This window comes from Anomaloglossus baeobatrachus, chromosome 3 (assembly GCF_048569485.1).
Source record: "Anomaloglossus baeobatrachus isolate aAnoBae1 chromosome 3, aAnoBae1.hap1, whole genome shotgun sequence".
Lineage (NCBI taxonomy): Eukaryota > Metazoa > Chordata > Amphibia > Anura > Aromobatidae > Anomaloglossus > Anomaloglossus baeobatrachus.
In genome coordinates this window covers 283,129,990-283,274,168 of record NC_134355.1, presented here as the reverse complement: position 1 = coordinate 283,274,168, position 144,179 = coordinate 283,129,990, and the positions used below count along the sequence as shown (strand labels likewise).

Genomic DNA, 144,179 nt, shown 5'->3' with positions numbered 1-144,179 from the left:
CCGGTACCAACACGGGGAACCGACCCGGAAACCGTAGCACAAAGGGGGGTACTTGGACCCTGAAGCCAGGAACCAGAACCTACTGGAACTGGTTAATTAACTGATTGAAGCCAGGACTAGAGGTCATGTCCCACCCAAAGTCCCTCATATAAGACAACAGCCCACCGATTAGGGATAAAAGGTCACCGCCAAGGCCCATGAATCCCATGGGCCAGCGTCTGCGGGCACGGCTCCTTAGGCCACATCCAGCCGAGAGTGGACTCCTACGTTTCATACAAGGAAGTCCTTTCTACTAAAAAGGTGCAGGTCAAGGATAGAGACCACCAGCTGGGTGGGGGATCCCGAACGCAACCGGCTGTGGCACCGGCCACCACCACCTTGGTTTACCAGAGACTTGTGTGTTTTCCTAACTGTGAGTACACCAGCACCCTCTGTAGTCGTCATTCCCCCTGCACCAGAGCCATCGGGTCCCGGGCCACCATCCCTGCCCACGGACGGGTTAACATCTTGCTGCACAACATCTCCCCTGGGTGCCCCATAACAGCAGCGGTGGTATCCCACCTCACCACACACCGTGGGTGGCGTCAGGAACCTATTATGGCCTAGCCCGTACATCTACGTCCCCTATTTTATTTGGCGTGTCTGCGAGACCCCCGGGTCTGGAGACCCTCGAGCCACCACCCCTGAAGGTCCGGATCCAAGCAGTGGCGGCTGCTGGCACGGGGGCGGCACATTCTCATTCAAAGAGTTTTCTTTATTTTCATGACTCTGAATATTGTAGATTCACTTGAAGGAATCAAAACTATGAATTAACACATGTGGAGTGAAATACTTAACAAAAAAGTGTGAAACAACTGAAAATATGTCATATTCTAGGTTCTTCAAAGTAGCCACCTTTTGCTTTGATTACTGCTTTGCACACTCTTGGCATTCTCTTGATGAGCTTCAAGAGGTAGTCAACGGAAATGGTTCTCACTTCACAGGTGTGCCCTGTCAGGTTTAATAAGTGGGATTTCTTGCCTTATAAATGGGGTTGGGACCATCAGTTGTGTTGTGCAGAAGTCTGGTGGATACACAGCTGATAGTCCTACTGAATAGACCGTTAGAATTTGTATTATGGCAACAAAAAAGCAGCTAAGTAAAGAAAAACGAGTGGTCATCATTATTTTAAGAAATGAAGGTCAGTCAGTCCGAAAAATTGGGAAAACTTTGAAAGTGTCCCCAAGTGCAGTGGCAAAAACCATCAAATGCTACAAAGAAACTGGCTCACATGAGGACCGCACCAGGATAGGAAGACCAAGAGTCACCTCTGCTGCGGAGGATAAGTTTATCCAAGTCACCAGCCTCAGAAATCACAGGTTAACTGCAGCTCAGATTAGACACCAGGTCAATGCCACACAGAGTTCTAGCAGCAGACACATCTCTAGAACAACTGATAAAAGGAGACTTTGTGCAGCAGGCCTTCATGGTAAAATAGCTGTTAGGAAACCACTGCTAAGGACAGGCAACAAGCAGAAGAGACTTGTTTGGGCTAAAGAACACAACGAATGGGCATTAGACCAGTGGAAATCTGTGCTTTGGTCTGATGAGTCCAAATTTGCGATCTTTGGATCCAACCACCGTGTCTTTGTGTGAAGCAGAAAAGGTGAACGGATGGACTCTACATGGCTGGTTCCCACCGTGAAGCATTGAGGAGGAGGTGTGATGGTGTGGGGGTGCTTTGCTGGTGACACTGTTGGGGATTTATTCAAAATTGAAGGCATACTGAACCAGCATGCCTACCACAGCATCTTGCAGCGGCATGCTATTCTATCCGGTTTGCATTTAGTTGGCCATCATTTATTTTTCAACAGCACAATGACCCCAAACACACCTCCAGGCTGTGTAAGGGCTATTTGACTAAGAAGGAGAGTAATGGGGTGCTATGCCAGATGACCTGGCCTCCACAGTCACCAGACCTGAACCCAATCGAGATGGTTTGGGGGTGAGCTGGACCGCAGAGTGAAGGCAAAAGGGCCAACAAGTGCTAAGCATCTCTGGGAACTCCTTCAAGACTGTTGGAAGACCATTTCCAGTGATTACCTCTTGAAGCTCATCAAGAGAATGCCAAGAGTGTGCAAAGCAGTAATCAAAGCAAAAGGTGGCTACTTTAAAGAACCTAGAATATAAGACATATTTTCAGTTATTTCACACTTTTTTGTTAAGTATTTCATTCCACATGTGTTAATTCATAGTTTTGATGCCTTCAATGTGAATCTACAATTTTCAGAGTCATGAAAATAAAGAAAACTCTTTGAATGAGAAGGTGTGTCCAAACTTTTGGTCTGTACTGTATGTGCATCACATCTGAATGTGGCTTTACACTGCCAGAGTGTAAACTCTCCAGGGCTAGAATAAAAAAAAATTCCCAGAGTGGTACTTTTAAGATTTTGGCGCACGTAATTATAGTGGGCTTTTCATACATCGGCCCAAAATTTTAAATGCTTTGATAAGCGTGGATATTTATCTTTTTTCTATTTTCATCATGTAAGAGGGTAAGATAACATAATGTAGTAGAAATATTGTAACCCACAGTTACTGTGCCTGAAAGCTAAAAATTGTGACTCCTAACAGAAAAATACAAGATAACAAGAAGAGCAACTAACATAAATATCACATGAATAATATAGTTAGCTCATGAAATAAGGAAGTGTATGGTAGCTATATGATTGTTACTGATTAGCAGTATTACAGTATATGCACACAGGTCTGCCAACACATCACTTTTTTTTTGTTTTTTAAATCAGATTCATTTTTATTTATAAACAAAATTGCAAAACACAAATAACAATTTGTTTGCCCACAAAAACATTACAGAGAAATGGAAAAGACCATATTCAGCCACAAAAACAACACACACGTTACATAGTAAACAGTGCACCTGCAGTCCATGCCCGACATCAGTCTGGGTCACAAAGTACATATTGTTTTCCAATATGCTAACCATAATATAAATAACCCAACATTTTTAGCAACCATATGTGTCCAAGCAATTCACCCCATTCTAGTAAATTATCAATCGGTTACTAGAAGATGGACCTGGTTTCCCACACTGTCTTGCAGAAGTGCCGAGGAGGGAAGGCTCAGAGTATCCAACCACGCCCCCCAGATCTTATAGAACATCTTCAGTGCATTTCTTTTAAGGTATACCCCCCTCTCCAGCCAAAGTATAGCATTAAAACTTTCCCTAAGATCCCGATGGCTAGAGGAGCCGGATCCAGCCACTGGTAGGCCAATAGTTTCCTGGCCTGATATAAGATGCGCATAATATCGACTATCACCGGTGAACTCAAGTCCACCCCCCCTCCAGGAGACCCAGAATATATGTAACCAGTCATGGCTATAGACGTATATTAAAAACTTGTCCGATCAGCCCTAATACTGCCCTCCACTAGTCTTCAATAATCCAACAGGACCGTATCATGTGCATCAGATTAGCATTCTCTCGCCCACACCTAGGACAAAGATCATCCATCCGCATCCCCATCTTATGGAATATACTAGGTGTCCTGTACACTCTATGCAACAAGAATAGCTGCGACAGTTGTTGGCCTTCAGTTAAAGCAAGGCTTGCAGTCTGAGACAGGACCTCATCGCATTGGTCATCCGTCATGGGGCCTAAGTCCCTCTCCCACTTTTCTCTAGCTTGCAAAGGAAATTTGTCGAGGTACCTGTAGAACATCACTGTATGTAACCTAGAAATAATACGGTAGGAGCGATCAGATGTCAGCAAGTCAGGAAGAGTGTGATTCTGCTCTATACCAATGCCCATATGGCGCGTCTGTGTCTCGTAGACGTGCCGGAGTTACAAATATTAGTAAAAGGAACTATACGGTATCCCAAACTCAGCTTGGAGCTGGTCAAAACTTTTAAGTGTGGTATTTTGAAGAATCATCAGATGCACACCCCTACTCACCCACATTCTCCAGCCTAGGAGTTTTTGCAGCTCCACCAGTCCATGGTTATGCCATAAGGATCAGTATTCTGTCACTCTTGATATTCCCAGCAACTCCTTCCCGCTATCCCACAACTTGTACAGCAATTCCAATGTTGGATGTAGTGGTCTTTCTCTGGGAGAGTATCCTGCATCCAAAATAAGCCACTGGGTGTCCCCAAGCAACACATGACTTGTAATGGTTCCCAATATGTGCCAAGAAGAAAGAGGACTAGAAATATATTTAATTCAGCATATCTCAAAGACAACTTGTTTTATTATAATTTCATTACAAAAGAAAAAGCGTAGTGCACCATGACTGTAGAAAAAAGACATCGCACATCAAAATATTATACATTATAGTATAGAAGTCATCTCATTCCTATTGTCAGAAACTGCAGCCCTCTGCTAACTTACTGATAATGTGAAGACTTTGTTAATGCTGTACTAGACTATACAGATCTCATAAACCCTTCCCCATTAATAATCTCGGGCTTGATAACAGCTCTGATTTTTTGACAAATCACAGCTGTCATTAACCACTTATATTACTGTAGCACCCAGGGGGCAAGGGGTTAACCTTACTCGTCGCCGTGCCAGTGATGATGTCGGGTCTGGTGATGTCAAGGGTGGCCCTGCCCGGCTTAGTGACCCCGAGGCATAGGGGGATTGGAATTGAATGCTGGAATGAAAGTTTGTCTCATGACGCCACCTGTGGTACGCGGCCAGGGATTAACCGACGCTGCGGGTGCTGTTGTCTGGGACTGGTGGTATCACAGCAAGGATGGTTCTGCTCCCCACAGGTGGAGCGAGCCCAAGGGAAGATGATGGGGATGATAGTCGGCTGTTGGCGCCAGAGTGTGGGGCGACAGCAACGGTAATGATAGACTGAGGCAGCAGGTGCGGGTCAAGATCTATTTACTCACAGTTCTGGTGCTGCACTCAGGGTACCGGTCTCTGCCATGATGGACCCCAACCGATCCCGGGTAAGTCCAAGGTCAACGCCGGTGTTGTGAACTGAGAGACTTTCCTGCTTGCGCTTGGTGTTGGATCCCTGTGGCATGAAGCTACTTGGAGACCCAGGTTCTTGTAACTCAGCTACCGTCCCGTATGCAGGTGACACGGGTCCGCTGTGGGACTTGACCGTAATCCCAACCCCGGGCCCTATGTGCCACTGTGCTCCAGGAATTGGTGACAGCCAGAGGGACGTACATTCCCACTGTCCTGCAGATTCTGGTAGTCCAACATGCAGTATGTCCACCCTAGGGCTGTGACCCCTGCTCTGCACTGGTTCCAAGGGAGCAATGAAAATCTCCCCTCTGCAACTGTGTTTCTCCTCTGTCTCTCCAGCTCACCCGGTCATCTACTATCTCTCAGTCGGGCCGGTCCTAGCTGAAGAAGCTCTTAAGCACTCTCTCCAGCGATTGTGTTGTTCTGTGTCCCAGACTATTCTAAAGTGATTTCCCGTGTGTTCTGTAACTTCCCCAGTGCTGCCCCACCTCCCAGGCCATTGTCCTGGTAATCGTGAATTTCCCAGGCTGGCTGATTTCCTGAGCTGTGTAACTGACTGGCTCACTAACTGAGTGTTTGTGTGAATGTTGTATAAGTGCTAAACACCATCGATTAACCTATTCTTTACCCGGGATAAGTACTGCACCTTAAGTGTTATTAACTTCCGCCCCTGCCTCCATCCCGCTGAAGAAGCGATAGCGACACGCGTCCGGGACTGGGAGCTGTATTCCTTCCCCCCACTGTTTTGTGTCCAGTGCCCCTGTTTTTGTCCACAATATGGGTAAGCTTTAAATATGTTGCTTAGACTGACTTAATGATTTCATATGACTTGGCATTTACCCTGGACAATTTGGGAGCCTTATAAATGAAAATAGTAGCAGCATATCCCTTTATTAGTTTTAACCCCTTCACGACCGCGGGCAGTAACATTACGTCCTATTTTAACGTGACTTAACGACCAGGGACGTAATTTTGCTGCCTAAACTTCATTTGATTGCCGTGGCCATAGCAACGGCTTTCAAATGATGTCCCCTGCTGTTTTTTACAGCAGGGGACCTTTGCTTGACCCCAGGGGGGGTGGCATCGCCACCCCCCATCGACGATCGTTGTGATTGGCTGTTCAAATCTGAACCGCCAACCACAACATTCGCACTGATTTCGGCAAAAATAATGCCCGAATTAGTGCGATACTATGAGATCCTGCTATGATCTATTGTAGCAGCTACAGCAGATCATAGGTGGATCTCAAACATGCCGCCCCCAGCCCCTGCAGCACTGATTGGAGCGATTGTGCTATGTCTGGGGAACCTCCCCCAACATGTCTGCAGCGTGGAGTGGCTGGTACTTGTGGTACCACGCCATCGCTGACGCCGCTAATGTCACCGTCTTCTTGCCTGCTCCACGTGAGTATTGCACTCTTCTTCCAGCCCGTGCGCGCTCCCGTTATGGCCCCTGCGCGCTCCCGTTATGGCCCCTGCGCGCTTCCGTTATGGCCCCTGCCCGTGCCCCCCCCATCTGCCCCCCCACGCCCCGATCTGCCCCCCGACATCCCGATCTGCTCCCCCTGCGATCTGCCTGCCTCCTCTGTCATCTCTATTCTGGTTCCTTCCTTCCTTCCTTCTTTCCTTGCTTCTCCGGTATCCCCCTCTGCTCTCCCGCCCCCCCTCTGCTCTCCCCCTCCCCTCTGCTCTCCCCCTCCCCTCTGCTCTCCCCCTCCCCTCTCCCCTTGACGTCCTCTTACCTGCCTTCAACGGGTCGTCCGATTTCTTCACTGGCCCGATCACATCTGCCTCCATCTCTGGGTCCTTCCTGGGTCTTCTGCTGATCTGTCCAACGTCCTGGCTGCGGCTCCTGTATAGCTGTCTCTCGCTTGCCTTCTGTACCTCCTGCTACTCCTCTGGGTACTGCGAGTATAACTTTTTTTTTTTTCTTCCCTGTATCCTGTCCATTTTTACACCTCATCTGTCCGTGCGTCCGCTGAGCGCTGATCACGGATGCAGATAACGGATCTGCATCCGTGGTCAATTTTTGGCGTGATTTTTTTTTTTTTTTACGTATCCCCAACGCGTTTTGTATCGCATCTGTCCGTGCGTCCCGCCAATTGCTGATCAGGGATGCAGATAACGTATCTGCATCCCTGCTCATTTTTTGGCGTGACTTTTTTTCGTATCCCCGACGCTTTTTGTATCACATCCGTCCGTGCGTCCCGCCAAGCGCTGATCAAGGATGCAGATAACGGATCTGCATCCCTGTTCAATTTTTGGCGTGACTTTTTTCTGTATCCGCGACACTTTTTGTATCGCATCCATCCGTGCGTCTCGCCAAGCGCTGATCAGGGATGCACATAACAAATCTGCATCCCTGCTCAATTTTTGGCGTGACTTTTTTCCGTATCCGTGACGCTTTTTGTATCGCATTTGTCCGTGCGTCCCGCCGAGCGCTGATTAGGGATGCACATAACGGATCGGCATCCCTGCTCAATTTTTGGCGTGACCTTTTTTCCGTATCCGCGACGCTTTTTGTATCGCATCCGTCCATGCGTCCCGCCGAGTGCTGATCAGGGATGCACATAACAAATCTGCATCCCTGCTCAATTTTTGGCGTGACTTTTTCTTTTTTTCCGTATCCCCAACGCTTTTTGTATCTCATCCGAATGTGTGTCCTGCAGCGGCCGATCAGTGCACCGCGTCTGTACGTTTGAAAAGTCAAATGGCGTTCCTTCTCTTCTGAGCCCCACCATACGCCCAAACAATTTATTTCCACCACATATGAGGTATCTGCGTACTCAGGAAAAATTGCACAAGACGTTTTATGGTGCAGTTTTTCCTGATACCGTTGTAAAAAAAAAAGCTACCTGGTTGATGCAAAAGTTTTGTGGTAAAAAAAAAAAAAAAATTCACGGTTCAACGTTATCAATTTCTGGGGAGCCTCTGGGGGTACAAGGGGCTCACCAAACATCTAGATAATTTCCTTGAGGGGATGGGGTCACTTGTAAGGGAGATCCACTGTTTAGGCACCATAGGGGGTCTCCAAACATGACATGGCGTCCGCTAATGATTCCAACCAATTTTGCTGTCAAATGGTACGCTTTCTCTTCTGAGTCCTGCCATGCGCCCAAACAATTACTTTCCACCACATATGAGGTATCGTCGTACTCAGGAGAAATTGCACAATACATTTTATGGTACATTTTTTCCTGATACCCTTGTGAAAAAAAAGCTACGTGGTTCAATTAACAGTTTTGTGGTGAAAAAAAAAAAAAATGTATTCATGGCTCAACATTATCAACTTGTGTGGAGCCCCTTGGGGCTCGCTAAACATCTAGATAAATTCATTGAGGGGTCTAGTTTCCAAAATGGGGTCACTTGTGGGGGAGCTCCATTGTTTAGGCACTTCAGGGGGGTCTCCAAATGCAACATTACGTCAGCTAATGATTCCAACCAATTTTGCTGTCAAATGGTGCTCTTTCTCTTCTGAGCCCCGCCATGCGCCCAAACAATTACTTTCCACCACATATGAGGTATCGTCGTACTCAGGAAAAAATGCCCTATAAATTTCTTGGTGCATTTTTTACTGATACCCTTGTGAATAAAAAGCTACCTAGTTGAAGCAAAAGTTTACTGATAACAATTTTATTTTTTTCTTTTCACGGCTCAACGTTATAAATGTCTGTGAAGCCCCCAGGTGTTCAAAGTGCACACCAAACATCTAGAAAAATTATTTGAGGGCTCTAGTTTCCAAAATGCGGTCACTTTTGGGGGAGCTCCATTGTTTAGGTACCTCAGGGGGTCTTCAAACCCGACATGGCATCCGCTAATGAGTGCAGCTTATTTTGCACTCAAAAATTCAAATAGCGCTCTTTGCCTTCCGAGCCCTGTCGTGTGCCCAAACATTTGATTTCCACTACATATGGGGTATCTGCGTACTCAGGAGAAAATGCACAATACATTTTATGGTGCATTTTTTCCTGATACCCTTGTGAAAAAAAAAGCTACCTAGTTGAAGCAACAGTTTTGTGGTAAAAAAAAATTTTTTTCTTTTCACGGCTCAACGTTATAAACCTCTGTGAAGCCCCCAGAGGTTCAAAGTGCTCACCAAACATCTAGAAAAATTATTTGAGGGCTCTAGTTTCCAAAATGGGGTCACTTGTGGGGCAGCTCCATTGTTTAGGCACCTCAGGGGGTCTTCAAACCCGACATGGCGTCTGCTAATGAGTGCAGCTAATTTTGTGTTCAAAAATTCAAATGGCGCTCCTTCCCTTCCGAACTCTGCCGTACGCCCAAACAATTGATTTTTACCACATATGGGGTATCAGCGTACTCAGGAGAAAATGCACAATAAATTGTATGGTGCACTTTCTCTTTTCTCCCTTGTGAAAATTTTAAATTTTATGGCTAAAGTAACATTTTTGTGTTAAAAAGTTACATTTTGTTTTTTTCCTTCCACATTGCTTTGGTTGCTGTGAAGCACCTAAAGGGTTAATAAACTTCTTGGATGTGGTTTTGAGCAGAGTGAAGGGTGCAGATTTTAGAATGGGGTCACTTTTGGGTATTTTCTGTCACCTCGGCCTCTCAAAGTCACCTCAAATGTGATGTGGTCCCTAAAAAAAATTCGTTTGTAAATTTTGTTGGAAAAATTAGAAATTGCTGATGAACTTTGACCCCTTCTAACTTTCTAACGGAAAAAAAAATTGTTTCGAAAATTGCGCTGATGTAAAGTAGACAAGTGGGAAATGTTATTTAGTAACTATTTTGTGTGACATATATTTCAGATTTATAGGCATAAATTTTCAAAATTTGAAAATTGCGAAATTTTCAAAATTTTTGCAAAATTTCCTAAATTTTCACAAATAAACGCAAAAAATATCGGCCTAAATTTACCACTGACATGAAGTACAATATATCACGAAAAAACAATCTCAGAATCGCCAGGATCCGTTGAAGCGTTCCAGAGTTATAACCTGTCAAAGTGACACTGGTCAGAATTGCAAAAAATGGCCCGGTCATTAGGGTGTTTTAGTGGCCGGGGGTGAAGGGGTTAATTAAGACCTTGGGATTTACTTTTTCTGTCTGCCCTTCATACTATATATTCATGATAGGTTCTACTATCCGGGGACATACAATTACGGTTGTGGGGGGATGGATTTCAGGTAGAGGTCCACCTTATACCTTTTGATATTGATGAATTATGCAATTTTATACGTATGTGTGTTTTTCTATATGTCTAATAAAAATTGAAATTTTATGGAAATTTATACTCCAATGTGTATGTGTTTTTTGGACACATATATTTTCTGGAAAAAAACCTTAAGTGAGATGCAGTAGTCTGTGGCGTTTGAAGCCTCAGGGGCACCACATTACCATGAGTGCCACTGCAATGCAATAACACCATAAAATGTACTAGATTAATAGGCACCATAGCTATTAGTGCAGGGGCCAAGGACTACAAGGGGTTAATGGGAGAAAAGTATCAATCAAATGACCTGCTACAAGGTGTGGTGTCTGTGATTGGGTCAAGTAGGTATAGGAATATGGGCACAACAATCCGTGCAACCTTGTGAGATTAGTGAGTTGACACTGCCCTCTGCTGGCTGAAGAAAGAATAGCCAGAAGGCAAGAAGTAACCTAGGAATTAAAAACTGGGAAATTGGTTCCCGAGGGAAGGTCTTGGAGAGGAGTTCTGTCACGAAGGAGAGCAAGCACAGGGACATGGATGCATCGTGTCTGATTTAGGTGTCAAATCGCAGCATGCAGTGATTTTTTTTCTCATGATGAAATGGTATGAGAAAAAAAGTTTATGAGCACTGAACCACTGAATAACATTGGATCGAGTGCTATTGAAAAAAATAGGATAGCACTCGTCCGATTTTTTTTGTTTGGGACTCTGACCTTAATGCGATCATTCTGTCCCCAAACATCATCATGTTGTCAGAAGCACATTGATCTGCATTAACCCCTTCACCCCCGGCCACTAAAACACCCTAATGACCGGGCCATTTTTTGCAATTCTGACCAGTGTCACTTTGACAGGTTATAACTCTGGAACGCTTCAACGGATCCTGGCGATTCTGAGATTGTTTTTTCGTGACATATTGTACTTCATGTCAGTGGTAAATTTAGGCCGATATTTTTTGTGTTTATTTGTGAAAATTTAGGAACTTTTGCGAAAATTTTGAAAATTTCGCAATTTTCAAACTTTGAAAATTTATGCCCATAAATCTGAGAGATATGTCACACAAAATAGTTACTAAATAACATTTCCCACTTGTCTACTTTACATCAGCGCAATTTTCGAAACAAATTTTTTTTTCGTTAGGAAGTTAGAACGGGTCAAAGGTCATCAGCAATTTCTCATTTTTCCAACAAAATTTACAAAATAATTTTTTTTAGGGACCACATCACATTTGAAGTGACTTTGAGAGGCTGAGGTGACAGAAAATACCCAAAAGTGACCCCATTCTAAAAACTGCACCCCTCACACTGCTCAAAACCACATCCAATAAGTTTATTAACCCTTTAGGTGCTTCACAGGAACCAAAGCAATGTGGAAGGAAAAAGTGAAAATTTTACTTTTTAACACAAAAATGTTACTTTAGCCATAAAATTTTCATTTTTACAAGGGAGAAAAGAGAAAGTGCACAATACAATTTATTGTGCATGTTCTCCTGAGTACGCTGATACCCCATATGTGGTAAAAATCAATTGTTTGGGCGCACGGCAGAGCTCGGAAGGGAAGGAGCGCCATTTGAATTTTTGAACGCAAAATTAGCTGCACTCATTAGTGGACGCCATGTCGGGTTTGAAGACCCCCTGAGGTGCCTAAACAATGAAGCTCCCCCACAAGTGACCCCATTTTGTAAACTAGAGCCCTCAAATAATTTTTCTAGATGTTTGGTGAGCACTTTGAACACCTGAGGGCTTCACAGAAGTTTATAGCATTGAGCCGTGAAAAGAAAAAACATTTTTTTTACCACAAAACTGTTGCTTCAACTAGGTAGCTTTTTTTTTCACAAGGGTATCAGGAAAAAATGCACCATAAAATGTATTGTGCATTTTCTCCTGAGTACGCAGATACCCCATATGTAGTGGAAATCAAATGTTTGGGCACACGACAGGGCTCGGAAGGCAAAGAGCGCTATTTGAATTTTTGAGTGCAAAATAAGCTGCACTCATTAGCGGATGCCATGTCGGGTTTGAAGACCCCCTGAGGTACCTAAACAATGGAGCTCCCCCAAAAGTGCGCAGATACCTCATATGTGGTGGAAAGTAATTGTTTGGGCGCATGGCGGGGCTCAGAAGAGAAGGCGCGCCATTTGACAGCAAAATTGGTTGGAATCATTAGCGGACGCCATGTCGCGTTTGGAGACCCCCTATGGTGCCTAAACAGTGGAGCTCCCCCACAAGTGACCCCATTTTGGAAACTAGAGCCCTCAAATAATTTTTCTAGATGTTTGGTGAGCACTTTGAACACCTGGGGGCTTCACAGAAGTTTATTACGTTGAGCTGTGAAAAGAAAAAAAATTTTTTTTACCACAAAACGGTTGCTTCAACCAGGTAGCTTTTTTTTTCACAAGGCTATCAGGAAAAAATGCACCATAAAACGTATTGTGCAATTTTTCCTGAGTACGTAGATACCTCACATGTGGTGGAAAGTAATTGTTTGGGCAAATGGCGGGGCTCAGAAGAGAAGGAACGCTATTTGACTTTTCAAACGCACAGACGCAGTGCACTGATCGGCCGCTGCAGGACGCATGGTCGGATGCGATACAAAAAGCGTCGCAGATACGGAAAAAAGTCATGCCAAAAATTGAGCATGGATGCAGATACGTTATCTGCATCCCTGATCAGCGCTTGGCGGGACGCACGGACGGATGCCATACAAAAAGCGTCGGGGATACGGAAAAAAAAAAGTCACGCCAAAAATTGAGCAGGGATGCAGATACGTTATCTGCATCCCTGATCAGCGCTCAGTGGGACGCACGGAAGGATAAGGTGTAAAAATAGACAGGGGATACAGAAAAAAAAAAAAAAAGTTATACTCACAGTACCCAGAGGATCACTGACCAGAAGAGCTGCAGAGGAACAGATGGCAGAGAGATGGACAGCTTTACAGGAGCAGCAGGCAGATCAGCAGAATGCCCAGACAGGACCCAGCGATGGAGGCAGATGTGATCGGGCCGGTGAAGACAGGTAAGAGGACGTCAGGGGAGAGCAGAGGGGGAGAGGGGGGGTGAGAGCAGAGGGGGGGGAGAGCAGAGGGGGAGACCGGAGAGGGAGCTGCAGAAGCAGAATAGAGATAGTGGGGGAGGCAGTCAGATCGCGGGGGGAGCAGATCGGGATGTCGGGGGGGAGCAGATCAGGATGTCGGGGGGGGGGGGGGATCGCAGGGGGGCACGGGCAGGGGCTAACACGGGAGCGCACAGGGGCACCACGGGAGCGTGCACGGGCTGCAAGGTTAGCACAGTACTCACGTGCAGCAGGAGCGGTGAGCTCAGCTACGGCGGCGGCAGCAGCAGCAGCGGTGGCGTGGTACAACAAGTACCAGCCACTGCACGCTGCAGACATGTTGGGGCAGGCTCGCCAGACCAGCACAGGCCTGGGGAGGGCGGCCACCGGCAGATCAGACCGCCCCACTGCACACTGATTGGAGCGATTGCGCGTCATAGCACGATCGCTCAAATCAGTGCTGCAGGGGCTGGGGGCGACATGTTTGAGGTCCACCTATGATATGCTGCAGCAGCTGCGGCATCTCATAGCTGGATCTCACAGTATCGCACTAATTCGGGCATTATTTTTGCCGAAATTAGTGTGAACGATGTGGTTGGCGGTTCAGATTTGAACAGCCAATCACATTGATCGTCGATAGGGGGTGGCGATGCCGCCCCCCTGGGGTCAAGCAAAGGTCCCCTGCTGTAAGAAACAGCAGGGGACATAATTTGAAAGCCGTTGCTATGGCCACGGCAATCAAATGAAGTTTAGGCAGTAAAATTACGTCCCTGGTCGTTAAGTCACGTTAAAATAGGACGTAATTTTACTGCCCGCGGTCGTGAAGGGCTTAATAAAGATTACTTTTATGCTGGCATAAACTATCTGATCACCCAACTGCTTTGTTTGTTTGTGTGGTGAAGGTGATCGTCAACTTGATTATATGGACCAAAAATCAGGAACAGCATTCTTACTATCACTCTTACGTAATTGGCTCATCTATTAAGACCTTATATCTTTTGTTTTCCACATTTTGTACAGTCTTTTACAGGATGACAATGTGCAAGTGCACCTTATTCCTGAATTAAAATGTGGGAGAAACCTGTGACTTGGTGTTGTTAGGGTACAATATTTTGTCTTCTTGTTAAAGTAGACACTAGAATCTGTCAAACTGTATAAATCTTGAATGTTTGTATCTCAGAACAGGTGCTGGCTCTTTTTTGTTCTTGTGGTATCACGGTATTAAAAAGATACAACTTTAGGGCACTGCTAGATCCACAAATAAGATTCCACAACTGTAGAATGAATGCGAACTTTAGTGAAGCAACAACTTAGATGAAGTATATTTTCCTTTATTTAATCCTTTTGCCCCGAAGCCTGTTTTCATGTTCCTGGCCGGGCCAATTTTTTCCATTCTGGCCATTGTCACTTTTATGAGGTCATTTCTCTGGCACGCTTCAGCAGATCTCAGTGATTCTATTTTTTCGTGACATATTGTACTTCATGTTAGTGGTAAATGTTGAGCTATATGATTTGCGTTTGCTTATGAAAATGTCAAAAATACGGCAACATTTTTTAACAATTTTCTAATTTTTATGCCCATGGGCAAGATAGTTAAATCACCAAAAACATTAATAAGTAACATTTCCCCCATGTCTATTTTACATCAGCATCATTTTTTTTAAACATTACCTTTTTTTGTTATGAAGTTATGAGGGTCAAACATTTATCAGCAATTTCACATTTTTACAACAAACTTTATAAATGCATTCTTTTAGGGACAACATCAAATTTCAAGTGACCTTGAGAGAACTAGGTGACAGAAAATACCCAAATGTTACACTATTTTAATAACTGCACCCCTCAAAGTGCTCAAAACCACAATCAAGAAGTTTATTAAACCTTTAGGTGCTCTTCAGGAATTAAAGCAACGTGAAAGGAAAGAATGAAAATTTTAATTTTTCCCATAAAAATTACTTGAGTGCCAAAATTTCCTTTTCATATATGGGTAGTAGAAGAAAATGCACAACGCAATTTGTTAGTCAAATTTTTCTGAGTACGTCGATACCCCATATGTGGTGGAAAACTACTATTTGGGCACTCAAAAGTAAAAGAGCCCCATTAGACTTTAGTAGTTTAAACACCGCACAAGTGACCCCATTTTTTGAACTACACCCCTCAAGCAATTTGTCTTCCTGTAAGGTGAGTACCTTGGAACTACATGTGCTTTTCAGAAATGTATAACGTTGAGCCAGGAAAATAAGAAATATAAGAAATTACATTTTTCCCACAAAGATGTTGCTTTACCCCAAAACTTTTCATTTTCACAACACGAGGGTAACAGGAGAAAATGCAAAATACATTTTGTTGTGCAATTTTTCCTGAGTACATCAATAACCCATATGTGGTAGAAAACTTGTCTTTGGGTGCAAGCAGGGCACAAAAGACAAGGAGCACCATTAGACATTTGAGGAAGGTAAAAAGGAAAAGTATCCAGCATCCATGTAGTGAAATCCGGGAAACAGTCCCAGTCTCCGCACGAAACACGCCCTGGCCAGGGCTGCATAGGATCAGCAGACCAAAAAATCCAGCGGAACCAGTGATTAAGGATGGATAAAAACTTCTTCCTTACTGGAACATGAGAAAAAAAAATCCATACAGGTACTGGCACCGACAGATATGAAGCAGAAGGAAGATTATATTGATTAGACTTTTGAAACGCAAAATTGCCTGGAATAAATAGGGGATGCTATGTCGTGTTTGCAGAGCCCCTGATGTGCCTTAACATTGGACACCCCCCACAAGTGACCCCATTTTGGAAGCTACACTCCTCAATGAATAATTTAGAGCTGTGGCGAGCAACTTTAACCTGCAGGTTCTTTACAAAAGTTTATAATGTTGAGTCCTTTGGCTCCAAATTTTAAATTTTCACAATGGTGACAGGAGAAAATGGACCATACAATTTGTTGTCCAATTTCTCCTGAGTGTGTCAATACCCTACAAGTAGTCAATAAGTATTATTCAGGCTCAGTACAATGCTCAGAAGGTAAGAAGTGCGCTATTATAGTGAAGATTTTGCTATTATGGTTTCTGGGTGACATGTCACATTGGCAGGGCCCCTGAGGTGCCAGAACAGCAGAACTCCCCACAAGTTATCAAATTTTACAAGGTATACCTCTCAATGAAATCATTTAGTGGTGAAGTGATAATATTGATACCACAGGTGTGTTACAGATAGAGATGAGTGAAACTGAGGTTTGAGGTTCAGGTTCGGAAACAACTTCCAAAAAAATAAGGTTTGTGTTTGAAGTTTGAGCAACTTACGAGTACAAATCACTCATGCGAGCAGTGCTGTACTTGACTATGAATGATGCACAGCCCTGTGCGAGCTATGTGCAGTGTTTGAGCACCTCATATTTGGGGAAAAATCAGCATGATCAGAAGCAGTGTGCACACAGAAAGAAACAAAAAAAATTAAAAAAAAACCCTCCCACTCTCCCCTGGTAGTGTTTTGCTTATAACTGGCAGCATGTGGGCGGAAACACAAACTGCCCAATTACTGACTTCCATTGAGCCTCGGTTCAAGTCAGAGTCACAAACCGAACCTTATCTAAGGTTTGAATGTGCCCTGTGAACTGAATCTCCAAAGGTTGACTCATCTCTAGTTACAGAACTTTAGACAGTTGGGTGGGGAAGAAAAAATAATTACATTTTTACCACAAAAATGTTGCTTTAGCTCCAGATTTTATATTTTCCTTTTGGGAAATGGGTCAAAATTACACCAAAATTTGGCACACAATTTCTGCTGAATGTGGCAATACCCCACATGTGGCTGTACCGTATTACTCAGACACAAGACAGGGCTCAGCAGAGAAGGAGCACTATTTGATTCTTGGAGTATACATTTTCTTAGAATAGTTTGTAGACTCTATATACAGAGCCCCTAAATGCCAGAACATCAGAATTCCCCTCTCAAGTGTGTTTTCATCTAAATCTCCCAATAACATGATTCAGATAAAAATCCCAAGGGATTCATTCACTGTAGTGAGGAAGCAGAGTTACTGTGGACTCTGTCTGGATTCTGTTCAGTGGTGTCCTTTTCAGAAGTGCACAAAATTGTGGTCAACTGGCCTTTAATGTACGCTTAATAATATTGACCCCATCAGATCATAGGACAGAGAAAGTCCACAGTGTCTCCGTCTTCTTCATTATAGGGAATCTTCCACTGGAGGTTTCTGTTTGAATCACATCTTTCACAGATTTACACATAAACCCAGGTGTAAGCGCTTGGTATGGAGCTCAGATAAATGTGAGCCAAGTCTTACTGCAATCTTTGGAGGGAGAAGAATGGACAAATAAACTGCAGGTCAATAATATGTTTTATCTATTTTATACGCTGCTAACCCTGCAGTATAAGGGATTAGATGGCTTTATTCTTCGGGTCAGTGTGATTACAGCAACACCAGATTTATATAGGTTTAGGCTTTGCTACTATCACAGACTGAAAGATGCCTTTTTTCAAACAAAAAATTGCGTTAAGTGTTGTAATTTTTCTACATTGCTGCCAACAGAGTCATGTGAGGGCTTGTTTTTTGTGAGATGAGTTGATGTTTATATTGGTAACATTTTTGATCACGTAACATTTTTTTTCTATTCCTATTTTTGGGAGCCAGAATAAACAAAAACAAGCAATTCAGAAATAGTTCTTATTCCATTCACAGGGTAGTAAAATTGATGAGGCAGCTTTATTCTTTGGGTCAGTATGGTTGCAGTGATACCTCATTATTGTAGTTTTTTTATTCTGAAAGCTGTAGATTTTTTATTTCTCCATTGACAGACCTGAGTGGTGCTTTTTTTTTTTACAGCACAAGATGACATTTCTAGCAAAACTATTTTTATTTATGCTTGACTTTGTTAGCTCGTTTAATTCCATTTTTTTCAGTGATCTGATGAAAAAGCATCTTTTTTGCCTTTTTTTTATAAAGGTGTTCACTGAAGGAGTTAAACTAGTGTGGAAGCTCTATAGTTAATGTCATTCCGGAAGCGGGTGATCTAAGAAAAACCTTTACAATTAATTTAATAATTTTATTCTTAAAATCCAACAAACAAATGTGCAAACTATTATACAATGAGTATCACCCAATGGGCCACCATCACCAATTCAGTACATAGTGGGATATTATGCCTACAGCTATGGACAAAGTCTCCTGAGGACCCTTGGACAGTTAATGAAGGGGGAAATGAGTTGGGACAAACACCCCCGCAATAGGAGTGGCAGCCTGCTGAATATGGTTCTAAGCTAAGTACTAATATCTGTGCATTGATTAGTGCTACATCCCCCTCCCCCCATTGTATTGTATTTATTTAGACTTTATAAGTGGCGTGATGGAGTTGAGGGAAAAGGCCCAGTCACACTAAACAACTTACCAGCGATTCCAACAACGATACAACCTGATAGGGATCGCTGGTAAGTTGCTAGGAGGTCGCTGGTGAGATATCACACTAAGCGACGCTCCAGCGATCCCACAAGCAACCTGACCTGGCAGGGATCGCTGGAGCATCGCTACACGTGAAAGCATGCTGCGCTTGGTAACTAAGGTAAATATCGGGTAACCAACCCGATATTTACCTTCTTTACCAGCGCACACTGCTTAGTGCTGGCTCCCTGCACACCTAGCCACAGTACACATCGGGTTAATTACCCGATGTGTACTCTGCTACATGTGCAGGCAGCAGGTAGCCGGCTTTTGCGGACGCTGGTAACCACGGTAAACATCGGGTAACCAAGAAGCCCTTCCCTTGGTTACCCGATATTTACCTTCGTTACCAGCGTCTGCCGCTCTCACACTGCCAGTGCCGGCTACCTGTTCCCTGCACTCCTAGCCACAGTACACATCGGGTTAATTACCCGATGTGTACTCCAGCTACGTGTGCAGAGAGCAGGGAGCCGGCACTGACAGCTGAGAGCGGCGGACGCTGGTAACAAAGGTAAATATCGGGTAACCAAGGGAAGGGCTTCTTGTTTACCCGATGTTTACCGTGGTTACCAGCGTCCGCAGAAGCCGGCTACCTGCTGCCTGCACATTTAGTTGTTGCTCTGTCGCTGTCACACACAGCGATGTGTGCTTCACAGCGGGAGAGCAACAACTAGAAAATGGTCCAGGACATTCATCAACAACCAACGACCTCACAGCAGGGGCCAGGTTGTTGCTGGATGTCACACACAGCAACATCGCTAGCAAGTTGTGCCTCAGCAGCGATGTTGCTAGCGATGTTGCTTAGTGTGACGGTACCTAAAGCCTTCGTGGAACTCTGAACCTAGGGCTTTAAAACCTCCGTTTCTAAGCAGGGATAGAGGTGAAATAGTCCTTAGTCAGGGATAGAAATATTAATATTTTTTGCTTTATCTTTTATACATAATGTCACACAAAATCCCCAAAATAGTCCAGACAAAATTGTTGGCACCCTCAACTTAGTATTAGTTGCACACCCTTTTGAATAAATGCAATCAATCCCTTTCTATAACCATTAACAAGCTTCTTACACTGTTCAGTAAGATTAGCTACAGTGTCACTTCTTGATTTTGTTGCATACTGTGGACAAAGGATCATCTAGATCTCTGGAGATGTACTTATAAGCTTGAGATTAAGCCACTCAGTGAATCAGTGAACACTGTTAAAAAAAAAAAAAAAAAAAAAAGTACAAAAAACTTAGCAAAAACTATGTATTTTTATCAGACACCTGATAAAAAAAGTGGAATAAAACACAATCAAAAAGTTATATTGAAATAAAAATAACACTAAAATGTCATCTTGTCCTGCAAAAAATAAGCCTCACTACAGCTCCATCAGCGAAAAAGATGTACGGTCGCCAGGGAGAGTACGGTGTGAGTACTCACAGGACCAAACACCGGCGGGTTGCAGAGCCCTACTTCAGGAAGATGCTGCAAGCTCACCTGATAAATCTGCTCGGTGAGGGTGAGGGTTCCTCAACAACATTAGTGTCCGAGGCACAGCAGCAAAGAGGGAACCCGGGAACTGGGACAGAGGTCCAACCCAAGAGAGGTTAAAGCTGCCTGCCATATGGGCCAGGACTGTGACAACAGGAGGGGACCCCAGAACGCTTCAGGCCACAGGGACCCACCAACTGTAGATGGGTACCTGGAAGTAAGGCTCACCAGGTCACTACACCGGCACTGGGATCAAGGGAATACCGAATCACCTGAGGCCCAGATTGGTAGACACCAGCACCAGCCGTGTTGCAGCTTCACGGAACCAGTGAGTAAAGAACAAGTTAAACCGCAACCCCTGTGTTGTCTGAATTTTTCCTGCACCTCTGCATCACCAACTTCCACCATACTAGAACCACCATCATTCTCCCCTTGCGGCTTAGCTGTACTTGCGGAGGGCCATAACATCCAAACTGCTCAATACCACCAGCCCCAGCAGTGAGAGACTTTGCAGCGGCAGCTTTCCCCACATAGCCGCATACCGCAAGTGGCATCACGAAAAAACATTTTATTTTCTATTCTATTTTTCCCCCTTTTTTAAGCGACCCCCAGGGTCACGGAACCGGGCACTGGCCACCCGTGACATGTACCTGTGATTCAAGGCCCGGGACCGAATATCCCAAGGCCCTGGGGTGCGTCATACTGTCAACAACAGTTTTGTGCACTTTTGAAAAGAAGGTGTCACACAGTGTTCAGCTCTAAACTTACTGAGTGTCATGGCAACTTCTGACCCTGTTCACATTCCAGAGTCTGACATGCCACCTGGTGCTTTTGAGTTGTACAGTTAGACTCGGGCTTCGACCAGTTGTTAACCAGTTTCTCATTTCAATTGCTACTAGGGTCACAGGTTACAGGAGAGCTATCACAGCCACCTCTGCTCTTTAATAGATGGTGGAGCCTGTTCCTCCACGCCGATTATAGCTTCATTTTGAGATAACTGTCCTTGTGCTGTGGTGATCTAGTTCTAGTGATCTCCTGTGTGTTGTTTGGTGTGTTTTGCAAATAACCTTGATGTTTGTTTATTTCCTCCCTGATTATTTATTTCCTCCTGAGCACATATTTTCTTACCTCTGTGTGTGTGCAAAGAGTTTGAGTTTTGTTTTTTCCCTGTCTGTCTATTAGTGTGGGATAGAACCACTCTTGTCCCGGCCATCGCTGGGAGTGGGGGAGAGGGGGTATAAACCAGCTCTATTCAGGAGCTAGGGTTAGGATGGTGGCCCAAATATCATCCCCATTAGATGTATCTTTGGGAACAGGGACAGCTAGGGTCACCCTAGCCCTAGGGCCAGAGTAGGTGCTCCTGTTCCAAGTTACCTCATCACTAGAGATGAGCGAACCGGTCCCGGTTCGGCTCGAGGTCAGTTTGCCGAATGGAGGTCCCGTTCGAGTTCGGTTCGTTGAACGTTCGACGAACCGAACTCGAACCGCATAGGAAACAATGGCAGGCATTCACAAACACATAAAAACACCTAGAAAACACCCTCTAAGGTGTCCAAAAGGTGACAAACAACTCACAACACAACACAAACACATGGGAAAGTGACAAGGACATATACTCATGCGAAAACAAAAGACCTGGACAAGGAAAAAGAGGAGGACACACAGATATAGGCATGGCACGCCCTTCTAAAATCATGTAAAACACCGCAAGGTGACTCCAAGCGGAGTCTCCCTTTTTTTTCCAAAAATTGGGCCCCACACACACCCACCCATTCAGTGGCAGCAGTTGTGCCCCAGTTGTACACTTCACAGCTAGATTTGCATCAAGCACATTCAAAAATACGCCATAATTAACCATCCCCAGCATGACACCGGGGTAGGTAGATAAAGTCTTTGCTGAACCATGACTTGTTCATCTTGGCTCCTTTTAAAAACAATGTAAGCAAGGGTTACTCCAAGCGGAGTCTCCCTTTTTTCAAAAAATTGGGCCACACAGACACGCCATCAGTGGCAGCACTTGTGCCCTAGTTGCAAACAGGATGTTTTGATTTGCAACAAGCACATTCCAAATCCACAAGCATTTACTCTCCCCAGGATGACACAGGGGTAGTAAATTCCTTTTGGATCCATGACTTGTTCATTTTGATGAACGTCAGTCTGTCCACATTGTCACTGGACAGACGCGTGCGCTTATCTGTCAGCACACACCCAGCAGCACTGAAGACACGTTCAGAGACAACGCTGGCAGCTGGACACGACAAAATCTCCAAGGCGTAACTGGAGAGCTCTGGCCATTTTTCAAGATTTGAAGCCCAAAATGAGCAAGGCTCCATTTGCAAAGTCATGGCATCGATGTTCATTTGGAGATACTCCTGTATCATCCTCTCCAGCCATTGACTGTGTGTCAGACTTGTTGTCTCTGGTGTCCTTGCAAAGGACGGTCTAAAAAAATTATGAAAAGATTCCATAAAATTGCTGTTACCAGCACCAGATACGGTGCTACTGGTACGGGTAGACTGTTGAAGATGACGAGACCGTCCCATGTTTGTCAAGTTACAACTGGGAGATTCACTCCCTGCACCTGCACGGTTGTTTGGTGGAAAAGCCGAGCTAAGATCGAGTAACAGCTTCTGCTGATACTCCTGCATACGTGCGTCCCTTTCTATGGCTGGAATTATGTCACAAAATTTGGACTTGTACCGGGGATCTAATAGTGTGGCAAGCCAGTAGTCATCATCACTTCTAATTTTGACAATACGAGGGTCATGTTGGAGGTAGTGCAGCAAGAAGGCGCTCATGTGTCTTGCGCGGCCATGCGGACCAAGTCCACGCTGTGTATGTGGCATAGAGGTGCTAACCGTTCTTTCTTCCTCTGACATCTCCCCCAAACCTCTTTCAACTGAAATTTGACCAAGGTCTCCCTCATCCGCTGAGTCTTCCATGTCCATGGACAGTTCGTCCTCCATTTCTTCATGTTCTCCTGCACCTTCCTCAACATCTCTCCTGCTACCATGCGCCCTTGTTGATCCCTGTCCCCCATGGTCCCATGCCTGCCGCCTTGATGATGATGAACGTCTGGACCTTGGTGATGTTGTTGTGTCTTGCGCATATGAATCCTCCTGTAGTTCATCCCCTTCCTGTTGTCCCACCCCCTGACTCCGAATAGTGTTTAGCGTGTGCTCCAGCATGTAAATGACTGGAATTGTCATGCTGATAATGGCATTGTCAGCGCTAAACATATTCGTCGCCATGTCGAAACTCTGCAGAAGGGTACATAGGTCCTTGATCTGAGACCACTCCATCAGGGTGATCTGCCCCACCTCTGCATCTCGTTGGCCCAGGCTATACGTCATGACGTATTGCACCAGGGCTCGACGGTGCTGCCACAGTCGCTGTAACATGTGGAGAGTCGAATTCCAGCGTGTCGGCACATCGCATTTCGGGCGATGAACCGGCAGGCCGAAAGACTTCTGGAGCGATGCAAGTCGCTCAGCTGCGGCGGTTGAACGGCGGAAGTGAGCAGACAGTTTTCGTGCCCTGGTCAAAAGGCCATCTAGGCCAGGATAGTGTGTTAAGAATTGCTGGACAGCAAGGTTCAACACGTGAGCCATACAAGGCACGTGTGTCACCTTGCCCAGGCGAAGGGCCGCACCCAGGTTTGCAGCATTGTCGCACACGGCCTTACCAGGCTGCAGGTTGAGTGGAGACAACCATTTATTAAACTCGGACCGCAGAGCTGACCACAACTCCTCAGCTGTGTGACTCTTATTCCCAAGACATGTCAAGCTAAAGACCGCCTGATGCCGTTGCACTCTGCTGCCAGCATAGTAATGAGGGGTGCGTGATTCCTTCTGCGCAGTGAGAACGCTGGTGGCCTGACCAGGCAGGCTTGGGGCGGAGGTGGAGGACCCAGATGAGGTGGAGGAGGCAGAAGCAGTGGCGGAACTTGGACAGACAGAGGATTGACACACAAATCGTGGGGACGGCAAGACTTGTGCAGCAGACCCTTCACCATCTATCACCATAGTTACCCAGTGCCCAGTGAGCGACATGTAACGTCCCTGTCCATGCTTACTGGTCCAAGTATCGGTGGTGAAATGCACCCGTTGACACACAGAGTTTCTCAAGGAAGCGGTGATGTTGTGTGCAACATGCTGGTGTAGCACGGGCACACCTTTCTTAGAGAAGTAGTGGCGACTGGGCATCTGGTACTGGGGCACAGCGACAGACATAAGGTCTCTAAAATCCTGTGTGTCCACCAGGCGGAAAAGCAGCATTTCGGTAGCCAAGAGCTTACAGAGGGATAAAGTCAACCTCTTAGCTTTGTCATGGGTCGCAGGAAATGGCCTTTTATTTGTCCACATCTGAGGGACAGAGATATGGCTGCTGTGTGTAGACGGTGTTGAGTAGGGTGTCCCTGGAAAAATGCAGGTTTGTGAGGAAAGTGCAGGCGTAGACATGATGTTGCCTTCATCCAACGTTGGTGCTATCGATGTCAGAGAGAGCTGTACACACGCACTTGTTTCCCCTTCCAAACCAACTGACGACCTACTAAGCAAACTGCCTGTTGCGGTTACAGTGGTGGAAGTTGTGCGTGGAAAACCAGATGTGACAGCTGTCCCCACAGCCCTAGAAGATGAAGAGCGCGCGGATGCACTGGAAGGGGCAGGCGGTGGATGGTTCGCTCCGCTAGGCCGCATTGCAGCACGGTGAGTTTCCCACCGGGACATATGATATTTATTCATGTGACGATTCATGGAAGAAGTTATCAAACTTCTGAGGTTTTGACCTCTACTAAGAGAACCATGACAAATTTTACAGATCACATAATTTGGGCGATCTTTTGCTATGTCAAAAAAGGACCAGGCTAGGCAAGGCTTAGAGGGCATGCGACCTGTTGATCCACCCCGACTAGTGCTCATAGGCAGAGTGGTGGCTGAGGATGCAGTTGTAGACGTGCTACCAGTACTCCTACTCTGTCCAGGAAGGCGCAAGGTAACTTCGTCATCAGTTGCATCCTCCTGCACCACCTCTGTTGACCTCCTCGAGTGCCTGACTGTGGGTTGACAGTAGGTGGGATCTAGAACTTCCTCATCAATTGTTGTGTTTGCACTCCCCTCACCCTCAGACCGAGCCTCTTCTTGCCCTGACCAAATATTTAAGTTGTCATCCCAATCTGGTATCTGCGTCTCATCGTCATCAGTATGTTCCTCATTGTCTATAACAACAGGTGTTACAGTTTGTGACAAAGGGTCAACATTATGCTCAGAAACTTGGTCCTCACGGCCTGAATCAGAGTCACAAAGGTTCTGGGCATCACTGCAGACTATTTCCTGTTCTGTACTCACTGTAGCTTGGGAGCAGACCTCTGATTCCCAGGCTATAGTGTGACTGAACAGCTCTGCAGACTCAGCCATCTCAGTTCCACCATACTGTGCAGGGTGGATGGAGACTTCAGAGCTGGGAGAAAGCAAGTTTGATTGGGATGACAACTCAGAGGTCTGGTGTTTTTTGGATGCGGTAGTTGAGGTGGCGGAGAGGGCACTTGTTGGACCACTTGAGATCCATTCAAGCATTTTCCTTTTTTGGCCATCATCTACCTTTGTTCCAGTTGTCCGTGTCCGTAAAAAAGGGAGCACATCGGATTGTCCACGGTAAGTGGTAGACATCTTACTTTTGCTGGTAGATGGTCTATCTTCAGCAGATGTTAATGGAGCTTTGCCACCTTCCCCACGGACAAACCCTTTTTTTTCCTTTTCCACCAGCATCTGTCATTTTGCCACTCATTTTGATTGCGACAAGATTGTGCACTTAAAATGTGGTAGTAAAAATTGAGAGGTGGTGTAGATTGCAGAGGTGGTCTATCTTTATTAACAGCAGAATAAACAACAATAATTATCACTGACAATGCAACTACGGCCCTTAAACTGGCAGCAGTGTTTGCTAGTATAATGGCTTAGTAACAATGAGTTTGAGTGTGCAATGCAGGCAGACGTGCTGCAAATATCTTTGCACTAGTGGGACTATACAAAAGTCCAATAGCCACGTTTAGGATGCCACTAGGTACACTCAGTGTTTGCTAGTATAATGGCTTAGTTATAATGAGTTGGAGTGTGCAGAGGACAGGAGGGTACAGTGCCAGGGTTCTGGGTCTCTGGGTAGAGGAATGGAAGCCTGCCTTTCTATCCCTCCTAATGGGGAAATGCAGCGAGGAAATCCCTGACCTTAGCTAAACAGACGCTGTCTCTGTTTTCAGGACCTGTCACCTATGGCTCTGACCCTGCCCGTACGAGCCCTTAAAAGGACTGATAGAAAGTGCTATCCCTAAGCTGTCCAGCGCTGTGTATTGAGCGCATACAGCAGTATCGGTGATAGGACTCAGGACGGAGCTGCGCCAGTGATGTCTGACACCAAGGACGCAGAAGAGATAATGGCGTCCGGACGGGCAGATACTCGTTTTTATAATGCAAGGACATGTGACATGGACATCCTATCACACATGCCGTTGCTTCTCTGGCTAAAAGTACACTTAGCTGTGTGTGTGTCTAGGATTGGCTGACATGCTGGCCCTCCCCACTACACGCGCGCGCTTAGGGAAGGAAGACAAGGAAAAAAAAAAAATGGCGATCGCCATTATCCATACAGCAGTGATCTGAATGCGCTGTTCCCGCACACTATACACTGAAATGTCATAATAGTGTGAGTCACAGAGTGACTTACACTATTACAGCAGAAAGCCAGCTATGAATTAGCTGTTTTTTTTGCTGCTAGAATCGTTCTCGAACGTATCTAGAACTATCGAGCTTTTGCAAAAAGCTAGAGTTCTAGTTCGATCTAGAACAGCCCCCAAAATCACTCGAGCCTAGAACTGGAGAACCTCGAACCGCGCTCAACTCTACTCATCACACCCCATGACAGAGGGACACCACTGAACAGAGGGCAAACGGAGTTCGGAGAAACTCTTCTGCCTCATTGATGAATGGATCCATCTAAGGTTTCACCTGAATCATGTAATTCAGAGATGTAGATGGAAACATTATTATGTTCTATTTTTAACGCTTTTTTATTTTACATGAAAGGGAGTGATACCAGTGTGAGTCATGCAATAAATAAAACTTGGCTTTTATAATCACACACAGTTCAGCACTGAGATCAGAGCTAACACAGTACAACAGAAGTGAACTGTCTCATTACAAACATTTGTATCTACAGTTGTCCTCTCATGGTGCTAAAAGCTCTTCTGCAGAGCTGTGCCTGATTATAACCAACACAGTACAGCAAAAGTAAACGTCTCATTACAAACATTTGCATCTACAGATGTCCCTCATAGTGCTGGGAGCTCTTATGCTATGCCACATTATAACTAACACAGTACAGTGGAGTTGAACCTTGCCTCATTGTAAACACATTTGCAGTTGTCGTCTCACAGTGCTGTCAGCTCTGCTGTCCTGCCCTTCCCCTACACTGGCTGCCTGCGAGTTGGAAGCTGAAGCACTGTGAGAGGACTTCAGCTGAAGTGCAAATGAGTTAGTACAACAGAGGTGAACTTTGTCTCGTTACAATGTTAGTTATGCTGTATTGTGTTGGCTCTGATCTCACTGTGAAGCTGTGTGTCACCATGACAGAAAAGAATCAGAGCAGGTTGTCAGTCATTACATGTCTCACACTGGTAACACCCCCCTTCATTTAAAATAAGCTCTGGGGCAGATTCTCATGCAGATCTATGTCCAGCCTATAGTTATTAACAGCTCATTAACATATTAAGAAAAAAGTGGATTTCTCTGGAATAAGACCTTGGATCATAGATATTAATGTATAATTTTATTCAGCTTCCTATGACCTGTATGCCCATATAGAGAAGCTTAAGAGGGTTGATGTAAGTCTATGAGAACCATAGACTGACATTGAGAAATGACTTTCAGTCCTCCCCAGCAAAAACTGTAATGATTTGGCCAGCCACAACTCTGGTGATGTGCAGAAGAATACCAGAACGGCAGTGGAAACAGCAGAAGACAACGGATGATAATTATTTTACTACAAACAGGGAATATACGTTACTGATATCTAGAAGTTGGTTAAAGAAAATGCAGAGTGATACTTTATAGATTTTATGGTATTTTACTGTAGTGGAATTATTTAAGAATAGAGAAGGAAATGCCAGTATTGATAACTCCGCTCATAATTTTTAAGAAGACCAATAGTTATGGAAATGTAGTTCATTTAGTTTGCTGCAGTTAACATGGAAGCTTACAAGATGCAACATAAAATAGGGGAATCCAAATATAGTTACAGTTACTGTAGCTGAAAGCTGGAAATTTTGACTTTTAAAATGAAAATACATAAAAATAGCAGGAAATATAAATATCACATGAATAATGCAATCAGTTCACTAAAATAAGGAAGTGTAGCAATATGACTGTTACTGAATATGAGTATCATATGCACAGAAGTCTGCCAATACATGACTTGTAATCTGTGATGTCTGCCTGGAAACAGTCTAAGGATGGCTGTCATGGACAGGCTAAAGGCAAGCCACTCACTAAGCAGGATCCCGAGAACCCCGAAACCCTTTAACCCCTAGGGATACAGGGATTTAGAGTTACTATGAGGCCCCAGAGATCACTACATGTGGAAGGCTGAGTCCGGAAAAGAGTAGTTGTCAAGCAGGGTCAAACCAGGAGATACAGAAAGGGACAAAATTGGAAAACAACAGCGTAGTCAGGAATCAGGCTAAGGTCAAACACCGGAGATGGCAGCGAGGTACAGAAACGGCAGGCAGGAAAGTAGTCAGAGAGCAGGCAGGGGTCAAAACATGGGAATCAATTTTCAGAACAGGACAAGAACCAGAGACAAGCAGTGAACTACAAGACTATATCTGGCAGCAACCAGCAGACAGGAGGGGGAATAAGAAGGGTGTGGTGTCTTCCCATTGGCTGTATGGTAACTTTAGCTAAAAGACACACGCCACCACCATCAGCCAGTGATAATACAGGCTCCATGGAAACCCAGCTTACTGGATGGGCGGAGCCTGCGCCTACCAGAGTCACTGGTGCTGACTCCTCCCTATCACCAGCATCACCCATGGAGAAAATATTGCGGCGCCTGGTGATCAAAGCAGAGGTCGCAAGAGCAGACTGCAGTGGGGATGTGACATAATCGGTCCCAATTAGAGGCATAGTTTGACAAAGCATCATTTTTTTTGAAACATTACATTTTTTTGTTGAGAAGTTATGAGGGTCAAATGTTTATAAGCAATTTCCCAGTTTTACAACAAACTTTACAAACAATTTTTTTTAGGGACAATGTCACATTTCAAGTGAGTTTGAGAGGCCTAGATGAAAGAAAATACCCAAATGTGACACCATTTTAAAAACTGCACCCCTCAAAGTGCTCAAAACCACAATCAAGAAGTTTATTAAATCTTTAGGTGCTCTTCAGGAGTTAAAACAACGTGGAAAGAAAAAAAATATTTTTCCCATAAATATGTTACTTTAGTCCCAAATTTTTCATTTTCATATATGGGAAATAGAAGAAAATGTATAATACAATTTGTTAGTCAAATTTTTCTGAATATGTCAAGACTCCATATGTGATGGAAAACTACTGTTTGGGCACTCAGAAGTGAAGGAGTGCCATTAAACTTTAGTAGTGTAAACACCACACAAGTGACACCATTTTGGGAACTACATCCCTCAAAGAATTTATCTACCCTAAGGTGAGCACCTTGAACCTGCATGTGCTTCTCGGAAATGTATAATGTTGAGCCAGCAAAATAAGAACTATAAGAAATTACATTTTTCCCGCAAACATGTTGCTTTACACCAAAATTTTTCATTTTCACAACACAAGGGTTACAGGAGAAAATGCACCATAGATTTTGTTGTGCAATTTCTCCTGAGTACGCCAATAACCCATATGTGGTGGAAAACTTGTCTTTGGGTGCATGGCACGGCACGGAAGGAAGGAGTACCATTAGACATTTGAGGAAGGAAAAAAGGAAAAGTATCCAGCATCCATGTAGTGAAATCCGGGAATCAGTCACAGTCTCCGCATGGAACACGCCCTGGCCAGGGCTACACAGGATCAACAGACCAAAAAAATCCAGCAGAACCAGCGGGTAAGGATGAAAAAAACGTCTTCCTTACTGGAACATGAGAATAAACATCCGCACAGGTACTGCCACTGACAGATATGAAGCAGAAGGAAGATTATGTTGATTTAGACTTTTGAAACGCAAAATTGCCTGGAATAAATAGCGAATGCCATGTCGCGTTTGCAGAGCCCCTGATGTGCCTTAACATTGGACACCCCGCACAATTGACCCCATTTTGGAAACTACACCCCTCAATGAATTATTTAGAGATCTGGCGAGCATCTTTAACCTGCAGGTTCTTTACAAAATTTTATATTGTTGAATCCTTTGGCTCCAAATTTTAAATTTTCACAATGGTGACAGGAGAAAATGGACCATACAGTATGTTGTCCAATTTCTCCTGAGTGCGCCAATACACTACAAGTAATCAAGAAGTATTATACAGGCTCAGTACAATGCTCACAAGGAAAGGCGTGCCATATTATAGTAAAGATTTTCCTGTTATGGTTTGTGGGTGACATGTCACATTGGCAGAGCCCCTGAGGTGCCAGAACAGCAGAAACTCCTCACAAGTTACTAAACTTTACAAGCTTCACCTGTCAATGAAGTCATTTATTGGTACACTGATAATATTAATACCACAGGTGTGTTTCAGATAGAGAGTGAGTGAACCTGAGGTTTGAGGTTCAGGTTCGGAAAATAACTTCCAAAAAAACAAGGTTCAGGTTCGACGTTCGAGCAAGATACGAGTGCAAATCACTTGTGTGAGCCGCGCTGTGCGAGCCCCATGCAGTGTTTGAACACCTCATATTTGGGGAAAAATCGGGATGATCAGAAGCAGTGTGCACACAAACATTTTTTAAAAACACCGCCCACTCTCCTCCGTAGTGTTTTGCTTATGGCTGGCAGCATGTGGGCGGAGACATAAACTGCCCAATTACTGATTTCCATTGTGGCTCGATTCAAGTCAGAGTCACAAACTGAACCTTATCTAAGGTTTGAATGTGCCCTGTGAACTGAAATTCCAAAGGTTGACTCATCTCTACTTACAGAACTTTATACCATTGGGTGGTGAAGAAAAAATAATTACATTTTTACCACAACAATGTTGCTTTATCTCCAGAATTTATATTTTCCTATTGGGAAATGGGTCAAAGTTATACTAAAATTTGTCACACAATTTCTGCTGAATGTGGAAATACCCCACATGTGGCTGTACAGCATTACTTAGACATACGGTAGGGCTCAGCAGAGAAGGAGCACTATTTGATTGTTGGAGCATACATTTTCTTAGAATAGTTTGCGGACTTCATATACAGAATCCCTAAGTGCCAGAACATCAGAATTCCCCTCTCAAGTAAACCCATTTTGGAAATTACACTCCCTGGTTATTTATATACTGGTGTAGTGATGATTTTTGACTCGAGAAACAAGCAGCAATGGAAAGTTGCTGAGTGAAAATTGTTCTAACTACAGAAATGCCAAACATTTGGATCTTAAATGTGGTTTAGACACATTGTAGGGCTCCGAAGGAGGGGGCATTTGAATTTGGGAGCACAGATTTAGCTGGATTTCTTTTTGGAGGGAAGCTATACTGGTTTTCCAGAGCCTTTATGTTACCAGTAACATCAAAACCCCCTATAGAGGAGACTTTTTTATTTTGGTGGATGGAGTTGTAGGTTTTATTGGGAATATTTAACATAATATTTTGGAGCACATTTATCCTGTGCTCTACACTGAGCATTTACATAGGTGTTTTCATCTAAAACTCCCAATAACGTCATTCAGATGAAAATCCCAAGGGATCCATTCACTGTAGTGAGGCAGCAGAGTTTCTGTGGACCCTGCCTGGACTCTGTTCAGCATTGTCCTTCTTTTCAGAAGTGCACAAAACTGTGGAAACTGGTCTTTAATGTATGCTTAATCATATTCACACCATCAGATCATAGGACAAAGAAAGTCTATCTTTTTCATTATAGGAAATCTTCTATTGGTGGTTTCTGTCGAATCACGTTTTTCACAGATTTACACATAAACCCAGGTGTAAGCGCTTGGTATGGAGCTCAGATAAATGTGAGCCGAGTCTTAGGCGGGCTTTGCACGCTGCGACATCGGTAACAATGTGTTACCGATGCTGTAGCGATAGTCCCACCCCCGTCGCACGTGCAATATCTAGTGAAAGCTGCCGTAGCGATTATTATCGCTACGGCAGTTTCACACGCACATACCTGCCGTGCGACGTCCCTCTGGCCGGCGACCCGCCTCCTTCCTAAGGGGGCGGGTCGTGCGGCGTCACAGCGACATCACACGGCAGGCGGCCAATTGAAGTGGAGGGGTGGAGATGAGCAGGATGTAAACATCCCGCCCACCTCCGTCCTTCTCATTGCAGCCGGCGGCAGGTGAGGTGAAGTTCCTCGCTCCTGCGGCTTCACACACAGCGATTTGTGCTGCCGCAGGAGCGAGGAACAACATCGCACCTGTCGCTGCACCGGCATTATGGAAATGTCGGAGGCTGCAGTGATGATACGATAACGACGCTTTTGCGCTCGTTCATCGTATCAAAAAGGTTTTACATGTTGCGATATCGACTGCGACGCCGGATGTGCGTCACTTTCGATTTGACCCCATCGACATCGCACGTGGAATGTCGCAACGTGCAAAGCCGCCCTTACTGCAATCTTTGGGGAGGAAAAATGGACAAATAAACTGCAGGTATATGCTTTATCTATTTTATACTCTTCACCCTGCAGTATAAGTGATTAGGTGGCTTTATTCTTCGAGTCGAGTGTGATTACAGCAATACCAGATTTATATAGGTTTTGGTTTTGCTTTTATCACAAACTGAAAAACGCCTTTTTTTTCAGACAAAAAACTGTGTTAAGTGTTGTTATTTTTCTATTTTTCTGCCAACAGAGTCATGTGAGGGCTTGTTTTTTGTGAGATGAGTTGATGTTTTTATTGGTAACATTTTTGATCACATAACATTTTTTTTCAATTCCTAGTTTTGGGAGCCAGATTGAACAAAAACAAGAATTCAGAAATTGTTCTTATTCCATTCACAGGGTAGTAAAATTGATGAGACAGCTTTATTGTTTGGGTCAGTATAGTTACAGTGATATCACATTATTGTATTTTTTTATTCTGAAACCTGTAGATTATTTATTTCTCCGTTGACAGACCTGAGTGGCGCTTTTTTTGCAGTAAAAGATGACACGTCCAGCAATACTATTTTTATTTACATTCGACTTTGTTAGCTCGTTTTATTCCACATTTTTTCAGTGATCTGATGAAAAAGTGTCTTTTTGCCTTTTCTTATTTTCTTTTAAAGGTGTTCACTGAAGGGTTTAAACTAGGGTGGAAGCTTTATAGATCACGCCATTCCGGAAGTGGGTGATCTAAGATAAACCTTTACAACTAATTTAATAATTTTATTCCTAAAATCCCAACAAACAAGAAACTGTAGCGCCCCAAGGAGCCTTAGGGATTACCCATCACCGGGCCAGTGGTTTTGTGGGGTTGCTGTGACTGGCCTGACCCGACTCTGTGGCCCCGTCGACTACATGTAAAAGACAAACAGACTGGTGCAAGGTGTAAAAATGATTGTAAGGAGGGTGAAGAATCCCTGGGAAGTGTGTCACCGGTTGCAGTGGTGATTGGGGTCTTGGCCTCCTCTGCCGCAGGCCCTTCCTGTGACTTTTCCTCTTCCAGGAACAGTGTTGGATGGGAATGGGGGATGCTTTGCAGCGCCACCTTTGGTGCACGGCCAGGAATCGGCAGCCTCTGCGAGATGTCGCTCTCCTCTGGGGCTGATGTTAACAAAGCCCAGATAGTCCAGCTACTCACAGGTGGTACAAGCCCCAGGGAGGATGAGGGCGATGGGGATGGCTGATGGCACTGAGGCATGATGAGGTGGCGCCGGCAATGAAAGGACAACACCGGGGGTGCGGTTCAAAGTTCCTTTTACTCACAGTTCTTAAAGCTCCCCGGAGGTGCCGCTTTCCACCGCCATGGATGGACTCCAGCCGGTCCCAGATGAATTGGAGGCAATCAACGGTGTCTGTGTGAGACTTTCCTCCTTGCGCTTGGTTGTGGATACCCGTGGCTTGAAGCAACTTGGGGACCTCACTGTCCGTGGTAATTGTTCCGTCCCGTATTCAGGTGACACGGGTCCTCACCGTGGGGCCTGGCTGGAAACCCGACCCCGGATCCTATATGTCACTGTGCTCCGGGAAAGTGGGTGGTGAGCAATGAGACTTGGAATCCCCGTCCCCTGCAGATTCTGGCAGACAACGTAGAGTATAATCTGCCCTAGGGCTTCTGCACCCTGTCAGCGCTAGCACTGTGGGAACTGTTAGGCTGAATCTCAGCTACCATGTCTCCTTTGTCTCACCATCTCCGTTGCCTCTCGCCCTATTCCAGTCTCATTCCTGCAGACTCAGTGCGGTGTTGTGGCCCCTGGTCCTGGGACAAAGTCCACCAGTCTCCAGTCACCAGGACCAGCCTTGCTTTAGCTTTTCTCAGGCTGTCTGCTCTTTCCTGCTCCCAGACTGAACTGAAGTCAAAATGGTTTGTGTGACTCTTAGGGGCACTTTGCACACTACGACATCGCAAGCCGATGCCGTGCCCGATAGTTCCCGCCCCCGTCGCAGCTGCGATATCCTGGTGATAGCTGCCGTAGCGAACATTATCGCTACGGCAGCTTCACATGCACTCACCTGCCCTGCGACGTCACTCTGGCCGACAAACCGCCTCCTTATTAAGGGGGCGGGTCGTGTGGAGTCATACCGATGTCACACGGCAGGCGGCCAATAGAAGCGGAGGGGCGGAGATGAGCGGGACGTAAACATCCCGCCCACCTCCTTCCTTCCGCATAGCCGGCGTGAGCCACAGGACGCAGGTAGGAGATGTTCCTCGCTTCTGCGGTTTCACACACAGCGATGTGTGCTGCCGCAGGAACGAGGAACAACATTGTAACATCGGTATTTCCCAATTAATGGAAATGACCGACGCTACACCAATGATACGATTATGACGCTTTTGCACTCGTTAATCATATCATAAAGGATTTACACACTACGATGTCGAGAGCGACGCCGGATATGCGTCACTTTCGATTTGACCCCACCGACATCGCACCTGCGATGTCGTAGTGTGCGAAGTGCCCGTTACTCACTCAGTGCCACCACCCTTGGGATGACTCTAAGACTGTGTGCGCACGTTGTGTTTTTTTATGCGTTTCCGGAAGTGTTTTGAACTGCAGCGTTTAATGCAAAAATGCATGCATTTTGATTTCCAAGCAAAGTCTATGGGAAATAGGGCTTTCTTGTGCGCACAATGTTTTTAAAAACGCAGCGTTTTAGTTGCAGAAAATTTGTCAAAATCTCTGAGTTTAGAGAAGCAACATGTCCTCATCAACGCAGGTATGTCCTGAATGGCACCTCTATGGTCCATTCATACATTTTCACCTTCTTACAATTCCTCTTCATTTTTTTACCTCTAGTTGCAGGCTTCCCCTTATCTCACTTTAGCCGGCAGCGCTGCCAATTCCTCTTTCCCGGAAGGTACAACTTTCTACATCTTATTACCCTCATTGACTGATTTATATGTACCACTGTGGGACGAGTATGTGTAATACAGGGTCTTTCTCTTTAATTCAGAATTCCTGCACTGTATTCTATAAGGGGATTTCTCTTAGACAAGCTGGACCTCTCACCTGCAGGGAACTACTATACGTCTTTCCAACATACCCTAATGTACAAACCAGATATACACCTTATGATACGTACAGATCAGGTACATATGGAATGTTTTACCCCTAATAGTTTTATCTATAAATGTTATCAACGTATATGATCATGTTTCATATTATTCCATTTTTTTCCATTCCAAGTGACCCTCAGAGACCTACCCCGTGTCTGACATTTATCCCCTTACGATTACTGATATTCCTCCTTCCCTGGTAGGTACACCCTCTTACCTAGATTTCTTCTTCTTTTTCCTTTCCTCTTTTCCTTTTTATCCTCATTTATATTACTTATACTCTACATTTCATTACTCATACAGATAAAGTTGTATAAGAACTGCTTTGGTGTCACCTCTCTGTCACATGATCGGACCTCTCATCCGATAGTGTGTTACCTACATTAATCAGCACTACCGATCCGGTATGTTGATACATATAGGTTCCTGATGTGTATTACAATATTGATATCCTGTCTCCATTATAAATGAGGACCATACCCTCACCTCTTCTCTTTCATGATTTATCCTTCCTAGGATACTCCCCCTGTCGTGCACGATATCACAACAAGTCCTTGACGGACACTCCCTTAGCACCATATCACAAAGTATACTACTGAGGTATGTCCCCTCTCATTCTGACTTGTGTAAATCAGACTTTTTTGATCCACATATTCCTTTTATAACTCGGTCTTCTTGTCCACCTCCTTCATAGACCGCTTACGCAGTCCTCCCATATACTTTGATGACCAATATTTCTTGTGCTGATGTGATTTGACAGTCCCTTTATACATTTAGGTACGTGTGTTATTATCATGTATAGTCACTTCTCTAATGATCTTCTTCATGTCTCAACAGATTGTCATATGTCTTATATCTTAATGGAGATTTTCGTATTTTTTCCTTTGGTGCCTATGAAATTAATGCATTTAAGAGTTTCTTTGTCTCTGCAATTTTTGCCATCTCCTTTATATTCACTATTTGTCTGATTATGTAACTACAACAGTGTTCCACTGTTTTTGTCTTTATTTTTAATTTTTTGTATGTTTTATCTTTTCATTACACTAGTCCCATTGTCCCTGTGAAAGATCCTGTTGGATCGAAACGTTGGACGGACTTTTTTGTATATACACAATAAATCATTTTTTTCAAACCAAACCTAAGATTCTTCTCTAACATTGTGGTGTGCCGGATATATTTTTGTATTATTGGACTTATTATTCCAGAGCACCTCCACGTGGAGTGAGCCAGGTCTATCCCATTAACATTGATTCAATTTTTTCCTGAGCTCCTCTCCTCCATATATATTTTTTGTATGAATGTCTCTCACAACCTTCTCCTATGATCAAGATCAAGTGACCAATATCCTCTCCAAGGTAACAGTACCGGTTTCCTTCCTAACAGTACCATCAGAGGAACTGCGTAGTCGGGACTATGAAAAGGAGCTGAGAAAACAAACAGCCCTAGAGCTACATTGTGGAACCCTTGCGGAATATCACAAAGCCCAAAGAATTCCCAGAGGCCTACGAGTTTCGTTACGACCCACGATTTTTTCGGATAACCCAGAATACTGTACAAAATACGAGAGTATTCTTAATAAGTGTTCTATGGACATTATTATTCTCACCATAGAATATCTCCAAAAAGAAATCACTGAACTCACACCAAAAAGTCTCTCCATAGAGGATCAACTTTCTAATACTCTGTCTACCACCGAATGGGATAAGCTGAGATTGAAGACAAGGGAAACAATTGCAGGATTCCAGACGACTCTGCAGGAAAGGAAAAGACTGAAGTTTATAAGAGATCAAGAAGACTACGCTAAAGATCGGGTCTACCGATGGCGCTTTATGGACTTTAATTCTTCGCGTCGCCCCAATTACAATAGATACTCAGCCTCATCCAGCTCCGATAGCGAGTCCTATTCCTCCTATTCTTCTTGTTTTTTAGATACACGACAACCTCCAGGCGGAGGACAAGGAGGAGTAAGAGGAAGGCCAAATCCATCCTATCGAATACAGACGAGATCCCAAGTAGGACCAATTCAGTCTATAACATTTCTTCTCACAATTTGACACACTTAGAGTCTCAAATCCTACAGAAAGGCTTGCGTTCTGCCCTACCCCAGCATTCAACTCATTTCAGTTAGATCAAGAGATGAGGCGTTTTTTCAGGACATTGAGACTTAAGGCCCATTTCTCGGCCCAAGGTGACTCTAGTTCACACATCAGAGAGGATGATAATTCTAACACCCTATCCTTGCGTGACCTTAATCTTAGGCTATCTAGCTCTTTCAATCCTCCTAAGACCTACCACTCGATTGAAACTTATATTTCACTGGTCACTCACGATATCAATAAAACACTAAGAAGTATCGAGAGTGGTGAATATAAAATCAAGCATAACACGACAGCTGAAGAAAACAGGGCCATTCATGATCTTAAGAATAATAAAAAAATTGTAATCAAACCTGCCGACAAAGGAGGTTCCATCGTAGTACTTGACAAGACCTACTATCTAGCTGAGATACACAGACAATTAGGAGATAGATCCACTTACTTGCCCATCTCCCGGAACCCCACATCCCAGATCCAAAATTTGATTAAGGATAAAGTCGATTACCACTTACACCTTGGTACTATCGACATTAAACTGGCAGAATTTCTCATAAAACCCAATCCTGTCATACCGTTCTTCTACATCCTTCCAAAAATTCATAAGAATCTTCAGTCTCCCCCAGGGCGACCTATAGTGGCTTCCACAGAATCAATACTCTCACCGCTTGCAATTACCATCGATAAGATTCTCTCGCCTCTCATACCCAGAATTCCATCATACCTCAAGGACACCTCTGACTTTTTGACACAGATAACACAACTGGGGACACTTCCACCTGATTGTTTGCTCGTCACTTTCGATGTAAACAGTCTATATACGAGTATTGAGCGCAGTGATGGTGTTCGAGCTGTAGACTGGTTCCTCGATTTGCATAAAACACTAACACCGACACAGCAGTCTTTCTGCATGGACTTATTACATCTGGTCCTAAGTCATAACTACTTTTTGTTTGAAGACCAATTCTACATACAACTAAGGGGTACAGCCATGGGATCAAACATGGCACCATCATACGCCAATATTTACATGGCGCATTTCGAGACAACATACATTTATGATCATCCTCGGTGGATACAGCACACTCTGATGTGGAAAAGGTATATAGACGACATATTTGTCATTTGGCATGGCAACTTAGACTCCTTGAATGAGTTCTACCAGGATATTAACTCCTATAGATCAGGGCTCACGTTCACGATCCACAGTGATTCAAAACAAATCAATTTTTTGGACACCATGGTTCTTCTATCTCCCAATGGCACGATTAGTACAGACCTTTTTGTTAAGCCGACAGATAGGAATAGCCTTCTACATTTTTCAAGTTGCCATCCTTCCCACACAAAGAAAGCACTGCCATTCTCTCAATTTAAGAGAATCGAACGCATTGTCTCCGATCCCTTGCAGCGCCAAAGTCGACTGCAAGAAATGGGAGGCAAGTTTGTATCCAGAGGCTACCTGAGTAACATTGCCCACAATTTTATGCAGAAACCACGATCCAGTCAGAACAACCCACGCATCACCTGTGTTCAAACATACCATCCTTTCTCACCTCTTTTTAAAGGCATAATCTCCAAGCATTGGTCCCTCCTTCAAACAGCTTACCCTTCCATTACTGAATTTTCAGCCTTACCCTTATTCTGCCATAGAAGACCCAGGAATCTGAGAATAACCTCGTAAGGGCCGACATAGGTTCTGCACACACCGAATCATGGCAAACTTTCCTTGGGACTCCAAAAGAAGGAAATTTTCCATGTTTACATTGCCTTCAATGCAATAACCTCACCCGGGGTAACTTTTTTACACATCCACATACAGGCAAGAATTATCCCATCAGAGGTTTTTTCACGTGTGACTCCTCATTTGTCATTTACCTCATTAAATGTCCTTGCGGTCTCGGATATGTTGGGGAGACGACCCAACATATCCGAGACCGTATCAGTAAGCATAAGTCTACTATACGATGTAAACAAATCCTATTACCCGTTCCACATCATTTCGTGACACACAACCATACAGTGGCCCAACTCAGATTCCAAGTCATTGAACATGTCCCACCCATACGCAGAGGAGGCGATAGAATCAAGAAACTCAAGGAAAGGGAGTCTTTTTGGATATACAGAGATGTGGAGAGAGAAAGGGAGTGATCCAGCACAATTCCTCCTTAGTTTAAAACATTAGGATCTTTATTGAAACTTCTTAAAAACATGGTGGAGACCGAAAAATGAATAACATGGTAAAGGCACAATTCATGAGCTCATGAATTGTGCCTTTACCATGTTATTCATTTTTCGGTCTCCACCATGTTTTTAAGAAGTTTCAATAAAGATCCTAATGTTTTAAACTAAGGAGGAATTGTGCTGGATCACTCCCTTTCTCTCTCCACATCTCTGCTACCGGTCAGGATAGACCGTGGGATCCTGGCACCCGCAAGGCTGAGCAGTCCGGGCAGCAGGTGAGCTGAAGACTTTTTTCGTTCATTCATTTCCTTTTTGGATATACACTCTGGGCACATTAGAGCCAAAGGGCCTTAATCGTGAATATGAGGTACAAACCTGATTCTTGGACTCCATTAGTGTTTTTCAAGTGTAAGTCTTTCCAGTATGCAAGGAATCCCATTGTTGAATTATTTCCTTTTTTTATTTTAATTTTTTATTTTTCATACATAAGGTCTAATTACCTTGTCTAATTTTGTCTTCCTTTACCTTCCAGGTTCCCTTAGTCACGTAAAATACCTTGCTGCACTCTATTACGACTCACTTCCCACCACAGTAGTCACGTACCTCACTTTCATCTGTCAGCACCATATAGGTTTGCATTAGGTATGCACTAATTTAATTGTCTTCTTACATATGTCCCACTACAGCTACACTTTCCCCACTAGTAGCCACTACACACCACTTTTGTACAGTCAACATCCCATTAGTCCACACGATCCGCACACTCACATTATTTATCCCTTGACTTCTTAATGTAACTCACATTGTCCTTTTCCTTCTATTTCCCTGTCTTTATCTTACATTCACACTATCCTCTTACCATAATCCTAGGTGGCCTGCCACTCCATGTGTCCCTACACAAACCCCATGTTTCACTTTAATTGTTCCATTCAAATTTACATGATCTATTTGGATCACCATAATCATTCGCTACATACATACACACATATATGTTATGATGCTCTAACAGCCCTTGGCGCTATGCGCCTATGCTTTCCATTCACCCCTCCGAGCAGCTGTCAGCGTGTATTAACCATCTCACGACAACGTCCCGCTTTCTTTCATTGAGACGCAAACGCAGCTCCCCACACGCTCTGCGCATGCGTGATGTATTACATTAATACGCATGCGCTGGCGTGCGTTCCACCTACCTCACTGCGTTCCACTCCGATACAGGAAGTGGACGCGGCCTTCATTAGAATCGCATTTAAAAGAGCCCACAGCTATCCACGCACCCTGCTGACGCCACTACAGGAGATCCATTTCCTCATCAATGCAGGTATGTCCTGAATGGCACCTCTATGGTCCATTCATACATTTTCACCTTCTTACAATTCCTCTTCATTTTTTTACCTCTAGTTGCAGGCTTCCCCTTATCTCACTTTAGCCGGCAGCGCTGCCAATTCCTCTTTCCCGGAAGGTACAACTTTCTACATCTTATTACCCTCATTGACTGATTTATATGTACCACTGTGGGACGAGTATGTGTAATACAGGGTCTTTCTCTTTAATTCAGAATTCCTGCACTGTATTCTATAAGGGGATTTCTCTTAGACAAGCTGGACCTCTCACCTGCAGGGAACTACTATACGTCTTTCCAACATACCCTAATGTACAAACCAGATATACACCTTATGATACGTACAGATCAGGTACATATGGAATGTTTTACCCCGAATAGTTTTATCTATAAATGTTATACATTTAGGTACGTGTGTTATTATCATGTATAGTCACTTCTCTAATGATCTTCTTCATGTCTCAACAGATTGTCATATGTCTTATATCTTAATGGAAATTTTCGTATTTCTTCCTTTGGTGCCTATGAAATTAATGCATTTAAGAGTTTCTTTGTCTCTGCAATTTTTGCCATCTCCTTTATATTCACTATTTGTCTGATTATGTAACTACAACAGTGTTCCACTGTTTTTGTCTTTATTTTTAATTTTTTGTATGTTTTATCTTTTCATTACACTAGTCCCATTGTCCCTGTGAAAGATCCTGTTGGATCGAAACGTTGGACGGACTTTTTTGTATATACACAATAAATCATTTTTTTCAAACCAAACCTAAGATTCTTCTCTAACATTGTGGTGTGCCGGATAAATTTTTGTATTATTGTTCTGTTGGAAAACCAATGACCTAGCACACAAACCTAGCTTTCTGACACTGTGCACTACATATTGACCAAAAATCCTTTGGTAATCTTCAAATTTTGTGATGCCTTGCACATAGTCAAGGCATTCAGTGCCAGAGGCAGTAAAATAACTTCAAAACATCTTTGAACCTTCACCATAATTGACTGTAGGTAGGTGCTGTTTTCCTTGAAGGCCGTTTTTGGTAAACAGTAGAATGATGTGCTTTATCAAAAAGCTCTACCTTGGTCTCATTTGTTCACAAGACATTTTCTCAGAAGGATTTTGTACATTCGGTCAAACTGCAGTCTAGCTTTTTAACATCTGTGTCAGCCATGGATCCTCCTGCGTCTCTTGCCATAAGGTTTCATTTAATTCAAAACTCAACGGATAGTTCGTGCTGTCACATGATGCACCTTGAGTCAGCAGGACAGCTTAAATTTATTTGGAACTTGTTAGGGGCTGCTTATTCACCATCTGGACTATTCTGTGTTCCAACCTTTCATCCATTTTTCTCTGCTGTCCACATCCAGGAAGATTAGCTACAATGTCACTTATTGATTTTGTTGCACACTGTGGACAAAGGAACATCAAGATCTCTGGAGATGTACTTGTAAGCTTGAGATTAAGCCACTCAGTGAATCAATAAACTGTAAAAAAAGGAAAAAAGTACAAAAAAACTTAGCAAAAACTATGTATTTTCATCAGACACCTGATAAAAAATTAGAATAAACCCAAATCAAAAGTTATATGTAAATAAAAATATCACTAAAATGTCATCTTGTCCTGCAAAAAATAAGCCTCACTACAGCTCCATCAGCGAAAATAAAATACAGCTATAGCTCTGAGAATACAGCAATGCAAAGAACAAAATGTATATATGGAATTGTTGTAATTGTACTGACCTGAAGAATAAAGTGGGCTTATCACTTTTACAAGATGAATGGTATAAAAAATAAATGAAAAGAAACAACTCCTGAATTGCTCTTTCTTCTTGATTTTGTGGCCAAAAAGTAGAATAGAAAGCAATCAAAAAATACTATGTGGCCCAACAAAAACTCCAACTCATCCTGCAAAAAAAGTCCTCATAGAACTTTGTCGGCAGAAAAAAAAAAAAATATAACCTTCAAAATTCGATGATGTAAAAGACCTTTGTTTTGTAAAAATTGTTTTTTAGTGTGAACTGAGAAATAAAGCCGCCCTATTACTTCTATCGCAAGTTGAATGGTGTAAAAAATAGTAATAATGCCAATTCTTCAACTGCTGTTGATTTGTTTATTCTGCCTCCCATAGATCACAGTGAGGCTCGTCTCTCTACGCTCAGTGATTAAACCACTGAAAAAAGTGATTCAGGTAAAATTCTCAACTGAAAATTCACTGTAGTGAATGTACAGAGTGTAGACTCTTGTCTGGTCTGTGGTCTGGTAGTGTTTATCTTTTTACATGTCTTTTTAGGCGAACACAAATGGCCTGTCAACAACAATTTTGTGCACTTTTGAAAAGAAGGTGTCACACAGTGTTCAGCTCGAAACTCAGAGTGTCATGGCGACTTCTGAACCTGTTCACATTGCAAAGTCTGACATGCCACCTGGTGCTTTTGAGTTGCACAGTCAGACTCGGGCATCGACCAGTTGTCGACCAGTTTGTGATTTCAATTGCTACTACGGTCACAGGTTACTAGAGACAGGAGACCTATCACAGCTGCCTCCGCCCTTTAATGGATGGTGGAGCCTGTTCCTCCACACTGATTATAGCTTCATTTTGAGATGATGGTCCTTGTGCTGCGGTGAACCTATTCTGGTGATCTCCTGTGTGTTATTTGGTGTGTTGTGGAAATAATTTAGTTTGTTTATTTCCTCCCTGATTCTTTATTTCCTCCTGAGCACATATTTTCTTACCTGTGTGCAGTGAGTTTGAGTTTTGGTTTTTCCCTATCTATTTGTGTGGGATAGAACCACTCTTGTTCCAGCCCTCGCTGGGAGTGGGATAGAAGGGGTATAAACCAGGGCTATTCAGGAGTTAGGGTTAGGAAGGTGGCCAAAATATCATCAACTTAGATGTATCTTTGGGAACAGCGACAGCTAGGGCCACCCTAGCACTAGGGCCAGAGTAGGTGCTCCTGTTCCAAGTTACCTCATCACACCCCATGACACTGAACAGAGGGCAAATGGAGTTTGGAGACAGTCTTCTGCCTCATTGGTGAATGAATCCATCTAAGGTTTCACCTGAATCATGTATTTCAGAGAAGTAGATGGAAACCCTAATCTAAGTACTCAGCATAGAGAACAAAATAAATGTGAACTGATCCAAAATGTTCTGTACCACAAGATGCTACCAAGAGCACTCAACTCAACCCACAAAAAAATGTTCCCACTCAGGCTCATCATCTGTTAACAGAAATATAGAGAGCTTCCATGTTGCTGGTAGCACAAAGACTCTGGAAAGTGCTATGGCTCCCCAAAAAGAAATCCAACAAAATCTGCACTCCCAAATCCAAATGCAACTGTCCCTTTCGAGCACCACAATGTGTCTAAACCACAGTTAATGTTCACATGTTTGGCATTGCTATAGTGAGGAGAGCCCCCTTAATTTACGGGGTGTGTAGCTCCAGAAGCAAGGCCTGGAGATAGTATATGGGTACTACAATGTGCTAGGCACTATAGGAATTTATTTGCAGTTTTTTATTCCGTAACATTCATTGTGTTTGAATCCATGGGTGTTTTTCAGAGACAAAACAATTATTACACCTGTAGTTGAATTCCCACAGGGGAGTAATTTTCAATATGTGGTCACTTGTAGGGATTTCTGCTGTACTGGCATTTAGTGTCTCTGCAAATGGAGTCCAAACACTATTCTAGGAAAATGTGCTCTCCAAAAGTCAAATAGCGCTCCTTCCCTCCCAAGCCCTGTGGTGCAGCCAAACAGTACTGTATAGTCACATGTGGGGTATTGCCACGTTCAGGAGAAATTGTGTGTGGGAGCAGCTACTCACATTTGAAATGAAAGATAAGGGATTTTGCATCTCAGGGCATAGTGCTGGTCTACAATAATATGTCACCACGTTGGGAGCATTCACAGTTCACAAATGATACAGCCACAGTATAAACGATGTGGTCAGTGTCCGACCAGTCTCCTATGGTACGGGGCAGTCATATTTGGGTTGTATCAGACTCTGACATTTACACATCAGCAAATAAAACTGAGAGCCCTCAGTGGATGAAAACATATATAATAAAGAAATACATTTTAATACAGTAAATTTCATATTGGTTGAAAAAAAATGTTTATTTAGATATTAATGCAAAAATGTAAATTGTGATACATTACATTTAGGCCAGGAAGGGGTTATATAAATTTTTTGGGGTTGGCACAAAGGGGGAAAAAAATCTCAAATGAAAAGTGGAATGATGAGATCCCTCTATTATGTTCTATTTTTAATGCTTTTTTTTATTTTACCACTGGATAGGTATTAGTAATGTATTTGTCATGTGTGTAGTAAAATACTTATTGGTGGCCAGTGTCTACTTTGTAGGCTTTGACCCCACTCCGCCATCTAGTGACCACAGCTCTGACTGACTGGAAGACACTAAATGTGAAATAGTGCGCAAATAGGGTTTTAACTGTGAGATGATATGAGTGAGGGTGAGGGAAATTGTTCACCTGGAATGATTGTGTATAACACAACACTAGCACACTACTAACAATCACAATTTCTCTTAAAAGAAATACATTAGTAGGATCAACCCTCCTGAGCTGTCCATATAGAAATAATAATATTGGAATGACAAAAGGCACAAATATGGTCTTATCCTTATATGATGGATAAGAATGAGATCTTGGAATTGCTCACCTGGAAGGGTTGGAGATTGTTGCAACCATTTAAAAAACATGCAGAAAATCGCTGCCACAGTCGCCATGGAGAGATATTGTAGAGTGGAGAAAACAGTGCTACCGTGAAGAAACCGAGATGAATAGAAATCCTGGACAGTGATCTTTATTCTATGCATTTCGGAGAATGTTTCTTCAAGACAACAATCACATCTGTGATTTTGTCTTGACGAAGGAAAAACCTGCTCCAAAACACGTAGAATAAAAATCACTGTCCAAGATTTCTGGTCATCTCGGTTTCTTCATTGCAGCAAGCCCTTCTTTCTCTGCTGTGTGATAAGCTGTCTATATGGGCATGTAGATCATATAAAGATAAATAAAATGATATATTGATGTCTGTGATCCGTTGTCTTATTCCAGAGAAATCCATGTTTTTCCTATATGTAAATGTGTTGTTAAGCTTTCTATGTGTCGGACACAGATCTCCTGAACAATCTTCCTCCAGTTCAGCACTGAGATCAGAGCTAACACAGTACAGCAGAAGTGAACTGTCTCATTCCAAACATTTGTATCTACAGTTGTCCTCTCATAGTGCTGCCAGCTCTTCTGCAGAGCTATGCCTGATTATACCCAACAATGTACAGCAGAAGTAAACTTTGTCTCATTACAAACATTTGCATCTACAGATGTCGGTTGAACCTTGCCTCATTGTAAACACATTTGCAGTTGTCGTCTCACAGTGCTGTCAGCTCTGCTGTCCTGCCCTTCCCCCAGACTGGCTGCCTGTGAGTTGGAAGCTGAAGCACTGTGAGAGGACTGCAGTGGAAGTGCAAATGAGTTAGTACAACAGAGGTGAACTTTGTCTCGTTACAATGTTAGTTATGCTGTATTGTGTTGGCTCTGATCTCACTGTGAAGCTGTGTGTCACCATGACAAAAAAAGAATCAGAGCAGGTTGTCAGTCATTACATGTCTCACACTGGTAACGCCCCCTTTCATTTAAAATAAGCTCTGGGGCAGATTCTCATGCAGATCTATGTCCAGCCTATAGATATTAACAGCTTATTTACATATTAAGAAACAAGTGGATTTCTCTGGAATAAGACCTTGGATCATAGATATTAATGTATAATTTTATTCAGCTTCCTATGACCTGTATGCCCATATAGAGAAGCTTAGGAGGGTTGATGTAAGTCTATGAAAACCATAGACTGACATTGAGAAATGACTTTCAGTCCTCCCCAGCAAAAACTGTAATGATTTGGCCAGCCACAACTCTGGTGATGTGCAGAAGAAGACCAGAACGGCAGTGGAAACAGCAGAAGACAACGGATGATAATTATTTTTCTACAAACAGGGAATATACGTTACTGATATCTAGAAGTTGGTTAAAAAAAAATGCAGAGTGATACTTTATAGATTTTATGGTATTTTACTGTAGTGGAATTATTTAAGAATAGAGAAGGAAATGCCAGTATTGATAACTCCGCTCATAATTTTTAAGACCACCAATAGTTATGGAAATGTAGCTCATTTAGTTTGCTGCAGTTAACATGGAAGCTTACAAGATGCGACATAAAATAATAGAATCCAAATATAGTTACAGTTACTGTAGCTGAAAGCTGGCAATTTTGACTTTTAAAATGAAAATACATAAAAATAGCAGGAAATATAAATATCACAAGAATAATACAAATCAGTTCACTGAAATAAGGAATTGTAGCAATATGACTTACTGAATATGAGTATCATATGCACAGAAGTCTGCAAATACATGACTTGTAATCTGTGACGTCTGCCTGGAACCAGTCTCAGGATGGCTGTCATGGACAGGCTAAAGGCAAGTCGCTCACTAAGCAGGATCCCGAGAACCCCAAAACCCTTTAACACTAGGACTACTGGACTCGTGACACCTACTAGAACTACTGAATGTAGTCATTTTGACTACTGATGTGTTTTCGTTTATTTTTAGAGTTTAATTTGTGGTTATTTATTAATAATTATATTTTTTTAATGTATTATTATTGTGAGATCCAACAGTAATGCTTTGGAATGTTTTTTTTCAGATTTTTTTTCATATTTTTCTACAGGAAATAACAAAAGTAAACTAAGTAAAACAATAATAATAGACATTTTAAAATAATTATTAAAGTGCACACATATAAACAACAACTCAGGAACAACAAGCAGAGAAAATGTAAGTGAAGGAGAAGAAAAATGAAAATATGGCGCAGAATCTCAATAAAACCGACCAACCGTTATTATGAAGTACAACCGGTAACTTTCTAAACATTTGTTGATTCGCATTTCAGGCATCGTCTTTCAATTACAGCGGTACATTGCCCACACAAAGACTTATGGTAAGTCATACAATTTCCAACAGATCGATTATTTTTGCATTTTGCTTTTATCTGGCAACATTTTTTTTGAGACATCCCATCTGAAGATGTAGCAACTTGGGACATCCCACCCTTTCCCCTAGATACAACATATGGACCACTGAACTCTGTGACAAGCTTTTGCAAAAATGCCTTGCGTGACATTTGTCCGGTGGTCATCTCCTTGTATAATATCCAAGCATTTATACCCGCTAAGTCTAAGGTATTTTCAAATGCGTGAACAGGCCATCTCCTAGTACCTGTTCTTGTGCTGTATTTGCGTGCCATCTGATCTACTACATCTACTCCATATTTTGTTTCATTATAAAACTTTACAGTTTCTGGATTTTTTTTTGGAGATTCAGAAGCAACAAGAACATCGGGATGGACGGAACTCAGAATTATCACATTTTTGGTTGGCTTACCTTATACACGGTAAGTGTCAAATTATCTTCATTTTTATAGACTTTAGTGCTGTACAACTTTTCTTTCATTGATTTTATTTCTTTAGGCACTTCTCGTCTTATCTTATTTAGCGTTCCCACGATAGTCGTTCCCTGGTTTTTTAGCTGTTTGGCAAGTTTTACTGATGTAAAATAATTATCAATGGTTACATTTCGACCTTTTTTCAAAAACGGCTGCAATAGTTTCATGACTACGTGGTCAGCTAAATGGTCATCAGCACGGCGTGAATCATCTTTACCCAGATAAGGGAAGCCATTTACAACATATTTACTATCCTTATCTACAGCTAGCCAAAATTTATGGCCATATTTATCTGGATTGGAAGGTATATACTGTGTGAAAGGACACCTGGTTTTGCTTGGGAAAAGTTGTTCATCAACCGTAATGTATGGGCCAGGTTTGTAACAAGCAATGCAATTGGCAATAAACCTGTCCCACACAATAGAAAAGAGAGCAAATTTGTCAGTTTGCAGTCTCTGCGATCGATTGGACTTCTCATCAAATCTGAGGTAATGCATAATTTCTACAAAACGGTCCCTAGACATTATCGCTTTGCATAACGGTATTCCCCAGTCATTTGACCATATAGTTGCAATAGAGTGATGGCTCGTGCCCGATAGTCCACGGACATAAAATATTGCTAGAAATGCATATAGCTCCTCATTAGAAAGAGTAAACTCTTCATTATTGTTCCGGCGTGCTTCTGCAATAGTACAGCTCTTTCTGTGAGTCAAGATAAATGAATCAAAAAATAATCTCCATATACTCAAAGGACTATCACTAATTATATTTCTTCTGGCGTATCCTGTAGGGCCGGGTGCTTCTCTAAGAATGTTTTGTTTTTCCCGCCTACCAGGCAAGTTTTCTCCAATCTCAAGAGGTTTCCATTGAATACCATCAGCTGAAACTAGTATTCCTGGAGATTTGCCTTCTGTGGTGTTGGTTGCCTTCACCGCCATCGTTTTCTATTGTGGATACATATCTGGGATGTCAGGGTATCAGGGTAAATAAGATACAGTGAATTAATTACGTACAAAACTTTACAGCAACTTTTAGTGACAAAAGGACAGCAAAATATAGCAGGTAGTCAAAATGACTACCTTTAGTAGTTATAGGTGAATGTTGAAATAAATGCGCAATTTTTGCACCTAAATTATTTATTGCCACAAAATCTTTTTTAACATCCTATTTGAGGATATGTCACCGAGTCTCAAGCCGGAATTCCAAAAAATTTAGTCACAGAGGAGAAATACATAGTGTGAAGTAGTCAAAATGACTACCTCAGTAGTTCTAGTGTTAACCATTAGGGATACAGGGATTTAGAATTACTACTAGGCCCTGGAGATTACTACATGTGGAAGGCTGAGTCCGGAAAAGAGTAGTTGTCAGGCAGGGTCAAAACCAGGAGATACAGAAAGGGACAAAATTGGCAAACAGCATAGTCAGGAATCAGGTGAAGGTCAAAAACTGGAGATGACAGCGAGGTACAGAAACGGCAGGCAGGAAAGTAGTCAGAGAGCAGGCAGGGGTCAAAACACGGGAATCAATTTTCAGAACAGGACAAGAACCAGCGACATTCAGTGAACTATAAGACCATATCTGGCAGTGACCATCAGACAGGAAGGGGAATAAGAAGGGTGTGGTGTTTTCCCATTGGCTGTATGGTACCTTTAGCTGGAAGATACACGCCACCACCATCATCCAGTAATACTGCAGGCTCCAGGGAAACCTAACTTAGACGATGGGCGGAGCCTGCGCGTACCAGAGCCACTGGTACTGACTCCTCCCCTATCACCAGCATCACCCATGGAGAAAATATGGCGGCACCTGGTGATCGAAGCAGAGGTCGCAGGAGCGGATTCCGGTGGGGATGTGACATAATCAGTCCCAATCAGAGGCATAGCTGGGATTCAGTTTGGGGGTGGTGAAACATCTGAATGGCCCACAGCTCCACTCTACAATGTATGATGTCCCCACAACTCACCAACTCTGTTAGATACCCCCACAGGTCCCCTATACATAGTATGATGTTTTCACAGCTCCCTTATACACAGCAGTGTATCCCCACTGCTCCGCTATACACATGATGTCGCCACAGCTGCACTATACACAGCATGGTGCTTTGCTGCTCTCCTATACAGATTATGATGTCGCATCAGCTCTGTTATGCACAATATGATGCCCCACAGCTCTCCTACACACATTATAATGCCCCCCACAGCTCCCTAAACATAGTCTAATGTCACCCCTATTCCACAAAAATACAGTATGATTCCCACAGTAGTCCTCAGTCTGTTTGATGGCCCCACAATGTATAATAGCCCCCACAATGTATAATAGTTCCCACACTGTATATTGGCCTGAAACTGTATGACCCCACATTACGACCCACACTGTATGAGGAGCTTCCTCAGTAGTCCACATGCTGTATGATGGCTCCAACAGTGTATAATGGCCTCTATAATGTATAATAGCTCCCACACTGTATATTGACCCAATACAGTATAATAACCAAACATTAGCTCCCACACTGTATGAGGAGCCTCCTCAGCAGTCCTCATGCTTTATGATGGCTTCAACACTGTATAATGACCCCACATTAGCTCCCACACTGTATAATATCCCTCCACAGAAGTCCTCCCTCTGCGTGATGGCCCCACAATGTATAATAGCTCCCACACTGTATATTGGACTGACACTATATAATGACCACACATTAAATCTTGGTGGAACATAATCTAGTAATAGGTAGTGTGTCGCCCGGGGACCAGGGGTACTCAGATCCGGGCCACGAGGTCACTTCTGTGGGTATCACGGTGGCGTGACCCGGTCTGTGATCCCAGGCTCCACAGTATAAAGGGATTTGGTAAGGGAGATTTATATTGTCCGTGACGCCACCCACAGTTGTGGTGATTGGGACACCACCGCTGCTCTGGACGGGGATCCCGGGAGTGATGGTATGGAGCAGCTAGATGTTAGTTCTCCCCTCCATGGGTAGGGGGTTGGTTGTCCCGGGGCCCGGTGATGGGGTAAGCAGGGCGCAGTGCTGCAGTGCGGTGCCCGAGGGCACGGGTGTACTCACAAGTAAGTCACACGGAGTCACTGGTAACTAGGAATTGCCGGTGTCTGCAGCCTTCGGTACGGGGGTGTTAGTGTCCCACACACGGTGCAGCAGCCCTTGTTGTTCTTTCCCTGCAGCCAGGTGCCTTTCGCTCCACTCTCTTCCTCTTTCTGCTCAGCCGGGAACGGGGAGTCCACTCCCCTGTAGTGATCCGGGTCACCCAGGTACCGAGGGGCCACCGCCCTGCTCCGGCTACCTCTTGCCCCTTCCTCACTACAGCCTGTCCCGGCCCTCTCGGAGCACGCTTTGCTTTCAGCCTGGGAGCTACAGCTCCAGGCTCCACTTCTGTCTCCTCTCCAAACACTCTGCTCCAGCCCCTCCCCTCTGCTCTGCTTTTCTCCTACCCTGGGGGATGTGGTTTGTCTTGCTGCATCGGTGTGGGATCAGATTACCAAGGAGGATTAACTCTTTCTGTGACAACCTGGCTGTGCCAGGGCGTCACAGTAGCATAAGGTAGAGATAGAAATTTATCACAAAAAATATGCTCACTGTTATATATTCGAAGGACCTTCTGCCAAGGCACTCTAGCTTTATCCCAACTTTAGAACAGTATTAAATAATCTATGAACATCACATCTATAGACTTCACAAATAATAAAATTAAAATAAATACAGAAAACATTCTAAGGGTAAGTGCCCACGACCAGGACGCAGCGGGTCCTGACCTGCGGGTCCACGAGTCTCCCTTGCAGGAAAACGCAAGAGACCGCAGCTGCTTGTACCCACGATCAGGGTTCAGTGCACTGCGGTCTCTCGCTTGTGTTCTCCCTACGGAGGAAGCATGTGAATCCACAGCAAACAATTGACATGCTGCGGTCTGGAAAGACACACCGCAGGTCAGTGTTTGCTGCAGAAAAAACAAGCACAGTGGGCACGGAATTTCTAGAAATCCCATCCACTATGCTTGTACTGTACAACACAGTGTTTTGGATGCAGCTGAAGCATACTGCATCCAAAACACTGCAAACACTGATCGTGGGCACGCACCCTAACACTTTAGAGGTAACATGGCAGCAGAATTTACCCACTTAAAGTTTTAGTTGTGCTGTCTCTCAATGACAATTATAAGGATGTTGTAGTGTCGGCGACCCTACACTACTCTGCATATCCTCAGCAGGGATGCAGATTTCCTTGCCCTGACTCGCCTCCCTGCAGTCTTCCAGATGTGAGTCTCCTTCCTCCTGCTCCCAGGACCTCTGCACACCACACAGGGCCAGCACACTTCCCAAAAATGCCTCTCAGCCTATGGCTGAGGGGCACTAGGGACTTAAGGCAGCCTCCCACTAGGGGAAGTGCCTGAGCAACATTGCCAGTTAGTAAGTGCATATGTGTCTAGCTAGCTAGTTGTCAGGACTCCGGTCCCATTCCACACTATCCGTTACCGGTAACTGTGTTCACCTACCCGTACCTGTCACCCTGTTCCAGCCGTGTCACCTGTATCCATCTACTCCTGCTGTCCTGTCTAACTTGGGCCATCCTGGCTGCACCTGTACTACAGTACTACAGACTCTGCATATCCGCCTAGCGATCCTGCCTGCCACACTGTCCTCATCCTGGAGGTCAGCTGCCACAGTCCTGGACACTGCCTTGTGAGTGATACCTGACGTCTACCCGGTAGACACTTAGTTAGGCACCTCCCACGACAGGGTAAGCTCAGGTCACCCTGTGGTCTAGTGGGTCCACTCCTGCTCACTGCCTTATTACCTTTGTGAGCGTAACAGATGTCTTTTTATTGTAAATAAGTATTTATGATTCTCCTGCTCATTTACTAGTCTGGGAGCACTGTAACCAGGCCCAGACTGACCAAAGGGCAATTCTGGCAAATGTCAGATGGGCCGGTCCCTTTAGTGGGCCGGTGCCTGTAGTGGGCCTCTGTATCTGCAGTCACCGTCGCGCTCCTCAGCAGTGTGTGCATGCCGGGCACACTAGCTGCAGCAGGACCAGGAGGTAGCGGGCTGCACTGTGCCAGCCCTGCTGTGACAGTGTGCCCGGCATGCATACACTGCTGAGGAGCGTGGCGGTGCCGGTGACCTCATCTTCCTCCTTCCTATTCAAATGTATTTGCATCTTTCAGACGTAAATACATTTGAACAGTGTGTCGGGACTGGGCCCTGCCTCCGACCTGCAGCAACGTGATGAGATCAGCACCTTGCTGACATCATCACAGTGCTGCGGGTGTCACACTGGATGCATCAGGCAGCGGTAAGCGCTCCATGGAGGAGCCGAAGAAACATGTGTAATTAATGGGGATGAGTGAGGAGGGGCTGAGTACACATAGCAGGGGACATTTGTGAAGGAACACAGCTTTGTGACAGGCAGAGGGGGAGTACTGTATTCTGAGGGGGGAGGCAGGAGTGTGTAGTGAAAGTGTGTAATTTGTGAGTGTAGGGGGTGATGGGGGTGCATTGTATTATGTCTGGGGAGGGGGTAATGGAGAGTGCATTGTATTGTGTGTGTGGGGAGGGGTAATGGGGGGTGCATTGTATTGTGTGTGTGGGGAGGGGTAATGGGGGGTGCATTGTATTGTGTGTGTGGGAAGGGGTAATGGAGGGTGCATTGTATGTGTGGGGAGAGGTAATGGAGGGTGCATTGTATTGTGTGTGTGGGGAGGGGTAATGGAGGGTGCATTGTATTGTGTGTGGGGGGAGGGGTAATGGGGGTGCATTGTATTGTGTGTGGGGGGAGGGGTAATGAGGGGTGCATTGTATTGTGTGTGTGTGGGGGGAGGGGTAATGGAGGGTGCATTGTATTGTGTATGTGTTTGTGGGGGGAGGGGTAATGGAGGGTGCATTGTATTTTTGTGTGTGTGTGTGTGTGTGTGTGTGTGTGCAGGGGTAATAGGGGTGCATTGTATTGTGTGTGTGTGTGTGAGGGGGTAATAGAGGGTGCGTTGTATTGTGTGTGTGTGTAGGGGTAATGATGCATTGTATTGTGGGTGTGTGGGGGGGTGGGGTAATGGAGGGTACATTGTATTGTGTGTGTGTGGGGGGATTACAAAAGAGCAGTTTGGGGAGAATATATAAATAATAATAATAATAATAATAATAATAATAATAATAAAGGAGCAATATGGAGGGATATTATGGAGAGAGGTAGTGTGAGGGTATATTATAAAGAGAGCAGTGTTGAGGGGACATTATGGAAAGAGGCAGCGTGGGGGTATGTTAAGGAAAGAGGCAGTGTGGGAGGTATTTTGGATAAGGGCAGTGTGGGGGGATATTTTGTGAAGGAAGCACAGCAATTATTTATTCAGGGGCACAGCGTGGGAGATATTTATATTTATGGGGCAGTATAATGATACTTTTATTTTTAAAGCTGTTGTGTGGGGAAGTGCTGCTGAAGAATAAAGACGGAGGTCTTCAGAGATGAGCAGTGGGCACGAAACCCCATCATGGCGTCTGTACTGCGTGGAGACAAAAAGGATGGGAATGACTCAGAAGATGTCACCTATAAAGGTACCCCCAAATGCCAGGGCTGAATTTTAGTCCCATTTCGGCCCTGACTGTAACTCATCTCTATACTTTGCTGGCATCACTCCCCCGAAGAAAGGGAGTAATTCCCTAAAAACATAAACACATATGTAATAAAGTCACAAATACAAATGTCATTAGGAGGTTTATACTGCATTATTAACACTGTATGGGGGTAAATCCTGCTGTCAGATTCCCATTAATTAGATCTTACTTCCTTAATGTTTTCCAATACCGTTCTATAATTTTGTATAATCGTTCCAGAGCTTCACGGTATCAGATAAATCAGTATCTGAGTTATGATCATTTTAATAGACGAACCATGTCGTGAAATGTGATAAGTGCCTTAGGGTAATCAGCAAAGTATTCTGTTTACTTCTTTCTTGGAATGTAGACTCTCTACATAATGAACCAAAAAAGGTTAAAAAAAAAAAAATCAATATACTGATCTCTTGTATCAGACTTGTAGTGACCTTACAGCTTATGGTTTTATACAATATTACTCATGGTCAAAGAATTTGTGGGTTTTTTTCTCGTTTTGTTGTTTCTTTGTTATTAGTTATGGAACGCTTCATTTTTTTTTAGCTCTCCATTGTATTTGCATTTTTATCTAGGTCATAACAGTGAATAAAAAAAAAATCACTCTCTTCTAGGTTTACAAAAGGTTTTTCTGGAAATAATAATTTCATAGAAATATACTGATATATTAATAGAATATATTTTTATTAATTTTTTTTAGAGGGATCACAGTTAGTTGCAATGATCATATGCTTTGGAAGGATACCATTTTTTTTCCATTTATAGAATGTCAACCACTTTGTTAGGCTTCTTAGTGACATTTATTCGATTATTAAAAAGGTAGGCTTAGGTCATCTTTGCATTTCAATTTTTGTCTTTTACTTTTAGTGTTTCCAGCTTGTCTGCACCTCGATACTTCTATAAAAAATACCTAGACTCATGGAGAAACCTCAAAGACACTATTCTATAAAAAAAAAAAGCTATGACTCTAGTGTGAAAAGGGACTGATATGTACAAACTCACCTTGTTTGGATTAATACCATTAAAAGTCCATGTGTAATTACAGTTCAGTACCCACATGTGCGAGAAACATACTGCAGGGGAAATAAATATTGAACACATCACCAATTTTCTAAGTGAATATAATTTTAAAGGTGCTCTTGACATGAATTTTTACCAGATATCGGTAGCAACCCATCCAATACACACAAGCAAAGAAACCAAACCATAGATGTCCATAAATTAAGTTATATGTATAATGAGAAATGACAGAGAAAAAGTATTGAACACATGCAGAAAGAAAGGTGCAAAAAGCCATGGAAAATCATGACACTAACTGAAATCAATCGATAAAGTCATTCCTGCCAGTTGATAAAAAGTAATATCTGGTGCTTCAACTGATGGCCTATAAAAGGATGTCTCATTACCAAGGTGCTACACAAAAAACATCTAATGGTCCCAGTGAGAAATGTTGGGGCCACAATCCAGAAGTGGAAAAAACATAATTTCACCATCGTATATGGGCCACAACCAGGTGCTCACCACAAGATTTCAGACAGAGGAGTGAAAAGAATTATCAGAAGAGTTGTCCAAGAGCCAAGAACCGCCTAAGAGATACAGAAAGACCTGCAATTATCAGGTACAATTGTTTCAAAGAAAAGAATAACTAATACTCTCAACCTCCATGGCCTGTGTGCAAGCTCACCATGCAAGACTCCCTTGCAAAACAAAAAGCATGTTCAGTCGCATTTACAGTTTGCTCAACAACATTTAAACAAGCCTGTGAAATACTGGGAGAATATGGTCTGGTCAGATGAGATCAAATTTGAACTCTTTGGATGCCATAATAAACATCATGTTTGGAGGCCCCAAAATCTCCATACCAACACTGAAGTTTGGATGTGGGAACATCATAGTTTGGGGCTGTTTTTTAGCATACGGCACTGGCAAACTTCATATGATTAAAGGAAGAATGAATGGACAAATCATACATTCATGATAAAAGTTGCTGCCATCTAGACGATGATCCCAATCACACAGCCGAAGAAACTCTCAATTTGATTCAAGGAAAGAAAATAAAGCTGCTAGAATAGCCCAGTTAATCACCTGATTTGAAACCGAAGAAACATTTATGGAAGGATCTAAAGCTCAGAACTCTTAGAAGGAGCCAACAGATCTTTCAGGATTTGAAGAGTGTTTGAGTGGAAGTACGGGCTAAAATCACACCTGAAAAATGCATGCGATTCATTTCTCTATATAGGAGGTGTCTTAAAGCTGTCATCATCAAAGGCTTTTGTACAAAGTATTAAATACATTTCAGTAAGCGTGTTCCATACATTTTCCCAACGTCATTTCTCATTATGAGTATTACACACCATTATTAGCATTACACATAAATAAATATGCTTTGGGTTTTTTGCTTGTGTGGGTTGGATGGGTTGTTACCGACATTAGGTGAGAAATTCATATCAATAGTGTGGCACTCCTGAGGCTCCAGTCACCACAGAGTACTGCACCTGATTTAAAGTGTAGTGCTTAACTGGGATCCAGAGGAGGTCAGTACCAGTTTCATCGCTTACACACTCAAATAGACAACCAGGTTGCCCTCCCCAAAGGGGAGTGGGCTAGAGTAGGGTCTTAAGGTAGCCTTCAAACATGAGGGGGGCACCACCCACTAGTGACAGGGACCCGTGGAAGGAGAAGCCACCAGGGGGAGTCAGGAGCCAACACAACAGTTAGGTGTTCTGCAGCAGGAGAGGAAAGGAGCAGACATGTCTTTCCGGTGCTCTGGTAGGACACAGGAGCTGTTCTTGTGGTTGCCGAGGTGTGAGCTTAGTCGCTCCCTCTGAACCAGCGCCACGCAAGGTGTAGGACCCTAGGGAAGATCACACTTCAAGTTGGTTTTCCAGAATCTGCCGGAAAGGGGAGGTTTCAAGCTTCCTTGGCCACAAAGAGCCCAAAAGCACAGTGCCAGATAGGATCCGGGGCCTTGGACAGCATCAGGCCCCATTGTGGAGCTGCGGACCTGCAAATAGGGACGACAGTACTACTCAAGACGGACTGGGTCCCAAAGTAGTTTTAAGCCACAGGGATCCAACACACAGGGCACTAGGAGGAAGGGGCCCATCTAGCATCCCACCAGACTAACCTCCAAAAGGAATCTGGGTTCGACGGGGCCCATCACTTCGAGTTACCAGTACTACCAGGGCAAGCGGCACAAAGATTGAGTAAAGACACCTGGAAGTGCAGCATCTGGCTCAGACTCTTATTACCAGCGCTGCCGCCCCGCGCCTCGGCACCAAAGGCCATCGCCACCACCACTCCCCTCATCATGCCCCGGGGCCCGCTCTATCTGTGGGGAGCGATACCATCTTCGGCTGCTATTATCATCCGCCCTGGAGGACAGCGACAACAGTGGCGGCTGATCTCTGGCCGCGTACCACAGGTGGCATCATGACAATCTTTCTACTACAACCCCCATCATCCTCCCTCCTTATTGGTGTACACCTCGGGGCACGAAGCCGGGCATGCCACAGCGATCTCTCAGATCATCACACCGGCCCGGCGACAAGTAACTCAGGTCCGAGACCCCGTGCCTCTTTACCCCTGCCCCCTGAGTGCTACAATTGCACATTTAGAAATATATTTACTTAAAAAATTGGTGACGTGTTTAATATATTTTTCTCCTGCTGTACATACTGTACAGTATATCTAAGAATCTGTATCACTTTGTACTATTGATAGCCATTTTATTTCTATCAATTCTTTTTAAAACCATAGCACATTCTATACTGTTTTTTTCTATTTCTGTCATGTTTTGGTAACAAATCATATGACCTCTTTAAAGATTTTATGCCTGTTAGGAAAGTAATGTAACCACATTGCATATACATATGTGTATACACACACACACACACACACACACACACACACACACACACACATATATCTATATAATGTGGAAAATAAGTATTTCATACACTGCCAATTTTGCAAGTTTTCCCACCTACAAAGAATGGAGAGGTCTGTAATTTTCATTCTAGATACACTTCAACTGTGACAGACAGAATACAGAAAAAATCCAGAAAATCACATTGTATGAATTTAAAATAATTAGTTTGCATTTCATTGCATGAAATAAGGATTTTATGCAATACAAAACAGAACTTATTTGGTGCAGAAACCTTTGTTTGCAATTACAGAGATCAGACGTTTCCAGTAGTTCTTGATCAAGTTTGCACACACTGCAGCAGAGATTTTGATTCACTCCTCTATACAGATCTTTCCAGTTTTGGGGGTCACTAGGCAACATTGAATTTCAGCTCCCAGCACACATTTTCTATTGGATTTAGGTCTGGAGACTGGCTAGGCCACTCCATGATCTTTAAATTCTTCTTACAGAGCCACGCCTTAGTTTCTCTAGCTGTGTTTTGAGTCACTGTCATGCTGGAAGACCCAGCCATGACTCATATTCAACAGCTTTTTGGTCTTGGTCATGGTGGAGAGGTTGGAGTGTGATTGATTGAGTGTGTGGGCAGGTGTCTTCTATACAGGTAAAGACTTCAAACAGGGCAAGTTAATACAGGTAATGAGTGAAGAGCAGGAGGGCTTCTTAAATAAAAAATAATAAGTCTGTGAGAGCCAGAATTCTTGCTGGTTGGTAGGTGATCAATTATTTCTTTCACGCAATAAAATCCAAATTAATTATTTAAAAATCATACAATGTGAGATTATGGATTTTTGTTTTATTCTGTCTGTCACAGTTGAAGTGTACCTGCAATAAAAATTACAGACCTCTCCATTCTTTATTGGTAGGAAAACTTGCAGCAGCCACCACAGCCTCCCAAGACACTGTTCCGAGAGGTGTATGGTTTTCTCTCCCTGTAGATTTCACATTTTATGAGGGACCACAGGTTCTCTATGGGGTTCAGATCAGGTGAACAAGGGGGCCATGTCATTGTTTTTTCATCTTTTAGACCTTTACTGGCCAGCCACGCTGTGGAGTAGTTGGATGCATGTGATGGAGCATTGTCCTGCATAAAAATCATGTTTTTCTTGAACGATACCAACTTCTTCCTGTACCACTGCTTGAAGAAGTTATCTTCCAGAAACTGGCAGTAGGTCTGGGAGTTGAGCTTCACTCCATCCTCAATCCAAAAAAAGTCCCACGAGTTCATCTTTGATGATACCAGCCCATACCAGTACCCCACCTCCACCTTGCTGGCGTCTGAGTCGGAGTGGAGTTCTCTGCCCTTTACTGATCCAGCCTCTGGCCCATCTGTCTGGCCCATCAAGAGCCACTCTCATTTCATCAGTCCATAAAACCTTTGAAAAATCAGTCTTAAAATATATCTTGGCCCAGTCTTAACATTTTATTTTTGTTTCTTGTTCAAAGGTGGTCGTTTTTCAGCCTTCTTTACCTTGGCCATGACCCTGAGTATGGCACACCTTGTGCTTTTTTGATACTCCAGTAACGTTGCAGCTCTGAAATATGGCCATACTGGTGGCAAATGGCATCTTGGCAGCTTCACGCTTGATTTTCTTCAATTCATGGGCAGTTATTTTGCGCCTTTTTTGCCCAACACGCTTCTTACAACCCTGTTCGCTATTTGCCATGAAACACTTGATTATTCAGGGATCACGCATCAAAAGTTTGGCAATTTCAAGACTTCTGCATCCCTCTGCAAGACACCTCACAGATTTGGACTTTTCAGAGCTTGTCAAATCTCTCTTCTGACCCATTTTGCCAAAGGAAAGGAAGTTGCCTAATAATTAAGCACTCCTTATATTGGGTGTTGATGTCATTAAACCACACCCCTCCTCATTACAGAGATGAACATCCTCTGATTTACTTAATTGGTAGTTGGCTCTCAAGCCTATACAGCTTGGAGTAGGACAACATGTATAAAAAGTATCATGTGATGAAAATACTCATCTGCCTAATAATTCTGCACACGGTGTAATTAGTGATGGCGGACCCGGACTATAAAAGTCGGGATCCGCGCGTGTTCAAAAGTATCCGAGCACCAACCCCGGACCTGGAGTTCTCAGGGAACTCCAGGTAACAATCCTGGTCCGGCAACTCTGGTAATTAAAAAAAATAAAGGAAGAGTAAAGAAAACTCAGGGAAAGAGGAATGCAGGAGCCTTGCGGGCTTTACATGCTGCGACATCGCTAGCAATTGCTAGCGATGTCGAGCGCGATAGCACTCACCCCCGTCGCACATGCGATATGTGGTGATTGCTGCCGTAGCGAATATTATCGAGTACATGCGAGTGTCACTGCAACTGAGGTCCAATCATGCAATCAAACCACAGCTGCAGGGGGTGGGCTGGCTCTGAGGAAGGGTGGGCCAGCACTGCGGAGTGGAGGGATTTATCTCCCTCTCTCATCCATTGCCGGCTATTGCCATTATCGCCCTGCACTTGCAGTACACCGGTGTATTGCGAGTGCAGTGTGATTTTTCTCTCGCCCCATAGACTTGAATGGGTGCGAGAGAAACAAGGATCGCATTGCACCCACAGCATGCTGCAACTGTTTTCTCGGTCCGATTAGGGCTGAGAAAATAATCGATCATGGGTGCTGGGACATAGGGTAATATTGGTCCGAGTGGAATGCGATGTTTTTTTGCATCACACTCTCTCCAATTTTCATGCCGTGTGTCTTAGGCCTTACTGAGTCTCTCAGGCGGCTGTACACTGGTTCCAGGGCCTGCTTATACTACTTCCAGGGCTGCTCATTAACCTCATACATATGTATGCACTGCTTCCCCGCCCACCAGCAGTGCCGGCGTCTCTGATTGGTTGCAGTCAGACGCGCCCCCACGCTGTGGGACAGCGTGTCTGACTGATTTCAATCAAAGGTGCTGTGTGTGCATTTCTATTGATGTAAAAATAAATAAATTAAAAAATTTGTGTAGGTTCCACTCATATTATAATACCCAGCACAGATAAAGCATACGACTACAGGCCGAAGCCCCCAGCCATCCGCTTATCTGTATTTCAAGATGAGAGGGACTGCATGTGGCTGCTTTTTTTTTGTTATTATTTAAACAAATAATTTAAAAATCCAGCGTGCAATCTCTAACAAATTTGATACCCAGCCATGATAAAGCCGATAGCTAATCTACACCATTTAGCACCAAATTTGCACCTCCTGGTAGAAAAATGCACCAAAATAGTGTCAAAACCATTTCTGTGCATTTTGTTTGCCAAGGGATGCAGATTTGGTGCTGAAATTTTTCATCATATTCTCGCACCCAATCTACACCTCCTGGTGTTTGGTGTTTTGATGCGATTTTTTTTTTTCTGCCAGAAGGTGTATATTGAGTGCAGGAATATGGTGTAGAAATGTCAGCACCAAATCTGCATCTCTTGGCAAAAAAATGCTGTTTTTTGCCAGGAGATGCAGGTCTGTGATGTGAGAAAACTCGGTTAAATGAGGTCACCTGAGATCAGGTTACCTGCGATCATATCCTGAGTGACGTGACCACTCATTGCTCAGCTCAGTCATTCTCTGCATGAAGCTCACAGCGGGTGGTCATGTTCTATGCCCGCATGCTGAAACTTCAGATGTAGCAGAGCTGGTATCATCATGGGACCTACTGTGGATTACATCGGAACTGGGTGTTTTGGGGTTAACAATAGGGTGAAAGAGGCTGTGTTTCAAAATAGGATTTTTTCAATGTTTATGTTCATTTGTTTTGCAGATTAGAAATGGGGGGAGCCGCATAGACACCTCCCATTACTAATCTAGGGCTTAGTGGCAGCTGTGAGCTGTGATTAACCCTTTATTACCCCAATTGCCACCACACCAGGGCAATCAAGATGAGCTGGGTAAAGATCCAGGATTGTCGCATCTAATGGAGGAAATCAAAATTGAGAGACAGCATGCCACTTTTTAAATTTATGTTAAAAGCAAAATAAAAGGGAAGGAGACCATTGGAGTCCTGCAGAATCAAAAGAGGTGAAACAGTCAACAAAGTGGAACAGCAGATGGAGCTAAGACGTTCATATTTTAACAAAAGAGGAAGGCAAGGAGTATAGAGTACAAAAATATCAACATCTTTATTAGACACAAATACAATATTAAAATATAGAATGACGGTATTAAAGGAGAGGGGTGGAGTAATAAATAGGATTTAAGAAGACCGCACGGAATGCAACAACTGATCTCAAAAGGATGGCATGTGGCCAGATCAGGGCAAGGAAATGTGGATCAAAATAATAGTATAATTAGATCGCTGGCATAAATATGTAAGGCGCATATAAAAATACATATTCAATAATTTAATTACAATAATTACTGGCTATAAACATGTGCCAGCGTAAATACAAGAATTTTAATGGTTTTAAATAATGCCCCATGTTTGTGTAATTCCCTAACACCTACATAAGTTCAATAGTAGAAGAAGTAAATAGGGCATGTCTGCAGCTATGCTCATATATCCACGTATCTGTGAGAAGGAGAGATAGGGTAGTTACAGTGTAACAGCCGAGCAGTCAGATGCAACAACGCGCGTTTTGCTGCAAATAATGCAGCTTAATCATGCGGAAGCTAGTCCTATATGTGTGCATTGGTGGTGAGTGGATATAAAGTGAGGAGAGCAGGTGAATCAAATCCCAGTGCAGCGGCGCATGCGTAAAGCGGATGGAGAAGTTAACCAGGCCCTATAGTGGCGCATGCGTCGGGTGCCGAGGCGCGGGGAGAGATGCCGCAGCCACCAACGGCACATGCACGGGAACAGGGACGCGGCACCATGGCTCCCGCGCATAGGCACTTAGCTATTTGCAGCCAGCCAGCCTCACAGACCATAGCAATCAGCGCCGGGCACACATGCACAGCGGCAGCAGGTATGTAACGGAGGAAGTGTGCATATGGACGCAATGACTAAGCCACAAGGGGTATTTAATGTTGGAGCCTACAAGCTGTTTCAGCCTGACTGACATACTCCTCCAGGCAACCTTTACTTAGATATTTTGTTAGAGTAGTGTGGTTTTTGATTTTGTGCTTTTTCCTTTTGTCTTCAATTACAGTTAGGTCCAGAAATATTTGGACAGTGACACAGTTGGGCTCTGCATGCCACCACATTGGATTTGAAATGAAACCTCTACAACAGAATTCAAGTGCAGATTGTAACGTTTAATTTGAAGGTTTGAACAAAAATATCTGATAGAAATTGTAGGAATTGTACACATTTCTTTACAAACACTCCACATTTTAGGAGGTCAAAAGTAATTGGACAAATAAACCAAACCCAAACAAAATATTTTTATTTTCAATATTTTGCTGCGAATCCTTTGGAGGCAATCACTGCCTTAAGTCTGGAACCCATGGACATCACCAAACGCTGGGTTTCCTCCTCCTTAATGCTTTGCCAGGCCTTTACAGCCGCAGCCTTCAGGTCTTGCTTGTTTGTGGGTCTTTCCGTCTTAAGTCTGGATTTGAGCAAGTGAAATGCATGCTCAATTGGGTTAAGATCTGGTGATTGACTTGGCCATTGCAGAATGTTCCACTTTTTTGTACTCATGAACTCCTGGGTGGCTTTGGCTGTATGCTTGGGGTCATTGTCCATCTGTACTATGAAGCACCGTCCGATCAACTTTGCGGCATTTGGCTGAATCTGGACTGAAAGTATATCCCGGTACACTTCAGAATTCATCCGGCTACTCTTGTCTGCTGTTATGTCATCAATAAACACAAGTGACCCAGTGCCATTGAAAGCCATGCATGCCCATGCCATCACGTTGCCTCCACCATGTTTTACAGAGGATGTGGTGTGCCTTGGATCATGTGCCGTTCCCTTTCTTCTCCAAACTTTTTTCTTCCCATCATTCTGGTACAGGTTGATCTTTGTCTCATCTGTCCATAGAATACTTTTCCAGAACTGAGCTGGCTTCATGAGGTGTTTTTCAGCAAATTTAACTCTGGCCTGTCTATTTTTGGAATTGATGAATGGTTTGCATCTAGATGTGAACCCTTTGTATTTACTTTCATGGAGTCTTCTCTTTACTGTTGACTTAGAGACAGATACACCTACTTCACTGAGAGTGTTCGGGACTTCAGTTGATGTTGTGAACGGGTTCTTCTTCACCAAAGAAAGTATGCGGCGATCATCCACCACTGTTGTCATCCGTGGACGCCCAGGCCTTTTTGAGTTCCCAAGCTCACCAGTCAATTCCTTTTTTCTCAGAATGTACCCGACTGTTGATTTTGCTACTCCAAGCATGTCTGCTATCTCTCTGATGGATTTTTTCTTTTTTTTCAGCCTCAGGATGTTCTGCTTCACCTCAATTGAGAGTTCCTTAGACCGCATGTTGTCTGGTCATAGCAACAGCTTCCAAATGCAAAACCACACACCTGTAATCAACCCCAGACCTTTTAGCTACTTAATTGATTACAGGTTAACGAGGGAGACGCCTTCAGAGTTAATTGCAGCCCTTAGAGTCCCTTGTCCAATTACTTTTGGTCCCTTGAAAAAGAGGAGGCTATGCATTACAGAGCTATGATTCCTAAACCCTTTCTCCGATTTGGATGTGAAAACTCTCATATTGCAGCTGGGAGTGTGCACTTTCAGCCCATATTATATATATAATTGTATTTCTGAACATGTTTTTGTAAACAGCTAAAATAACAAAACTTGTGTCACTGTCCAAATATTTCTGGACCTAACTATTTTTGTAATTTTTAGTTATACTTGTTTTCTTATATACGATTGGGATTCTTTGTAACAGATCTTTATTATAGCTGTATTTTTATGCTGTAATATTGAGATGTATCATGTTTACTATATATTCTTTTTTTATTATGATCATTTGCATATAATAATATTAATGTTTATTCAGTTTCTTGTTTTTCATATATTCAACTATGAAATTGTTTATTGATTTCTATTATTTTCATGTATAGAGACCTAGAGAAAGGCCGCAAGGCCGAAACGTTGGTCTTATCCAAGATTGGTTGCTCTGTTACTATAGTAAAGAACCGTTGCATGAATATTTTAGTTAATTTGTGGACCTGAGATAATCAACTACACATAAGCCACAAGGGGGACAGGCCACTATCAATATAGTCCAAAGTGACACAAAGGTGAATGCCTTTTTGTGAAATACATCAGAAATAAAAATGTATATGTATATAGTAAATCTAAGAAGAGAGTGTCCAATATAAGATCTAGACAGAACATAGAAACAAAATAAGCACATAAAACATGCTGAATATATGTAACCACAGGTCGCCCGATCCACAAGACTAAAGCGGGCTTTACACGCTACGATATATTTAACGAGATGTCGGCGGGGTCACATCGTAAGTGACGCACATCCGGCATCGTTAGTGATATTGTAGCGTGTGACCACTATGAATGAGCAGAATACTCACCTTCTCATTCATCGTTGACACGTCTCTCATTTTCTAAAAATCGAACATCCGGTTGTTCATCGTTCCCGAGGCAGCACACATCGCTCCATGTGACACCCCGGAATGATGAACACAGCTTACCTGTGTCCCGCCGGCAATGCTGAAGGAAGGAGTTGGGCGGGATGTTTATGTCCCGCTCATCTCCTCCCCTCCGCTTCTATTGGGCGGCCGCTGTGTTACGTCGCTGTGACGCCGAATGTCCCTCCCCCTTCAGTAAGTGGATGTTCGCCGCCCACAGCGAGGTCGTTTGGAAGGTGAGTGCGTGTGACAGGGGGTTACAGCATTGTGCGACACGGGCAACAAATTGCCCATGCCGCACAACCGATAGGGGCGGGTGCAATCGCACGACATATTGAAACGTGTAAAGCAGGCTTTAGAAGGATAGTTCTACTTGTTCTTGACCTTTTTTTAGGCCATGATACTTATCTAATGTGGCAGGCAAATATACATTGAAAAATCTGGAAAAATAATAAAAAACAAACGGTGAGAAAATAGTAAGGAGAAAAACTGTATATTTCAATATACTGTATATTTGCCTGCCACATTTGATGGGTATCCTGGTCTAAAAAAAAAAAAACTTTCAAGAACAAGTGGAACTATCCTTCTAAAAAGTCTTGTGGATTGCTGACCTGTGGTTACATATTTTCGCAATGTTTTAAGTGCTTATTTTGTTTCTATGCTATGTCTAGATCTTATATTGGACGCTCTCTTCTTAGATTTACTCTATACAGATACATTTTTGTTTCTGATGTATTTCACAAAACAGCATTCACCTTTGTGTCACTTTGGACTATATTGATAGTGGCCTGGTCCCCCTTGTGGCTTAGTTAATGCGACCATATGCACATTTCCTCCGTTACATACCTCCTGCCGCTGTGCGCATGTGCCCGGTGCAGATTGCGGTGGCTTGTGGGGACAGCTGGCTGCAAATAGCTGCGTGCACGGGAGCCATGGTGACACGTCCCTGCTTCCGCGCATGCACTGTTGGCGGCTGTGGCCATCTCTCCACTTGCCACTGCAACGGTGCATGGCCGCTATGCGGCCCAGTTAACTTCATCGGCTTTACGCGTGCGCCGGTGCATGGCACAGTGATTTGATTCACCTGCTCTCCTCACTCTATATCCACTCACCACCAAAGCACACATATAGGACTGGCTTCCCCATGATTAAGCCACATTATTTGTGGTGAAACACGCAACAAAGCATTTGACCGCTCGGCTGCTACACTGTATCACTTCCCCTACATCTCTCCTCCTCACAGGTATGTGAATATATGGACATACTTGCAGACATGCCTTATTTACTACTTCTACTATTGAACTTGTGTATGTGTTAGGGAATTACAGCAACACGGGGTATTATTTATGACCATTCAAAATCTTGTATTTACATTTGGCACATGTTTTTGGCCCGTAATTATAATTAAATTAATGTGCCTTACATAGTTATGCCAGCAATCTAATTATACTATTATTTTAATACACATTTCCTTGCCCTGATCTTGCCACATGCCATCCTTTTGAGATCAGTTGTTGCATTCCAGGCGGTCCTCTTAAATCCTATTTATTACTCCACCCCCTCCTTTAATACCGTCATTCTATATTTTAATATTGTATTGTGTCTAATAAAATTATTGATATTTTTGTACTCTATACTCCTACTGTCCTCTTCTTTTGTTACAATGTTCTTCATGGAGTTTTTACTTAGTTTAGCCCAGGCATCAACACCTTTTGACCCTGTGGTCTACTTTAGCAACTTTAGTGCTGAAAAAGATAGCTGAGGAAATAATAGTACCAAGTGCCATAATCTTCAATAAGTCATGGGAAACAGGAGTGGTTCCTCTAGATTGGAAAAGGGCAAATGTGGTTCCTATCTACAAAAATGGGGAAAAGGAGGATTTAGGGAATTACAGGCCAGTAAGCCTGACCTCCATAGCAGCAAAACATTTTGAGCAAATTGTCAAAAAACATTTACTTGTATCTGGATGGGAAGGCATTAATCAATCAAATCCAGCACGGCTTTATGACCAATAAATCTTGTCAGACCAACCTGATTTCCTTCTACAACAAAATCATTGAATGGTTGGAACAGGGGAATGCTGTTGATATAGTAGTAAGGCATTTGATAAAGTATTACATGACATCCTCGTTGAAAAAATGATCAAGTATGGAATTGACAAAAAAATCAGTTAGATAGATTCACAACTGGCTTAATGATTGGGCACAACGAGAAATACTAAATGGCTGCACATCAAACTGGAGGAAAGTCAAAAGTGTGGCAATGCAAGGCTCGGTCCTGCGGCCTGTGATGTTTAATATCTTTATAAATGATCTGGATAATAGAATTATTGGGGAACTCATAAAATTTGCAGATGATACTAAGATAGGAGGAGTAGCCAACACTAGAGAGGAAAGAGAGCGTTTTCAAAAGTATCTAAGCACATTTGAACAATGGGCCGAGGCGAACAGAATGGCGTTTAACAGGGACAAATGCAAAGTCCTTCATCTGGGTAAAAGAAATGTAAAAAGCATATACAGTTAGGTCCAGAAATATTTGGACAGTGACACAATTTTCGCGAGTTGGGCTCTGCATGCCACCACATTGGATTTGAAATGAAATCTCTACAACAGAATTCAAGTGCAGATTGTAACGTTTAATTTGAAGGTTTGAACAAAAATATCTGATAGAAATTGTAGGAATTGTACACATTTCTTTACAAACACTCCACATTTTAGGAGGTCAAAAGTAATTGGACAAATAAACCAAACCCAAACAAAATATTTTTATTTTCAATATTTTGTTGCGAATCCTTTGGAGGCAATCACTGCCTTAAGTCTGGAACCCATGGACATCACCAAACGCTGGGTTTCCTCCTTCTTAATGCTTTGCCAGGCCTTTACAGCCGCAGCCTTCAGGTCTTGCTTGTTTGTGGGTCTTTCCGTCTTAAGTCTGGATTTGAGCAAGTGAAATGCATGCTCAATTGGTTTAAGATCTGGTGATTGACTTGGCCATTGCAGAATGTTCCACTTTTTTGCACTCATGAACTCCTGGGTAGCTTTGGCTGTATGCTTGGGGTCATTGTCCATCTGTACTATGAAGAACCGTCCGATCAACTTTGCGGCATTTGGCTGAATCTGGGCTGAAAGTATATCCCGGTACACTTCAGAATTCATCCGGCTACTCTTGTCTGCTGTTATGTCATCAATAAACACAAGTGACCCAGTGCCATTGAAAGCCATGCATGCCCATGCCATCACGTTGCCTCCACCATGTTTTACAGAGGATGTGGTGTGCCTTGGATCATGTGCCGTTCCCTTTCTTCTCCAAACTTTTTTCTTCCCATCATTCTGGTACAGGTTGATCTTTGTCTCATCTGTCTATAGAATACTATTCCAGAACTGAGCTGGCTTCATGAGGTGTTTTTCAGCAAATTTAACTCTGGCCTGTCTATTTTTGGAATTGATGAATGGTTTGCATCTAGATGTGAACCCTTTGTATTTACTTTCATGGAGTCTTCTCTTTACTGTTGACTTAGAGACAGATACACCTACTTCATTGAGAGTGTTCTGGACTTCAGTTGATGTTGTGAACGGGTTCTTCTTCACCAAAGAAAGTATGCGGCGATCATCCACCACTGTTGTCATCCGTGGACGCCCAGGCCTTTTTGAGTTCCCAAGCTCACCAGTCAATTCCTTTTTTCTCAGAATGTACCCAACTGTTGATTTTGCTACTCCAAGCATGTCTGCTATCTCTCTGATGGATTTTTTCTTTTTTTTCAGCCTCAGGATGTTCTGCTTCACCTCAATTGAGAGTTCCTTAGACCGCATGTTGTCTGGTCACAGCAACAGCTTCCAAATGGAAAACCACACACCTGTAATCAACCCCAGACCTTTTAACTACTTCATTGATTACAGGTTAATGAGGGAGACGCCTTCAGAGTTAATTGCAGCCCTTATAGTCCCTTGTCCAATTACTTTTGGTCCCTTGAAAAAGAGGAGGCTATGCATTACAGAGCTATGATTCCTAAACCCTTTCTCCGATTTGGATGTGAAAACTCTCATATTGCAGCTGGGAGTGTGCACTTTCAGCCCATATTATATATAGAATTGTATTTCTGAACATGTTTTTGTAAACAGCTAAAATAACAAAACTTGTGTCACTGTCCAAATATTTCTGGACCTAACTGTATAGTACTAGATGGTGGCCTGATTCTAGTGCATCGGTAATTCTAGAATATGTATGTAGTTTATTTAAGGTATTAAGAATAATGCAATGAATATACAGGGTAAAATGTAAAAATGAGTGAACTACGCAGGGCCGGCGTCAGCACCCACCGCCGCCCACACACATCGTGCCATCACGCCGCTCAATCATTATTTTCCCCTCCATTTGCTAATTTTCCCCTCTCCCCTCCATTTGCTCTCTAACACAGGTTCTGTGACAGTCTGTGTCACGTTGCTGTTCTGCCTTCGTCCACGTGTGAGCTGTGTGGACTCCGGCATACAGCTAACCTTCATCCACTGTTTCAATAAACAGACTGTGTTGCCTTTAAGTCTTTATTTCTTAAATGATGATGGATAGGTGGATGATCATAAGAAATGGATGATTAATTGGTAAAAACTATAACAAAAGATACAAATCCAAATCAGTACAGGCATATCACAAATAACAGAATGACATACATAGTAGTACTGGTATTTACAGAATCTGCATAACATAGAGAGCAATGCATATGACTGAATACAACATTTACACTGCTGATGCTGCCCTACACCTGCTCTGCATGTATCACGGCCTATGTAATCTGAGTAGCGCCACTGTTACTTCACAGTGCCTACATAACAACTGTACACATATTCTAACATAAATATGTAGTTTAGTACAATGATTCCTACCGGGATCCACTAGTCAGGAGGAACGATTGAAGAAGAGGAACTGGAGCCAGCTAGCACCTCTGAATCCTATGGAGGCACCAAGACATCTGCATCTCCAACTCAGGAAGGGAAGGGAAAAGGGGCAGTCCAAGGAAGTATCTTTTCCTTAAAGCAACAGGCTCCAACCCACAGAAATACTGTGGAGATGTATGAGGAAAACACTTAAAACATAAGAAAGCCAACAGTGACCTCTTGTGCGCAACAAACGATATTACCCTTATCCTATTTAATGAATAGAAGACAGAACACTCCCCGCTTGGCGTTAACCAATGCCACTATTGGACTCCTGAGGGGATAACAACAACACAAGTTCAGTGACTGGTCTGGTGAACAGTTTGTTCTCTCCGAGCTTGCTCACTCTGACCTCTACCTTGCGTACTCTCCCGTCCTTGCTGGGAAAGGGTTTGGTGACCAGGCCGAGGGGCCACTCATTTTGGTGTGATTGACTGTCCTTTACAAGTACCACATCGCCAAGTCTGATGTTTGGATGGTCTTTCTGCCATTTTGTTCTGGTTTGCAGAGTGGAGAGATATTGTTTCCTCCATCTGTCCCAAAAGGCATTGGACACGTTTTGTACTTGCCTCCATTGTCTTCTGTAGAGGTCTTTCTCAGTGAATTCTCCAGGTGGAGCTCCTGGGACACAGGTTTTCTGTGTAAGTAACATGGCAGGAGTAAGAACTGTTGAGTCTCCAGAATCTCCAGAAAGAGCTGTCAATGGCCTAGCATTCATGATAGCTGTAACTTCGGCCAAGAACGTAGTCAAGCTTTCGTGGGTAAGTCTGGTGTTTGCTTGCAAGAGGATAGAATCTAGAATCTTGCGTGCAATTCCTATCATTCTTTCCCAGGTGCCTCCCATGTTCGAAGAGTGTGGCGGGTTGAAGGTCCAGGTGCAGCCTTGCTCACCTAGGTACCTCTCTACATTTGTAATGTCTAGATTGGAAGGGATTTGGAGTTCTCTTGCTGCTCCAATAAAGTTTGTGCCTCTATCAGAACGAATGTGCTTCACAGGGCCTCTGATAGCGATGAAGCGTCGAAGTGCATTTATGAAACTTGAAGTGTCCATAGATTCTATTACTTCGATATGAACAGCTCTGACAGACAAACAGGTGAATAGAACTGCCCAACACTTTGCTTCGGCATGGACCTTCCTAGTCTTGTAGCTACGGACCAGGGGCCGAACACATCCAGTCCAACGTTGGTGAAGGGGGGTTCAGTACTGAGCCTGTCAGGTGGAAGATTGGCCATCTTCTGGTTTTGAAACACGCCACGAAGTTTGCGACACGTAACACAGTTGAAGATGAGTTTGCTCGCGCTTCTCTTCGCTCCGACTATCCATAGTCCAGCCGCTCGTAGACTCCCTTCGGTAAACAAACGACCTTGATGTCTCACCAAGATGTGAGGATGTTGAATGAGCAAGGTTGTGACGTGATGACATCCGGGAATTATTACCGGGTGTTTCTCTGAGACTTCTACCTTAGGTGGCCGCATTCAAGAAGCTATTTTCAGCAGCCCATCTTTGTCAATGAACGGGTCGAGTTTCCTCAACGCACTGTCTCTAGGACTGGGTAGTCCTTTGTCGAGATTGCCTATTTCCTTGTTGTAGGCTTCATTTTGTACAACATGGAGTATTGTAATCTTGCCTTTCTCTAGGTTGGGAGCAGTAAACGCATGCTTGCAGTGATGCCAACCTTTACTGCATCTCTGATTTGTTGGTAGTTCGGACTTGTAAAACTGAGTCACGTGTAGTAAAAAGGCGATGGCCCTAACAAGTGAGTTCCAGGTTGAGAATCTACTGAACTGATGAGATCCGAGGTGACATCCTGAAACCACTGTATGAAGAGCTGGCACTTGAGGACGAAGGTCGTCGTCGACATCTGGATCCACCAGTTCGAATGTATCGGGCCTGCTGATGTAGGATGTTGTCTGGTACAGGAAGGCAGGGCCTGTGAACCATGTAGTGTCCTTAAGGTGACTTGGTGCAATGGATCTAGTCACATGGTCGGCGGGATTGTGATGAGTAGATACGTAATGCCACTGATCAGGGCAAGTTGATCTTCTTATTCTCAACACCCGGTTGCTGACGTAGACGTAGAAGCGTCGTGTTTCGTTGCAGATGTATCGTAGTACCACCTTGCTGTCAGTGTAGAACTCTGCATCTTTGATCTCCTGATTCATTCCATCTGAGATAAGTTCAGCCAGCTCAACTGCAAGGACGGCAGCACAGAGTTCCAGTCTAGGTATCGTGTGTTCACGGAGTGGTGCCAGTTTTGTCCGACTCATGACGAACCCAATATGGATCTGTTCATTCACATCGGTGGTTTTAAGGTATACTACTGCTGCGATTGCTTTGACTGATGCATCGCAGAAGATACAGATGTGAAGCCCCGCTGGTGTAGTGTCGGTGCATTACCTTCAGGGACTCCACTCAGCTGGATCTGGTCACAGGTAGGAGATCTTCTTCTTGTCGTGACGCCACTCTCAGTATTGCGGCCAGTAGGGACCGCCACTGCAGGTTGAGGGTCGCCTGGGGCTGATGGTGTGTGCAGTTAGTTGGAATAGCCTCCTGAGAGTGAGGCAAGCCCCAGGGCCCGGTGTAGATGCGTAGTACTACAAGTCGCAGAATGACTCACACAGGCAGAACTGTCTTTCAAGGGCTTTACTCACATTTGATGGCAGGGTGAGTAGCCCGGGCGTAGCTGAGATGAACCAGGTGGGAACCAGGTATCCTTCAGGCTGACTTTATGAGGGTGACTACCAACTCGCCTTCCTTAGCCCTTGGTGGTTTGGGGTGACCCCGACTTTGAGTCCCTATGGGGGTCACCCAGGGAAGATGCTACAGCCTCTCTCCCCTTCGTTCGCCGTGTGCTTGTCGCCTGGGCCAGATCACTCCAGCTTCTTGCCTCCTGTGAGCTATGGGCCCTAACTGTGGCTACGTGGCTGCGGCTTTTTGTGGTGTTGTGGCGTGGGCTTTGAGAGCCCCACACCGGCAGGTTTAGCAAAAGAAAGCTGGATCTATCTCCGCTTCGGGATCTGCCGCCCGTTTGGGCCTGGTACTCTCTAGCAGTCTCCTTACTTCCCATTCCGTGCTCTCTCTTTAGCTGAAGATGGATTTCGGGTAGCACTCCTAGTTGACCGTTCTCCCCCGTCAGTAGCCACTGCGCGGGCGCTGTTAGACAGCAACAGCCCCACAGGTCTGCTCCTCACTGAGCCCTATGGAGTTCTGCTCTAACTGACTCACTGCCCCTCCTCTCCTGTTCTTGCCTACGCCACCTAGCAACCAGACTCTCTTACCACACCCCTTGAGAGGAGATGGAGGCTTTTGGCCCCCTCCACTATTCCAGTGAAGGTCAAGGCTTTTCCCCCTCCTGGGATCCCCAGGGGTCCTCTCATGGGTACATGTGTGAGAGCTGATTACTATGCGCCTGTGTACCACACCCCTGTCAGCCTTCTGGATTACCTGTATTGTACTGTCCCCAGCATGGGTGCAGTACTCAGTGGTGCCTGACCAGGTCAGGGGCGCCACATTCCCCCTTAGTTATCACCAGCACGTCCTCGGGCTGCAAGACAACATTTTAAAATGCATAAAACATTAAAACATGGTAAAACATTTTTAAAAGCACCAGGTACCATACATCACCACCCTCCACCCGCAAGTCCGTTAACCCCCCCAAAACCCTTTCACGTTGGCCGCGACTTCAGCCACTTCTGGCAGGATGTAGAGGCGGCTTACATGGGCTGGTGGTTTCAGGGTATACCTGGCCTGGTGGATCCGCGCCTTCAGCCTCTTCTGGCAGGATGCAGAGGCGGCCTCCACAGTTGGTGCTGACCAGGTACCCTCTTTGTGGTGGAGAGCCAGGCCCCATAAACAGGCATGCTCTCTGGTCGCAGGTGAGCCAAGGCCCTATATACGGACGGGCTCCTCCTGGTTGCAGACGAGCCAAGCCCCTAAACAGGCTGACTCTGGTGGCGGTGGTGCCCTCTGGTGTAACTATTTACACTGCGAGAGTTTGTGGCTATAGCCAGTTCATAGCCTTAAGGTTTATTTTCTCACAATAGTTTTTGTGGGCACATACTTGAACTTTAAAACGTTGCAAAACAAACTTTTCAAACTGGTAACTTGCTTTACTTTAACTTATGCAGACTCCTCTTCACCAGGGCTTGGGCCTGTAGGGCTGCGGCACCTGTTGGTTCCTTGACCTTTTTCCTCATCTGTAGTTGTCTCTTCATTAGGTCTTTGGTCTTTTCTTTCTTTATGGCTGTCTTTCCTTTCTTCTTTAGGACATGGCACTACATCTAGGGCATACCAGCCTCTTTCTCCTTGATGCAGGGTAAACTGTACGGAGTCTCCCATTTTTAAGTTTCTGCCAGGGTGTCCTCTGGGCAGATTAGCTCTCACATCTCTTCTATTGACGAAGATACCTTCTTTGATACCAGGTGCAACAATGAACCCGTATCCTGACTTTAGGCTGAAGTCTTCCACAATTCCTCTACAAAGGGGTCCTCTGACCTGTGCTTTGGCTCTTCTCAGGAACCTTTTTTCTTGTAGGTCTCTGGCCGTGATGTCATCTCTTTGCTCTGGGGATGGCGGAGCAGGTGACAACTGGTTTCGGCTACGGCGCCGTGTCTTGCGGGCTTGATTCTGCTGGGTGGCTGCTTCACTGCTGGCAGGCTCCCAAGTGAGGTTGCTGGATAAATCTTCCTCTTCATCCCAGCGAGAATATGGCAACATCTCTGGCTCTGGGACTAGCACTGCTGCTGGCTCCTGAGTCAGCTCCTCAGTTTCCTGGCCTCCTCTCCCCCTTAGTTCTTCGCTGCACTCTGGTCGTGGCAGCACTGGGGATGAGTGTTCCTCAGCTGGCCCAGTCGGTGGACTCTTCAGCGTGGTTGCTGCAGGGGTGGCCTTAGGGGTGTTCGGAGGGAGCATGTATCGGTCCACCATCTCCTGTGGAAACTTAGCCTCCAGGTCAGACTTCAGCTGCCAGTATGCGGAGTCTTCACCTATCAGGGATTTCCTAGTAGGGACTTCCTTAGGCTGGGGAGCGGCGTCTGCTCTGGCCTTGCAGGCCGGGGTAAATGGTGATGCAATCTTGTCTCGGCGGGCCGCGCTCGGCATGGCGGCGGCCTGGTCTTGGCGGGCCGCGCCCTGTATGGCGGCGGCCTGGTCTTGGCGGGCCGCGCCCTGTATGGCGGCGGCCTGGTCTTGGCGGGCCGCGCCCTGTATGGCGGCGGCCTGGTCTTGGCGGGCCGCGCCCTGTATGGCGGCGGCCTGGATCGGCGTCGCAGCTGCGATGGGATCTGTGCAGGCTGGGCTGGGCGTCGCTGCAGGGACCGGGTCTTGGTGGGCCGAGCAGGGCATCGCTGCGGCGGCCGGGTCTTGGTGGGCCGAGCAGGGCATCGCTGCGGCGGCCTGGGCTTGGCGGGCCGCACCTGGCGTGGCTGCGGCCTGGCTCAGCGTCGCCGCGCCGGGCGCCTCTTCAGGGACCGCGGGCGTGGCAGCAGGGGTCGGGGCATCCGGGCCGGCAGGGGTAATACTGGACTCACCCATCGGTGGCAGCATCGGGGTCTGAGTCGTCGCCGTCCGGTCTGGCACTCGTCGTGCGGTTCCCCTCTCATAGGCCTGAACCGCGGCAGCCATCTCCAGAAGTTCCATGCGTTCTTCCCTGATCTGCTCCACGACCCGGGTCTCCAGTCGGTCGCAGAACTGGGCCAGCTCCCGATACCACCAGGCAGCGGAGCCCGGTTCTGGGTTTCTGCGGTCAGACGCCATTTCTTCTGCACGATTTCCCAGCAGTGGACTCGCCGTTGCCTCTAGTAGCAAGCTGTTCAGTTTCCGCTCTGCCTCTTTCAGCAGCTCCTCTCCCAGCAGCAGGCTTCTGGCTCCCTTTCTGTCCCGACGTCTCTGGACGCTTCCGCTCTCTTCACAAGCGAGGTCAGAACTCTGCAGGGGATCTCTGGGTAGCCACACCTCTTCGTGGGCGGTAACTTCTTCCAGCGCGGGCTGCTGTTTTTCAGCGCGCTTTTCATGGTGGCAATATGGCGGCGCTTCCAATTTTTCAAGCGGACCGCCCAGGCACATGGTCACCTGTCTGAACAGGTCTAGTCCTTATCCTGTTCGTGACGCCAGATGTGAAGCCCCGCTGGTGTAGTGTCGGTGCATTACCTTCAGGGACTCCACTCAGCTGGATCTGGTCACAGGTAGGAGATCTTCTTCTTGTCGTGACGCCACTCTCAGTATTGCGGCCAGTAGGGACCGCCACTGCAGGTTGAGGGTCGCCTGGGGCTGATGGTGTGTGCAGTTAGTTGGAATAGCCTCCTGAGAGTGAGGCAAGCCCCAGGGCCCGGTGTAGATGCGTAGTACTACAAGTCGCAGAATGACTCACACAGGCAGAACTGTCTTTCAAGGGCTTTACTCACATTTGATGGCAGGGTGAGTAGCCCGGGCGTAGCTGAGATGAACCAGGTGGGAACCAGGTATCCTTCAGGCTGACTTTATGAGGGTGACTACCAACTCGCCTTCCTTAGCCCTTGGTGGTTTGGGGTGACCCCGACTTTGAGTCCCTATGGGGGTCACCCAGGGAAGATGCTACAGCCTCTCTCCCCTTCGTTCGCCGTGTGCTTGTCGCCTGGGCCAGATCACTCCAGCTTCTTGCCTCCTGTGAGCTATGGGCCCTAACTGTGGCTACGTGGCTGCGGCTTTTTGTGGTGTTGTGGCGTGGGCTTTGAGAGCCCCACACCGGCAGGTTTAGCAAAAGAAAGCTGGATCTATCTCCGCTTCGGGATCTGCCGCCCGTTTGGGCCTGGTACTCTCTAGCAGTCTCCTTACTTCCCACTCCGTGCTCTCTCTTTAGCTGAAGATGGATTTCGGGTAGCACTCCTAGTTGACCGTTCTCCCCCGTCAGTAGCCACTGCGCGGGCGCTGTTAGACAGCAACAGCCCCACAGGTCTGCTCCTCACTGAGCCCTATGGAGTTCTGCTCTAACTGACTCACTGCCCCTCCTCTCCTGTTCTTGCCTACGCCACCTAGCAACCAGACTCTCTTACCACACCCCTTGAGAGGAGATGGAGGCTTTTGGCCCCCTCCACTATTCCAGTGAAGGTCAAGGCTTTTCCCCCTCCTGGGATCCCCAGGGGTCCTCTCATGGGTACATGTGTGAGAGCTGATTACTATGCGCCTGTGTACCACACCCCTGTCAGCCTTCTGGATTACCTGTATTGTACTGTCCCCAGCATGGGTGCAGTACTCAGTGGTGCCTGACCAGGTCAGGGGCGCCACACAGAGTCTTTGAGATTTGACTTCTGTGGATGGCACAGGAGCGTATGGTCGGTTCACATGAAGATTGGTCAAGGCCTCGAGAGACTTCCTCCACTCTGCCCACAGGTCTGCTTTTTCTGCAGGAAGTGTATCATCCCAATCAGATGTCTCTTGGGTGAAGTCTCTTAGCATCATTTTACCTTGGACGGTAACTGGAGCTACGAATCCCAGAGGATCGTACAAACTATTCACAAAAGGAAAGGACACCTCTACGTGTGAAGGATTTTTCTTCTTTGTTGATCTGAAAGGTGAAGGCATCTGTCTTCAAGTCCCAAAGTAGTCCTAGGCTCCTCTGCATGGGAAGAGAGTCGATGCTCATGTCTATGCCCTTCAGATCACTGGAATAGTCTTGAGAGGGAAAGGCTTCCATCAGTTCTTGGCTATTGGATGCAATCTTATGCAACCTTAAGTTGGACTGAGCGAGCATTTCTTGAGCTCTTTTTAGAAGACTGATTGCTGCCTCGTTTGTGGGTGTGGATTTCAAGCAGTCGTCTACGTAGGAATCCTTTTCCACAAAGGATCTGACATCCGACCCGTACTTCTCTTCACCTTCTTTGGCGGAATTCCTGAGACCGTAGATAGCCACTGCGGGGGAAGGACTATTCCCGAAGATGTGTACCCTCATCCGGTACTCTATGATGTCTTTATCTGGGTCGTTGTCACGGTACCAGAAGAACCTCAGGTAGTTTCTGTGTTCCTTTTTAACGAGAAAGCAGTGAAACATCTGTTGGATGTCAGCCATAAATGCCACCGTATCTCTGCGGAAACAGAGTAGAACTTCTAGGAGTCTGTTGTTGAGGTCTGGGCCAAATAGTAGGACATCATTCAACGAGACGTCTTCGCACTTGGCACTTGAGTCGAACACCACTCTTATTTGGCCTGGCTTTTTAGGATGGTACACTCCGAAGATGGGTAAGTACCAGCGTTCCTCAGAGTCTCGTAGTGTAGGTGCGATCTCTGCATGGTTATTTCGGAATATCTTCTCCATGAAGGTAAAGAAATGTTCTCTCATCTCGGGAGACTTCTTGAGCTTGTGTCTGAGGGAGACAAATCGACTGTAGACCTGTTCCCTGTTGTTGGGTAGGCGTTGTCTCCGTGGTCGGAATGGTAAGGGTGCCACCCAGCTGTTCGACTTGTCTTTGGTTATTTCTTGGTCCATGATGTCCAAGAACATCCTGTCTTCTATGGACATTGCTGTTTTGTTGTCCTCTTTGGTCCTGTGGAAGACTGTACAGCCTATGTGGTCTTGTTCGCCCTCACAAGCGTGGTCTTCGTTGGAAGGAACTGCGAAAAGACATGGCAGAGGAGTACTGCTTGGTAATTCCTTTACCAACAGACTGTTGTGACATGGTCGGAAGAAAGACGGACGTCCATTTTCTAGTGTGTTGGTGAGCATACTGTTGACTGAGGCTGGCTTGTGTGCTCCTCCTAGACAGACATCTCCTACTATGACCCATCCTAGGTCAAGTCTCTGCGCATATGGAGCGTTCTGGAAGCCGTTAATGGACTCTCTAGCCTTATGCATGCGTAGCATGTCTCTTCCAAGGAGTAAGGCTATTGGACCTTCTGAGTCCAGTTCTGGAATCAGGTGAGCTATACGCTTCAGATGGGGGTGATGAGCTGCTACCTCTGGTGAAGGTATCTCGGACCTGTTGTCAGGAATCTGGATGCACTCCAGTATGGTAGGTAATGATAGGCAGGTCTGACCATCTATGGATTCCACCTTGTATCCGCTTGTCTTCCTCCCCGCCGTCTCAACGGTACCTGAACATGTCTTCAAGGAGTAGGGAGAACCGGGGCCTGCAATGTTGAAACTGCTGAAGAAGATGGACTTGGCAAGAGACCTGTTGCTCTGGTCGTCCAAGATCGCATAGATCTTAATTGCTTTGTCCCTGCAGCCTGTTGGGTAGACTCTGACAAGGCAGATTTTTGAACAGGACCTTCCTCCTGTGAGTCCTTTACAGATCTCCGTACATTGAGAGGTAACCACCGTGGTGTCTTCATCAGTGTTCTTGTGTTTTCTATCGTGTTCTTCTGCTTGCGGCAACACTCGTGTAGGTGGTCCAGGGTGTAAGGCTGTATTGTGATCCGTGCTGTCACATTCTGCACATTTCACGCTAGCTTCGCAGTTCCTGGCCATGTGCGATGTTGCAGCACAGCATTTGAAGCAGATGTTGTGTTCCTTGAGGAAGCCTTTGTGATCCTCTAGAGACTTCTCCCTGAAGGCTCTGCATTTTAGTAGAGGATGTGGTTTCCGGTGTAGAGGACACTGTTTACTGATATCCTGGGGTTTGTTCTCTTCTGGAGGATGCTTACTCTCTTTGTGAGCAGGACCTGAGGAGACAATGTTAGTTTTGTGGACTGCCACGGGTGTCCTACTGGGTTTGACACCGGGGGCGGTGGTACATGACAGAGTAAAATCAAAACTAGGGTCATTTCTGATTTTAGCTTGCTGAGCTACAAAATCTACAAATACGGCAAAAGGAGGGAATGGTGCGTTATGTGTTTGCTTATACCGTGAACCGTATGAGACCCACTTTTCCTGTAGATTGTAAGAAGTTTTTGCACTATCGGATTGACACCCCTAGCAGTATCCAAGAATGCCAATCCGGGCAAATCTCCTTCCTCTTGGGCAACCTGTAACTCTACTAACAGATCGCTTAGCTCTCTTAGCCTTTGAAAGCCTTTGGGTCCTATCTTAGGGAAGTCATCAATTCTTTTAAACAGAGCAGTTTCAATAACTTCTATGGACCCATAGCATTCATCAAGTCTCTTCCACACCAAGTGTAGACCTTTGGGTGGGTTTTTAATGTTAATGTCTCTTAGTCTTTTGGCGTGTTCTACCGATTCACTACCAAGCCATTTTACCAGGAGGTCTAACTCCTCACTACAAGAAAGGTCCAAACCTCTTATGGTGTTCTGGAACGAGGCTCGCCACGACCTATAATTCTCGGCACGATCATTGAACTTTACAAGTCCTTTTGTGACCAGATCTCGACGAGCAAAGAACTTTGCAAAGTCCATGGTGGTTTGGTCAGTGCTGGTGCGAGCCGGTGTATGGTCGTGTCTATTGTGTGGTGTATCACCATAACTGTAGGGTGTTTCCGCCTTCGGAAAGTCAGCATAGTACCTCCCCGGAGAGGAAGGTGTCTCTTTGTGGTAAGATGGTGGTTGTACCTTCCGCTCTGTGGAATAGTAGTTTTGGTGAACCTCCTCGTGCTGTACACTCTCTTGCTTGAAGCGGTGTAATTCGAGGTTGGATGGCTGGCCGTCTGCGTAGTCTGTTCGGTGAAGCACATCTGAGCTGTCGTCTATCCTGGAGTATTGGTAGACGTATTCTGCGACGCGCTGTGCTGGATCCTGCTGGTTTAGGTCCGGCCCAAGAACATCGCTACGTCTTTCTTCGGGTTGCTCTGCCGCTTCCAGGAACTCTGCCTTGGCTATTGCGGCCGCTGTCTCCTTTTCTACGGCAAGTCTTTCTAGAGTCAGTTGCAGACGTGTATTCTCTGCTTCTTGTTCTGATTGCAGACGTGCACTCTCTGTCTGTTTTAGTTTGAGTTGCATTTCCCGTTCAGCGAAGGAGGACCTCACTTTAGCTGCTTCGGCCTCAGCACGGGCAACGGCAGCAAGCTCCCTAATTGAGGATTTAGTAGAGCTTCGCCCGTGACCTTGTCTTCAGGGAAGACGCTCGGCTGACAGACATTGTGCACTTGGCTGCAGACTATTTTAGCGGGAAACAGAGTCTATTTGCGGACAGCCTTCCGCGTGGTGGAGAGTGGAATGGTGGTTTCTGGCGTACTGCGGTCCAGTCACTGCGGCTGTATGGTGGCTGCTGCGACATCCATATGCGGTACAGCGTGGATGTTAGCGGTCCCGTACTACAGCCTGCGACCAGCTATCTTTACTGGAGCTGGACTGCGCTCTTGTTCTATGTAGCTGTATGGCGGCTGCTGTAATACCCGTGTAGCGTGGGTGTTAGCTGTCCCGTACAGTTCGTACAATCGCTGCCTGCGACCAGCAGCCCGTTTTTACTGTTCCGCCTTCGTCCACGTGTGAGCTGTGTGGACTCCGGCATACAGCTAACCTTCATCCACTGTTTCAATAAACAGACTGTGTTGCCTTTAAGTCTTTATTTCTTAAATGATGATGGATAGGTGGATGATCATAAGAAATGGATGATTAATTGGTAAAAACTATAACAAAAGATACAAATCCAAATCAGTACAGGCATATCACAAATAACAGAATGACATACATAGTAGTACTGGTATTTACAGAATCTGCATAACATAGAGAGCAATGCATATGACTGAATACAACATTTACACTGCTGATGCTGCCCTACACCTGCTCTGCATGTATAACGGCCTATGTAATCTGAGTAGCGCCACTGTTACTTCACAGTGCCTACATAACAACTGTACACATATTCTAACATAAATATGTAGTTTAGTACAATGATTCCTACCGGGATCCACTAGTCAGGAGGAACGATTGAAGAAGAGGAACTGGAGCCAGCTAGCACCTCTGAATCCTATGGAGGCACCAAGACATCTGCATCTCCAACTCAGGAAGGGAAGGGAAAAGGGGCAGTCCAAGGAAGTATCTTTTCCTTAAAGCAACAGGCTCCAACCCACAGAAATACTGTGGAGATGTATGAGGAAAACACTTAAAACATAAGAAAGCCAACAGTGACCTCTTGTGCGCAACAAACGATATTACCCTTATCCTATTTAATGAATAGAAGACAGAACATTCCTATGGCCGCAATCAGGTTATCTAAGGGGCCTGTCCGCACCACTCCCTCAGCAACACCCAGATCCAAACCGGAGGCAGCTGAGCAGAGAGGTGGACACGTCGAGGAGGAAATAGGAAGCAGCCGCATCTCCCAGCCTGCAGGGCCAGCGAGGGGTGGGAGAAAGTACTACCAAGTATGAAAAGAATTAAAAAGGATACTCCATAACACCATACAGCAAAAAAATGTGGGTATAGGTTGGTAGCCATATGCCCCACATTGCACAACTCAGGAACAATAGTTGAAGGAGAAACAGAACGAGTTTTTAAGGTGCAAAAATCAAATACATTTATTGGAAAACAAGTGATGAGAATCCATAAAATCATCAATAATTAAAAGATGTTACAAATTCACTGAACAGCAGGCGACATGGTATAGGGTTAATGATGATCCTTGCAGTGTGCCACCATTGCATATTAGTACAAATGTTATAGACCTAGTGTACACTTACATATGTTGCAGCACACAATCTAGGATACAGCATAGAACACCCATGCTAGGGCTGATAACATAGAACAATAGCTTTTTACATTGTTAATAAACATGCATGAACCAGCCCGTAATTCCCATGCACACACCACCAACCAGGAAAAGATACCTCAGAAACGCCCTACGTACATTTCAATTATTGGGGTCACCAATTTTCATCAGGGGATAGAGAGGTAACATCTTTTAATTATTGATGATTTTATTGATTCTCATCACTTGTTTTGCAATAAATGTATTTGATTTTTGCACCTTAAAAACTCATTCTGTTTCTCCTTCAACTAGAGTATGAAAAGAGAAGAAAGTGCAAGGTGAGTATAATCGTTTTGGTTTTTTCTACTGTGTGCTGGAGGGTGCTGCTGGGGTGTATATAGAGACTTTGGCTTGTGGGGTGTATATGCAGGCTGCTGGGGTGTATATAGAGGCTTCTGTGTGCGGCGGTGTCTGTGTGCGACGAATCAGCAAAGCATGGTTCAAATCCCGCGCCAATTCGCGGCCGGACTGCGCCAGTCGCTTATTGGTCAGGGGCGGCTGGCGCGACCAATCAGCGACGTGGGATTTCCATTCCAGACAGACAGAATTAGACAATTATATACAGTATATAGATGGGAGGAATAGAACTAGGTGATAGCACAGGGGAAAAGGACTTGGGCATAATAGTAGATCCCAGATTCAACATGAGCCAATAGTGTGGTGCTGCAGCTAAAAAGACCAACAAAATTATCAAGACAAGTATTGAATATAGATCGAGAGAGGTCATTATTCCTCTATACTATGCCATGGTCAAACCCCACCTGGACTACTGTGTACAGTTCTGGGCGCCCCAATTCAAGAAAGACATCAATAAATTGGAGCAAGTCCATCCAGAGAAGAGCAACCAAGATGGTAGAAAGTCTGCAAACCTAAAAGAACTAGGAATGTTTAGTTTGCAAAAGACATGGCTGAGAGGAGACTTAACAGCGGCCTACAAATATATGAAATGTAGTAACAGTGCTGAGGGAACTACACTATTCTTATTAGCACAAGGAAGTACAAGAAGCAATCGTATGAAACTAAACGGAAGGAGATTGAGTGTATGATGAGCTCTCCATCAATAGAAATCTTCCAGCGGAAGCTGGATAAACATAGCTGGGATAATTTAGGAAAACCTGCACTTGCAGGGGATTGGACTCAATGGCCCTTGCGGTCCCTTCCAACTCTACCATTCTATAATTTAATTATTTATGAAAAGAAAAAAAAAAAAGCCGCATGCGGTTACTCTTATTTTGATACACAGCCAAGATAAGTGCACGGCTGGGACTGCAGCCTGTAGCCGTATGCTTTATCTGTGCTAAATATAATATGGGGGGACCCTACAGCAATTTTTTAAATTATTTGTTTTTTTTACATCACGATAGGGACACACACAGCGTTTCTGATTGAAAGCAGTCAGACACACTGTCACACTGGTGGGGGATGCGTCTGACAGGAACCAGAGAAGTAGGGACTGCTGGTGTGCAGGGGAAGCAGTACTTATGCATGAAGGATAGTGTTACAGCCGCACGGAGACAGGGAAGTATAAATCGCTTTCTCCAATCCCCTTAGTCCTTCTACCACAATTTTTAAGCACCTGTTTTGGGTCCCCCTAGACTTATATGGGGACCGGCATCCAGTCAGATACTCTGGATCAATTCTGGGCCCGAACCAGGTTTTTTTTAAACCCGGTTGGACCCACCGATCCCGGGTATCTGCGAGTCTGCCCATCACTAGTTATAATTAGAGATGAGCGATGTTCGAGGTTCGACAATTTCATGTTCAAGTGATTTTGGGGAGTGTTCGAGATCGAACTCGAGCTTTTTGCTAAAAGCTCGACAGTTCGAGTTACGTTCGAGAACGGTTCGATCACCATAAATGTGGCTTTTCACAGTAAAGCTATGTGCACACGTTGCTATCTGCATGCGTCCTGCGTCCCCAGCACAATCTCTCTCCCTTTCCTACTCACCGATCACGGGCGTCTCGCTCAATGTCTGTCACAAATCTGCGGTGTCTTTTCCTCTTTAGAAAATGGCTGCCGCCTCATTAGTCAATCAGTTATTCCGTGCTTTCCCCACCCACCGGAGCCAATGATTGGTTGCAGTCAGACACGTCCCCAAGCTGAGTGACAGCTGTCTCACTGCAACCAATCACAGCCGCCGGCGGGCAGGTCTATATCGTGCAGTAAAATAAATAAATAAATAAAAAAAATGCAGTTCCCCATATTTGATACCAGCCAGGATAAAGCCACACGGCTGGAGACTGGTATTGTCAGGATGGGGAGCCCTCCAGCCTAACAATATCACCCAGCAGCCGGCCGGAATAGCCGCATCCATTAGATACGACAGTCCTGGACTCTACCCAGCTCATCCCGAATTGCCATGGTACAGTGGCAATTGGGGAAATAACGGGGTTGATCATGCCAGGCGTCTCCCCGAGACACCTTCTATGATCAGCCTGAAAGTGAAAGTAAATAAACATACACAGCGAAAAATCCTTTATTTGGAATAATAGACAAAAAAAACCCTGTTTCACCCCTTTATTAATCACCAAATACCCTTCCAGGTCTGACATAATCCAAACGACACTGTCAGCTCTGCTCCCTGAAGACGTAGCAGCACCGTAAACACCATCTCGCTGTATCAGGTCCACGTAGCAATGAAGTAAATCGCGCTGTCAGCAGAGACTTCAGTCAGCACTGCAGGCTTAAAGATTACAAAATCTGCCTATCTTTACCATTACAGGCAGTAGACTAGAGTGCATGCACAAGAAGCAGGAGTTCTAGCCCCGGTCAAGATTTTTTTTTTTTTTTTTTTAAGTTTAAATTATAATTATTATTTATTTATTAAGTGAAAGTAAAGGAACACAGAGAAAAATCCTTTATTTGGAATAAAAGACAAAAAAACCCCCCTCATTTACCTCTTTATTAATCCCAAAATACACATCCAGGTCCGACGTAATCCACACGACACTGTCAGCTCTGCTACAGAACACGAGTGCTCTGTCTCCTCTCCACTTAGCACATGAAGAGAATCACCTGTCACCTCAGACTTCACTCTGCTTTGCAGATCTCAAGATAACGAAATCTGCCTATGTTCCTCATTTGAGCGAGTAGCTGAATGGATAGATAATTTCATGAGTTCAAATCCCGGCTGTGTCAGAAGTTTTTTCTTTTAAATTTTAAATGAATGATTATTCTATATTTATAATTAATTCTGCATTATTATTATTTTAATTATGCACAGAGGGGAGTAGCCGGACATCATCTATCAAGGTCTGTGTCTTTCCCCATCTATGTTTGTCTGTGTCTCTGGTTGTTTTTCTTTCTTGCTCTCTTTCTTTCTCTTTCTTCCTTGCTTTCTTTCATTCTTGCTCTCTCTTTCTTGCTCTTTCTTGCTCTCTCTTTCTTGCTCTTTCTTTCTTGCTCTTTCTTTCTTGCTCTCTTTCTTTCTTGCTCTCTTTCTTTCTTGCTCTCTCTTTCTTGCTCTCTTTCTATCTCTCTTTCGTACTTTCTTGCTCTCTTTCATTCTTGCCCTCTTTCTCTTTCTTTCTCTTTCTTTCTTGCTCTTTCTTGCTCTCTTTCTTTCTTGCTCTCTTTCTTTCTTGCTCTCTTTTTCTTGCTCTCTTTTTCTTGCTTTCTTTCTTGCTCTCTTTTTATTGCTCTCTCTCTTTCTTACTTTCTTGCTCTCTTTCTTGCTCTCTTTTTCTTGCTCTCTCTTTCTTTCTTGCTCTTTCTTATTTGCTCTTTCTTGCCCTCTTTCTTTCTTTCTTGCTCTCTTTCTTTCTTGCTGTGTTTCCTTCTTGCGCTTTCTTTCTTGCCCTCTTTCATTCTCTTTTTTTTTAAATTTTAAATTAATGATTATTATTTCTTTATAATTAATTATGCAATATTATTATTTTAATTATGCACAGAGGGGAGTAGCCGGACATCATCTATCAAGGTCTGTGTCTTTCCCCATCTATGTTTGTCTGTCTCTCTGGTTGTTTTTCTTTCTTTCTTTCTTCCTCTTTCTTTCTTGCTCTCTCTCTTTCTTGCTCTCTCTTTCTTTCTTGCTCTTTCTTTCTTGCTCTCTTTCTAGCTTTTTCTCTTTCTTTCTTGCTCTTTCTTGCTTGCTTTCTTTCTTGCTCTCTTTCTTTCTTGCTCTTTCATTCTTGCTCTCTTTCTTTCTTGCTCTCTCTCGCTTTCCCTTTCTCTCTCTCTTTTTTTGTCCGGCGGACAGGAGTCTGCACAGAAGTGTGTAGATTTTTGGGGATTTTTTTGCACTGATGCATCAGCTGATTGTTTTAAAGCCGTTTATACAATCAGCTGCTGTGTCATGTGATTCAGGCCCTTGAACCGGACACATCATCTGATCGCTTTGCCTTCCAGCAAACCGATCAGATGATATTGGATCCGGATTGGACAGCGCGGGACCCTAGACCCAGGATTACTGCGGAGGGGGGTTCTTTATTTTAATAAAGATGGAGTAATTTATAATAAAAATATTTTTCTGTGTGTTGTGTTTTTTTTATCTGTAGTACTAGAAATTCATGGTGGCCATGTCTAATATTGGCGTGACACCATGAATTTCGGGCTTAGGGCCAGTTGATAATATATAGCTAGCCCCAACCCCATTATTACCCAGCAAGCCACCCGTCACCAAGGCAGCTGGAAGAGTTGGATACAGCGCCAGAAGATGGCGCTTCTATGAAAGCGCCATTTTATGGGGTGGCTGCGGCATTTCGCAGCAGAGGGGCCCAGAAAGCTCGGGCTAACCTGTGCTGCGGATTCCAATCCCCAGCTGCCTAGTTGTACCTGGCTGGACACAAAAATATGGCGAAGCCCAGGTCATTTGTTTTTTAATGATTTCACTTATTTCATGAAATTAAAAAAAACAGGCATTCCTATATTTTTGGTTCCCAGCTGGGTACAAATAGGCAGCTGGGGGTTGGGGGCAGCCCGTAGCTGCCTGATGTACCTGGCTAGCATACAAAAATATGGCGAAGCCCACGTCATTTGTTTAATTATTTCATGAAATTCATGAAATAATTAATAAAAAAAAGGGCTTCCCTATATTTTTGGTTCCCAGCCGGGTACAAATAGGCAGCTGGGGGCAGCCCGTAGGTGCCTGCTGTACCTGGCTAGTATACAAAAACATGGCGAAGCCCACATCATTTTTTGGGGGGGGGCAAAAAACTCCTGCATACAGTCCTGGATGGAGTATGCTGAGCCTTGTAGTTCTGCAGCTGCAGAACTACAATGCTCAGCATACTCCATCCAGGACTGTATGCAGGAGTTTTTTGCCCCCCCAAAAATGATGTGGGCTTTGCTATGTTTTTGTATGCTAGCCAGGTACAGCAGGCACCTACGGGCTGCCCCCAACCCCCAGCTGCCTATTTTTACCCGGCTGGGAACCAAAAGTATAGGGAAGCCCATTTTTTTTAATTATTTCATGAAATAATTAAACAAACGACGTGGGCTTCACCCCATTTTTGTGTCCAGTCAGGTACAACTAGGCAGCTGGGGATTGGAATCCGCAGCACATGTTAGCCCAAGCTTTCTGGGCCCCTCTGCTGCGAATTGCAATCCGCAGCCACCCCAGTAAATGGCGCTTTCATAGAAGCGCCATCATCTGGCGCTGTATCCAACTCTTCCAGCTGCCCTGGAGCCGGGTGGCTTGCTAGGTAATTATGAGTTAATACTAGCTTTGTTTTACTAGCTAGTATTAAGCCAGAGATTCTTAATGTCAGGCAAGTTTGACCCAGCAATTAAGAATCTCCAATAAAGGGTTAAAAAAAAGACACCACACAGAGAAAAAATACTTTAATAGAAATAAATACACAGACACACTTAGGGACTCCATGTTTATTACTCCCTCTTATCCCTCCACGATCCATGGTCTTCTGTCTTCTTTCTCCTTCAACGCATGCAGCTCTGCTACATCAGACAGCGCTGCATGAGAGGAAGACGCTGCTGTTCCCGTGCAGTCTTTTCACTCCGTGAGTAACCAGAAGCTGCTGCCTGTAAGCGGTGACGTCACCGCTGACAGGCGCATTGCTATAGCAACGGTAATCTCCGTTATTGACCTGCTGTGGCAGCCGGTGAATAACGGAACGAGGAAGCAAAACAGGGAGCCGACCGTATGCCAGAGTACGTCGCCGGTACACGGAGATACACAAACGATCACCGCGTACTGGAGAGATGCACTGACAGGTCCTAGCATGACGTCAAAGCCATGGGACCAGTCTGTAGCCAATGAGATAATAGACACCTGACTGGTCCCATGGCTATTTTGATGTCACGATAAGTCCTATGCTGGTGCTGGTTACAGGGAGGACGCAGCGATTATCGGAAGGATAAGCGGCGGGAGACAAAGTGCAGGACGCATTGCGGGGACAGGTAAGTGTTATGGCAATGTTTATTAACTGTATGTGTACATTTATAATGTGTTTTTATGTGTTTGTCTCCCATTGGTTTCAATGGGGTTCGAGAGGTTCGTCGAACGGCTCGCCGAACCGAACTCGAACGCGACCTCCGTTCGACGAACAGAGTCGAACTCGAGCCTCTAGAGCAGAGGTTCCCAATCCAGTCCTCAAGGCACACCAACAGTGCATGTTTTCAGGATTTCTTTAGCATTGCATGGGTGTTGGATTCAGCACCTTTGCAGGTGATTAAATTATCACCTGTGCAATACTAAGGAAATCCTGAAAACATGCACTGTTGGCAGCCCTTGAGGACTGGAGTTGGGAACCTCTGCTCTAGAGGCTCGCTCATCTCTAGTTATAATGTATAATCCAATAGTTTCAAACATGGGTTACTGATACTGTATAATACCTTAGTTTCAGACAAGGGTTAGTAATAATATATAATCCCTTAGTTTCGGACATGGGTTAGTTATAATGTATAAATCCTTGGTTTTAGATATGAGTTAGAATGTATAATCCCTTAGTTTCAGACATGGGTTAGTTATAATGTATAAACTTGTGATTTCAAACATGGGTTAGTTATAATATATAATCCCTTAGTTTCAGACATGGGTTATTTATAATGTATAATCCTGTGATTTCAAACATAGGTTAGTTAAATCATGGGACCAATCTGTTTTTTGAAAAGTACATCAGTATGGAAATACAGAATTGCAGAACCTGATGCTTTTCAAGAGAAACACATTGCATAATTTTTGTTACTGGGTGGAGATGTTACACCTCTTGATCTCTTAGTAATGCAGAGTAGAACGTACAAAAGGGAGAAGGTTTGCAATCAGAGCTACACAAAAGAGTGACCAGGCGCAATGAGTGGAAGAGCTAAGAAAACAGTGGGGCTTGTTGGAGCTCCTTTCTCCAAGGGACAGGTGAGCATATTCCCACAATTAATGCTTATTTGTGCATCGTATAATTTAGGAATAGAAGCTAAACTAATCATATTAATAATTTCCTAAACATATTTTGTCCTAGTAGTACTTTATCACTTTATAATTAGTTTATTTTTAAGGTGTACTTTCATAAAATAGTTATTTTATTTTTTATTGACTTCTACTGAATTTGCCATGCAATCTTGATTTTTTTTTTAATGGAATGAAATTGTAAGATTTGGATATCTTTTCAATGTATATTTTGAATTGAACAAATCATTCAATCCTGGCAAAGTAGAGGCTAAATATATTACATCTACATTATTTTTATGTTATCAATGTGAGTTCAGGTATCTGGGTGGATGTTGTAATCATGGAAAATAATTACCCTGGAATTCTTCATGATGGGATGTTCCAGGATTACCTTTTTCCGTATTTTGCAGCTATAATGTTCAAATCGGGATATTTGCTATTCTAGTAAAATATTGAAAATTTATAGGAAATTGCTAGAATCTACTACTTTATTCTAAAATAGAGTAATACACCATACACTGAGAAAAGATCTCTGCAAATAAATAACACACAGTAATTTGCTGATCACCAAAAGAAATACCTTAAAAATCACTGTAGATTTGCGTGCCATTTACATCTATAGTGAAGCCCACTATTAAAAAGTGTAAACAAGCCTAATTATAGAGGTTGTCCACAATTTAAACATTGATGAGCTATTGTTAGGATAGGTCATCAATGTCTGACCGGCCAGGGTCCGACAACTCGCACCCCCGCCAATCGGCTCTTTTCGGTCCTGGCAGCAGGCAGCTGGAAATGCTCAGTTCTGGAGTTCCAGAGCTGCTCAATCTTCTGATAGCGTCCGCGATCGGGTATTGCACATCTGCCTCCTATTGATTTGAATAGAAGGCGGCTGTGCAGTACCCAGCTGCGGCCACTATCAGAAGATGGGGCTGATCCAGAACTGAGCATTTCTGGCAATCTGCTGCCGCTGTCGGCACCATGAACAGCTGGTCGGCAGAGGTGCGGGATGTTGGACCCCAGCCGATCAAACATTGACATGATGACATGATCTGACATCAATGTTTAAGTAGTGGACAACCTGTTTAAACAAAATCCCGGCACATAACCACAGACAAATGATTTATTAGGGTTTTAAAATAAATAAATAAAATATAAATCTTCAATAATGGATTGTGTCTGTCCTGCTTGAATGTCAAGCTTACAGTCAGTAGATAGCTGTCAGCCAGGAGCAGACAGATCACTGTTGCAACTGTGGCCCTAGATGTAAGGGGGCCCACTTCCACCTCCAAAGCAGGAGGAATTTTGCATTATGAATAGGTAATGGACTGCAACATCCTATATGTTCCTGGCACAGGTTCCCTATTATGTCTGTGGCAGCTTCTGCTGTCAGTGCTGTATGATTAAAGTATTTGGAGACAAGTGGCATGGACACACTTTCTCTATGGTAACCAATACCACAGAAAAAGCCAATGCAACCACTCCAATCTATGTTTCCATCAACTTTAGACATTTGAGTACTGACAGCCTCCTTACAATTCAGAATGATACTGGTTCTACTACTTATCACCCAAAACCGATCAGAATATACTAAAAACTAACAGGATCAAACAAATAAAATCAAATAATAAACAGTTCTATATGAACTACTCTGTTGTACATCTACCACCACTACAGCATTTTTTATGAAAGAAAAATGCAGACAATTGAAACAATCATCATTTTTTTTCTGGTATCTAAATAATGAAGTGCAGGATCACTCCCTAAGAATTGACACTACCCAATGATAAGGAATTAGTACTTTAAGCATCTTGTGAAACCAGCCCCAAAATACACACAGATTTGAGGTGACAGGAGAGCTACATTTTTATCTTGTTTCTATTACTAATAACAACCTGTCTCTCTTACATATAGGGTCTTCAAAGCAGCTTAACATACACAGTATATGTATATATTTATATGTATACTTACAAGTGCATCAATAAATTAGAATATCCTCAAAAAGTTCATTTATTTCAGTAATTCTATACAAAAAAGGAAACGCATATATTATATAGAGTCATTACAGATGGAGTGATCTATTTCAAGTGTTTATTTCTGTTAATGTTGATGATTATGGCTTACAGCCAATGAAAACCCAAAAGTCATTATCTCAGAAAATTAGAATATTATATAAGACCAACTGAAAAAATGATTATAAACTGAGAAATATTGGCCTACTGAAAAGTATGTACAGTAAATGCACTCAATACTTGGTCGGGGCTCCTTTTGTATGAATTACTGTATCAATGCGGCGTGGCATGGAGGCGATCAGCCTGTGTCACTGCTGAGGTGTTATGGAAGCCCAGGTTGCTTTGATAGCAGTCTTCAGCTTGTCTGCATTATTGGGACTGGTGTCTCTCATTTTCCTCTTGACAATACACCATAGATTCTCTATGGGGTTTACGTCAGTCTAGTTTGCTGGCCAATCAAGCACAGTGATACTGTAGTTATTAAACCAGTTATTGGTACTCTTGGCAGTGTTGACAGGTGCCAAGTCCTGCTGGAAAATGAAATTTCCATTTCCAAAAAGCGGTAGAGGCAAGCATGAAGCGCTCTAAAATTTCCTGGAAGATGGCTGCGTTGACTTTGGTCTTGATAAAACACAGTGGACCAACACCAGCAGATGACATGGCTCCCCAAACCATCACTGATTGTGGACACTTCACACTAGACCTCAAGCAGCTTGGATTGTGGCCTCTCCACTCTTCCTCCAGACTCTGGGACCTTGATTTACAAATGAAATGCAAAATATACTTTCATCTGAAAACAACACCTTGGACAACTGAGGAACAGTCCAGTTCTTTTTCTCAGTGGCCCAGGTAAGACGCTTCTGGCATTGTCTATTAGTCATGAGTGGCTCGACACAAGGAATGCAACATTTATAGCCCATATGATGGATAAATCTGTGTGTGGTGGCTTTTGAACCACTGACTCCAGCAGCAGTCAACTGGTTGCAAATCTCCCCCAAATATTTGAATGGCCTTTTCTTAACAATCCTATCAAGGCTGTGGTCATCCTGGTTGCTTGTGCACCTTTTTCTACCACACTTTTTCATTCCACTCAACTTACCATTTATATGCTTGGATACACCACTCTGTGAGCAACCAACGTCTTTAGCAATGACCTTTTGTGGTTTACCATCCGTGTGGAGTTTGTCAATGACTGCCTTCTGGACATCTCTCAAGTCAGCAGTCTTCCCTATGATTGTGTAGCCTACTGAACGAGACTAAGGGACCATTTTAAATGCTTAGGAAGCCTTTGCAGGTATTTTGTGATAATTATGCTACTTTTCTGAGATAATTAATTTTGGGTTTTCATTGTGAAGGCCATAACAATCAACATTAACAGAAATAAACACTTAAAATTAATCACTCTGTAATCACTCTAACATATACGTTTCCTTTTTTGTATTAAATTACTGAAATAAATTACCTTTTTGATGATATTCTAATTTATTGAGAAGCCCTTGTATATTTATATATAGCGCACATAACCATTACAACAAAGCATATAACTTCTAAAATACTTTTTGCTTTTAGCCAAAAGGAGGTGTGGAAGAAGGCCCCATATATATGAGAAGAGCTGGGTTAATTGAAAAACTTAAAGAGCTTGGTAAGATATTAAAAAATTGTAAGACTTGGTTCACACTACATATGTGCACACTGTTGAGCACAAACGCTCAGGAATTTTGTGCCTGATCATGCGAATAGTCTTTGCCATCTCTCCTCCATAGGCACTCATTGTTAAAAAAATGTATACAGCAGTGATCATTAGTGATGAGCGAGTACTACAATTCTCGGGTGCTTGGTACTCAAAATGAGTAGATCGAACGAGTGTGACTTAAGTACCATACTTGGTATGGTATGGAAGTCAATGGAAAACAAGAATTTTTACAGAAGATCTTCCAGAAAAATGCTTGAGTTTCCCGTTGACTTTTATTATGCTCAGTATTTGAGTTGCGCCCGTCCGACCTGCTCGTTTCGAAGTACCGAGTACCCGATCATTGTAGTGCGCGCTCATCACTAGTGGTCATCTATAGGACAGTGCAATCTGGTATCCTTTCTTATACAGTTAAATGTAGTAATAAAAAAAACAAAAAAAAAACACAATTTGGTCTCCAGCTGGTGAACGTAGGCCTATGGAAATGTTACACTGTACGTCGGAAAATACTCCTGATGTATACTGTAGCTTCAAAATATGAGGGTGAACACTGTGCCTCATGTTTGCGTCAGCACACTAACACTGGATGAAAGTTGACTGCAGAAATGCTCTGATGTTTGCATCCCACATATCTGTGGCTTCTGCTAACTAGATTTTTGGGTGCAGTGGGCGGCAACTACAGACAAGCAGTTGTCAGGCTTCACAAAATGCCTATACTCCAATTGTTTGCTCGTCCACATTGACACTGAGTGTGCCACCGCGATCATCCAGTGTTAGCCTATGTGCGCACGTTGCGTAGTGTTCATGCAGAAATTTCTGCAGCGATTTGACAGTGCATGTGCGCTTCAAATCACTGCAGAAACACTGCGTAATGGATGCAGTGTGCTTGCAGAACTCATGCGCTCCGGACGCTGGCCCCACCATAGACTAAAGTTGGAGCAGCATCCAAAGTGCACGGAAGAAGTGACATGTTGCTTTTTAGAATGCAGCGCTTCGGCAGCTGCAATACGCAGTGTAAGCGCATGAAATTACGCCACGTGCGCACACAGCCTCAATGCGCAGGCGTAGATAGGAGCCACAGCATTCGTTCTCGGTTTTGGAGACATCAATCACTATAGGTACCAGATTTAGTTTGCAAATCGGAGGGCATGATGATACACTAAGAAATAAGCCACACCAAGAGGTGTACAAAAATACCCTAATTTGCATATCTAATTAAAGTTGATTTTTAATTACATAAGGTAAATATATACAAATTTAGTATGATTTTCCTCTAAATTGTAATATGTTCATAATATAGAAATAAAAATTAACATTATTATTAAATAGGGGCGATGTACCAAATATAAGTGTTTATGCAGTTTAATTGCCATTTTGGGGATGACAGACTCTCATGAATTAGGTCTGCATTTTTTTTGTCCATAAAATGTATTGCATTTAACAACTTAAGAAAAGCAGAAGTGAAAACTCATTAAAACTGAGTGTCTTTATGGGTTTCGTCCCTCACTATATACTTGTATGAGCAGCATGAACAAATGTTAAATCCCAATTGGGTTTTCAAGTGCTGAATCATGGTGTTTTTAGACTACATATTAATGACCACCCATGAGTTAAATCAGCACCAAAAACAAATAAATTAAAAAGATGAAAAATGCAACAGTACAAAAAGGCAACAAACAGAGCAGATTGCGATTTCATATTTTAGTGCCGAAAACAAGCAAAAAACATCGGGAGGAAAACGACAGTGTCTCCACAATGGAAACACGGTCTAAACATTTGTGGCTTTTTTTTTTATAAATCAGGCATTTAAAATAAAAAAAACAATATATTTAAGACGGCCGGACACAATATTTACTATAACACTACAGTTAAGAATTTTAAAGACAGGTAGGAAATTCTGGGAGAAAAATGCCTTAAATTTCATTACTAGTTTAGGCATTTAAAAAAACGTCACCTTGCACATACTAAATGTCTCAATTTTGACGTGGTACTACAGTGCTGCAACTAGTGGTATTTAAAATGTTCTCCACATAGGTGGGAACCAGGTATGGGCACTAACAATCTGTCCAATGAGGTTTCAAAGGAAATATGTCACCTAATATAGCACATATTTCACTCATCTTCTGTGCAGTTACCTTGAGGGCAGCCCCATTGACCTACATAGGAGAGAGTACATCATGCAAAGACAGAAGGGGGTGACCTATGACCATCCCTGATCGTCATGGTGTGGTCCTATCTAAATATAGGTGATAATTGCATTGTATTCCTGACTGTGATGACAATTTGAGGACTGTTGAAAAGTAATCTCTAAAGAGAGAAGTATTAGCCTAAGGCTAGGTTCGCACACTGCGTCTTTTTGACGCTGCGTTTTTGTGCGTTTTTGGCCGCTAAAAACGCACAAAAACGCACCTGCGTCGAAAAAAAGCATCTAAAAACGCATGCGTTTTTGCCGCGATTTGGTGCGTTTTTGGCTGCGTTTTGCTGCGTTTTTGATCTCTGCGTTTTGCTAATGCATTGCATGGGGGGAAAACGCAGAAAAACGCAGGAAAGAACTGACATGTCCATTTTTTTTTTTAACTCAAAAACGCAGGTAAAAAAAACAGATGTGTGCGGACAGCAAAAATGAAAACTCATAGACTTTGCTGGGGAAGCAAAGTCCTGCAGTTTTGAGGCCAAAAACGCACCCGAAAAACGCGCAAAAACGCCGCGAAAAACGCACTGTGCGCACATAGCCTAATATTAGACTTTGTGGTCAAAGCAAAAATGGCAAGATTTTAGGATTTATTTATTTTTTTTTAATATTCTCACTTGGACTAAAAATACAGATTCTTAAAGGAGTTTTCCACAATTTCACTCCACTTTCATATGTCCTAACTCTTTTTTCGAATATATTTTAATTACTTCTATGAGCGCATCTCGGTGTAGGTCACGTAACCCTTTGTTGTCGTACAGGCACTGCTTCCAGTCTGTTACGTCTGATCCGGGCACTGGAATTGGACGGAATGACAACAGCATGTCATTAGTGGGGATGGAGCTGCTTTTCTATGATTGACAGGGTGTCAGAGTATGCAAATACACAGTCTTCACTGTCCTCTGCATGGATCCTATCGATGCTGTGGAGTGGCGCCCCCTTCAGCTGACAAGCGCTGCAATATACTTGTCTTGAAAAACCATATCACAGCGCTTATCTATTGAAATGGCTAGCTCTTGTACTCTAAAGCAATGGATGGGTCAGTGCTGAGAAGTGTGAAGACTGATCTGAGCTTGACTGACTCTACCAATGCTTTGTAGTGCTGGCTATTTCAATTGCCTGGTATATGCTTTCAAATGACAAGCAGCACATCTCAGCGCTTGTCAGCTGAAGTTACCGGCGCTCCATAGCATCATCAGGATCAAGGTGAAGGCTTATCAGAGATCAGATACACTGTCAATCATTGAAAGATAGCTCTGCCCCCATCAGTTTATCTGATTATGGACAGGAAGCAGTGCCTGCATGACAACAAAGGGTTCTGTGACCCGTTCTGAGATGTACTCATAGAACCAGGACAGGTAATAAAAGTATATTAGAAGAGTGTTAAGAAGAATCAGGGCATATGAAAAGGGATCAATTGGTAGTGGAAAATCCCTTTGAGCCTGTGGGCTTACGATGAGTTTTTGACGCTGAATATTTTTTCTGCATAATAAAGGCAGCATCATACAGGTCCAGCAAAGTGGATGGCATTTATAGAAACCTCATACTCTACTTTTTTTCACTCAATGTAGACTAACAGACGGTGCGGATTTATGCAGCATGTCAATTTCTCCTCTGGGTACGCGGAGTTTTCTGCGCAGATTTTCTCAAGAGACTAAAAACGCATGAATGTTTTTTACATGAATGCGTTTTTAGTATGTGTCTGTAGCGTAAACATACTACAAACCCAATACATACACACACAAGTATATCAATGAAGTTTTGACAGCCAAATAGCCAAAAGTATCAAAAGCAAAGCAGCTTTATTTAACCCCTTCACCATCAGGTGATTTTCTGTTTTATGTTTTTTCTTCCCCCTCTTCCAAGATCCATAACTGGTTTATGTTTCCGTCAATAGTGCCATATGAAGGCTTGTTTTTTGCGGGACAAGTTATACTTTTGAATGACACCATTCATTCTTCCCCATATTGTACTGAAAAATAGGGAAAAAAATTCGCAGTGCAGTGAAATTGCAAAAAAAGTGCAATTGCACAATTGTTTTTGTGTTTTTATTTCCCATGTTCACTATATGGTAAAACTGACCTGGTAGTATGATTCTTCAGGTCAGTACAAGTTCGTAGATACCAAACATGTATAGTATTACTCTTATCAAAGTGGTGGAAAAAAAAAGAATTGCACTTTTGTTGCCGTTTTCTGAGAACCATAGCAGTCTCAATTTTCGGGATTTGGGGCTCAGCAATGGCTTATTTTTTTTTGCGTCCTGAGCTGACATTTTTAATTATACCATTTTGGGGTAGAAACACAGTGTTTTGATCACCAGTTATTGCATTTTAATGCAATGTTGCAGCGACCAAAAAAACATAATTATGGCATTTTTAATTTTTTTCTCGCTACACCATATATTGATCAGATTAATTGATTTTATATTTTCATAGATCGGGCATTTCTGAATGCGGTGATACCAAATATGTGTATTTTTTCTTTTTGTTTATTTTCAGTGGCGCAAAAGGGGGGTAATTTGAACTTTTAGGGTTTTTTTTATATATTTTTTAAAACTTTTTTATTTTACTAGTCCCCTTAGGGAACTTTATGCCTGTACTATCCTATAATTTCTGCTAATCAAAGTGATGCATCAGCAGAAATGCTGTGTTACTGTGAGTGTCAGCATTCACATGAAGTGACTCATTTCAGTGATGGGGTCCATCAGCTGACACCCTGCTGTCATGACAACCTATTGGCGCCCGTCAGCACGTGGTCGTGGTGGGGAATAGCGCAATCCCCGCCAGAGTGTGTTAAATTGCGCTGTTAGACTTTGACAGCACGATGTAAGGGGTTAACTTAGATCCGATCCACCCATGCCTGTTAGCTGTACATGTTGGCTGATCAGATCAGCAGACATGTGCAGGGAAAGATGTGGACTCACCTCATGAGCCCACATCAAAGGAAGGGAAGTGACCTAGGATGGTACGTTTATTTCCTAGGTCATTACGGGGTAAAAACATAACAGGAAAAAGAGACAAAAACTGAAGAGTTAAAAATGCAATTAAAACACTTTAAAAAATGCGTGCAAAAATGCAATAAAAAGAACACAAGTACCCTAAATTATTTAATAGGTGCAGAAATGGTGTAGAAATTCTGGAACCTTGAAAAACTCACCAAAACCTCATTGTGGGAACATAATTTAAGTCACAATATTAAAAGAAAAAAAAGATAATTCTAAAATAAATTCATTACACTCACAATACTGCATAAGGAGGAATAATTTTGTAATAAAATAATCCTTTCCAATTTTTGTAGCGTAAAATGACTCAAAATTTACAGTAATGCAATCTATAAAATACTGTCCTTATTCTGACACTGCACGTAGAGACGAGTGGTAAATTTACATTGTGAAACTGACTTCCTGCCTATTTCATGCTTACCTCAGAGTGATACGTGTAGATTTACACTGTCGTGATTCATAGCAGTGATGTTATTCCTTTCTAAATGTATGACAGCAGCCTTCGACATTGTGCAAGCTCCTCGAAGGCCTTCAGCACTATTAGGGCAATTAAGTCTTTGTGCTTGTAGGTTTAAGTTTATTTTAGTATAATATAAATTTAAGAGCCTTCAGTGATATATAAAAATTTGTCAGAGTTGCTAGTGATGAGATACTAAAATGAGGAGCCATGTGGAGCGGGAGGAGCTAGAGACAGAGCTCCGCCCCTACTCCTCTTCTATCTACATAGAAACTCATCAATAACAATTAAGATCTCCTATCTTAGTATGGGAATGTCCAACAAGAGTGTGCAAAAAGTAAGGGGATCACCAAAAAACACATACTAAAAAATGCTACAGCCCAAAAAAGGGGAACATACACCATAAAAACAATTAACATCGAGGCCGGCACCAGTCTCTCTGAGTGACTAAGCAGTGGGCAGTGTTTCACCTCTTGTCACAGCCCAGCATTGCTCCTACTTGTGGCGCTCTGCTGTGAAGGAGAGCATGTGTGAAATGCTAGGCTGTGACAAGTGGTGAAACTCTGCCAACAACCCAGTCACTCAGGAAGACTGGAGCCGGTCTCGGTGTTGTCACATCAACTGGAAGATGACGTGACAAAACCGGATCTCAGAGGTCATGGAGTCCAGGGTTCATTTCATGGGGATGAATAGACCGCAATATTGCTGCTCAGAGGCAGAATTGGATGAACAAGGTATTTAGAAAAAGCCTTCCCTAGCAGTTTTAAAGGGATGTGGCCACTACAGCAGAATAGTGAACCACCCCTTTAAGTGGATACTTAAGAAGCATTATTGTTTATTGGGGCACTAAATGTATGATAATTGTGAAATGGGCACACTAGGGCAATTATTGCATTCTAGAAGACAAAAGGTGGGCACTGTTTTCTAAAGAATTTGCACAGGGCATTAATATTTTTATTAATGGGGCAATTTTACCATCTAGACGTCCCAAATGAGGCATTTAACCTTGGTAGAGGCACACTGGTGGACATTATGTGCGGTACTAAGAGGAGCAGTAATAGAGACACATACAGCAGCAACGGCTCAGCATTGGGGTATGAGCATGATGAAGAGTTTGTGCATGTTGGGAACAGATGAGGACGGTGCTAGAAATGATAGAAGTCAAATGTGACTTTTTTCTGTAATTTTTGATGGCAAATTATGTTGGTCTGGGCAAGATGAAAAAAAGAGAACAACTCCATCAGAAAGAATATCATCTGTAAAGCGGGCTTTACAAGCTGCGACATCGCTAATGCGGAGTCGTTGGGGTCACGGATTTTGTGACGCACATCCGGCCGCATTAGCGATGCTGTTGCGTGTGACACCGATAAGCGATTTTGCATCGTTGCAAAACCGTGCAAAATCGCTAATCGGCGACACGGGGGTCCATTCTCAATTATCGTTACTGCAGCAGTAACGAAGTTGTTCCTCGTTCCTGCGGCAGCACACATCGCTGCGTGTGACGCCGCAGGAGCGAGGAAGCTCTCCCTACCTGCCTCCCGGCCGCTATGAGGAAGGAAGGAGGTGGGCGGTATTTTACGTCCCGCTCATCTCCGCCCCTCCGCTGCTATTGGGCGGCGGTTCAGTGACGCTTCAGTGACGTCGATGTGACGCCGCACGGACCGCCCCCTTTGAAAGGAGGCGGTTTGCCCGTCACAGCGACGTCGCCGGACAGGTAAGTATGTATGACGGCTCCGGGCAATGTTGTGCGGCACGGGCAGCGATTTGCCCATGTCGCACAACAGATGGGGGCGGGTACCCACACTAGTGATATCGGGACCGATATCGCAGTGTGTAAAGTAGCCTTTAGTCACAATCTAGAACTGTAGTGTAATCTTTTACATGTTCTGCATGACTGGTATATATCAATACATGGCCGGCGTATGGCAATAATATAGGTGTTATTCTTTGTATAGTGATTTTCAGTAACAGCCCAGTCATCTGCTGAGGTTCCTCTATGATTAGGATGCCCCACTATAGTTGTAATCAGGGTTACCTTGTTAGGGGCCCACTCAGATGTTTTGCCTCCCCGAGCTAAACCCATAGCTACACATCTGTATTAGGGATACCGTTCTTATCAGTAGGGAGTCATATCCCTGGCACCCCCTATAAATATAACAGGTCTCTGGAAACCCAAGAACAGAGCATCATCTTGAATGGAGCAAAGTCATGAACGGTTGATTTTCGAACAATTTATTCTCTATGTACCTGACGGGAAAACATTACTTGTGCTACTGTTACTGTCAGCAGTTTGTGTGCCCACAATGTGTTACAAAAGCCAGCAGCATCTCTAGGCTTGTACCTACCGAGCATAATTGGGGATGTCATTGGTCGACAGTTGAAAAGGGAGCTGCCAGCAGCGGATCTTGATTATTTGTGAGCGCAAGTGAATTCAATGTGGCGAAACATTCCTCAGACAACCATTAATAACCTCACTGATAGCAGCCAAGGTGTGTAAGTGTAGGGATTTTTGCCCAAGGTGCTGCTTAAACTCCACGCTAAATAAATGGAGATGTTTTGAAAATATCCTTTTTTTATCATTTTAGATATTAACCTGTTTATCAATCCTGTGATTCCAAAATTCCATGACTTTTCCTTTTTAATGTTGCAATTTCAATATTGAGGAGCACATATACAAGTCTACTAATACTTGTGTATTATGCAAAACTATGAAACACAATTGTTTCCTTACTATTTTTTTTTACTTATTAAGCAGTCATTGTTAATACTATTATAGCTTTAAGACAATATTCACTAAAGTCAAGAATGCCCTATAATGTAAATCTCACCAGCGAATGATCCATCCTCAATCCAATGTTTCAGAAGCCTCATGCAATTACTTGAATATAACATAAATCTGAAGTTACCTTTAATATGATGGTAAGGAGTTTGACAATCTGCATCTTCCTGAATTCCCAACAATGAACTATTTCACTATGTGAAAAAACAAACTTGAACTGTTGCTTCAGTTACTGAGACGGTAACTAATGCAGTTGTGTAGATTTTTTGGTGCTTACCTCATGTTGCGTTACATGCACATTTACACAATAGTTATTCACAAAAGTGATGTTATTTCTCTTTAGACACATGATAGTTGCCTTTAGTATTTTGCAAGTTAATTCAAAGCCTTGAGAACTGGTTGGGCAATAAAGTTCTTGGGTTACCACATGGGGACAAAATCTCTGAGGGGCCATTACCACAATCTACTTTACCATTGTGAACAGCATGCATCACTGATCAGGAAGCCTTCCTGCAGCTCTATTATCTGCAATAGAACATAATACAATAGCTAGATGATGCTATTCTTGGCTCCATACGCCTGCCATCATCACACCATTTAATTATTTACAACAGGTACCCAGCCAGAAGAGTTCAATGCCTCTCAGGGAAGCAGCTCTGTGGGGGATCATGCATAGAGGAAAGTGATTATTTTTTTCTTCTTTACTTTAGCTCTGGGAAAGGACAGTGGAGGCTAGAGGACAGGGACTTGTAATTGATTGGGGGTTGAGGAGCGCATTGGGAGGCATAGCAATGACACTGGACAAGTAAATTGAAGGGAGAGGATCACAGTTGGTTGAAGATGATACAGGACATGGATTTGTAGTGAATTGGGTTGAAAAATGAGTATGGGAAGAGGAGGGAGAGCGAGAACACAAGACCGGGACTTGTAGTCAATTGGTGGGAAAGAAGAGCACAGTGAGGGGATGTTGACATAAGAAATAATAATACTAATATGTATTCACTTATATAGTACCATTAATTCCACAGTGCTTTACATACATTAGGAACACTGTCTCCACTGGGCCTCACAATCTAAATTCCCTATCTGTATGTCTTTGGAGTGTAGGAGGAAACCAGAGTACCCAGAGGAAACCGACGCAAACATGGGGAGAACATACAAACTCCTTGCAGATGTTGTCCTTGGTGGGATTTGAACCCAGTGAGTGAGAAAAGTGCTCATACTAAGTACTTCTAAAAAGGCAAAATCCAGCAGGAGGAAAGTACCCACTATTGGCAGTGGCCTCCAACCTTTCTTACCTTCAAAGCTACATTCAGCTCAGAGAGATTCGCAAACCACTACAGAGCATTTTCAAATAGTTACATCCAGCTCCCGCCTTCCCCACAGTAGTGACACCCAGAGCCCCCATTAATAGTATAATGACAGCCCAGGCTTGCCCAATGAAATCAAACCGAGGCAGTATATTTGCATCTGAGGGTTCTCACCTTAACGTCATTTGGTACGCTTGCATGAAGCACTCCCACCACACAATTGCAGCCATCTTCAAGCAACCTCTCTGGCAGTATCATCCTATCTTCACCTTAGCACTTAATTTATCTCTACAACTGCAAGGCAATTATATGCGCATACAGATCTGGTCTTCATGGCTGTTTGCAAGACCTGTTGTTAAAGGGAACCCGTCACCCCTTTTTTGGCCTATAAGCTGCGGCCACCACCACCAGGCTCTTATATACAGCATTCTAACATGCTATATATAAGAGCCCAGGCCGGGGGTATAACATAAAAAACACTTTATAATTCTTACCGAACGGCCGCGCTGTGGGCCTATTGGGCGTCTCCGTTGTCAGGTGCTGGCGCCTCCTCTTTTGGCCATCTACATCCTCTTTCTGAAGCCTGGGTGCATGACGCGGCTATGTCATACACACTCCCTGGTCCTGCGCAGGCACAATACAATACTTTGATCTGTCCTGCTCAGGGCAGATCAAAGTGCGGCTGCTCAGGACCTGAATGCCGGTGAGTGTGGATGACGTCGGACCGTCATGTACCGCGGCTAGAGAAGAAGGAGCACAAAGATGGCCAAAAGAGGTGGCGCTGGCACCGGACAACAGACACGCCCATTAGGCCCACAGTGCGACTTCGGTAAGTATTATAAAGTGTTTTTTTTATGTTATACCCCCGGCCTGGGCTCTTATATACAGCATGTTAGAATGCTGTATATAAGAGCTCAGTGGTGGTGGACACAGCTAATAGGCCAAAAAAGTAGTGACAGGTTCCCTTTAATGCACTAAAATTGCAGGTAGCCGTGAGCCACACATTATGGTCCTGCAAGCCACAGGCTGGGGATCCTTGTATTATGGAAAAAAAAACCTTGAAAAACACTCTTTGCTATATGATGGTGAAAAAAAGTATTCAGGAAAATATATATTTTTTTTGTTGTAATCTTGAGTTTATCATTGAGGCTTATATCAGATCTAGACAAACCTAAGAATTTGATCACCACTCAGGAAGAGAGCCAAATGTAGTTAACAGTGAAACATACAACCTACAAAGAACTACAACGTTTTAATTAAATGGAAATGCCTTTATGCATCATTTTATATGGTAGTTCTGGCCAGCGGAACGGTTTAGAGCAGTTACAAAGGGGAGGATTTATCCTGGTTACCCCACATATGAGAAATGGGAATCCTCTATATCACCTACGCCACTGGTTTGCGACTTGATGAAGTAAGCAATTATGCTAAATAACATTTTGCATTTTTTGAAACCACCAATGCAGTTGATCATTTAGCGATCCCTATGTTTGTATTGGCTCAACTTTTTTAGTAATTGTGGGATGGTGTGAATTACTAAGGATATAAAAACCTCTGCAACCTCACATTTGTCATAAGCGCCCTTGGATAAAGCATTGGCGAAACGCGTCAGGCTGTTCCATGGTAAGATGCAGCATGTAATAACTTTAGATGTTCTGTACACTTGCATGTGACTTTCTGATATATGTGTTGCGGTGTGTCGAGACTCATTTCTTGTCATAATTTTTCCATATTCCATTCATTTGGTTATGGCAGGGCCGGCGTCAGCACGCGGCATACCCGGGCAAATGCCGGGGCCCTGGAGAGCTGGGGGGGCCCACTCGGCCTCGTCAGTTCTGTTGCCCCCGGGCCGAGTTCCGGGGACAGCAGTCCTTGGCACTGGAAACTGTGGCTGCCGGCCCTTTAAGGCCCTCAGACCACAGCGTTCACTGTGTTCTCCTGCATTGAGCATCATCTGTGGGCGGAGCTACCGGCCGGCGTCCTGCTCGGTCACACAGATGAAGGAGTTACAGTGCCAGCCAGTGACCCTCAGCACATCGCTTCCCTCCAGCGCTGTGTGGGCCCCATCTGCACCGTGACCTGATCAGTATGTGGGACATCACTCCCTCCCCGCCCCTCCCTGTCCCCCCGTGCGTGTGTGGGCCCCGCAGAGCCGCATGTGTGGGCCCCGCAGAGCCGCGTGTGTGTGGGCCCCGGAGCCGCGTGTGTGGGCCCCGCAGAGCCGCATGTGTGGACCCCGCAGAGCGGCTTGTGTGGCCCCCGGAGCCGCGTGTGTGGGCCCCGCAGAGCAAGGTGTGTGTTTGTATGTATGTATGTATATATGCAGCAGAGCAGTATGGGTGTCTATATGTATGTATATATGCAGCAGAGCAGTATGCGTGTCTATATGTATGTATATATGCAGCAGAGCAGTATGCGTGTCTATATGTATGTATATATGCAGCAGAGCAGTATGCGTGTCTATATGTATGTATATATGCAGCAGAGCAGTATGCGTGTCTATATGTATGTATATATGCAGCAGAGCAGTATGCGTGTCTATATGTATGTATATATGCAGCAGAGCAGTATGCGTGTCTATATGTATGTATATATGCAGCAGAGCAGTATGCGTGTCTATATGTATGTATATATGCAGCAGAGCAGTATGCGTGTCTATATGTATGTATATATGCAGCAGAGCAGTATGCGTGTCTATATGTATGTATATATGCAGCAGAGCAGTATGCGTGTCTATATGTATGTATATATGCAGCAGAGCAGTATGCGTGTCTATATGTATGTATATATGCAGCAGAGCAGTATGCGTGTCTATATGTATGTATATATGCAGCAGAGCAGTATGCGTGTCTATATGTATGTATATATGCAGCAGAGCAGTATGCGTGTCTATATGTATGTATATATGCAGCAGAGCAGTATGCGTGTCTATATGTATGTATATATGCAGCAGAGCAGTATGCGTGTCTATATGTATGTATATATGCAGCAGAGCAGTATGCGTGTCTATATGTATGTATATATGCAGCAGAGCAGTATGCGTGTCTATATGTATGTATATATGCAGCAGAGCAGTATGCGTGTCTATATGTATGTATATATGCAGCAGAGCAGTATGCGTGTCTATATGTATGTATATATGCAGCAGAGCAGTATGCGTGTCTATATGTATGTATATATGCAGCAGAGCAGTATGCGTGTCTATATGTATGTATATATGCAGCAGAGCAGTATGCGTGTCTATATGTATGTATATATGCAGCAGAGCAGTATGCGTGTCTATATGTATGTATATATGCAGCAGAGCAGTATGCGTGTCTATATGTATGTATATATGCAGCAGAGCAGTATGCGTGTCTATATGTATGTATATATGCAGCAGAGCAGTATGCGTGTCTATATGTATGTATATATGCAGCAGAGCAGTATGCGTGTCTATATATATGTATGCATGCAGCAGAGCAGTATGCGTGTCTATATGTATGTATATATGCAGCAGAGCAGTATGCGTGTCTATATGTATGTATATATGCAGCAGAGCAGTATGCGTGTCTATATGTATGTATATATGCAGCAGAGCAGTATGCGTGTCTATATGTATGTATGCATGCAGCAGAGCAGTATGCGTGTCTATATGTATGTATATATGCAGCAGAGCAGTATGCATGTCTGTATGTATGTATATATATATGCAGCAGAGCAGTATGCGTGTCTATATGTATGTATATATGCAGCAGAGCAGTATGCGTGTCTGTATGTATGTATATATGCAGCAGAGCAGTATGCGTGTCTGTATGTATGTATGTATATATGCAGCAGAGCAGTATGCGTGTCTATATGTATGTATATATGCAGCAGAGCAGTATGCGTGTCTGTATGTATGTATGTATATATGCAGCAGAGCAGTATGCGTGTCTATATGTATGTATATATGCAGCAGAGCAGTATGCGTGTCTATATGTATGTATATATGCAGAAGAGCAGTATGCGTGTCTGTATGTATGTATGTATATATGCAGCAGAGCAGTATGCGTGTCTATATGTATGTATATATGCAGCAGAGCAGTATGCATGTCTATATGTATGTATATATATATGCAGCAGAGCAGTATGCGTGTCTATATGTATGTATATATGCAGCAGAGCAGTATGCATGTCTGTATGTATGTATATATATATGCAGCAGAGCAGTATGCGTGTCTATATGTATGTATATATGCAGCAGAGCAGTATGCGTGTCTGTATGTATGTATGTATATATGCAGCAGAGCAGTATGCGTGTCTATATGTATGTATATATGCAGCAGAGCAGTATGCGTGTCTATATGTATGTATATATGCAGCAGAGCAGTATGCGTGTCTATATGTATGTATATATGCAGCAGAGCAGTATGTGTGTCTATATGTATGTATATATGCAGCAGAGCAGTATGCGTGTCTATATGTATGTATATATGCAGCAGAGCAGTATGCGTGTCTGTATGTATGTATATATGCAGCAGAGCAGTATGTGTGTCTGTATGTATGTATGTATATATGCAGCAGAGCGGTATGCGTGTCTATATGTATGTATATATGCAGCAGAGCAGTATGCGTGTCTATATGTATGTATATATGCAGCAGAGCAGTATGCGTGTCTGTATGTATGTATGTATATATGCAGCAGAGCAGTATGCGTGTCTATATGTATGTATATATATATGCAGCAGAGCAGTATGCGTGTCTGTATGTATATATGCAGCAGAGCAGTATGCGTGTCTGTATGTATATATGCAGCAGAGCAGTATGCGTGTCTGTATGTATGTATGTATATATGCAGCAGAGCAGTATGCGTGTCTATATGTATGTATATATATGCAGCAGAGCAGTATGCGTGTCTGTATGTATATATGCAGCAGAGCAGTATGCGTGTCTGTATCTATGTATGTATATATGCAGCAGAGCAGTATGCGTGTCTGTATGTATGTATGTATATATGCAGCAGAGCAGTATGCGTGTCTATATGTATGTATATATATATGCAGCAGAGCAGTATGCGTGTCTGTATGTATGTATGTATATATGCAGCAGAGCAGTATGCGTGTCTGTATGTATGTATATATATATGCAGCAGAGCAGTATGCGTGTCTATATGTATGTATATATATATATATGCAGCAGAGCAGTATGCGTGTCTGTATGTATGTATGTGTGGCGCCCCTGACCTGGTCAGGCACCACTGAGTACTGCACCCATGCTGGGGACAGTACAATACAGGTAATCCAGAAGGCTGACAAGGGGTGTGGTAAGAGAATCTGGTTGCTAGGTGGCGTAGGCAAGAACAGGAGAGGAGGGGCAGTGAGTCAGTTAGAGCAGAACTCCATAGGGCTCAGTGAGGAGCAGACCTGTGGGGCTGTTGCTGTCTAACAGCGCCCGCGCAGTGGCTACTGACGGGGGAGAACGGTCAACTAGGAGTGCTACCCGAAACCCATCTCAGCTAGAGAGAAGAGCACGGAGTGGGAAGTAAGGAGACTGCTAGGGAGAACCAGGCCCAAACGGGCGGCAGATCCCGAAGCGGAGATAGATCCAGCTTTCTTTTGCTAAACCTGCCGGTGTGGGGCTCTCAAAGCCCACGCCACAACACCACAAAAAGCCGCAGCCACGTAGCCACAGTTAGGGCCCATAGCTCACAGGAGGCAAGAAGCTGGAGTGATCTGGCCCAGGCAACAAGCACACGGCAAACGAAGGGGAGTGAGGCTTCAGCAACTTCCCTGGGTGACCCCCATAGGGACTCAAAGTCGGGGTCACCCCAAACCACCAAGGGCTAAGGAAGGCGAGTTAGTAGTCACCCTCACAAGTCAGCCTGAAGGACACCTGGTTCCCGCCTGGTTCATCCCAGCTACGCCCGGGTTACTCACCCTGCCACCTGAAGTGAGTAAAAACCCTGAAAGACATTCTGCCTGTGTGGAGTTATTCTGCGCCTTGTGGTACTACGCACCTACATCGGGCCCTGGGGCTTGCCTCACTCTCAGGAGGCTATTCCAACTAACTGCACATACCATCAGCCCCAGGCGACCCTCAACCTGCAGTGGCGGTCCCTACTGGCCACAATACTGAGAGTGGCGTCACGACAAGAAGAAGATCTACCTGTGACGAGATCCAGCCGAGTGGAGTCCCTGAAGGTAATGCACCGACACACTACACCTGTGGGGCTTCACATCTGGCGTCACGAACAGGATAAGGACTAGACCTGTTCAGACAGGTGACCATGTGCCTGGGCGGTCCGCTTGAAAAATTGGAAGCGCCGCCATATTGCCACCATGAAAAGCGCGCTGAAAAACAACAGCAGCCCGCGCTGGGAGAAGTTACCGCCCACGAAGAGGTGTGGCTACCCAGAGATCCCCTGCAGAGTTCTGACCTTGCCAGCTATGAGAGCGGAAGCGTCCGGAGACGTCGGGACAGAAAGGGAGCCAGAAGCCTGCTGCTGGGAGAGGAGCTGCTGAAAGAGGCAGAGCGGAAACTGAACAGCTTGCTACTAGAGGCAACGGCGAGTCCACAGCTGGAGAGTCGTGCAGAAGAGGGCGCAGAAGAAATGGCGTCTGACCGCAGAAATCCAGAACCGGGCTCCGCTGCCTGGTGGTATCGGGAGCTGGCCCAGTTCTGCGACCGACTGGAGACCCGGGTCGTGGAGCAGATCAGAGAAGAACGCATGGAACTTCTGGAGATGGCTGCCGCGGTTCAGGCCTATGAGAGGGGAACCGCACGACGAGTGCCAGACCGGACGGCGACGACTCAGACCCCGATGCTGCCACCGATGGGTGAGTCCAGTATTACCCCTGCCGGCCCGGATGCCCCGACCCCTGCTGCCACGCCCGCGGTCCCTGAAGAGGCGCCCGGCGCGGCGACGCTGAGCCAGGCCGCAGCCACGCCAGGTGCGGCCCGCCAAGCCCAGGCCGCCGCAGCGATGCCCTGCTCGGCCCGCCAAGCCCCGGCCGCCGCAGCGATGCCCTGCTCGGCCCGCCAAGCCCCGGCCGCCGCAGCGATGCCCTGCTCGGCCCACCAAGACCCGGTCCCTGCAGCGACGCCCAGCCCAGCCTGCACAGATCCCATCGCAGCTGCGACGCCGATCCAGGCCGCCGCCATACAGGGCGCGGCCCGCCAAGACCAGGCCGCCGCCATACAGGGCGCGGCCCGCCAAGACCAGGCCGCCGCCATACAGGGCGCGGCCCGCCAAGACCAGGCCGCCGCCATACAGGGCGCGGCCCGCCAAGACCAGGCCGCCGCCAAACAGGGCGCGGCCCGCCAAGACCAGGCCGCCGCCATGCCGGGCGCGGCCCGCCAAGACCAGGTCGCCGCCATACAGGGCGCGGCCCGCCAAGAGATTGCATCACCATTTACCCCGGCCTGCAAGGCCAGAGCAGACACCGCTCCCCAGTCCAAAGAGGTCCCTGCTGGAAAGCCCACGCTGGGGGAGGACCCCGAATACTGGCGGCTGAAGGCTGACATGGAGGCCAAGTTTCCACAATGGTTGGTGGACCGGTACATGCTCCCTCCGCACACCCCCAAGAGGATTCCAGCAATCCCTGCAGCAACCACGCCAAAGAGTCCCCTGCCTGAGCCTGCTGAAGAAAGCCCATCCCCAGCACTGCCACCAAAGGAGTGCCAAGAAGAACTAAGGGGGAGAGGAGGCCAGGAAGCTGAGGAGCTGACTCCGGAGCCACCGGCAGTGGAGCAATACTCAGAGCCGGAGATGTTACCCTATTCCCGTTGGGATGAGGAGGACTTGACACCGTCTGCTGATGAAGACCAGCCCAGAAATCTCACCTGGGGCCCTGCAGGCATTGAGGTAACAGCCCAGCAGAACCCAGCCCGCAAGACCAGGCGTCGCAACAGAACAACGCTGTCCCCTGCACCACAGTCTCCAGAGACAAAGAGCAAGAAAGCAGCAGGTGCCGCAGCCCAACAGGCCAAAGCCCTGGTATGGAGGAGTAAAGGAAAGTAAGAAGTCAGCAGTTAGAAAGTTAAAGTTTTGAAAAGTTTGTTTTGCAATGTTTACGTTTAAGCATGTGCCCACAAAAACTATTGTGAGAAAACCATAAACCTTAAGGCTATGAACTGGCTATAGCCACAAACTCTCGCAGTGTAAATAGTTACACCAGAGGGCACCACCACCACCAGAGTCAGCCTGTTTAGGGGCTTGGCTCGTCTGCAACCAGGAGGAGCCCGTCCGTATATAGGGCCTTGGCTCACCTGCGACCAGAGAGCATGCCTGTTTATGGGGCCTGGCTCTCCACCACAAAGAGGGTACCTGGTCAGCACCAACTGTGGAGGCCGCCTCTGCATCCTGCCAGAAGAGGCTGAAGGCGCGGATCCACCAAGCCAGGTATACCCTGAAACCACCAGCCCATGTAAGCCGCCTCTACATCCTGCCAGAAGTGGCTGAAGCCGCGGCCAACGTGAAAGGGTTTGGGTGGGTTAACGGACTTGTGGGTGGAGGGTGGTGATGTATGGTACCTGGTGCTTTTAAAAATGTTTTACATGTTTTAATGCTTTATGCATTTTAAAATGTTGTCTTGCAGCCCGAGGACGTGCTGGTGATAACTAAGGGGGAATGTGGCGCCCCTGACCTGGTCAGGCACCACTGAGTACTGCACCCATGCTGGGGACAGTACAATACAGGTAATCCAGAAGGCTGACAAGGGGTGTGGTAAGAGAATCTGGTTGCTAGGTGGCGTAGGCAAGAACAGGAGAGGAGGGGCAGTGAGTCAGTTAGAGCAGAACTCCATAGGGCTCAGTGAGGAGCAGACCTGTGGGGCTGTTGCTGTCTAACAGCGCCCGCGCAGTGGCTACTGACGGGGGAGAACGGTCAACTAGGAGTGCTACCCGAAACCCATCTCAGCTAGAGAGAAGAGCACGGAGTGGGAAGTAAGGAGACTGCTAGGGAGAACCAGGCCCAAACGGGCGGCAGATCCCGAAGCGGAGATAGATCCAGCTTTCTTTTGCTAAACCTGCCGGTGTGGGGCTCTCAAAGCCCACGCCACAACACCACAAAAAGCCGCAGCCACGTAGCCACAGTTAGGGCCCATAGCTCACAGGAGGCAAGAAGCTGGAGTGATCTGGCCCAGGCAACAAGCACACGGCAAACGAAGGGGAGTGAGGCTTCAGCAACTTCCCTGGGTGACCCCCATAGGGACTCAAAGTCGGGGTCACCCCAAACCACCAAGGGCTAAGGAAGGCGAGTTAGTAGTCACCCTCACAAGTCAGCCTGAAGGACACCTGGTTCCCGCCTGGTTCATCCCAGCTACGCCCGGGTTACTCACCCTGCCACCTGAAGTGAGTAAAAACCCTGAAAGACATTCTGCCTGTGTGGAGTTATTCTGCGCCTTGTGGTACTACGCACCTACATCGGGCCCTGGGGCTTGCCTCACTCTCAGGAGGCTATTCCAACTAACTGCACATACCATCAGCCCCAGGCGACCCTCAACCTGCAGTGGCGGTCCCTACTGGCCGCAATACTGAGAGTGGCGTCACGACAAGAAGAAGATCTCCTACCTGTGACGAGATCCAGCCGAGTGGAGTCCCTGAAGGTAATGCACCGACACACTACACCTGTGGGGCTTCACATATGCAGCAGAGCAGTGTGTGTCTGTCTATATGTATGTCTGCAGCAGAGCAGTGTATGTGTGTGTGTCTGTATGTATGTATGCATGCAGCAGAGCAGTATGTGTGTGTCTGTCTATATGTATGTATGCAGCAGAGCAGTGTGTGTGTCTGTCTATCTGTATGTATGTATGTAGCAGAGCAGTATGTGTGTGTCTGTATGTATGTAGCAGAGCAGTATGTGTGTGTCTGTCTATATGTATGTATGCAGCATAGCAGTGTGTGTCTCTGTATGTATGCATGTATGATGTGTATCTATGTATGTCAGTGTATATGACTGTATATATTTGTCTGTTTATATGTATTTTTGTGAGTTTGTCTTTAAATATGTATATGTACGTGTATGTATCTGTGTATGTGTCTGCGTGTTTATGGGGCCCACTGGGACTCTTCCGCCCGGGGCCCACAAAAACCTGGAGCCGGCCCTGGGTTATGGTATTACCTATTCATAATTAGCTTTGATTCTTGACACCCCCATCACATGTTTTGTATTCATTTCTGCATTTTTACGGTCAGTGCAGTGTTACATCTGTTATCTTGTTTATGGACATGCTGTTCTTAGTTTCCTTACCGTCCATTTGCTGTACAGGGTGTACAGATATGGGGTTCAGCCTCTGAGACATTTTTATAATTGTATGCTTGGCCAATGCAATTCGTCAATCTTCAACCAGTTGGATGAATTTTTAAAAGAGTTCCTGAAGGAAATTTTTCAGGGGGCACTTAGTTTACATATCATCTGACTAGGAGATATCCATTTGTCATTGCTGGCCATTATGAGACTTTAATCAGAGTGAAGATGTTCCTCTTTTCCATGTCATTGTATAACTGTGCATTTTTAATCTTGTTTTATTAAATCTTCAATAAAGATATCTGTTAATTAAAACGTTGTAGTGCTTTGTAGGTTGTGTGTCTTACATCAGATGTGATGCATGTGGAAACAGTTCTTTTTGTTGAATTAAAGGTTAATGATTATCTTAAGATGTGGGGCTCTTCATTAGTTGTTGTAATAACTGCTATAATAGATATATTGTAGCTTAAAAGGGAAATCATCATAAAAAAATGCAAAACAATGTGAACAAGTTTAAAGTATTAATGTTTTCAAATGTTCTTATTTTAGAATATGAAAAATGTTTGAAATACTTTTGATATTTTTAGCTTTTACTCAGATCGCATGAAAAACAAATGTAATGCTAGCTCTCATTACAATTGCCATAAATGTGGTCAGGATCCGCTCACATTCATATGACGTTATTACTCACCCCCTCTCTGAGTGATTGCAAAAGGACGGGGGAGGATAAACTTTAGGACTGGTGACGGCAATGTGATATTGATGTGTGGACAGGGTCACCGAGGACTTCTGAAAGAAATTCAATAGTTTGATTTAGAAAAAAAAACAAAAAAAAAAACTAAAAAATAGGTTTGAGTCATCATTTTCCAAAACTTGTAACATTTTTATGTTAGATGTGTTAAGGCTTGTTTTTTCTAGAAGAGCAGAATTTTTTATTAATACTAATTTGAGATACAATTGATAATCGCTTTTTATTATACATTTTAATAAGTTATAGTGACCCAAAATAACCATATTCTGGGATCTAAATAATTTTTCAGTTTTTAATTTTTTTTTCATACAGCTAATACATAATAATATAGAATAGGGCACAGGTAATACTAGGTAACAAAGCAATGGACACAGGTAGCAGCACAGAACGCAGGTAGCTTATCACATTTAACAGCACCTGGCACAGGTAACACCGGGTAACATACAGTACATAGGGTACAGGTAACACCAGGTAACATACACAGGGCACAGGTAACACCAGGTAACATACACAGGGTACAGGTAACACCAGGTAACATACACAGGGCACAGGTAACACCAGGTAACATACACAGGGCACAGGTAACACCAGGTAACATACACAGAGCACAGGTAACACCAGGTAACATACACAGGGCACAGGTAACACCAGGTAACATACACAGGGTACAGGTAACACCAGGTAACATACACAGGGTATAGGTAACACCAGGTAACATACACAGGGCACAGGTAACACCAGGTAACATACACAGAGCACAGGTAACACCAGGTAACATACACAGGGCACAGCTAACACCAGGTAACATACACAGGGCACAGGTAGCACCAGGTAATATACACAGGGCACAGGTAACACCAGGTAATATACACAGGGCACAGGTAACACCAGGTAACATACACAGGGTATAGGTAACACCAGGTAACATACACAGGGTATAGGTAACACCAGGTAACATACACAGGGCACAGGTAGCACCAGGTAACATACTCAGGGCACAGGTAGCACCAGGTAACATACACAGGGCACAGTCAGCACCAGGTAACATACACAGGGTATAGGTAACACCAGGTAACATACACAGGGTTTAGGTAACACCAGGTAACATACACAGGGTATAGGTAACACCAGGTAACATAAACAGGGTATAGGTAACACCAGGTAACATACACAGGGCACAGGTAACACCAGGTAACATACACAGGGCATAGGTAAAACCAGGTAACATATACAGGGCACAGGTAACACCAGGTAACATACACAGGGTATAGGTAACACCAGGTAACATACACAGGGTATAGGTAAAACCAGGTAACATACACAGGGCACAGGTAACACCAGGTAACATACACAGGGCATAGGTAAAATCAGGTAACATACACAGGGCATAGGTAACACCAGGTAACATACACAGGGCATAGGTAGCACCAGGTAACATACACAGGGCACAGGTAACACCAGTTAACATACACAGGGCATAGGTAAAACCAGGTAACATACACAGGGCACAGGTAACACCAGGTAACATACACAGGGCATAGGTAAAATCAGGTAACATACACAGGGCATAGGTAACACCAGGTAACATACACAGGTTATAGGTAACACCAGGTAACATACACAGGGCATAGGTAACACCAGGTAACATACACAGGGCATAGGTAACACCAGGTAACATACACAGGTTATAGGTAACACCAGGTAACATACACAGGGCAAAGGTAACACCAGTTAACATACACAGGGCATAGGTAGTACCAGGTAACATACACAGGGCATAGGTAGCACCAGGTAACATACACAGGGCATAGGTAAAATCAGGTAACATACACAGGGCATAGGTAACACCAGGTAACATACACAGGGTATAGGTAACACCAGGTAACATACACAGGGCATAGGTAACACCAGGTAACATACACAGGTTATAGGTAACACCAGGTAACATACACAGGGCAAAGGTAACACCAGTTAACATACACAGGGCATAGGTAGTACCAGGTAACATATACAGGGCATAGGTAGCACCAGGTAACATACACAGGGCATAGGTAGCACCAGGTAACATACACAGGGCATAGGTAACACCAGGTAACATACACAGGGCATAGGTAACACCAGGTAACATACACAGGGCATAGGTAACACCAGGTAACATACACAGGTTATAGGTAACACCAGGTAACATACACAGGGCAAAGGTAACACCAGTTAACATACACTGGGCATAGGTAGCACCAGGTAACATACACAGGGCATAGGTAGCACCAGGTAACATACACAGGGCATAGGTAGTACCAGGGAAAATAAACAAGGCACAGATAATACTAGGTAACACAGCACCTGGCACAGGTAAACTTAGCACTTGACACAGGTAATATCAGGTAACATAGCATAGGGCATAGGTAACAGCAGGTAATATACACAGGGCATAGATAACACCAGGTAACATACACAGGACATAGATAACACCAAGTAACATACACAGGGTATAGGTGACAGCAGGTAACATACACATGGCATAGTTTATGTCGCGGGCGGAGGAGGGGACGCTGCGCTCTCCCACTGCTCGGGTCCGGCTGCTGCTGCTGCTCGGTGGTGGCTCGAGCGGTGGGCCGGATCCCGGGGACTCGAGCGGCGCTCCTCGCCCGTGAGTGAAAAGGGGATTTGATTGTGGGGATTTGGTTATTGTCCGTGACGCCACCCACGGTTGTGGTGATATTGGTGACACCACCGCTGCTCTAGACGGGGATCCCGGGAGCGGTGACAAGGAGCAGGTTTGTTATTAGTTCTCCCCTCCGTGGGTAGGGGGTTGGTTGTCCCGGGGCCCGGTGATGGGGTAAGGGATGAATGGCAGGCGGGTTACGGGGCCTGGCGAGGTGCAGGGTCGCGGGGGCAGCGCTCTGCCGCACGGCACGGTGGTACTCACTCAGCCAATGATGAGGACACAGTTCTCGGTAAAACACACGGCTGGATGGACGGGTCCCACAGACGGCTGCGGTGTTGTTTCTCCCGGCAGGTTGATGGTGACTGCCTTTCCCTGCACCTGTGTACTGTAAACGGTTCCAATGGGTTCCCACCGGTAACCCGCTCCCCAGCTTGGATGGGAGCTGAAGGAGCCCCTTTTGCCCGCAGGCTCTGGCCCTGGGAACGGTAGCCTTGGTGGTGGCTGTGTTTCCATCTCTTGGTTGGACGGTTGCCTTCTGACGGGACTTGGCTGCTGGGAAACCCAGGAGGTTCCCTTCGCTAACGGATTTGGCAAATTCACGGCGACTCCTAGCCTTGCCGGGGTCCGCAAGCCCCTGCCAGATGGTGCTGACTTCTCTTTGTGTACCGGTCCGGTACAGCCGGGCCACCGACTGTCCACGGTCCTTACGGTAAACTCCGATAGGCCACTCCTGCAGACGGTCACCACCGTCTGCCAACCTTGCTGATCCGTCCGGGCCACACACCCGGACCAACTTCAGTCTGCTAAGCTGCCACTTCACTCCTCTCACTTTCGCTTCCTAAACTGAACTCTAAACTCCAAACTGACTCTTTCTCCCGCCTCCAGGACTGTGTACTCCTCGGTGGGCGGGGCCAACCACCTGGCCCACCCCCTGGTGTGAACATCAGTCCCTGGAGGAAGGCAACAAGGGTTTTCGTCTGACTTTGGTGTGCCTGACCGAGAGTGTGGGGTGTGTTGGTGTTGTTCTCTGTGGCCCCTGGCTTGTCCAGGGCGCCACATTTACACCAAGTAACATGCACAGGGCACAGGTAATGCTAAGTAACAGCATCTGGTACAGGTAATGCTAGGAAACAGTACCTGACACAGGTTATACCAGGTAATATAGCACAGGTAACACCAGATAAAATAGTGCAGGGCACTGGTAATACCAGTTACATCACAAGGTATAAGTAATATAGGTAACATAGCACATGGTACAGCTAATACTCGTAGATTTATGTAAAATGTGGACATTCTGGGACATTCTTATAGTATAGCTCTGTAAAGTAGACACCCAAAAATGTTACAATATGTTTGATATGCAGAGTGCAGCAGTCAGCAATAATTTGACTGCTGCTCTCTGAACACTGTAAATATCTGTAAGCATGTTGGGCACCAGGGCTGCGGCGGTGACCTCTTGCAGCGGTGACAGTAGGTCCGACAGATTGACATATGCTGTCCAAACTGTTCCCACTACTGCTCCACCTATAGCTGTGAACAGTACATGACTGGGAGCGTGCACAGCTAATGCAGACACAGCATAGGAGATAGGGTTGATGGCCGACCTACCCTCCTATGGCCTATGTCTCCCATACTTGCTGGGTGAAAGTGTCATGCAATAATCAGAATCATTTCAAATAAATGATTGATTGCACAATCGTTCATTTCATTGATTTCAGCAGCATGTGCCTTTATTGTACAGTTTTTGTGCGCTGACAAAGATATTTTTTTTATTCTCCTAAAAGATGTGATTAAGAAAAAAAAATGGTATAATTGCTTGTTGTTGCCTCACTGACCATCTTTATACTCAGCAATGATCAGGAATGATCAGTCAGTTATCACCATGTATGAAAGCCCTACTACTAGCAGGCAGATCCTTAAAAAGAACCAACCAGCAGGATTTTCATATATACAGTAAAGCCAGTGCTATACTGGCGCTAGGATGCTGAATGAAAGCCTACCTTTTGTTCTGAGATAGGATGTTTTATTTCAAAAATATGTGCAAATAAAGCTTCAGCAATGCACTGTTATTTGATTGACAGGTGCAATAGGAAGTGAATATGTGGGTCAGTTCTTGCTATCTATTCCCGCCCCAATAGCAGTGCATTGCTGGAACTTTAATTGCACATATTTCTGAAATAAAACATCTCACAATCTCAGAACAAAAGGTATGCTTACATTCAGCATCCTAGCGCTAGTATAGCACTGGCATTACTTTATATATGAAAATCCTGTTGGTTGGTTCCCTTTAAGTGGTTGTCCAGTACTTTTATATTGATGGCCTATCCTATCACGATCACCTGTTTCTAGTGCTGGTGGCAAATTTGATCGGTTGTAGAGTGGAACAGCAAAGCTCCAACAACTGTATAGTGGCAAAAGTGGGGTACTGAGAATCCCCTCCTATTCATTCACATAGGAGCAGATGTGCAGTGCCCGGTAGTGGCCACTAAAAAGTGGTCAGTGCTGTGCAGCTCTGCAACTGGTCACATCTGGCCACCAGTCCGCACCAGGAACAGCTGATCAGAGGATGTGCCAGGTGTTGCACCCCAACAGTATGACATTGATTATCTATCCTAAGGATAATCCATCAATATAAAAGCAGTGAACAACCCCCTTAAATAAAACTAGATACAAAATACATGAATGTACTAATAAAATTAACCTTTTTGCAAAGCTGTGAAATGCAACTGTCTCCTTATTTTATGTACAACACAGTGAACACAAATAGGTTTGAGACAGTTCATTACGTGTTAGACAACAGGCACACGTTAAATATTTGGTGAGTTTTTTACCTCAGAATTTGTAAGTCAAAACCAGGAGTGGGACAATCAGAGGAAAAGTATAATAGGATCACGGGCACCACTTCTGTATTATTACCCCCTCCTGGTTTTGTCTTACAAACAGTGAGGTAAAAAACTCAACGAATACTCATGTGACGGTGGCCTTAAAGTCAACAAAGTCCCACATATTAAGATGTTAATCTGACTAGCAAATGCAGTTACTGTATGTTCCATACATTAAACAGATTTTGGAAAAAAAACACCTAACCGCGTCCCACACTATTCTCTAATAAAGCAGAAATCTGAACTTTCTTTTGGTTTTGTTGCAGAATATGATGTTGAGGATTTTGGTGATCTGCATTTTCCTGAGTTACCCAATGATGAACCATTTCAAAATGTGAAAAACCCCAGAGCTGTCGGTCAAGCTACTGAGAAGGTTGCTAATACAGTTGCTGACGTCAAGAAGGCAGGGAGAGTGTGCCTAACCCTCGGTGGTGACCACAGGTCAGGTTTTGTTGCATTATTAATATATTAATTGAAAGGATTAGATTTGTAAAACTATATTATTTACCTCAATGAAACTGTAAATCTAGTACGAAGTTGTGTTAAAAAATGAAAATATTCTGATTCCCTGCAGCAGAGGCCACGTTACATATTTGTTCCACAGAAACAGAGCAGAGGATAATGCAATACTTGAGAATGGGACTCTAGGTCTCAAGACCCTTACTGAATTGCTGAAATGTAGATCCAGAACATTTTCTTATAAATTTATATATATACATATACAGTATATACAAAGGCGGCAGGCTTCGGGGTACTCTATATAGTGTTTTGGTGTCAATTTCCACCATTCCTATCAGCTTGTAAAGAGCAGAATATCTTCATCTGTTGTGCTGCTGTATCACATGATGTTCCAACAGGAGAATTTTAGTCACACAGGGACTAGATGTCCCAAATGAGAATATTGGGACATTCTGTTTGTTTACCCATACCTTTTGTTTGTGCTGATGCAGCTTGGCAGTTGGGACCATCGCAGGTCATGCTAAAGTTCACCCTGATCTGTGTGTAGTTTGGGTGGATGCCCATGCCGATATCAACACTCCATCAACATCACCCAGTGGCAACCTTCATGGACAGCCTGTCTCTTTTCTAATAAAAGAACTGCAAAACAAGGTGAGCAATGACTTTGATTTGATCATTATGTTCTCATTTCCAAACTATGGTCCTTTTGATAATATATTATGTTCACTGTCATCACTTAGGTTTGTTGTGACTAATTTCATGGGCACTTGCACAACTGGAGCAGCATCTGCTAGTATGGAATTAAGACTTCTATGTGAACATCTCAAATAATAATAAACTATAACAATAATAATGCCAACTGTAATGGATCGGACTAAAAATGAGCTAATCGGCAAAGTCAGTGGTCCAGAGCTACCAGAATGGATCCCTGCAAACCGCCTTCTACTGCCTGGATCCTCAGCACCTCTTCTGATTTGTAGGCTTAGCGGGATGTTTTTCTGGGCCTACAAATCACAAAAAACATTGGTGATTCCAGCAGGAGTGAGGCAGTTTGCATGGCTCCTGTCTGGTGGCCATGGACTACTGTTGTAGTTTTTGAACCAGGCTCCTATGAATTGACTTGCTCATCTCTAGATGAAACTCTAGTTTCGCCAATGGTTTATGGTAATTTAAAAATATTAAGATTTAAAAATGAATTCCATAGATCAGTTTGGTCGTTTGTCAGTATCCTGCCAGAAAGAGACCATTATCTTACCGTTCTGTGGTAGACCTATGATATCACGGGAATATTAGATGCTGAATGTAAACTCTTTACTAAACATGTTCAATAAGCAGTTGAGTAGAATACATTTTTGTTGCTATTCTCTTAAATTCTTACCAACATTTGTCTCATAGGTCCCAGACATCCCAGGATTTTCTTGGGTGAGGCCATGCCTGTCCGCTAAAGACATAGTCTACATAGGACTGAGAGATGTGGACCCTGGAGAGCAGTAAGTTCATCTTGGAACTTCCAGCTTCTTGAAAGACTTTGTCTGTTTGGTAATATTTGACAGCTAGTATATAGAGAATCATCATTTACATACCTATGCAAAAGTCAGAATTATTTTTGCAATAGTGCATTTTTAATTAAAGTTATTGCGTTCTTTTTTTATAGATGAAACCCAAAATATTTTATTGAAATTAACAGTTACTAATGTACACCAGCTAAATATTGTTTTGTTATTTATTTAACATTCATGGTTTTCCAGAGTAGCAGTACAGCACGATCATTCTGGAAACTGTAAAGTGACTACTTATCATAAGCCTGATTTATCAAGGAGTTTTCGTCCAAATTCTGCTGTTAAAACTGCTTGTAATGTTATAAAATTTAGAGATAACTCAATAATGGGCAAAAATGTTGCAACCTTTGGCGTTTTTACACCAAGCTTGGCCAGTTCCACCAATGTCTAGAAAACTGAGCAAAGCCCCAAGCACGCCCAACAAGTTCATCATAATTTATACCACAAAGGAACTGGCGCACATTTCAGGTGGTGCGGGGCAGTTAAAAAGATGTGCCAAATTCATTAACAGAATTCTTTAAATACAAAACATTTAAAAAAACAAACAAAAAAAACCCTCAATATATTCTATAAAAGTATGATATGAAATAATGTAAAGTACTTACCGTACCTTATGTATTTTGCAGTTTGATTCTGAAGACTTTGGGTATAAAGGCCTATTCCATGTCTGATGTGGATAGACTGACAATTAACAAAGTGATGGATGAAACCATTAAATACTTAGTGGGAAAGTAAGTATGAAAATAAGGATTACTGTATGTGAAAAACTAATCATTTCAATAGTTATGTCATGCAATTAACCCAAGTTTAGGTTTATGTTCAAGAAATGAACAGACTGATAACCATCTGGTCAAGCTTGAATCAAATTAACAAAAGGATGTTTCATATTCCAGAAAAACAAGAATTAACTTTGAGTATTTTGAGTTTAAAGGTAGCCGGTCAGCACGTTTTTATATAGGGAAGTAGTGGCACGGCTACCTACCGATAAAAATTATACTTTTTTTTGTTGAGATTAGTGATGAGCAGACCTGAACTGTAAAGTTCGGGGTTCGTACCAGACACCTAGTGTTCGGTGCTTGAACCCGATCATGGAAATTTCACGAAGGTCTGTGGTCAAGTTCGGGTGATGTTCGAATGCCGGTTAAAAAGTTTGTTGAAAGGCTGCAAAAAGGATACTTTCATTGGGGAACAATCTCTTGTACAGCTATACTACGACTTCTATATGTAAGAGCATACTGACAGGTTCCTTTAAATATCATACACGTATGCTACATATGTTACAGCAGAGTGCACTAACAAAAGACGAAAGCAGTATAATTATAGAGTTGTAAAACCTTGATGAGAATTCTGATGTCATCGATTAAGTCCAGATAAGAGGTATTGGAGCCTCATTGTATTAGGCCTCATAAAAATATCATAGAAGGGTGCATAGTCGCTATAGTTGCACATGTGTCTCTCTTAATAACACAGATCAACACATATGAATGGCAGATATAAAAACAATTGTTAGCGGTTTGACCACAGTAATTCCTATTCATCCATATTCCACCAACACTATATGTGCTGGGACATCCTGTCCCTCAATTCGTAGCATACATTGTGCCTGCCATCATCTAATGGCGTGTTTACACTTTTCCTCTGATTGTTCCACTCCTGGTTTTGGCTACAAATACTGAGGTAAAATACTGACCTCACATGGCCTTCAACTTTACTGCTAGAGCAAACTAGACAGACAGCAGATTATACCACACCACACCTCTGGATGATTTTGCAACTGACAGCATTAATGTTGGCTATTGCATTGGGCATCAGATGAGCCTAGTATTATTGAAACAACTGTGACTCTATTGCTCATCAAGTGGATGCAGGAATCTCTTTGTATGACTATATGAGAAGCATTGTATAAAATACACAATCTGCACACCCAGGTATAAAGTAAAAGAACAAAATTGTAGTAAAGTAAAATGTATGAAGTCACATAAAATAAATATCAAAAGGCAGAACATATAAAATGGCGATGTCCATCCATACATCCAAATCCCGGTTTGTGGGTGGTTCAGAGGTAAGCACCAATGCCATGTAAAAGAACCCTAAGGCCGGGGTCAGACAAGCGTATAGCATCAGATGCGATATGGTAAATGAAACTCTGCTCAGGTTCTGCTGCGATCATGATCCGAGTGTCATTATACTGTGTTCCGATTCTCTTGTATATGAGAATCGGGACACAGGTGAGGAGAAGATAGAGAGATAACCGTATTTTTCTTTTTATAAGACGCACTGGATTATAAGACGCACCCCAGTTGTCAGTGTCAGGGTCAGTGGCGTCAGCAGTGGTGGGTCAGTAGTAGTGGCAGGTCAGTGGTGTCAGCAGCAGTGGCAGTGGGTCAGTGGTGGAGCAGGCCGGTGCGGTGAGTGTCCCAGTCTGTGCGGGGTCCCGGTTCAAATGATGGCGCCTGGAGCAGCGCATGCACAGATGGAGCCCTTATCCAAGAGCTCCATTTGCGCACGCGCTGACTCCCGGCGCCATCATTTGAAACTGGGATCGCGGACACACTGGGACATCTGCCGCACAGCCACCCGCCCGCATGCACAGAGTGGCAGCCAGCAGGGTGCCCACTCGCACAGAGAGGCAGCTGGCACCGACAGGCACCCGGCTGCTCGCACGCAGTCACGGGCACCCGACTGCCTGAACGCACCCGGTCTCCGCACAGACAGCCCCCCCAGTAAGCTATATTTAGATTTTAAGACTCACCCCTCTTTATTCTCCCAAATTTTTGGAGGAAAAGTGCGTCTTATAATACGAAAATACGGTAATTTCTTTATTTTGTCCATTGTCTGTCTCTGCTTATATCAGACTGTACTCTGATGTCATCCAATGTTTCACAAGCACCCATAGACTTGTGTCGATGTAAGTGAATCAAGATACATTGCCAATTTCAGCATGCTGCAATTTTTCTCACGTGCAGATTCGGCATTAGAGAAAAAAAAAAAAAGCAGATTTGCTCTGCCTCATTAAATAACATTGGTCAAAGTGTAGTGCGAGATTTACTCTCATTACACTCGTCTGATTCATATGCTCGTGTGACCCTGGCCTGAATGTGTATTATGATGCTTATAGTTCCATTTTTTTACATTAACATTAAAAAATATTAATAATAATTCCCTTTGCATCTTTCAAGGCAGTCAAGACCAATTCACTTAAGTTTTGATATAGATGGTCTGGACCCCAGCGTAGCACCGGCTACTGGAACACCTGTCCCTGGTGGACTGACTTACAGAGAGGGCATGTACATTACAGAACAGGTTTATAAGACAGGTAAATCAATAGCTGTACTCATTGCTTTCACTGGCAAAAAATATATATATATATATATATTTCTATTTTAATAAGATTATTTGGAGTTTCCAAATTCATAGCGCCAATTTTCCCCTCATATTTAAATCTATGTAGAGATGGGACACTTGGGGGGTGGGGGCCCAACCAGGGCTGTATTTTCCAGCAGGTACTGGAGGTCTTTGCCTAAGATGGCAGGATGCCAAAGGGGGGACCAGGGCAAAGGAAATTTAACAAATCAAAGTTCAGTGTACTCACACTGCAGACGAAGCATTGGTGGCAGATGTGACTGTTCTTCTCTAGTGCTGCAGTGTAAAATTGACACCACTGCCTCTGTACCCATTTTACATTGAAATATAAATGGACATAGACATATTGCGCATTGTGGGTTGGTATGGATAGCTGGGCTGTGCTGTTTTAGCACCATTGTGATCTGTGGACGGTCTCCTTTGGGCGATCTGGGCAGCCGAGGACTGTTTGCACCCCTACGTGTGGCAGCATAATTGTGATTTTGTAGTAAGAGGGGTGAGAAACATTGGAGACAGCAATATAGAGATCATGACTGGGGATAGTTTATATACCACTGCCTGTGAGAGGAAGAGGTGATGGGTGGGTGGAAGCCATACATGACTGTATATACATGATATTTTGAGTATGCATACATGTACATCAGCATGGTGCCCTTCTTTAACCGTCCAAGGTAAACCGATTGCCAAATACTAATATTATTATAATGGTAAAGTTTTTTAAATTAGTCCCTCTCCATCCTTCTCACCCTTCCTGATATCCGCCTTAAATGTGCAGCAAAGTTTGTTGTATGTGTATGGAGAGGGCTCAGCAGCTGAGCCTGCACCATACCCAGCAAGTGCTGGGTGTTTTATATTGCTTGCTCTAGTTCCTGCTGCTTTCCACTTTAGGGTATAGCCACTTTCTTTTGTAAGTGCAATTTTCCTGACAAACTGACCAGCCGTTCTGTAAAGAAAATGGTTATTGATGGGAGGAGCATGTTATCAGACCATCAGCCTCCTCCATTTGCAATACACCTCTCATAAGAAATCAGCTTTTTTATTGGAGGAAACTGATAGATTGGTGTGATCACATGCTCCTCCATCACTAGCCATTGCATGGACAGAAGTGTTGGTCAGTTTGTGAGGAGAGGTACACTAACAAGACAAAGTAGCCAACACCTTTTATTGTCTTTGTCAATGTCTGATGGTGACATTTGAGTGGTTCCATCCTGGGGTGTGAGGGGGAGTCTGTTTTGGCACTATTACCCTCCACCCCTCCTGTGACATAATCAGCTACTTACTGAAAGGCCAATTTCACATATCTGTGTATTGGAGTACAGACTTAAGGCCGCTTTACACGCTGCGATATTGTGACAGATATCGCTAGTGTGCGTACCCGCCACCATTGGTTGTGCGACACGGGCAAATCGCTGCCCGTAGTGCACAACATTGCGCGGACCCGTCACACTACTTACCTGCCTAGTGACGTCGCTGTGACCGGCGAACCTCCTCTTTTCTAAGGGGGCGGTTCGTTCAGCGTCACAGTGACGACACAGCAGAATCACTGAACCGCCACCCAATAGAAGCGGAGGGGCGGAGATGAGCGGGAGGTAACATCCCGCCTACCTCCTTCCTTCCGCATTGCCGGCGGGCGCAGGTAAGGTGAGGTTCCTCGTTTCTGCGGTGTCACACATAGCGATGTGTGCTGCTGCAGGAGCGACGAACTACATCGCTAGGTGCAGCGATAATTGAGAATAGGGGGGGCATGTCACTGATGAGCGATTTTGAACGTTTTTGCGTCGATTCAAAATCGCTTATAGGTGTCACACGCAACGACATAGTCAAAGCGGCCGGATGTGCGCCACAAATTCCGTCACTCCAACAAGATCGCTTTAGCGATGTCGCAGCGTGTGAAGCGGTCTTTAGATGCCATTATTGGCTGTAGGTCTCCTGACTCAAACTTGACAGCCTCAGGTATATATGTATATCTACAGTGATCCATACACAGATATATACAACTGGCATTACCCAGAATTAATCATCAATAGTGGTGTAAGTACAAATAATGCTGAGGGCAAAAACTTAAAGTATAGCTCTGGGCCCAATCCTGGTTGGTGTCACCTTCTTCATCAGCATCAATCAAAAATAGAGCCCCAAATTTCATTCCAAACAGTCAGAAAATAAATCAGAATTGATATGTATCATCAGCATTGGAAATAGTGGGATGGGAGGTTAGCTGGAAAATTTTTGCTATAGGGCTCCGCACATCCATACTGTGCCTCTGTTAGATAGGAGTAGTTACTGCAAATGCTATTTTATTAAGGGTTGTGAAATTGACTTCACTTGAAACTAAAATAATGAAAATGTATGTTCAATTCAGGTTTATTGTCTGCCGTGGATATGATGGAAGTCAACCCATCTCGTGGAGAAACAGAAAAGGACACTCAGCTGACTGTGAACACCGCCCTCAATATGATATTATCCTGCTTTGGAAAAGCACGAGAAGGATTTCATGCATCAACACTTTATCTTTCAGATATCAGCTAAAACTTTAACCGTCTGCTACTTTCACATCATATCCTAATCATTTTCTGCTTAGAAATCAATAAGCATCCAATACGAGACGCAGATTGCATACCAATAGACTTTAGCTGAAATGTTGATGTGAAACCACAGTGCGGCGGCTTATTTTTAGCATCATGGCAATTATATTCATTTTTGAAAATTGACTGCACAAACTGGAAGAATTAATATTTTCACCTTTCAGCACCAGAAATATATATATAATAAATAAATATATATATAACATACATGAGAAATGGAGTAAAAGCTGAGAATGTATAAGCAGGGCAATACTTCTGTATCTCTCCCAAGTTAGTTCTTCTATAAGAAGATAGCCAATTAAATCAGAGTAGAACAGTGACAAGAAATTTTTGATGCCTTAAGTGATAAGGAAAATTACACCCTCCCCCAACCTTAATACCAAAGGAATTCAGAGTAGTACTGATAGGGTTATTTGTAGAAGAGGGGTTAATACGAACATTTCAGGGTCAAGTATTTGGATGTTCATTGGTTTACTCACATCCTAAAGCTCCACCGCTATGCTCAAATAAACTAATAAAATAAAAACATAGGGTGAGACCAAAAACAATCAAAGAACAAATAATATATTCAGCCAATGTAGTAAATAATCGCCACAAGAGATAAAAAGAAGCTATGCCGCATGGTAGAATATGGACTAGGCCAACTGCTGTAATAAAATATATAACAAACTTAGGTAAAAAGTCACTGTAGGTTAGACATGGTAACCTCTGAAAATATGTGAAAAAACATCAAGGGCATATAGTACACCGCCTTGTTTGTATAAAGATAACCCATCGACATAGCTTTTCCAAACTGCCTAGGTAATATTAAAAAGTCACAAAAAATAAGGACCCTAAAAATTAAAACTTGGTTCACCCTAGGGGAGCGGTCCTAAATCCTAAGTCAATCTCCCTGTGGGGTTAGAATTCTTTTAGGACAGAGTTCACCACTATTCTTGATACCTGTCATGAGGTGCAGTCCCATTGTTCTTTATGGTTTTCTGTCACTAGCATTTTGCATCAGAATTTGCAAACCAAATTAGTAGGTCCAAAAAACACAAGGTGGGCAAACCTTTATAGTTTTTTTTCTTTGTGTTTTTGGTGTTTTTCCCCCAATACTCATGCATAACTCACGCTGTGTGAAAGAGACAGACAGGTTTGCACAATAATGTAGCTTATTCGCACACTATGCTCCTCTACTTTTAATTAAGGACATTCCAAAGAGGTCTTCTAGACAATGAACTTTTTTGTTACCATATGTATACCAATTTACATACACTATCCCTTCAAACACTGCAAAAACATTTGAATCACAAGTAGTGCTAATGACTCCTTCATCAAAGTGGACATTTAATACACTTCAAACTTTGACCTTAAAAATAAAATAATGCTCCTGAACCCATTAAAAGTACAAACTCCTCGGTACAAAATAGATCCTAAACCACATCCCAAAAATGTAGGTCCCAGATTGCAAATCAAAAATTACAGACCTGAGATAAAACACTAAAATAGTCGTAGATGACCTAAATTAATATATCCCAGGGAAAACCCTTAAATACATTCAGACTTTAAACAAAACAGTCCAAACACAGATGCTAGGCTATATTCCCTCAAGTGATCTCAACCAGTTTACTTGGGGGTTCTTTCTTTTTCCTTTAGCTTTGTCTTTGGCTTTGGATCCTGCACAAATAAGGTCCTGTGGTCATATGGAGTTAAAATATAATCACCTATTTCTTACACCAGCCTAAAAGTTGAGTGTAAAATAAGGCACCATGCACTTCTTTGGATTCTGCATTTTGCCATACAACCTATAGACTGTACAAAGTAATAATTTGTATAATACATGTCGAGATCTGCGTGCATTAACAATTTTGGTGTGGATTGTTAGTCTAGTTTCATGCTGGTAGGGAAGTTAATATATCACGCCTGAAGTAAAGATGACACTTTCCAGAAAGCATTCACTGACGAGTGCCACGACAATTCATGTCTGACGTATGAAGAATTGTGAAAGCAACTATGCACCATAACACATGCAAAGAATAATCAGTTCAGCATAAATTATGCAACACACAAAAACAATATATGGAAACCAAATGGTGTGTTTAGGTGGCTTAAAACCTAAACATTTATTATCTATGTCTGTTTAAATGTTTCTTGTGTTTATATGTTTGTTAGTATCGATCAGATTAAATATTTACTTTTAAAAATATTTGTCATGTCATGTCTTATTTTCACCAGCAACGTAACCGGTCTAATGCTTTGTAATATACAGTATATCACAGAAGTGAGTACACCCCATCACATTTTGGAAATATTTTTTTATATCTTTCCATGGGATAATACTGAAGGTATGACACTTTGATACAATGTAAAGTAGTCAGTGTACTGCTTGTATAACAGTATACATTTGGTGTCCTCTAAATAACTCAACACAGCCATTATTATCTAAACCACTTACAACAAAAGTGAGCACACCCCTAAGTGAAAATGGCCAAATGGTGCACAATTGCCCTTTTTCCTTCACTGGTGTCATATGATACACGGGTCTTAGGTGTGAATGGGGAGCAGGTGTGTTAAATTTGGTGTTAAGCGCTCACACACTCATGCTGGTCAGTGGAAGTTCAACATGTCACCTCATGGCAAAGAATTCTTTGAACATCTGAAAAAAAGGATTGTTGTGCTACATAAAGATTTCCTAGGCTACAAGAAGATTTAACACTCTGAAATTGAGCAGCTGCATTGTGGCCAAGACCATACAGTGGTTTAACAAGACAAGTTCCACTTAGAACAGACCTCACCATTGTCGATGAAAGAAGCTCAGTGCACTTGCTCAGCATCATATCCAGAGGCATTGCTGCAGAGGTTACAGGAGGGTCAGCCTGTCAGTGCTCAAACCATATGCCGCACGCGGTTTAAAATTGGTCTGCATGGCTGTCGTCCCAGAAGGAAGCCACATCTAAAAGATGATGCACAAGAAAGCTCGTAAACAGTTTGCTGAAGACAAGCAAACTGAGGACATGGATAACAAGAACTATGTCCTGTGGTCTGATGAGACTAAAGGGGTTTTCACACATCCGGCATTTCACCGGATCCGCACACTCCAGTATAGTGGAATACAGTACAATGGCATCGCGGCAACCTCCGGTCACATGCTGTCATGTGACCAGAGCATGTGACTGGAACTTGCCGCAATGCCATTGTACAGTATTGCACTGTACTGGAGTGTGCTGGATCCGGCAATCCAGAAAAATGCCGGATGTGTGAAAGCACTCTAAGATAAACTTATTTAGTCCAGATGGTGTCAGGCATGTGTGGTGGCAAATAGGTGAGGAGGACAAAGACAAGTGTGTCTTGCTGACAGTCAAGCATGGTGGTGGGAGTGTCATAGTTTGGGGCTGCATAAGTGCTGTTGGCTGTGGAGAAATACAATTCATTGAGGGAATCATGAATGCCAACATGTACTGTGACATACTGAAGCAGAGCATGATCCCCTCCAACATGAAAACATGATTTTCCAAGAATAGTTTGCGGACTCCATTTGCAGAGCCCTAAGTGCCAGAACAGAAGAAATCCCCTAAAGTGACCAAATTTTGATAATTACACCCCCCTTAGAATTCGGCTATGGGTATAGTGACGACTTAGTCTCTGGAAAAACCCCGCGGTGTCAAATGCTGTGAATGTTGCAGAATTAAAAATTGCAAATAAATCCTTGTTGTGCGCAGTACATCACAGTTCCAGGACATTGTGCCCAGCTTGTGCATTTGCGATTTGGGAGCACAGATTTTGCTGTTTTTTTGTTCGTTTTTTTCATTTGGAGAGGCATAGCAGTTTTTCCAGAGTCTTTCTGCTACCAGGAATTTGGAAGCACCCTATATTTCTGTTAACCTATGACGGACCTCAGTGGAGACTTTTGTTTTCGTGGGTTGAATTGAATGCTATTTGGTGGTGATTTTGGTACAGAACATCTTGGATTAGATCACATTTATCTTGTGCACTATGCTGAGCTCTTATATCGGGTTTCCATCTACATCTCCGAAATACGTGATTCAGGTGAAACACGTGACTTGTCCATTCACTAATGAGGCAGCAGAGTTACTACAGACTCTGTTTGGCCTCGGTTCAGCCATGTCCATCTTTTCAAAGGTGAACAAAACTGTTTATGACTGCACTTTTGTGCACACCTAAAAAGATGGACACTGCCGGACCACAAGCCAGATGTGAGGCCAAAGTGACTCCCCTCTGCCTCATTACAGTGAATTTTCTGTTGGGAATGTTGCCTGAATCATGTTTCTCAGAGATTACGGTATGTGCCCAAAATCCACAGGAGACCGCAGCTGCTTGTGCTCACAATCAGTGTTTGGAGTGCTGTGGACTTATGCTCTGCTTTCCCTGCAGAGAACACATGCGTCTCCGCTAGCATAAATTGACAAGACGGGAAGCTTGCCGCATGTCAGTTTACGCTGGTGCGAAAAGAAGTACAGTGGGCATGGGATTTCTATAAATAATATAAAAAGATTTTACGGTGAGTACACAAAAATCTTACTTTCTCTCTAGCCTTATTGGGGGACACAGGACCATGGGACATCCCAAAGCAGTCCCTGGGTGGGAACAAACCAATAAACAACTGGTAAGGTCAGGAAACTAACTGACCATTAACAATAAAGGTAGTAATAACTGAAAGCGGAGTCCCTCAGAGGTGAGCCACCGCTGCCTGCAAGACTTGTCTTCCCAGGGCAACATCCGCAGATGCCTGCGTATGTACTCTGTAGAACCTGGTGAACGTGTGGACGCTGGACCAGGTAGCAGCCTTGCAAAGTAGAGCCATCGAAGCTTGATGGCAAACAGCCAAAGAAGCTCCCACCGCTTGGGTGGAATGAGCTTTCACCCCTCCTGGAAGGGGGACGCCTTTGACCCTGTATGCCTCTCGGATAGCTCATCCAACTCCCAATCATGGATTTCGAGGCTGAAGCACCCCTCTTGTGTCCTTCATGAAGAACGAAGAGCACGTCTGACTTGCGGAATGGCGCAGTTCGAGAGATATAGATCCTCAGAGCTCTGACAAGATCTAGATTATGCAGGGACTCCTCAAAAGAATGAACCAAAGCAGGGCAGAATGAAGGCAAGACAATCTCCTCATTTAGATGAAGAGGAGAAACTACTTGGGAGGAATGACGGTGAGGGCCGAAGAACAACCTTGTCCTGGTGAAAAACCAGGTAGGGAATGTGTCAGGAAAGAGCTGCCAATTTCGAAACTCTCCTCACCGACGTGATAGCCACCAAAAAGGCGATCTTCCAGGAAAGAAAGGAAAGCGAGACCTCTCGCAGAGCTTCAAAAGGCGCTTGTAGAAAGACTCCTAAAACCAGATTAAGGTCCAATGGATGTAGGGGCTGATGATAGGGGGGAACCAAATGGGCTACTCCCTGAAGAAGGTGCAAATCTGAGATCGAGCAGCAAGCTGCTTCTGGAAAAAAAAAAATGAAAGGGCTAAAATCTGTCCCTTGAGGGTACTGAGGGCTAGAACAGAATCCAGTCCTATCTGCAAAAAAAGTCAGGATGTTGGACAAGGAAATGAAAAGCAGTGACTTTCCATGCTGTTCACACCAAGAGAGATACGATCTCCAGGTTCTATGATAAATGCGAGCCGAGGAGGGCTTTGTAGCATTATTCATAGTGGAAATGACTCGGGGAGGTGAGACTGGTTTTGGCTAAAATCCAGGATTCAACAGCCACGCTGTCAAATGTAGCCGAGCGGAGCTCTGGTGGCAAATCGTCCCCTGCAACAGAAGATCTGGGCGGTCGGGAAGCTGCCAGGGAGTGTCTACTAGTAGCTGGACGAGTTCTGAGTACCAGGTTCTCCTGGGCTAGTCTGGAGCTACTAGTATTACTGAGACTCCCTCCACCTTGACCTTCTTGATCACCCTCGGGATGAGGGGAAGCAGAGGGAATATGTAAGGGAGCCGAAACTGGGACCATGGCAGGACCAGGGCTTCGGAGCCTATTGCCTGCAGGTCGCGGGAGCGGGCTATGAAGGTGTGAACCTTGGCATTTTAACGAGATGCCATGAGATCCATGTCCAGGGGACGCCACCCGTGACAGATCTGTTGAAAAACCTCGTCGTGAAGGGACCACTCTCACGCTGCCAGACCTTGTCGGCTTAGGAAGTCCGCGGCCCAGTTTTCTACCCCTGGGATGTGAACTGCGGAGATGGCAGAGGTGTGCTTCTCTGCACAAAGAAGGATCTTGGAGACTTCTTCCATCGCTGCTATGCTGCGAGTACCTCCCTGATGATTTATATATGCCACTGCAGTGGCGTTGTCTGATTGAATTAGAACCGGGAGACCCGAGAGAAGCGGAAGCAACTGTTGAAGAGCCAGAAATATGGCCCTTAGCTCCAGAATGTTGATCGGGAGGGAGCGTTCCGGAAAAGACCAGCGACCCTGAACCGTGTGATGACGGAACATGGCACCCCAACCGATCAGGCTGGCATCTGTTGTGATTATGTGCCAGTGAATCAGGAGAAAGGATCTCCCTTGTGAGTGCGAGGAGTGATGGGTCTACCAGAGAAGGGAGTGAATCACCCTCTGGGAAAGAAAAACTGGGCGATCGAGAGACGCCGGATTCTTGTCCCACTGTGAAAGGAGAGCTAGCTGAAGTGGGCTTGAGAATTGTCTAGGACCATACCCAAGAAGACAAGACGTTGAGATGGAAGTAGAGACGACTTTTGGTGGTTGACGAGCCAACCCAACCTCGAGAGAGTGTCCAAGCAGATTTGCACACTCTCTGAGCAGGCAAGAAATGACTGACCCTTTACAAGGTCGTCCAGATACGGGATGATGACAATACCTCTGGGGCGAAGCACGGTCATGACGGCGCCATGACCATGGTAAAGACCCAAGGCGCCGTGTCGAGGCCAAAGGGGAGAGCCGTAAATTGGAAGTGTTCCTCCCCAGTTGCGAACTGGAGGAACCTCTGATGAGTCTTGGAGATTGGAATGTGCAAGTAAGCGTCTTGTATATCGATGGAGGCCAGGAATTCTCCAGGTTCCATGGACGCAACCACAGATCTTAGGGATTCCATGAAAAAGGGTGAATCTGCACTGCCCTCTCAGCCCAATCCTTCTCTAGTTCCAGAGGAAACGGATAGAGAATGGCGAGACGTCGCTTGCCAGCAAACTTTTTCTGGGTGAGCCCGTAGCTTGACCAGAATGTCGGTAAATTCGGGATTATTAGAGAAATACCTTGGGGCTCGCTTAGGTTTTTTTGAAGGAAACCGGCTTTGAAGCGGCCGCGGGCGCATCCTCTTCCACTGATAGACGGATACAGCACACTATCTATTGATTTTTAGCCATACATGGACATTTGTAATGTTGATATGATATATAATATATATAATGTTATATATTATCATTTGCATCTGCTATCCTTCGCTGCCATCTTCTGGTCATTGTTTGTATTACGCTGTAATTTTATGTTATTGTATTTTCCCATAATACCTTTGGGCCCTCCTCTCTTCTGGCCTGGCTTCCTGTTGTGGGGTTTTCTTTGCCTTGTTGGAACTTCATGCTTCAGGACTGGAGAAAGGATTCTCTTGTTGCCCTTAATCTGGTGGCCTATAACAGCCTTAGGCTATGTGCGCACGTGTGCGCTCTGCACCGCACCTAAAAGGTGCGCTTCAGAGCGCAGCTGAAAAGCTCCGTTCTGAAGCGCATGGTGCCGGCAGAGAACGTGCGCTCTGAGATGCAGCTCCTGCCATAGACAGAACAGGGACTGCCGGCAAAGCGCACGGAAGAAGTGACATGTCACTTCTTAGAACGCGTGCTTCAGGCAGCACCCGAAGCGCTGTGCTCCAAGACGCCACGTGCGCACAGCCCCTGCACAATCTCCATAGATTGTGTAGGGGACGCAGGACGCATGCAGTTACGCTGCGCTACAAAGCGCAGCGTAACTGCATGAATTACGCACACGTGCGCGCATAGCCTAAATCTTCAGTGCTAATTCCCACCTCATCTTCATTCTTTCATCATCATTGAAATCTCACTTCTTCAAGGTATTGTAAATAAAGACTGTTTGACTTATCACTGCATCATCCTTACTACCACCATGCACAGTCGTTGAGGCCTAGGAGCACAGATTAGTGAGTAACGCTATCCGCCATTGTTTATATAGAGATCCGTGACCACATCTCTCAGACACATCTCATCCACATATATCGGTGGCAGAATAGATAGAGTCTGGTGAACAGCTGAGACTAAACTATTGACCATTTCTCAGATATTGGATGTCTGTTCTGCGTCCAGTTCCAGGTCGGAGTCCGACTCTGGAGACATATCCTCGGAGGCTGACACAAAATCAGACTCAGTCAATATGGGATGCGCATAGGCTACATGCGTAGGCCCGTTTAGAGGATTTCTTCTTGGTCCTGGTAATGGCCATATCCCGAGCCTGGGGTGAAGAGTCGTTCTGGACCTCTGAAACAGCCTCGTCCTGGTTCTTCGAGAGGGGCTCATGGAGAGCCGGTAGGTGCTGTAAAATCGAAACCAGAGACTTTGGTTAGGTCAGAGGGAGGCAGCCCACCCGGGGGGGTGCGATCATCCTCATGCATGGCGTCAGGGTGGTCCTGGGATGCCATCACAATTGGGACATCCCAGTCCTGACACGGGGGATAATTGGCCTGAGGGAATTTTTTTCTTGCAGGATGTACAAGCTGAGTAACGCACTATAGGGGGGGCCTGTTTCCCAGCTTTTGGATTAGGCATAATACAAGCAATGCAGTAATCCTAGCTGACCTTAAACTTCTATGGAAGTTAAAGGGGGCTCCTAACATGGAGGGGCTAAAGTTCTATTATATACAGCAAAACTCTGGGGCCTGTAGGCTAAAGTCTCTTAAGAGCTAACCCCGTCCAGAGAGGAGCCGACGCTGCTGGCTGTGTCCCCCAGGCAGAATAGCGATGTCCTTATGAAGATGTCGCTGGGAAAAATGGCGCCGCCGTAGTGGGCTTATCCGCGGCCTCAGTGTGTGAGCGGGAGAAAAGCCCGCTCACTGCTTTCCTGTGTCCCGATACAGTGTTGTGAGGAGCGGTAGGGGGCCGCTCCTCGTGTGCTGGACACCTCAGCACGAGAAGGGAGCTTTTCTCTCTCTGATACAGAGCTGTGAAGAGCGCTCTGGCCCCCACCATTGTGGGCGGGACACTTGCAAAACGAGGCATCAGCGTTCTCTCATGGAGGAAGAGACCTCCCCCACCCCTGCAGCTCCAGTGCTTGCACACAGAGGAAGGGGGCATGGCCGGTGACGCTGTAGGCCCAAGCCAGGGACTAAATTAATGCCTGGCCGAAGCGCTCCGGGGACAGCGCAACGCTGCCATGGAGAAGCAGAAGACCTCCTCCGCCGCCGCCATGCTAAACAAAAGACCTGTCTGAAGATGACGATCCCTACCTGCGTCCAGGAGGTCTGTGGAAGCTGCGCCGACTGGGTAATAACCAGGGGGGGTCATGGACTTCAGCTCCGCTTCTCCAGCAGCAATCGGGTTCGGGGAACCATCCATGTTGCCACACTGGGTGCTGCTTGTCTAGAAGCGCAACAAGTGGGCTCTCAGTACTGCCTGCCTAGAGGCGCGGTGAGGGGGGAGCTTGGGCACCGGGGTGACGCAGAGCATACAATGTTCGGCCACTTAGGAAGAGAGGAGGCCTGGCGACCGAGCACCCTGTTACCCTCCTCCCGCATTGGGGGAGAGCAGGAGTGTGAGACACCCTGTCGCTCATCTGAGAAGAAAAGAACAGAGAGATTAGAGGGCTAAAAAAAGCGCCAGAGAAAAAGGAAAAAGGGCCTGAGAAACAGGTTTATGTCCACCTCCAAGGACACTAAGCAAAAAACTGGCTTACTTTCTGGTCAGTCTCAGGGTATATACTGCGGCAGAGGAGCGAACGTTATTTTCTTAAGTTTTTGCATAGTGTCAACCTCCTGGCAACAGCAGCATATACCCACGGTTCTGTATCCCACAATACGGCGAGAGAGAAAGGCAGTTTTTGCTACTTTTTTTTTCTTTCTTTACAGTGTTCAGTGAAGGGGTTAACTAGTGTGACAATTTTATAGATAGGGTTGTTACTGATGCGGCAATAAAAAATGTGTATTTTTTTATTTATACAAATATAACTATTTACTGAAATCAATTTTTTGGTTCATTATTTTGTGATCTTTAAAAAATATTTTAACTTTTTCAATTAGACCCTTTATGGGACAATACATTACACTACTCTGATTGCAGCTGCAATGTTCAGCAGTGCTCGATCACTGAAGAACATCACAGCTGTCAGAGCTGCACTGAGAGACTGAGTAATCATGCTGCAGGCATGATCACTGAGCCTTTCTGTAGTCAGGTGACCCCAGAGGTCTCCATGATGACCTCTGGTAACCATGAAACTGATCAGGCCCTCACGGCTACTTCTCGGAGGACATGATTGGAGGGAAGAGGGAGTGTAATCTCTCTCCTAATCTATTCAGTGTCGCATTCGATAGCTTTCAGAATATGACTATGCAAACAAATTAATTACGATATAGTTTTTAGTGTGTAAAAGTAGCAAAGCATAAAAAAAACCCCTATATAAATCTGGTATCCCTGTAATCGAACCGTTGAAAGAATAAAGCTGTCTTATCACTATATTGCATGATGAGCCAAGCAAAAATAAAATAACTATTTTTGTGTAGGTGTTTATTTGATCATTCTACCTCCCAAAAATCAGAGTAAGCCTTAGTTCACACTTATCCTGTGCTTTCCACTAAGCGCTTACATTGGGGTTTTTGTGTAAATCCCAAAAACCACAAATCAGACAAAATGTCCAACAGAACCACTCACCATAATGAGACAGATGGAGACACTTTGGACTCAGTCTACTCGCTGTTCTGGTGGTGTCAATTTAGATGTCTTTTCAGCACACAAGTGTGGACGGCCACAGAGGTGCCTGTGCTTAAAAAGATGGATACTACTGGAATAGATGGCAAACTGAGACCAATGTGTCTCCACCTGCCTCAAGATGGAGTGATTCTGTTGGGCATTCCGCCTGAATCCCATTTTTGTGGGATGTATATGGAAAATTTGATGCCAATCACTTACTCACAGGTAAGCTCAGAGGCTGGGTAGTTGGATGTTTAGGGGTCAGAATACCAGGAGGACATGTCATGAATACATGGAGTAAACTGAGGTGTAGTCAGGTCACAGTCCAGGGTCAGAATACCAAGAGGATAGCGGAACAGAGCACTGAGTCAAACAAAAGGGTGGTCCAAAGTCAGGCTGCAATAATTAACACAAACAGAGAACGGGAATGTATGCCAATAGCTATACTTAAACTGAATGCTGAGACTTGCAGAATTCAGCAAGAAATTGCTCAGCTAAGTAGCTGGGCAATCATTTGAATAGGGAATAGCTGAATAACCCAGCACCTCACAGAATCAGATAAGGCGACTGAGCTGTCATTCAACTCACTGACAGCTCAGCATGCCCAAGTACCTGATTGGATGACTAAGCTATCACTCACAAAATTGACAGCTCAGCATGCCCGGATTCCATAGTTACAGCACTGCGTCCTAAACATACTGAGCAGAGGAATGGTGACAGAAACCAAGATGTAAGTGCTCAGCATAGAAAACAAGAATGTGATACCAACCATATATTGAAAGCGATGAAAAAATATTAAGTAACCCTAAATATTACAAAGAAATCCTAACTGATCCTGCATAAAACTGACCCGCTCAGGTCAATCATTGGTCTCTGGTTCCCATGATACTGGTAGAAGAAAAAAAAAAAGAAAACTACTCTGGAAAAGCAACGTGGCTCTCACCCATTAAATAAAATCCAGTGAAATCTGTGCTCTAAAAGTCTAAATGCCCACCTCGTAATGAGCCCCACTGTGCCTAAACCACAGTAAGCGGTCACATGTGTGACATTATTGTAGTGGGGAGAGCCCAATTACCTTAAGGGTGAGTGTGTCCAGAAGTACAAGCTGGGCAAAATGTATGGGTACTAAACTGGCATGTTTTCAATTCCCCAGAAAATAAAAAATTAAAAAAAAAAAAATCAGTGTGCATGTAAGGATGCTTTCACATTTCGTTTTTACCTACGTTCAGTGGTCCCGTTGGAGCTTCTGTCCGAACATCCCCGCAAAACGTGTTTCAGACATGCGCCGACGGACTATGATGTAGCAGATTACGTCTGGGTGTCCACATGCAGAAAGCGTATATGCCCAAAAATGGTGCAAGACAGAGCACACTGTGACTCAGTCTGCTCCATTATAGTCAATGGCCCCCATTGGTGCATGCATCCAAAACACATTTTGTGAGGGTGTTCAGACGGAAGCTCTGACAGGACCACTGAACGTAGGTAAAAACTAAATGCGAAAGCAGAATTAAAAAATAGTCACTACAGCCGTAGATTAATTAATTGAAACGTGCAATTTCTACAATGAGGATCACTTTGGAGGTTTTCCTGCGGTTTTGGCACCTTAGCGGCTCCAGAAATGTCGCTCGCAAAGTATTCTAACAATATCTTCACTCCAAAGAACAAATATCACTCATTCCTGCCGTGTGGCCAAACAGTAGTTTCTGCTGACATGTAGGGCATCACCGCGAAACCCTTGTGTAACAAATTTGCAGCTAAAAGATTACATTTTTACCATTTGGCTAATAAAGCAAAAAATCTATTCAAACAATATCTGCATTCTGAAAGTCAAGTCACGCTTCTTTTCCATCCCATCCCTGTGGTGTGATCAAACAGTAGTGTACCACCACATATGAGGTGCAGTCCTGTTCAATAAAAACAGTATAACAAATTGTGCGGTCCTTTTTTTTCCTAATATCCCTTGCGTACATTTTAAATTTGGTGCTAAAACAGTATTTTAGTTGGAAAAAAATGTAACTTTTTGTTTTCACATCTAAACATTATCACGTTTTATGAATCACCGGTATGTTATAAATTTTCAGTACACAGCTAGATGAATTCCTTGTGGGGTCTAATTTCCAAAATGGGGTCACTTGTCGGGATTTCTGCTGTTCTGGCATATCAGGAGCTCTGCAAGTGTGATATGGCATTCACAATCTATTCCAAACAAATGTACGGTCCAAAAATCAAATAAAGCCCTTTCCCTTCTTCTGCCTAAACAGCAATTTTTGACCACATATGAGGTATCATCACGTTAAGGAGAAACTGCGTAAAAAATTATGCGGTCCATTTTCTCCTATTAACCATTGAGAAAATATGGGCTGTAAACTTTTTTTTTGAAAATTTTGTAGTTTAGGATGCTCAATAAATAACATATCAAACATAATTTATAGCAACATCCGTTTTATATAAATAGCAGAAAAAATAGGGAAAAAGGGAGAATTAGCAGGGCAGTAGAAACGGGCGGGGGATGGAAGTTGTGGTGAAGTAGAGAAGGTATAGGAGCGGAGGGAAGTGGATACAGTACTAACAAGCAAATGTACATTAAGAAAATAACTAAAAATGAACATATAGTATAAATATGCAATTTAATTTTACACGTATCAGCAACAATATCTAAAGGGGAATAAGATGGGTTAATCAAGTTTTACTGAGTTTTGGTAAGTATGCCACTTGTTCCAAGATCCAAGAGACTTAGGATTTTTAGAGTTAAAAAAGCAAATCTTTTCCAATGAATGTACTGTTTGAAGTATGAAGTTTGATTTGTTAATCCACTCGAGTTGAGAGGGAAGATAGTTATCGTTCCAGTGTCTAGCAATAATTTTGGCAGCATTAAGGTGAAAAAAATGCAATTTTCACAAGTTTTGTGAAGCATTCACAGGTTCAGCATGCTCAACACACCCCTAGATGAATTCCTTGATGAGGGTAGTTTCCAAAATGGGGTCACTTGTGGGGTATTTCTGATGTTTTGATATCTCAGGTATCTGCAAATGAAAAATGGTGTCTGCAATCTGTCCCAGCAAAATTTACATTCCAAATGTTACTTGTTCTGTTCCGAGCCCTGTCGTTTGCCAAACAGACGTATAAACTGAAAAATAAGGAGCGCTGATAGTGTAATACCAACAGATCAGTAAGGTAGATCAGGAAAAATACACTCACCTGAAAAGGTTGTGATAGTCACAGCCACTGATAGAGCATAGGACGATGGCGTCTGCTGCAGCCCCACATGGATGTGCATACAAATCAGAGTGAAGAGGGGGTTAATGCCACGCATCAGCCAAAATGAAGATGTAGCACGTTGATATTATAAACGTATTCTTTTATTC

At 44.2% G+C, this 144,179-nt stretch overlaps 1 protein-coding gene across 1 annotated transcript; it reads left to right on the top strand.

The window, feature by feature from the left end:
- The first annotated feature begins 49,016 nt into the window (after nucleotides 1–49,016).
- Nucleotides 49,017–132,093, top strand: ARG1 (arginase 1). Its single transcript, XM_075338270.1, has 11 exons — nucleotides 49,017–49,078; nucleotides 87,920–87,948; nucleotides 88,587–88,615; nucleotides 91,875–92,005; nucleotides 95,617–95,689; nucleotides 122,250–122,424; nucleotides 122,934–123,093; nucleotides 123,838–123,932; nucleotides 124,628–124,732; nucleotides 127,181–127,317; nucleotides 129,724–132,093. The coding sequence occupies exons 4-11, from the start codon at nucleotides 91,946–91,948 to the stop codon at nucleotides 129,888–129,890; spliced, it is 972 nt and encodes a 323-aa protein (XP_075194385.1). The 5' UTR covers nucleotides 49,017–49,078; nucleotides 87,920–87,948; nucleotides 88,587–88,615; nucleotides 91,875–91,945; the 3' UTR covers nucleotides 129,891–132,093.
- Nucleotides 132,094–144,179: the final 12,086 nt, after the last annotated feature.

What these genes read in the sequence shown, in the direction of transcription:
- ARG1 (XM_075338270.1), top strand. Translation starts at nt 91,946, where the DNA reads ATGAGTGGAAGAGCTAAGAAAACAGTGGGGCTTGTTGGAGCTCCTTTC. An exon ending in CTCCTTTCTCCAAGGGACAG is followed by an intron (nt 92,006 to 95,616) that starts GTGAGCATATTC and finishes TTTTGCTTTTAG; the next exon opens with CCAAAAGGAGGTGTGGAAGA. An exon ending in AGAACAGGTTTATAAGACAG is followed by an intron (nt 127,318 to 129,723) that starts GTAAATCAATAG and finishes TGTTCAATTCAG; the next exon opens with GTTTATTGTCTGCCGTGGAT.